The following is a 144,179-nucleotide window of genomic DNA, read 5'->3' on the forward strand; positions in this document are numbered from 1 at the left end:
ACTACTGCTACAGTGATGAGAAGGTATGCTTGTGTACATAGGGCTACTGATACAGTGATGAGAAGGTATGATTGTGTACATAGGGCTACTACTACTGCTACAGTGGTGAGATGGCATACTTGTGTACATAGGGCTACTACTACTGCTACAGTGATGAGAAGGTATGCTTGTGTACATAGGGCTACTACTACTGCTACAGTAATGAGAAGGTATGATTGTGTACATAGGGCTACTACTACTGCTACAGTGATGAGAAGGCATGCTTGTGTACATAGGGCTACTACTACTGCTACAGTGGTGAGATGGCATACTTGTGTACATAAGGCTACTACTACTGCTACAGTGATGAGAAGGCATACTTGTGTACATAGGGCTACTGCTGCAGTGGTGAAAAGGTATGCTTGTGTACATAGTGCTACTACTACTGCTACAGTGATGAGAAGGTATGCTTGTGTACATAGGGCTACTGCTACAGTGATGAGAAGGTATGTTTGTGTACATAGGGCTACTACTACTGCTACAGTGGTGAGATGGCATACTTGTGTACATAAGGCTACTACTACTGCTACAGTGGTGAGAAGGTATGTTTGTGTACATAGGGCTACTACTACTGCTACAGTGATGAGAAGGTATGCTTGTGTACATAGGGCTACTGCTACAGTGATGAGAAGGTATGTTTGTGTACATAGGGCTACTGCTACAGTGATGAGAAGGTATGTTTGTGTACATAGGGCTACTACTACTGCTACAGTGGTGAGAAGTTATGCATGTGTACATAGGGCTACTACTACTGCTACAGTGGTGAGAAGGTATGTTTGTGTACATAGGGCTACTACTACTGCTACAGTGATGAGAAGGTATGCTTGTGTACATAGGGCTACTGCTACAGTGATGAGAAGGTATGCTTGTGTACATAGGGCTACTACTACTGCTACAGTAATGAGAAGGTATGATTGTGTACATAGGGCTACTACTACTGCTACAGTGGTGAGAAGGTATGTTTGTGTACATAGGGCTACTACTACTGCTACAGTGATGAGAAGGTATGCTTGTGTACATAGGGCTACTGCTACAGTGATGAGAAGGTATGTTTGTGTACATAGGGCTACTACTACTGCTACAGTGGTGAGATGGCATACTTGTGTACATAGGGCTACTACTACTGCTACAGTGATGAGAAGGTATGCTTGTGTACATAGGGCTACTACTACTGCTACAGTGGTGAGAAGGTATGTTTGTGTATGTAGGGCTACTACTGCTGATACAGTGGTGAGAAGGTATACATGTGTACCTAGGGCTACTACTACTGCTACAGTGGTGAGAAGGTATGTTTGTGTACATAGGGCTACTACTACTGCTACAGTGATGAGAAGGTATGTTTGTGTACATAGGGCTACTACTACTGCTACAGTGGTGAGAAGGTATGCATGTGTACATAGGGTTACTACTACTGCTACAGTGATGAGAAGGTATGATTGTGTACATAGGGCTACTACTACTGCTACAGTGATGAGAAGGTATGCTTGTGTACATAGGGCTACTACTACCGCTACAGTGATGAGAAGGTATACTTGTGTACATAGGGCTAGTACTACTGCTACAGTGATGAGAAGGTATGCTTGTGTACATAAGGCTACTACTACTGCTACAGTGGTGAGAAGGTATGCTTGTGTACATAGGGCTACTACTACTGCTACAGTGATGAGAAGGTATGCTTGTGTACATAGGGCTACTGCTACAGTGATGAGAAGGTATGTTTGTGTACATAGGGCTACTACTACTGATACAGTGGTGAGAAGGTATACATGTGTACATAGGGCTACTACTACTGCTACAGTGGTGAGAAGGTATGCTTGTGTACATAGGGCTACAGCTACTGATACAGTGGTGAGAAGGTATACATGTGTAGCTAGGGCTACTACTACTGCTACAGTGATGAGAAGGTATGATTGTGTACATAGGGCTACTACTACTGCTACAGTGGTGAGAAGGTATGTTTGTGTACATAGGGCTACTACTACTGCTACAGTGATGAGAAGGTATGCTTGTGTACATAGGGCTACTGCTACAGTGGTTAGAAGGTATGCTTGTGTACATAGGGCTACTACTACTGGTACAGTGATGAGAAGGTATGCTTGTATACATAGGGCTACTACTACTGCTACAGTGGTGAGAAGTTATGCATGTGTACATAGGGCTACTACTACTGCTACAGTGGTGAGAAGGTATGCTTGTGTACATAGGGCTACTACTACTGCTACAGTGGTGAGAAGTTATGCATGTGTACATAGGGCTACTACTACTGCTACAGTGGTGAGAAGGTATGCTTGTGTACATAGGGCTACTACTACTGCTACAGTGATGAGAACGTATGCTTGTGTACATAGGGCTACGGCTACAGTGATGAGAAGGTATGATTGTGTACATAGGGCTACTACTACTGCTACAGTGGTGAGATGGCATACTTGTGTACATAAGGCTACTACTACTGCTACAGTGATGAGAAGGTATGCTTGTGTACATAGGGCTACTACTACTGCTACAGTAATGAGAAGGTATGATTGTGTACATAGGGCTACTACTACTGCTACAGTGATGAGAAGGCATGCTTGTGTACATAGGGCTACTACTACTGCTACAGTGGTGAGATGGCATACTTGTGTACATAAGGCTACTACTACTGCTACAGTGATGAGAAGGCATACTTGTGTACATAGGGCTACTACTACTGCTACAGTGATGAGAAGGTATGCTTGTGTACATAGGGCTACTACTACTGCTACAGTGATGAGAAGGTATGCTTGTGTACATAGGGCTACTGCTACAGTGATGAGAAGGTATGTTTGTGTACATAGGGCTACTACTACTGCCACAGTGGTGAGATGGCATACTTGTGTACATAAGGCTACTACTACTGCTACAGTGGTGAGAAGGTATGTTTGTGTACATAGGGCTACTACTACTGCTACAGTGATGAGAAGGTATGCTTGTGTACATAGGGCTACTGCTACAGTGATGAGAAGGTATGTTTGTGTACATAGGGCTACTGCTACAGTGATGAGAAGGTATGTTTGTGTACATAGGGCTACTACTACTGCTACAGTGGTGAGATGGCATACTTGTGTACATAAGGCTACTACTACTGCTACAGTGGTGAGAAGGTATGTTTGTGTACATAGGGCTACTACTACTGCTACAGTGATGAGAAGGTTAGCTTGTGTACATAGGGCTACTGCTACAGTGATGAGAAGGTATGTTTGTGTACATAGGGCTACTACTACTGCTACAGTGGTGAGAAGGTATGCTTGTGTACATAGGGCTACTACTACTGCTACAGTGATGAGAAGGTATGCTTGTGTACATAGGGCTACTGCTACAGTGATGAGAAGGTATGTTTGTGTACATAGGGCTACTACTACTGATACAGTGGTGAGAAGGTATACATGTGTACATAGGGCTACTACTACTGCTACATTGGTGAGAAGGTATGCTTGTGTACATAGGGCTACAGCTACTGATACAGTGGTGAGAAGGTATACATGTGTAGCTAGGGCTACTACTACCGCTACAGTGATGAGAAGGTATACTTGAGTACATAGGGCTAGTACTACTGCTACAGTGATGAGAAGGTATGCTTGTGTACATGAGAAGGTATGCTTGTGTACATAGGGCTACTACTACTGCTACAGTGATGAGAAGGTATGCTTGTGTACATAGGGCTACTGCTACAGTGATGAGAAGGTATGTTTGTGTACATAGGGCTACTACTACTGATACAGTGGTGAGAAGGTATACATGTGTACATAGGGCTACTACTACTGCTACAGTGGTGAGAAGGTATGCTTGTGTACATAGGGCTACAGCTACTGATACAGTGGTGAGAAGGTATACATGTGTAGCTAGGGTTACTACTACTGCTACAGTGATGAGAAGGTATGATTGTGTACATAGGGCTACTACTACTGCTACAGTGGTGAGAAGGTATGTTTGTGTACATAGGGCTACTACTACTGCTACAGTGATGAGAAGGTATGCTTGTGTACATAGGGCTACTGCTACAGTGGTTAGAAGGTATGCTTGTGTACATAGGGCTACTACTACTGGTACAGTGATGAGAAGGTATGCTTGTATACATAGGGCTACTACTACTGCTACAGTGGTGAGAAGTTATGCATGTGTACATAGGGCTACTACTACTGCTACAGTGGTGAGAAGGTATGCTTGTGTACATAGGGCTACTACTACTGCTACAGTGGTGAGAAGTTATGCATGTGTACATAGGGCTACTACTACTGCTACAGTGGTGAGAAGGTATGCTTGTGTACATAGGGCTACTACTACTGCTACAGTGATGAGAAGGTATGCTTGTGTACATAGGGCTACTGCTACAGTGATGAGAAGGTATGATTGTGTACATAGGGCTACTACTACTGCTACAGTGGTGAGATGGCATACTTGTGTACATAGGGCTACTACTACTGCTACAGTGATGAGAAGGTATGCTTGTGTACATAGGGCTACTACTACTGCTACAGTAATGAGAAGGTATGATTGTGTACATAGGGCTACTACTACTGCTACAGTGATGAGAAGGCATGCTTGTGTACATAGGGCTACTACTACTGCTACAGTGGTGAGATGGCATACTTGTGTACATAAGGCTACTACTAGTGCTACAGTGATGAGAAGGCATACTTGTGTACATAGGGCTACTGCTGCAGTGATGAAAAGGTATGCTTGTGTACATAGTGCTACTACTACTGCTACAGTGATGAGAAGGTATGCTTGTGTACATAGGGCTACTGCTACAGTGATGAGAAGGTATGTTTGTGTACATAGGGCTACTACTACTGCTACAGTGGTGAGATGGCATACTTGTGTACATAAGGCTACTACTACTGCTACAGTGATGAGAAGGTATGCTTGTGTACATAGGGCTACTGCTACAGTGATGAGAAGGTATGCTTGTACTGTGTACATAAGGCTACTAATACTGCTACAGTGATGAGAAGGTATGCTTGTGTACATAGGGCTACTGCTACAGTGATGAGAAGGTATGTTTGTGTACATAGGGCTACTGCTACAGTGATGAGAAGGTATGTTTGTGTACATAGGGCTACTACTACTGCTACACTGGTGAGATGGCATACTTGTGTACATAAGGCTACTACTACTGCTACAGTGGTGAGAAGGTATGTTTGTGTACATAGGGCTACTACTACTGCTACAGTGATGAGAAGGTATGCTTGTGTACATAGGGCTACTGCTACAGTGATGAGAAGGTATGTTTGTGTACATAGGGCTACTACTACTGATACAGTGGTGAGAAGGTATACATGTGTACATAGGGCTACTACTACTGCTACAGTGATTAGAAGGTATACATGTGTACATAGGGCTACTACTACTGCTACAGTGGTGAGAAGGTATGTTTGTGTATGTAGGGCTACTACTGCTGATACAGTGGTGAGAAGGTATACATGTGTACCTAGGGCTACTACTGCTACAGTGGTGAGAAGGTATGTTTGTGTACATAGGGCTACTACTACTGCTACAGTGATGAGAAGGTATGTTTGTGTACATAGGGCTACTACTACTGCTACAGTGGTGAGAAGGTATGCATGTGTACATAGGGCTACTACTACTGCTACAGTGATGAGAAGGTATGATTGTGTACATAGGGCTACTACTACTGCTACAGTGGTGCGAAGGTATGCTTGTGTACATAGGGCTACTACTACCGCTACAGTGATGAGAAGGTATATTTGTGTACATAGGGCTAGTACTACTGCTACAGTGATGAGAAGGTATGCTTGTGTACATAGGGCTACTACTACTGCTACAGTGATGAGAAGGTATGCTTGTGTACATAGGGCTAGTACTACTGCTACAGTAATGAGAAGGTATGCTTGTGTACATAGGGCTACTACTACAGTGATGAGAAGGTATGTTTGTGTACATAGGGCTACTACTACTGCTACAGTGATGAGAAGGTATGTTTGTGTACATAGGGCTAGTACTACTGCTACAGTGATGAGAAGGTATGCTTGTGTACATAGGGCTACTACTACTGCTACAGTGATGAGAAGGTATGCTTGTGTACATAGGGCTACTGCTACAGTGATGAGAAGGTATGTTTTTGTACATAGGGCTACTACTACTGATACAGTGGTGAGAAGGTATACATGTGTACATAGGGCTACTACTACTGCTACAGTGGTGAGAAGGTATGCTTGTGTACATAGGGCTACTACTACTGCTACAGTGGTGAGAAGTTATGCATGTGTACATAGGGCTACTACTACTGCTACAGTGATGAGAAGGTATGATTGTGTACATAGGGCTACTACTACTGCTACAGTGGTGAGAAGGTATGTTTGTGTACATAGGGCTACTACTACTGCTACAGTGATGAGAAGGTATGCTTGTGTGCATAGGGCTACTACTACTGCTACAGTGGTTAGAAGGTATGCTTGTGTACATAGGGCTACTACTACTGCTACAGTGATGAGAAGGTATGCTTGTGTACATAGGGCTACTACTACTGCTACAGTGGTGAGAAGGTATGCATGTGTACATAGGGCTACTACTACTGCTACAGTGGTGAGAAGGTATGCTTGTGTACATAGGGCTACTACTACTGCTACAGTGATGAGAAGGTATGATTGTGTACATAGGGCTATTACTACTGCTACAGTGGTGAGAAGTTATGCATGTGTACATAGGGCTACTACTACTGCTACAGTGGTGAGAAGGTATGCTTGTGTACATAGGGCTACTACTACTGCTACAGTGGTGAGAAGTTATGCATGTGTACATAGGGCTACTACTACTGCTACAGTGGTGAGAAGGTATGCTTGTGTACATAGGGCTACTACTACTGGTACAGTGGTGAGAAGGTATGCTTGTGTGCATAGGGCTACTGCTACAGTGGTTAGAAGTTATGCATGTGTACATAGGGCTACTACTACTGCTACAGTGGTGAGAAGGTATGCTTGTGTGCATAGGGCTACTGCTACAGTGGTTAGAAGTTATGCATGTGTACATAGGGCTACTACTACTGGTACAGTGATGAGAAGGTATGCTTGTATACATAGGGCTACTACTACTGCTACAGTGGTGAGAAGTTATGCATGTGTACATAGGGCTACTACTACTGCTACAGTGGTGAGAAGGTATGCTTGTGTACATAGGGCTACTGCTACAGTGATCAGAAGGTATGATTGTGTACATAGGGCTACTACCACTGCTACAGTGATGAGAAGGTATGCTTGTGTACATAGGGCTACTACTACTGCTACAGTGATGAGAAGGTATGATTGTGTACATAGGGCTACTACTACCGCTACAGTGATGAGAAGGTATGTTTGTGTACATAGGGCTACTACTACTGCTACAGTGATGAGAAGGTATGTTTGTGTACATAGGGCTACTACTACTGCTACAGTGGTGAGAAGGTATGTTTGTGTACATAGGGCTACTACTACTGCTACAGTGATGAGAAGGTATGCTTGTGTACATAGGGCTACTACTACTGCTACAGTGATGAGAAGGTATGCTTGTGTACATAGGGCTACTGCTACAGTGATCAGAAGGTATGATTGTGTACATAGGGCTACTACTACTGCTACAGTGATGAGAAGGTATGATTGTGTACATAGGGCTACTACTACCGCTACAGTGATGAGAAGGTATGTTTGTGTACATAGGGCTACTACTACTGCTACAGTGATGAGAAGGTATGTTTGTGTACATAGGGCTACTACTACTGCTGCAGTGGTGAAAAGGTATGCTTGTGTACATAGGGCTACTACTACTGCTACAGTGGTGAGAAGGTATGCATGTGTACATAGGGCTACTACTACAGTGATCAGAAGGTATGATTGTGTACATAGGGCCACTACTACTGCTACAGTGATGAGAAGGTATGTTTGTGTACATAGGGCTACTACTACTGCTACAGTGATGAGAAGGTATGCTTGTGTACATAGGGCTACTACTACAGTGATCAGAAGGTATGTTTGTGTACATAGGGCTAGTACTACTGCTACAGTGATGAGAAGGTATGCTTGTGTACATAGGGCTAGTACTACTGCTACAGTGATGAGAAGGTATGCTTGTGTACATAGGGCTACTACTACTGCTACAGTGATGAGAAGGTATGTTTGTGTACATAGGGCTAGTACTACTGCTACAGTGATGAGAAGGTATGTTTGTGTACATAGGGCTAGTACTACTGCTACAGTGATGAGAAGGTATGTTTGTGTACATAGGGCTACTACTACTGGTACAGTGATGAGAAAGCATGCTTGTATACATAGGGCTACTGCTACAGTGATGAGAAGGTATATTTGTGTACATAGGGCTACTACTACTGCTACAGTAATGAGAAGGTATGCATGTGTACATAGGGCTACTACTACAGTGATGATAAGGTATGATTGTGTACATAGGGCTACTACTACTGCTACAGTGATGAGAAGGTATGCTTGTATACATAGGGCTACTACTACTGCTACAGTGGTGAGAAGGTATGCATGTGTACATAGGGCTACTACTACTGCTACAGTGGTGAGAAGGTATGCTTGTGTACATGGGGCTACTACTACTGCTACAGTGATGAGAAGGTATGCATGTGTACATAGGGCTACTACTACTGCTACAGTGATGAGAAGGTATGCATGTGTACATAGGGCTACTACTACAGTGATGATAAGGTATGATTGTGTACATAGGGCTACTGATACAGTGATGAGAAGGTATGTTTTTGTACATAGGGCTACTACTACTGCTACAGTGATGAGAAGGTATGCATGTGTACATAGGGCTACTACTACAGTGATGAGAAGGTATGATTGTGTACATGGGGCTACTACTACTGCTACAGTGATGAGAAGGTATGCTTGTGTACATGGGGCTACTACTACTGCTACAGTGATGAGAAGGTATGCATGTGTACATAGGGCTACTACTACTGCTACAGTGATGAGAAGGTATGCTTGTGTACATGGGGCTACTACTACTGCTACAGTGATGAGAAGGTATGCTTGTGTACATAATCAGATATTTGCTGATGAGGTAGAGTCTGAAATCTTAGATTATGCTTTAGATAAGGAAGCATTATATGGCTAATCTGCTATCAAGGTTCTTAAACAATATGATGGATGATAGAAATTGATTCCGGGAATTTCTAAGATTTTTCATGTCCCCCAGTGCAAATTTTATTGGTCTTCTTTCACAAAAAAAAGCCAAATAAGCACAAAATAGCCATTTTCTCGTAAACAATGTACTTAAAAGAGAAGGCCAGAGGGAAACGATAAGAAGCGGGGTGTTCTTTCAGAAAAAAATAAAGGGGCAGATCAAGAGGACAGAATGACCTAGTCAGCAGTGTATCCCCCAAACTAACCCTCAGCATCCCTCTTTGGCAAAAGATTGCCTCAGATTCTTGGGTGATTAAAGAAGGTTGTAGGGGGGATACAGATTGTGCTAGATACAAAAAAATCACCTTTTAAGGGGAATGCATCACATCCTCCAAACTAAACTGAATTTGTTCCTCAGTTTCCTCAGTCTACTCACCCAAGGAGTCTTAGAACCAGTGCCTGGAATTTAAAGGGATAAAGGCTGCTATTCCAGGATTTTTCTGGTACGAAAGAAAGAAACATCTTGGAAACCAGTACTAGATCTTTAATTTCTATAGATGTATGTGAAAGTACCAAAATGTTGACCTGACAGAACCGGTTTCCTCTTACTCCACCTATGAGTTATGTAGTAACTCTAGACTTGAAAGATGCTTACTATCACATTCTGATAGCCACAATCTGCAGGAAATGCCCACGTTTCTCTTTCTGGGTCACAGTTACCATTAGGTCACATTATCAGTGCTCTGCATTACCCTTTGGTTTATCTACAGTTCCAAGGGGGTTCACAAAATGTCTAGCTCCAGCAACAGCTTATTGCAGACTTGACTGACCTTCATGTTTTCCTCATTTAGATGACTGACTTACCTTGCTGTGTCTTTATCCAGATGTCGAGTCATTAACACAGAGTTATGTATCTTTGACTAATTTGGGTTTCCCAACCAAAAAAGAAATTGCAAAATCTTTGGTTGCATCTTAGACTGTGTTTCTCAGTTGTCTTCTCTTCATTAGGCCTTTTTGACAGAAGAGAAGGTGGATTTTAGCAGAAATATTGAACTCCATTCAGTCCGACTTCTGCAAGACTATTTTTCAGGATTCTATGGTTCATTGCTTCTATGAGTCTTATGATTCCATTAGCCATGTTATATATGAGAGAAATACAGTGGTTTCTAAATAAAAAAAAAAAAATACATGGACCCAGCATGTTCATCCTCTGGAACATCAGATCACAGTTTTGAGATTTTCTAAAAAAATTGTACTGCATTGGTGGAGTGTCTATATTACCATGTCAACAGAGCTGTTCATTGAACATCCTTACATTTACATATACCGGAATAGCAAAATCTTGAACGACTACAAAAACTATTTTTTCCCCCCAGGGAAAAAAAAAAAATCGCTTGGCCATAGTCTCGAATTAGCCGATTCCTCCACTATCATATGATCTCTGAATTGCTATATTTAAGTAAGAGGGGGTATGAAGCCCCCCACTTAATTGTGTCTGTCAGTTTGTTTTGTTTATATTTGGCCCATTGATCTGTTTCACTTGGAAAAAAAATCACTTTTGTGGCAGAATCTCTTTTGTGGCCATTCGAGATATTGGTATTCTGGTGTGTATGTGTGGATGTAAGGGTGTTCTATGAACAGGCCTGTCTACATGGTAATATAGATCCTTGGTGGATACACCAAATTCAGCTGAACCTAGGTCTCCCTTTCTCTACTCAGACTCAAACCAATCTCTCAACAGAGATCCTTCAGAATTTGCTTGGAAAGCAGTTTCCATGGAGTAAAGGTGCAGAGCCTGTGGAGCCTTTCAGACAGATGATTGCACACCAATATAACAGAGATGTGGGCTTTGATCCATGCCTTGAAATCTTTTCATTACTTAAGGTCACAGGAGCCGTTTTTAATTAGACAGTACCACAGTCATGTGGTACATAAGTAGGGTGGTGCAAGATCATACCCTATATGCAAGCTGGCTATGATTTCTTGTGAGTTAGATGTACAGCATTTCTTATCCATTCAAGAATCTTACATTTAGTCAGAGCAATACATAGTGGCAGCCAAACTGAGCAGTACTGGGACAAGCCCTCTTGAATGGAAATTGAACAAGGGGTTCTTCCAGGAACTGATCCATTTTTGGGGGGAGCATCAGAAATAGATCTCTTTGCCCCGTTTCAAAACAGACAACTAAACAAATTTTGCTTTACTGTTCCTTGTAAGCAAGCCTGTAAAAAACAGAACAGGGTAATTTTGAATATTCAGAAGGATGGCCATAAAAACATTATGGTGATGCCGTTTTGGCACAGGCAACATTGGTTCTTCCTCCTTATGGAATTTACAACAAGCTTCCTCATACAGTGGATCTACTCGCACAGCACAAGGGGAGTTTGCACCACAGCATCAATCAACTATAACTGACAGCCTGAATGATTAAGTTTTGATCCCTTTTAGGCACTTGGTTCACGAAGATGTACAGCAAAGTAGTAAGTGAGGTAAGGAAACCTGTTACTAGAAAATCATACGTTGGTAAGTGGAAGTGATTTTGTAGTCTGTGCTTTACCAATAACCAGGAGTCCATTGGGGATATTGAATCACTGATACACAACTGCTCTTCTGTCATATGAATATTCCCCATGAGGCAATAACTTACAAATGGTGGAGAATCAAAGCTGATAGCTTACATAAATTGGCATCAGTTGTTTTCCTTTACAAAACTGAATACATTCCATCCTGTTTAGTACTTACCAACCTGACATCCAAATCTTTGTTCTGTTTTTGTAAATTTTAGCTCAAATAGTCAATCATAAGTCAAAGTAATAAAATCTTAAACTCATAAATTCTGCCCTTGCATATAAGTAAATAAAAAAAAAACACACAAAAAGCAGCAGCAGTTAAAATCAAATAGCTTTTAGTTTCGCCAACAAACATCTTTTATCTCGGATTTTCATCTTCAAGGATACGACATTGGGTTCATGCTTACAATATACACCAGGTGAATCCCAGCAATAATTAAATCTCATTACATTTTTAAAGTGCACAGTGCCCACTGCAAACAAACCATTCATTTATACTTTTTATATTTAATATTTTAAATTATTTGCACATATAAATAACTAAATATATACACTTCTCATATTAAAAATATATTCCCTAAAATTACTTGTTTCAGTAACTTAACAAAATTATTAAATTTATATTAACTTAATGATAAATATTAAATTTGAGTTAAGTTAACCTCCAAATTAAGATCCTTTGGGTAAAGTGTACCAAAATTCAGAATCATTTTACTCTAATGCATTTAATTTCCAGCTCGTATCATCCCCCCTATATGAATTGGGTTGAGCTAATATGCTATAAAGCATCAACTATATAACTACCATCATGCCTATTGATAAAATGCTCTCTTCTAGGACTCCTACATTTCCTATTATGAATGTCACCCAAATGCTCCAGGATCCTGACTTTGACTGCCCTCTTAGTTTGCCCTATTTACCACTTTATGCTATTACAACCACACCCCACTATATACACTACCCCACAGGATTTGCACATAAACATACCTTTAGAGACAAATTTGCATCCATTAATATTACTACCAGAAATATTCCTCCCTTTTCTACATACCTTGCAACATTCACAAAGCAAAAGACCCTGCCAATTCCTGAGACACTGTATAATGGTATATTTAACAAGTCCTTTAAATTTAAATATCTCTTGCATGAAAACTTAACCACCCCAGGAAATAGATCTCCCACCATTTCATCCAGGCAAACAAAATGCCAAAACTCCATAAACAGTTTCTTCATAATTCCAGAAAATGAGGAAAATCTGGACACAAAATAGAAATATTTTCCAAAATATGAAGGCTTCAGATTCCTCACAACAAATGTTTTTCTTCCAGAACTTTATCCCATGTATTTCCCTATCATTTCCAAGACTACACCTCAAAGCCTTCTCCAAATTTCCCTCTTTGTACAACCTCTCAACTAATCTCTTTTTACCATCCAACAAAAATGTTATTTTACATTTGTCCTCCGAAGTATGTGAAATCCGCTTGAATTCACCTAAGGGTAGAGAATCTATAAGATGGGGGGGGGGGGGGTGCAAAAAATTGCTAACTGCAGTGGGTTTCCTAAATAGTCTATATTGAACATTGGATGTGCTATCAACATAAAACGCTACATCCAAAAATTGAATAGCAGAATTGCCATCCACCATGGAAAATTTCAGGCCATGAGCATTCTTAATCAATTATGCTAGAAATTTTCTAAATTCCAAAGGGTGCCCTCTACAAACGAAAAACAAATCAGTATAAATTTCTTATATCACACCACATGCTCTCTATAAAAATCAGCTCAATACACAAATTCTTTTTCAGAAAAATCCATATAAATAATTGCATACGTCAGTGCATAAGGGGCACCCATAGCTGTACCTCTCCTTTGGAGGAAAATTCGAATGTTAAACTTAACATAATTGTGGGTCAAACAAAATTCAAGCAGCCTTACAACAAAAGCAGCCTGAGGTCCATCCCTCATGATATCCCAAATACTCTTCAGCACACATCTATTTTGTATATTGATGTACAATGATCTCACATCTATTAAAACCCAATAAAAATCTTCTTGCTATTTTACTGTACTAACAACCTCACACAAACATTGAGTATTTTTAATGTGAACTGGAACTCTTTCCAAAAAACCTTAAGTACAAAATCTAAAAAAATCCCAACATTGTACGAAAATGAGAATTACCAAGATCGCATGGGCAGAATACTAGTTTCTGTACGTGGTAACTGTTATCCTGCCCCTTTATTAGTATACATTGTTAAACATTTCTATACTTTGATACCCTCTCTATATACGGTATCCAGCCAAGCAGATGTTGCATTTCGTGAAAGTTTGTGAGCCTTTATATCAAGGAACCCCAACTTTTATATTCCGTTTATCTGCTTTTGCCGTCCTACCACACTAAGGGCTGGATCTTTTATGGAATAATTATTTGATTTAATAGTAAAATAATTGCCTCTCTTGCAACAAGTGGCATCCAGATTAATGCAAAGCAACTTTTAACTAGCAATTTGACCCCATCTGGTATATCGACTGTGGAGACGTATTTCATTTATTATATGTGTGCTACTCCTGAAGGTGGCTGCCAATTAAATGAATACTTAGTTGTGGTAAGTCCTTAACTGAATTTATTGATCTGAGTATGTACGTATCAACAGTATTTTCTTTACTTCCAAGGCATCCCATATTATTATTAATATGGACTTTATGAAAGTTTAGTTACTTGTGTATTGTAATGAAGTCCATTTTTTAGTTAATGAAAGCTCTTAAACATTAGAGTAGGTTACTATGTTTTAGTGCCTGGCAGAACTATGCTCTCAGACCAGAAGACTTTGGGTTTGGTGCTTATTGTACTTACTAGTTGTTTTTTTTCACCATTCCACTTGTACAAATGGATCTTTTTTTTTTTTTTAGATGCTTCTCTTGCAAACACCATAGCAATCATAAACATTAAAACTTAACAGAAAATAAGCAAGGGATCTACTCAAAGATTCTCCAAGATTGCCAAACCCTTCACTATATTGTATAGAATGAGCCCTGCAAGTCTCTGCGAGCATGTCCATTCTACTGCTTGCATCCACAATAGTATTCCCTTGGCCACTGCCCAAAGCTTATAATAATGAGAGGATTGCAACATTAACTTAATGGCAAACTCACAGCTTTATCTTTCACTTTCAGCACTGTACTCAGTAAAACACCTGTAGTATTGTCAGTAATACACTTCTATTCTGATGAATATTCTCATTCCCATCTACTGTCTAACACAGCTTAATTTCTCCATATTTTTTAGGTTTCTAATTCCATGATGGGAATAGACCTCATTCCTAAGTAAGGGTATAATTAAAGTTCATGAAAATAGTATTGTTTCAGTCTTTGATGTTAGCTGAAAGTACACTTTGCAGCACCTACAATATGCCTTGATCTGATAACTCCTGTAATTCATGCACAATTACATACCTAAATACAACTGTGAAGTCCTTTTTATTAGGCCTGTTGCTCCTACTGCTATTGGAACTGTCTGGGAGAACTTTTTTCCACATTGATCTCGTCTACCTACAATTCCTGTTTTTTTTTTTAGGAATTTGTGTCTCTGTATGTAAGACACTAATCAATGGGTAGTATTTTCAATAATCAGTGGCACTTTTTTTGTTTTTTTCCCCTGGATTACTATGTCTGCTTTTCTTGCATCTGTTTTTCAAACTACTGGTAAAGGGGATCCCATGTGATACAACACTTAATCACTCTCTACAGTGCTTTGTGGTTTGTTTTCAGTGCTTCTCTACTAACATATTGGTACTGTTTGCACAATCCCCAGTGCAGCAGTCTTGCCACATTGTGTCTTTCAGTATACAGGCCCCCCAGCAACAGCATTGTGTGATTACTTCAAATTAAGCCATTACATCCTGGACCTCAGTTAACTTTTCATCTTTTGGTTTCAACTAGCTTCTCCTTAACCATTCCTGCATCAAATCGTGAATGCTGTGAGGTTTGTGCCAGGAGATTTATGCCTTTCCCACATTTCTGTCCTTCCCATCTGATCTTCCTTGTATTCTTTCTTTTGTTTGACACATTCTGCTGCTGCCTGATTTTTGTTTAATTTTAGTTTGATTTCCTTTCCTGCTTGACACCAAAAAGCTTCTGCTAAACTAAGCAGAGAAGTCATGCTTTAAGTCTGACTGTATTTGGATCTGGTGAGATCAGCAGATTACAGATCTCTACCCATAACCAATATTAAGGAGGTCTATATCCGCTTCAGAATGGAAATACAATCTTGGTATACACTGATTTTATATATCATTTGATAGAATGAAGAATTTTTTCTGTCCAAATGACCCATTATCTTTTGGGGACCAGTCAATCTCCCCAAAACTAAGTTAAAACAGGAAGAACAAATTGGATTGTAGTTTTTACTTTATTCCTATATATTGAGGCAGTTTTCAGTATTAGTTTGTCTTCTGAAGTATTCCTTACAGAGTTTTATATACATTTGTTTGATTTACTGATGATCCTTCATCAGTTCTGAAATATTTTTTACTCTCCCTCTTTTGCTCAAGTTCCTTTATCACATTCCTGCCCCAGACTGATACTCTCTTGGTGAAGCAGCCTTCTTGCTTTAAACATTGCATGTGCACATTTATCAAGACAATGTAATTCTTGCACCATTTGAGAAAGTTTTAACCACTTGCATAATGCTTTCAACTCATTTGTTGAACTAAACAATTTTAAGTCATCCACAAAAAGTAAGGATGAGAAGTAGAGAATTGGATGAGAAGTCTTAATAGAAGGTTGTTTTTTGGGAACCAAATAGTAAATGAGCTAATCTGTTAAGTAAATACCTAAATACATTAAGGGATAGACAAAACAGTAGTGTTACGAGAGTATCACCCTGGAATATCCCTGTTTGAATTTTTAACCCCAGCATAATCATTTTCCCCTTGCCATGACTTTGTAGCAAAGTGATTTGCCACTGTAATGTAACTGATCAATAAATGGTATATGTTATACACTGTAAGGACGTCTTCATCCATGAACTTGGGATACTGTAAAATGTTTTTGTAATCTCTCCATGCCATACTTAGATTCTTCCCCTTTTTTAAGATTCTCTATTAAGTTTTTTGTAACAACAAATGATCCTTTATTCCATATGTTTTTTTTTTGCTGCCCTTTGTTGAATTGTCATAATTGTGAAAGACCACATTATTATAATCAATAAATGGTATATGTTATACACTGTAAGGACTTCTTTATCCACGGACTTGGGATACTGTAAAATGTTTTGGTAATCTCTTCATGCTGGGATTGGGATTTCTTTAAGTGGAGCATGTCCAAAAGCTCTGGGTTTGACATAGCTTTGTATGTAAAGCTGTTTTAAGTGTATTTTTTTTTTTACTGTTTTTGCCTTATCTTTTCAAAAAAACAAAAAAAATATTCCTTCTTTCCCACCTTTCTGAGCTACTATAGTCCATCTTTCAGGCTAGTGATGAGTTCAGGGCTGTGATACTAGTTTATGAGTTGCCCATACCTTACTTGGATAGAAGGAAGTTTCTCTGTTCACCTGTGAGAGAGGGGGGCTTTGAGCAACCTATCTGTCCCTGGAGGAGTGGTTCCAGCCCAGAGGTTAGTAGTTTATTGGCCATTTTGGGCTAATTTCTCTCTTTCATTTCCCTACTATAAAAACGCTTTTGCATGGTTTTGCGCACCGGGCAGTGCCTCTTAGCTACGGTTAAATTATTCCCGGCTCCACTAAGTCTCCTCTTCAGTTTTTCCCTTGAAACTAGTCTAACTCTCAACCTAAGCACACAAAAAGCATCTTACAGCCCAGCACTTGCTCAGACCTTATAGCAATCACTAATATACCCTGACACTGATTGCTCAACAGGGCAAGGGTCTTTATTCACCCCTCACCAACCAAGCGACTAAGCAGCTCACCCTACTATTCAGGCATGACCAAAGGGCAACTTCAGGTGCACTCTCCAGTCCAGCTGGTGAATCTGGGTATCCTGAGGCAATGTTACAACTGCCTCATGTACACACACAACCCTCTTCTCCTACCACAAAACACTAACATATGCGAGAGATGCAATTATACAGCCAAACTGGAAGCTAAGCTGTCTCCACCCAAGACTGGAACAGACAGTCAAGAGGAGAAGGTTAACACTTGCACCACACCTCCAGCTGCACACAGACCTACTAAAACAGCACTGGCAAAAAATACACATAAATACACAAAATCATACTCGGAGGCTCTAAATACAAACCTGCAAAAGCATCAGAGACCTTCAAAGCAGACACCCAAACAACCTGCACTTCCCGTCACAAACCAGACAACACATAAAACACAACATCAGTGTGCCACACAATCACAGCCCTTAAGGCGAAATGACATACCTAACACACTAGTAATAGGTGACTCTATAGTCAGGCACACTGACGTCCCACTCACTAGCCTGGACAAGGAGAAGGTTACTGTTAGCTGCCTGTCGGGAGCCAGAATCTGCAACATAACACAAGCACTCAGGTCACTCCAGAACAAGTACAAATATGACTCTGTCATTGTTCATGTTGGTGTGAATGTCCTGAGATGTACCTCCCTGGACTACATGAAAAGAGACATGGAAGAGCTTTCTGATCATGTAGCCCAGGCTGGTATGACCCTGACCCTGAGTAGCATCCTGCCCTCACCAAGAATGATACCTCAGTATAAAGAAAAAATTATCATTTTCAACAATTGGCTAAGCTTCTGGTATCATTTAAAGGGGATCCAGTGTCTGTCAGCCTGGGACGACATGCTCGACAAGCCACGTTGTTTCTCAAGAGACGGCTTGCACCTGTCACCCCTAGGCTTTCGAATACTGGCCAAGGCTCTTGCTGCCCCATAGTGCCTTTTGTAGGCAAGGCTCAAAAGTCAAACCCACCTCTGTAAACAGCACAATTAACAAAAAACTGAGGGTTAGGTTACTCAATGCCAGGATTTTAAATCTCAAATGCACGTGCTCGAAGCACTCTTCAGTATGGAGGACTTCGACATCTGTGCAGTAACTGAAACCTGGTTCAAGGCTCCAGAGAGAACCCCAGCACTACCAGGCTACAGCTCATAGCACACGTTTCGACCACAGAACATGGACCAAAACACAAAATGAGGGGGTATATCCATATTCATCAAGGATACCTACACCTTCATGTTAGTGGCGCAGCATGATACCTCTGAAATCATCCATGTGCAACTAATATCAGGCAAATCTGCAGTGCAAATTGTGGCCTGCTACAGATCACCCTCCATGACCCAGGACCACCACTCTACCTTTCTGGAGACACTGGAAAACATGAGGGTCCTACTGAACACCCTGATATTGGGTGATTAAAATTACCCTACCATTCACTGGGAAAACTACTTGAGTACAAACTCCCAGGCCCAGAGCTTCCTGGAATTCATCAGCTCAAATGCCCTGGATCAGCTGGTAAACTCCCCTACCAGAGGTGAAAACATATTGGACCCAGTCATCACCAACATGGGCAACAGGTGTTCCACACCGGAGGTCAACCAGTCACTGGTTAGATCAGTCCATAAACTAATCACTCTGGATGTCCACACCCCACCACCACCCCCAACCAAGGAAACCACAGTAAAAAACTTTTCTAACGCAAACCTCAGCTTACTTAAGACAGAGGTGGTAAGTTTCACAGCCCCCACGTTAAAGGATAATGCTGCCCAAGATGCAGAAACCTTTACAAATGCACTCTATGAGCACCTACAAGGATGCATGGATCATGCCATCCCTAGCAAAACCAAGACTCACTCCTCTAAGAAAAGGAAACCAGTTTGGTGGACTCCTGCAATAAACAGGCTATACTATAGAAGGAGGAAACTAGTTCAGAAAAAAAGCAAATCCCAAGTAAAGACATCCCTGATCAGTATCAGTAAGAAACTAAGGTCCCTCATGAAAGGTCCCTCATGAAATCATCCAAGGCTAACTTCGAAAGAAAAATAGCCAAAGATTCAAAACATAACCACAAAGCCTTCTTTAGCTATGTTAAGAATCTAAGTGGCAACTCGCAGATATGCACTGAACTAGTGCAAAATAGCACAAAACATACTGAACCTACTGATATTGCCAACATCCTGGCAGATCGATTCAGTGCAAACTTCACCCCCCTCTCACCTCCAAAAGGGCCCACAACAATACCGGAAAAGTGCAGTGTCCAAAAAATCACAGATGCACAGGTGAAAACAGCCCTTTCAAAAACCAAAAACACACCATCCATGGGAGCAGATGGTGTCCCAGGCTGTGTCTTGCATGAACTACAAAGCAAACTAACCCCTGGCTAGGCTTATAAATGCCCTCGGGCAAATAGCCTAGTACCTACCTATGAACCTATTAAACTTACCCACTTGAAGTAGCTGTGCTCATCCATCTGTAGAAGACAAACCGCTCTTTCCTTGAAGATATTTATGATTTGGGGGTATTGATTTTCCTCCTGTCTGCTTCACACACAGCAGTACATGTAAAAGCTAAGTCACTGACAGAAGCAAAGACAACATTGTCTCAGTACTACAAAAGATGGAACCCTCATGTCCCCAAAGTGGATGCTTTTCTAACTTCATCTTTGCCTTGATGTCTCTTCCATAAAAATCATGTAGGGAAGAGGAGGCAGAGCTTAATCTTGGTATCATTCTCCATGCACCTTGAAGGTATTTAATTCTGAGTATGCAGACAGCTCTTCCTCTATGAATTCAGCGCAAAACTGACACCTCACCAGTAGTTTCAACATTTCCAACCAGATGCCACCCAATTCTCTAGTCTTGCCAAAGCAAAATATTTGTTACAATAACGTGATTTGTAAAAATATACAATTACTTACTTCCTCCTTGAAGAATGTCCTGGACAGTATCCCTATTTGAGATCATTATTCAACTCTGATTAAAAAAAAAAAAGCCTCCCTCTTCCCAGCTCACTAGATGTTTTATAAGAAGCTCTTTAAAGCCGTGTGTGTCATTCTCACTGACCTTATCAAACACCACCTATAACAGGACCTTATATTAATTAACTGCTGCTGATGCTGCATTCTTAGCCTGCTGCTGTCAGCCAGATGTAATGATTCCTTGGCATTTTTCTTTCATTTGATGGCTTTCTTCACCACTGGTATCTATGTCCTACAATTATAGCCAATGTAAATGCAGAACATCTTTTAAGCTATATCTCTCCACTCCTTCAGCTATCTCAGTTACTGAGGTTTTGATCTCTCCTGGAACCGGGAAAATGTTCTGCCAGAGATGACAGTTGAATTCATGCCATACAGAAGCATCTGTTAGACATACATAAGACACCCTCAATAGAAGTACGGGGTCCTCATGTCATACCAACTGCCCCTACCAGGCAGTTGATTCAGATCAACTGATTCCTAATTAACACCTCAATATTTTGGAAGTGAATGAACAGAGCACACAAACTTGTCTGACATTACTGTCTAGTTGATTGTTGATTTTTTCCCAAAGTTCTCTACTACCAAGTACGTTTGTAAGCAGCCTTGCATTTAAACATAAACTACCACAGAAGTCCAGTTATAATTTACAACTTGGATAGAGATTACATAAGCTTTTTCTCCCAGTCGTGCACCACCAGATATTGCTACCATTCCCCATACTGCTCAACTAAACTAAAATTTTACACAAAGGTCCATATTTTTGCCTCATATATTTTTGGTTTTCTGGTTAGTAATTGAGAAATGAAGTCACTAAATAGACATTTGAGTTTCAGACTCACCTTTGGAAAGTTTTATAACTTATTTAAATAATGTATGTAGCTGCTTGAAATTTACTTACCGATACAACCAAGTTTCTATAAATTTTTGTAGGTGTGTGTGTTTTTAAGGTAGGGGATAGACTTGCCACCAAAAATTACAAAAAAGTTCAGAATAACTCATATTTGCATTTTAGTAGTATGCATCCTTACAGAACCAAAATAAACTTAGCCAAAGGTCAACTGATGAGAATCAGTGAGGTAACTGTTAGTGAGAAGGATTATGCAATAGAAAGCAATCATTTTTGTGACTAATTACAAAATAGGGGGTATCCACAGAGTTTGGTTCTTAATACTAAGTCCATGGTCACACAGCAAAAAAGTGCAACTACATCTAAAACGCAAAAAATCAGAACTAATGACCATAAAACTAGAATGCCTGTAACAAATAGTTTAGATTCCAGTATTATAAAAAATATAAAAACCAACAATTGGAATCTTTTTATAGGAGCTCCTGATATCGGTAATAAACCTCTTTTTACACAAAAGGGCCAAAAGCTTTAAGAACTTTTTTCAAGACAAATTGAATTTGCCCATGGTTAGGAACGAAAGGAAAGGCATGATCAAATGTTACTTATGCAACATGTGCAATTTTCTGTACACCGAAGAGACAATTAACATGAACATTTATATTAATGAGACATTTTCTTGCAAGTCTAAATTTCTGATTTTTTTAGTATTCTGCACAACATGTAAATGTTATTACATTGGAAGAACAACACGTGACTTAAACAAGAGAATGTATGAAGATAAGTATGCCATTTCTATAGGGGATGAAAATAATGCATTAGCTAAGCATTTTAAATCTGGAAACTGTAAAGTTTATTTTAAGTTCATAGTTTTAGAAGCTTTAAAAGATGTGAAGACAAATTAGGATGGCTTGAATATAAGTGGCAGGTAAAATTAAATGCATGCCATTTTCAAGACTTGAATAGGAAAGAGTGCATTATGTTTTTGAAACGCAAAGGGTTAAAACACTGAGCAAGCCTTTCGTGTGACTTGCCTGGGTGTGGGTAATGCTGGATTTACCCACGGTTGGTGTGGTTTGGTCATGAAGGTGAAGCCCGAGTGACCAAACAAGTCAAGTCAAGTCAAATTTTATTTATATAGCACTTTACAGACATATAAATGCCACCAAAGTGCTTCACAAAATACAAAAATAACATTCAAACATAAACAATTCATCACACACTACTAAAAACCAAATTATAAAAATAAGTCTTTAACTTTGATTTAAAAACTGCCACTGAAGAAGACTGCCGTATATAAAGTGGAAGCAAAAACAACCGTGAGTAAATCCAGCATTACCCACACCCAGAAGTGGGTTATTGCTATTATACAATGACATTATTTAAGAAAAAAATACTTTTCTTAAATAATGGCATTGTATAATGCCTCCGTGCTGCCCTTCCACAGCTGTCCGGTATCCTGGGTCAGTTCTGATGTACTGCGCATGCGTATGCTTAAACAGTACATCAGAACTGTGTGTAGAGGCAGCAACAGAGAAAGGAAGATCTCTGTTGCTTTTTTAAAGTTGTCTCGCTGTGTTAAACGAGTTTAACATAGCGAAATATCTTTAAAAAAAAGCAACGAAGAAAGGAAGATCGCCGATTTTTTTTTTAAGATATCTCGCGAGATTACAGCAAGAGAGCTCTTCCATTCTCCATTGCTACCGAACACAAAAAAAAAAATCAAGACCTATACTAATTTTTTCCATTAGTATAAGTCAGATTTACAATGGGCACACTGGTTGGGCTGGCCGATCAGCATGCACGTTTCGGAATACTAATAGGCAGTCATTGAATAATTAAATGCTTTGTAATTGTCGGAAGAAGTCTTTTTTAAAACGAAAGTGCTTACTGAAGTTCTGGTACTATTAAAGTGGATTTTTCTTCACTGGTTTTATTTTCTTTCTAGTGGAAAACCTGTTTTACTATCAACTTTAAGTATATGAGAGTAGTAACTAAAATCTGTCCATTATTTTGAGCATTTGCCCTCCTGCCAATATGTCTGTGAGATGCCATTTCCCACATCAACATTGATATCCTTCATTAGAACTAGAATCAATAAGTGGTACACACACAAACACCACTGTTACGAACTCTAAGAAGGCCAATATTCTGAATAGCGTAAGTGCATATACTCAACCCAGTAGTCATTTTTTTTTTCTTTTTGGAATTTGCAGTCACAATATGGTGGCCCCTTCATCTACTGGCACAAATTCAAGTTTTAGCTATAAGGCATTTATATAAGCACTTCAGCGTATCTGCTCACCCATCCAATATTTCTCTCAAGGAAAGATCTTGAGAAAGACAGACTGCCCCTGAATATAATCCTAATCAAGTCTTTTTATATGTTATTTTTCAACCCACTGCACAATCTGTCTCTCCTTTCCCGCAGTTGCATAATGTTTTGCATATCAATAGCCAGTTTCCATTGTCAGGTCTAGATTGTACTGATGTTTCTCACCATTATCTAAAGAACAATATTTTGCATTATGTATAGGCATCTCACCCAGTTATCTGTCTGCATTACAACTAGGGTATTTAAGCTGACAAGAAATGCCAGAAGCACAGCTGATGCAAAAAGTGACTTGTTAACAAACAATCCTCAGAAGTGCCGCCAATACCCTTTTATTTCATGGAGAAGTCAAGAATTAATATGGTTCCATTGAAAGTGAGAACTGCCAAAGCCATTAAATCAAAAAGCATGGACTCAGTTTGCTGATCCGTCTTTAATGGACAAGCCTGTAAAAGAAGTGATGAGTTGCATAGTGCAAACTAATAACCTAGGGAGACTGAAATGTCTTTTTCAGGAATTATAACTATCAGAAATGGCCAAGAATAGTAATTAGTGCTGTATTTCAATTAAACTTACATGTAGTGTTATATTTCAGTTAAACTTAAACCTAACATAATTTGTCACCTAGCAGCTCTATAGGAATACTGATCAGATTTCAATCAAATACAGAATGCCTCAGAATGGGCGTTAATCGCTATGAATTATTCCGACTGTAATATGGTTACCTAGACACCGAGGTGTTACACTCCTGATGAACCAGAATACAGACATCAGCATTGTTTTTTTCCTTCATCAGCAGATGTTGCTAGATGTTACTATAGAGACTGCTTAGGTGCACAAATAATGGAAAATACGTGCCTTTATGTATACATCTAAAACACACCTACCTGTGAGTCACACGGTAGGGATATACTTTAATGCTATTATATGTACAAGGTCAGCTAAGGTAAATGTAAATCCTATGCATCAGTTCAAGCCCATGTGCTCAAAAAGGCTATATCTTCAAGCACTTCCAGTTCTATACAGTCTTTAATATTTTTATTCAATATTTTTTTATATTTATTTCTGCCCTCAGACTATTGCATTATTTGCTTAACATTTATTTCATGCTCATTTAAACAGTAATATTTCTATCTTTTTTGCAGTGAAATAAAACATTCTGATTGGCAAGAGCTAACTAAAAAGAATACACTGATTCCATGTCTATTTACATGTGGCTTCTTGGTGATAATCCATTTTAACAACCATTTTGTCTATTCATTTTACAGTAAGCTGTTCAGACATGTTCTGCCATACTTTTGAATATGGCGAATGTGTGCATATATTACATAAATATTTATATATGGATTTTGTCATCTACCTGCATTCGAGTCTTCTATAACACTCAGAAATAAGTAAATGAAGGTACTGCAATGTTAAAGTACAGAATGCTTGCAAAAAAGCCTTCTGCAAAACAAAATTGGCTACCATGACAGATATTGAGGAAAAAATATATTTTGAGACTACTTGTTTGCTAATTGTATTTCAGTATGAAGTTGCAGAAAAGTGACCAGCTTGTGGTTACACAATAAATTATACATTGCACAGTTTTGTTCTAGATCAGTCAATCCCTTGTTAGGTGCAGAACAACATTCCTTCTGAACGGATGAAGACACCTAGTTTATCAGTCATGTACATTTAATGAGTAAAGTGGGCCTTTGCTTCAAATGGGCATTTTAAATTTGGCAACATTTCACAAATCTAGCCAAAGGATATCTGCACCTCTGTAGTTGATTGGATACTGTAACATTCAAAAATTATACTACTTTTACAAAACTGAGATTAATTATATCATGCTAACTTGTTCTCGCTGATGCTTAAGTTTACAGCAGCATATTTGCAAGGTTTTAAAAAGTCTTTCGGCTTTTCTGGGTTAGGGGTCACCACAGAGGAACTCTGGTCTGCTCATGATTGGCAGTGGATTTTTACAGTGCCAAGCTGCCAGCCCAATGCCCAACCTTCAACGAAGGCACGCCCATTCACGCTCGAACCTACCTGCATGCCTTTAGTGTCACTCGACCATGGTAGTATATACTAAATATATTACTTTGTTACCATAATACCTCGAAATTTTGCAGAATGACTGAAAACAGTGTTCAATGAATGTGTTGAAAAATTGCTGTCATTTTAATGAACAAAAAGTGCTGCCCATAGTCAAATGTCTAAAAGTTTAAAACAGCAGTGGAGGGCACACTGGTCATCACTGATGCCTGTCAGCACTTGGTTCTCCAGTCTGACTCTTAGCTGATGTGTCATCTGTGCGGCATTTCTGTGATGTCTCATTTTCATTTATATGATACAGTGAACAGACTTAGAATTCAGAGTTTTTTTTTTGTTTTTTTTTTTTGGGGGGGGGGGTTGTACGCGTGCCTAACTATGACAGTGTAAAGTATGCTGAAAGTGTTAGCTGAAATCACCAAAACCCAGAGTTTATAAGAATGAATGTCCTTACTATACCTTTGAAGACCAAGGTATGTAAAGCTGTTTTTATAATAATCCTATTTGTTTACCAGGTAAGCCCACTGGGTACACAATCCTTCTTCAGGGGTAACCCAACTGCAATGTCTTAAGTAACTTGCTCAAGGTCACACAGTAGGCAAAAGAGAGCTAAGGGAAACCGGTTCTCTACCACAAGAAATGTAGCTCGCAGCCTTAACCTAAGCATCAACTGCCAGCTAAATTCTTCTGTTCTTCCCAGTGTCCTTTTAGGAAATCAGATGTGAAACATTTGGCATTTTACTGGTCTCTGCCTCTAGGATACTCTTAAATTCTTTGTTATAGTACATATACATGTGGAGGGTAAGACATTTTTTTCCAGGCATAGCACAGGAGAGATCTGATCCCATGTGTGCCTTTTATATAGCCTCCCTCCCTGAAGTACTGATCACTATAGACAGTGTACATGCAACTTAAATGCCCCACATAGCCTATCACCGCAAAGGTCTGTAATGTAGAAATGCTACCTTTCCACAAACTGCGCAGTAGTATATGATTGTATGCAAGGTCATAAGTGTCCACATGTCACTTGGGTAGTTTACATGACTCACATACATGACATACCTAAGCTGTATTACTGCTTCCTGGATAGTAAAATGCTTACATATTGATATTCTGTCGCTGGTGACACTGGATAGCTGGCTTATAGAACCTGTACAGAAACCACAAAGTACAGACAAATGATATGTTGCTAAGCATCCACAAACCCATAATATAATAGAGAGAGCAGGCATTTGGCCTGCTCAAAGGCCACTTCCACTTTCTAACATGTCTGGGGTGGGTACTGTTGTATGGCCATTAAACAGCATGCAGATGCTTTTAGCTTGCTATTTAACATGCTCAAAATAAGACAGAGGTTGGGCAGCTCCACAATACTGGTACAATCATATCACATCCACACACAGCCTGCAGGAGATGTGCATTAGCACAATCATCCACTGAGGGCATTGAAACAGCAGGAAACATCAGCTGGACATTCACTGAATTGGTGAAATCTAATCCAGGCCATCAGGCCCTTAAGGCCATACAGTGAAATTGTGGTGTCAAAGAAAAAATGTGACACCTGACAAAATGTCAGTCTGTTGACAAGTTTAAGGTGGAGTCACACTCTGCATCAGACATTCCCACATGTACCTCAGAGAAGGAACTATAGAGTGGGCCATGTTCATTAACTTGCACAAGTGGCAAGGAACACAGATGCACGTCTGTCCAGATCCACATGGTGGGTGGAAAATCACAGGAGGCAGGAGGAGACTGGGAGAGGTCTTGCGATGATGGATACTGTCATATTATTTCCTCCTGTGATATGATGGAATTGAGGCTGTGCATCACCTGCAACCAATTCTACTAGTTTGTTCTAGGAACTGGAGTCCCTTCTAGCAGGGATGGTGTGAACCAGCACAACAGTGACATGGATGTAGTCCACTCATGAAGCCTCCTGCTTATGGACGGTATAGTATGGTCACCATGATGAAGGGTGGCACAGCATCATACACTTCTAGCCCCAGGTGATAGCCCCAGGTGAGGTCTGACTTCCTTGTGATGGCCAGCACCATAGGGCCAGTTGTGGTAATTTTCCTACACTGACTCAGGAGTCCAACTAGCTTGAGCAGTGATGGTGGTACTGACAGTCATTTGCTTGGAGGCATAATTACATACTGTATGCTGCTACAGACCATATAAAACTAAAGACTATATTCCCAGACTCTGACCAGAAATGCCACATGAAATTGCTATCAACTCCATGCTGGACTGGATTGCATCAGACCTGTGCCAGGGTGATTCTCCAGCACAACTGTTAAATCTTTAGTACTATATGCAACTCAGGGGCCAACTGTGAGACAAGAAGGCAGTGGGCAACCCCGTAAGGCTGCACAGTCATGGATGTACCCTCATCAAATGTAGTACACTGCTCTGCCACCACAGCCTGTAAGCCATACCCCCACTGGGGTGGTGAGTGCACAGCTCATCCTGCCACACTTTCAAAGAATCCTTGGATCTCAAAAGCTAATTAGTCTAACAACCATGCACCCTTCTACCAAAAGAAGAAGCCGCTCAGTGTATCCAGCTGCCCAAATAAATCCTGCAAGCATGAGTGAAGTAATGTACTGTTTATTACAAAAACAAAAAATCACATAAAAGTGCTTTTCGTCAGGCCACATAGCCCAACTTCTTCAGATATTTGTTCAACATAAAACATTGACTATATAGCAAGTGAAAGAGTCAGCTGTTTCCTGGAACAAGGTCCTTTCTCTTTACTGTTAGAGAAACTAGAATTGAGTTGGCAATTACGTACTTTTGCGTGTTACCTGCCGGGTATTAATGAAATGTACTCAATTAATTGTATACTACAACTTAAAAATTTGGTTAGGAGTTGATCACCACACTGGTCTTAATACGTTTTTTTATACATACAATTGCTTTTTAGTTTACTTGACTTTTAGCTTCTTATGTTTAGGTTCTGGCTGCTTTTGTTTATGAACTCTTATGTCTTGTTACACTCCTTACAACTCTTTTTAAATATTAACATTACATATATGGTGACATTTATGCATATATATATATATATATATATATATATATATATATATATATATATATATATTTTTTTAGACATACACATACATATATCTTATATACATTTTTTAACTTTAACATTAATCGAATCAATATTTTATAATGGACAAATACTGTTTTTACGTCATTTTAACTATTTATTTATTACTTAGAAACATTGTTTTTTAAAACAATTGTGCAGATGAGAGCTGTTCAAGCTATACTTTAGGTAATGAATGAGGGTGAGTGCCACTTTAAGAACAGCTGATTCCTGTTTGTTCCAGGAAACAGCTGACTCTTTCACTTCCTACATAGTCAATGTTTTATGTTCAACAAATATCTGAAGAAGTTGGGCTATGTGGCCTGACGAAAAGCGCTTTATGTGATTTTTTGTTTTTGTAATAAACAGTATGTTACTTCACTCGTGCTTGCAGGATTTATTTGGGCAGCTGGATACAATGAGCGGCTTATTTTGGTAGTATGGACTTAGTTTGTGTTTCAACCATGCACTCTTCACCAGCTATCTCTCATCAAGCTTTACCTCCTTTTGCAAGGAGTATGAAGCCAGGTCATCCTAAAGTAAATTTAGGGGCACTAACACAGTCAATCCAGGTTGTTTGCTTAACATATACAGGAAGTCTACTCGAGAGCAGGGTGGGGGGGGGATACTGGATGATTAACCCATTTCTCCAGTGCATTTTATTTATTTATTTTTATTATTTTTTTTATTTTACATTTGTTAACTGGGGGTGTCTGAGCCAAAAAGGCCCTTTTTCAGCAGTGGCCTGGGGAGAAAAGCTCCACATAAAAAGATTACAGATACATTTAGATATTTAGACATGATCAGTATACACACAAATTACAATATACATGTTTTTACAGTGGTATGCAGCACATAAACAATTACAGTGGAGAGAACAAACGAAAATATTAATTTAAAACTAAAGGTAATAGATTTATGATGTACAGCTGAAATTTGGAACGTAGGTAGAGTACATACATAGTACACAGGTACAGTACATACATTGTACTTTAGCCAGTGTTTGTAAGAGTGAAAACTATTATCAAGTACTCTAGGTTTAGTATGTGTACCTTATCAGCTTTAACTAGCCTGCGGAGCAGTCATGGCTTTGCCAGCTTTGCTTGAGATGTTGCCTAATGAGGTTTTTAAAGGAAGCTTTGGATGATGTGTTTTGTATGCTAGTGGGGAAAGACTTCCATTGTTTAGCCACTGAACTACTATATAGTGCATCTCCAAAGCTATTGTAGCTGTTGGTGACTTCTAGTAGTAGTTTGCTTGATGTTCTAAGAGGCCTTTTGGCTGAATGATGTACTAGGTTCCTGAGGGCAGGACACTTATTGGGGAGGTAATAGAATGACAGAGGCAGAGCTGATTGTAGGTTAGGAGGGTGAGCAGTTCAAGCCAGTGAAGCTGTCTCAAAACAGTACAGTAATGAGTTCTATATGAGCAATTTGCAGCAAAGTGAGCAATTCTGTTACAGCAGGCTTCCATTTTGCTTAGTTCAGTTTTGCTGAGATTAGTCAGAATGGGAGATGCATAGAGTAGGGTGGATAAAAGGTGGGAGCAAGGAATAGCTGATCTTGTGTTGTTGGTAAGAAGTAGTTGGTTACGGTAGAGTGATTCCAGTTTGGCATGTACTTTTTTAATAGTTAAGTTGAGATGACTATCAAATTTTAGGTGGGAGTCTATGGTTATTCCCAGTAGCTTTGCCTGTGCCACTGGAGCGATTGGAGTAGCATTTGTGGAGTAGATAGTGAATTGACTGTCATCAGTGTTTTTTAGAACTGGTTATAATCATAAGCTGAGTTTTCTTTGGATTGAGGATAAGTTGGGCTTTGGAAAGGTAGTTTTCAACATCTGAGAATGCTAGTTGAGTTCTTTGCAGGAGAGTGGTAATGTTTTGTGCAGCACAGATTAAGGTAGTATCATCTGCATACTGAATGATAGATGCATGCTGTGTGGAGGTATGGAGGTAATTTATGAAGACTGGAATAGTAGTGGTCCTAAGATAGAACCCTGTGAGACTCCTATAGTTTTGGGCAGCTGAAGAAAGAGACAGTTTTCCCATTTCACAGCTTGGTACCTGTCAGTTAAGTAGCTTTGGAACCAGGCAAGAGTGGAATTTGATAGGTGTTATTGGTTTAGTTAAGCAGGATTTGGTGCGAGACTGTGTCAAATGCTTTGGACATATCCAAAAAAAGAGTTGACACCTGCAGGCCTTCATTTTTGAGAAGGTTTAATGTATCTGTGAAGCAGAGGAGGGCTGTAGTGGTACTATGGGCAGGTCTGAAACCATGTTGAGTAGGTGACAGGATGTTGCTGTCTAGGAGATATTTTAGCACCTTGGTATGGATGCATTTTTCTAGGATTGTGGCCAGGGGGGGAGAGTATAGCAGTAGGTCTGCAGTTAAGTTCAGTGGAGGTCCCGTCTTTATGTATGGGTGTAACATAGGATATTTTCCAGAGTTTGGGCACATAGTTTTCAACAACTGATCTGTTTATGAGAATGGGAGATTGGGATAACGATAGCATCTGCTGTGAGTTTCAAGAAATAACTGGGGAGTAGGTCGGCTGCTGTTAATGAGGTTTTTAGTTTGGAGAGCATGCTTTTGATTGAAGTGGTGGAAACTGTTTTGAGGGTAAAGCTTATATTAGTGTTTGTGTTGGGGGAATAGTGAGGTTGGAACTGTCCTGTGATACTAAGGATAGAATTGAGTTCACAAAGTGGGTGCTTCATTTGCTAATGAAGGTTAAGATCTCTGGTTCTAGGGTTTGCTACACAATTTTACTTATTGAGAATAAGGTGGTGAAGAATAACAGTATCTCTAACTTAGGCACAAATCACACTTCAGGAGTCTGAAGGACACAGAGTACTGAGTGAAGGCATCCAGCCTTCCCTTGTAACTGACATTCTTAAATGCAGAGTCCTTTTGTTAGTAAACTCTAGAGCTTTGAGTTTCTCTATCTATTGAGGCGCATCCCGAATGGCAGATTGTATACTGTAGTATGTCTCACCAGTGCTGTATATAGGGGAATGATCACTTCATTTGATCAGGATGAAATGGCTTTGGCAATTATGCTATAAAGAAGGATTTCCTAACTACAGTTGTCAGATGGTGATCCAATGAGAAGGAACTATCTATCATGGTGCCAAGTCTCAAATTACTTTCTCACTTGAGTATAGGAGTCTTTTCAGAACAGTAAACTGTAGTAAATTGTTTCCAAAGAGAAAACTATTACAATTTTGGCATTTAATTTCAGCTGATTGTTCACCAGGCAATTACTAATTGTAAGCCCTTTATGAAGGGTACAGCTCTTCAGCACTTTTGACAATTGCATAAACTTTGCAATTGTCAGCAAATTTGATCAACCAGAGGTTCTGTTTTTTCAGTTTTGAGGTTACAGAAATAAATAGAAAATAGAAGATGACCTGGTAGCCTCCAGTACTCACTTTCACATTCTTAGAAGTGGCACCTCTTGCATTTTGCATTCATTCTGTGTCTCAGCCAGCTGGCTAATCTATCTTAACATATAAGGGAACATTTTTAAGGCTTATAGCTTCTTTATAATTCCTTCATGCAATATTACTATTGAGTGTCTTGGCCAGATTGAGAGAGATAAGATCATGCGAGTCATACAGGCAGGATGTACCTGTAATGAAGCCAAATTGTTGTGGACTGAGCCTAATGAGATTATTTTGATATAAAGAATGAGTTCAGTTTTGATAGACTCCATGGCTTAACAGATCAGACTTGTAAAGCTGATAGGTCCATAATTTCCAAGGTTCTTAGTGGGGAAGGATTCAGGAAAATAGCTTGTAACTAAGGCTAAGAAATTTAGAGAGAGGTTCAGAGAGTGCATATTTGACACCTCTCTTAAACAACCATGTATGCTATCAAGGCATGCGGAGGAAGTGTTTTTGGTCTTTGAAAACACCTTAAGAGCACTTTCCTTTGCAATAGTAAGGTCGGAAGGGATACTCTGGAGTTGGGATAGACGTTTTAGTGGAGAAACTGGTGATACACGAGTTGGCTGGTATATTTGTAATGCCATTGGGACTGGAGTGGAGAGCCCCATTATGAAAATGCTCAGCTCAGTACTGAGTATTGTAGTTTTCTAATAAAAGTAAAGGAAGACTTAGTTATCCTTGTCTTCAGATGCTAACCACTGTTCATGGGTTGCTTTACTGATTCTTATGGTGTTTCCCAGAATATTTTTTATATTCTCCTCATGCTAGAGGTCTAGTCTTGCTGTATTTTAAGCTTTTTGTTGTCCTCCTATATCGTTGTTGTAGTGATCTTTTACTAAATGGAGATCCACTGACAAGGGTAGCCCAATACCTGGCCAGTACACCAAAGCCTTCATATTTTTAAGGATGTCATAGGTCACATGTATGCTCCACAATCTCAGCATGGGGCATAAAGGAAACGTACAGACATGCATTCCTCAGAACGTCTTTGCTGCCAGTCTGAACACCATCTTTGATTCTCAGTCTGAATGGTCCTTTGTGCTGGTTACCAAGCTATTTTCAGATAAATGCCCCATTGGGGTTTTCTTTTGGTTGTGAGTTTATATGTCATCCAGAAAGGGAGAATGTCAGTGTGAGAGACAGATTCCCCATAAGGACTATCATGAGCAGTATTTCTTTTGCCTGCGTGCTTTCCACAACCATACATCATGCTTGATTTGTCAAACATTTTTCCCCCCAACACCCTTTGTAGTCATCTCTCCTACTTGTCTGTCTACCTAGAGAACCAACACCTGAAATTGTTGGCATAGGGTATGATGTCAGAATTGTCCCATCCTGAAGGTCAGCCATCTGCCAAGATGATGACCAAAAAGGTCTGATTCAGCTGCTGTGCCACCTCCCCTGGACATCTCTCTCGAGGCTGGTGAAAGACCAGAGGATTGTCTGGTCATTCCATTGGATTCCTCTGCCATGACTGTTTTGGAGGTTGACATGGATCCAGCTTTTTGCACATACTTGGAGGCTCTGCAGACATCTGTGTTGTGGATATAAATGTGGAACATAGGTTGATCATATCCAAGAGACCAAGGGGTGTTATGCAGATTCTTGGATGTGGTGAGATTCCCACTATGATTGTCAGCAGGGGACCAACCCCCCCTAAGGTCTTTAGGACTGACATCCCTTTGAAAAAGAAGCAGAAAACAAAACATAGTTCCCCTGCTTCTAAGGATCCTCAGCGTGAATAGCAGGATTTTACACGGGGGTTATTTAATGCACCCATGAGCTTGAAGCCCCCATGGAAGTTTCTGTTCCTGCTCCCCATTGGTCAGCTACTTGTCTTGAGGCCTAGGAAGCAGGAATCTTCTGATGAGGAATTGGACTCTGAATTAGAGTCTTTGGCTTACTCTACTCTGCTTCCTGCTCCATTGGACTGTGGCTCTGAGAAAGAGGATTCCATTAGCCCAGATATTCCTTTTGAGGAACTTTCTTTTGGGGATACTATCTCTTGTATGTAAATGGGACTGTACCCAGATTTCTAATGTCCAGAAGAGGTATTATGAACTCCTCCAGATGGAGTCCTGTAGGCTCTAATAGACACATTTTCAGCAGCTTCTCAGTCTTCTGACTCCCAGTCTCCAGTCCCTAAAAAAACCTTATAGGATTTATAAAGTGCCTGATGATTGTAAGTTGCTTTACAAATGTCCTCCTGCTCACTCTTCTTTTGTGTCTGTCTCTTCTGACAAACCTTCCAAACTATTGTCTTCTACTAAATTGCATCCTTCTGACAAAGACAGTAGGGCCATGAAATGGCTGGGTAAAAAGTTGTATACAGCTGCTACCGTGGCCTTTTGGGCTATTAATTATCAGAGTCATATCACCAGGTATGTCTTAGCTCTTCTTTCTCAGGCCTATCTGGTTATTTCTGGCATTCCTGGTTGAGGGAAGGTTTCAGCCCTCTCTTTGCTGGGCTTCTCTTCTCAAGTGGTTTACCATTCTGTCGAATGTTTTTATGAAGCAGCTGATGCTTTTTCTAGAGCTGCTGTCTTTTGTTCTGTTACAGCATTATTCTTGGCTTCCCCTCCAATCCTTGCCTGATGATATTTAGGCTAAATTGACAATAAAATTCTCATTTGTTCTGCAGCTGCTGAGCTTTTTAAGTCACTGCTGGAGAAAGGCAAGGCCTTGTATGAATTTAAAACACATTTGCTTCCCCATTCCCAGATGTCAGAAGAATTATCTTTTTAAGCAACTTTTATATGTAGACAATCTCACTCTCCTCCCAAAGGTAAAAGGGGCTCTAGAAGCTCCTCCTGCCTCTACTCATACTCCTTTTCCAGACAAGCCAGATTCTGTAGGTCTTTCTTCTTCCCTCTATCCTTGGTCAGGTTCCTTTGTCTCTTAGTATTTCCCTTTCTCTCCTCAGATGGTTAAAGATCACTCAGGATTCTTTAGTTCTGCCCATCTATCAAGGGTCCTTCATGGTGTGGAAATCCCTTTCTCTTTTTGTAGGCATTCCTCAACCTCTTCAGGAACAGCTGCCCTTTTTCCAGATGTACTTCAGGGCTTCTTGCCTCAAGGCACCATCCTAATGAAAGGGGGAAGGGGTTTTATTCCAGAATGTTTTGGTTGCCGGGAAAGAAGGCACCTGGAGGACCCTTCTGGATCTTTCCCAGCTCATCAGTTTTCTAAAGATCCCTTTTTGCATGCTGCCTCTTCAGACCCTGTTTCCGATTCTTCAGGCTTTTTTGGTCTTTTTGGATTTCACGAATGCCTGCCTTCACATACCTATTCATCCCCGTTTCAAGAAATGTTTACATTACTCCATTTCTTCCTTGCATTTTCATATCTCTGCTTTGCCTTTTCGCCTTTCTACTGCCACAAGGATCTTCACCAAATGCCTCACTCCTGTGATTGCCTTTTTCAGGATGAGGTGGCTACAAATCTTTCCTTACCTGGATGACCTGCTTATTGAGGCTTCATCCTCAGAGGCCTTGATTCAGCACAACCACTATGCTATTTGTTGCAAAGCTAGGGTTTACAGCAAATTTCCAGAAATCCTTCCTGACCCCTGAGGATCATGTTTTTCTTCAGATGCAGGCTCCAGACCATTCCTATGCTGAATTTCCTACCACCACCATAGTATTTGGCTCTGGCTCTAATTGATTTTTTTTTATCCCTTCTTGCACAGGTCTCAGTTTTCGCTAGGGAGTTTAGGGGCTCTGGGTTACATAGCTTCCACCATCCATATGCTTCCTGTAGCCAAGCTCTATATAAGGACGCTACAGTGGTTCCTAAAGGCAGTATAGCTTCAACATAGTCACCTTAAGCCTTTCTAGTCTCTCTTCCATGCCTCAAACTAGAGTTTCAGCGGTGGAGTAATCAGCTTTCTCTCAACCCAGGGCTTCCTTTTCAGCTTCAAGTCCCTTCCCCTTTTTCAGGTGCTTCTTTTGGCCCTTTCAAAGTTCAGGGTATTTGGCCCCTTACAGGGTGGATCATATCGATATCAAGGAGACGAGAATTCTCCCTGCTGCTGAGGTCTTCCATGCTTTTTTTTTTTCTAGGGCCTCTTAGGACCTTAACAGACAATACAACAGTGGTGATGTACATCAACAAGCGGGGGTGGGCCACTGTCCTACCTCCTGTGCAGGCTATCTCTTCAGGTTTGGGATCTGACTGTACAGTATTGGGTGACTCTTCAGGCTGTTTGTTCCTTCAGAACAAAATATTGTAGCAGACTGTCTGAGTAGGTCAGCAACACAGACATACTGAGGGTCCTGCTCAAGATAGAATAGGACTTACCAAAATCTTGTTGGTGACTCCCTTTTGGTGCAGACAGTATCGGTTCCCTCTTTTTCTGCATCTAGTCAAGGGCAATCATTACAAGATATCTCACAGGGTGGACCTCCTCACGCAAGACAAGCAGTCTCTTATCCATCCACACTTGTCCATTCTGCAACTGACACTATGAGTGATAGGATTTTTATCCCCTTTAGGTACATTTTTCTGAGGATATGCTTTGGGTTTTGCATGAAGCCAGGAAACCAACTACCAGGAAATTTTGTGTCCAAATGGAAGAGATTTTTTGTCTGGTGCCCTGCTTGTAACCAGATTCCACTTTCTGTGGCAATTCCACTGGTTTTCTTATTTCTGTGAATTACACCATGCTGGGTTGGCATACTCTTCAGTTAAAGCTCACTTTTCAGCTATTTCTGATTGTCTGCCTTTGACTTCTAGGTTTCAGGTCAAATAGTTTCTTAAAGGCATCCTTCACATTAGGCCTCCCAGGAGACCTATTGCTTTTTCCTGTTCCCTTAATTTTGTTGTAAATTTGACTCTGGCACATTTTGAAGCCTGCAGCTTCAGCTTCCTTGCAGAACTGTATGTGGAAGACTATTCTTTACCCTTACTTCAGCTAGGAGGGTGCCAGAGCTTCAGATCCTGGTCTATATTATATAGTCGAAGTTTCAAAACTTTGAGCATCACATGAGTGAACCATTATGAGGGAAGTTTGAAACATTGACTATATACTACTTAAATATACCAACTCTGAGAACGCACTTCAGTGCAGAAAGGGAAAATTTCCCATTCTCCATGTGAAAAGCCATTGACTTTCACCTTCAACCTTTCTGACGTTCGATCATATGATGTCGACCATCTATGATTCAAATATCAGAACGTTCTGTCATCTAATATAGACCCTTCAGATCCTTATGGCTGTTCTTCCTTTTTTAGATTTTCATATGAACAGATTGTCTCTTCATACTATAACCCTTCTTTTATACCCAAGGCAGTTAATGAATTGTCTCTGAATCAGTCTATTAATTTGCCTACCTTTTCCCTTTCTCTGCAGTCTGTGAGTGAGAAAGTTAACACTTTGAATTTGCACAGACAGCTTAGATGATATTTGGATAAGACGAAGGCCATTCACAAGTCTGAGTAGCTTTCTTTCCATCCTACATCTCTAGTGTTGGCTGTTCCTAAGCAAACCATTTCTAAGGCCATTTCTTTGTGTTAAGCCTTTCATGGGAAAAGTGTTTCTACTTCTGTAAAGGCTCATTCTACCAGGGCTATGGCTTCCTCTGGTGCTTTTTTCAAAAGATTGGATACCAATTCCATTGTTGAGGTTGCTACTTTGACTTGTATCCATACCTTCACTAAATAGTCTGGATGTGGTTTCCAGGGCCAGGGTTATCCCGCATGGGTAGGGTTATCCCGCATGGGTAGGGTTATCCCGCATGGGTAGGGTTATCCCGCATGGGTTTCTTGTCCCTTTAGTGCCTTCTTCCTCACAAGTTTCCTCTTGAGATTTTGTACTCTCCCTTTAGTGAAGAATACTGCAACAGTGATATGAAAGGACATAGTACAATTGTGTAAAATCTTACCATAATAGTAGATGTCCTTCCCTTCACTGTTACAGTATTCGCTCCCTCCCACTTCCCCTTTTTTATTTTTGCTCTTTTTTCTTTCTGGAGGCATGTTACTCCTTTTTCCTTGGACTGTTGTTCTGGGGCTATTAATTCTGAAGTATGTACATCTTTATGTCACCTTTATACCTTATGCCAGGAATGGGAAGTGTACATTTGATGTACAATGACCTTAATAAAATAAAAAAAAAAAAAGGCTTTGGTTTACTGGCCAGACATCGGGATCTCCCTTTAGTAAAGAATATTGCAACAGTGAAGAGAAGGACATCTACTGTTACAGTAAAGTTTTACTTAACTACACTCTTATAGTGCATCTCAACTGAAAACAAAGGCATTTTTTTTATTTTTCACTATATTTAACCCTAGTAGGGATTGATAGATCAATGCACAGGTCCAAGTGTGTATAAAAATCTTTTATGTAGAATGGTTGCAGATTCAGGGCCAGCTGTGGTGGTGATGCTAAATTTGATATATTTCATGATATAATTGTATGAGGTTAGCCTTTAAAAGAAGGGTATTGGTTAAAGAGAGAATGGAAGATTTTTGAGTAAATGACTCTACGGTTTGATTTAAGTGGTAAGAGGGGGAGATTGATGTGGTCAAATGGGAAGATTCCCTATTACTGAGGAAAGACAGTTTGATCCGGGGAGTTCCTGTTTCCCCAATCTAAAAAATCTCTGAGCATTACCGTATGTTAGAGGTGTAGGTGCTGCAATCTATGGAGGGTAATTGAAGTCACTAGGGATTACAGACTTGCTGTTTGTAGGATTTTTTTTTAAAACTGACAGGAATTGTGCACGATCATCTGCGGACATTGAGAGGGATCTGTAGCCACCAATAAGCTGGAAGCTCACCTTGCCCATGGTTAGCTGGACTTCTATCAGCATCTTGTTGGGGTCTGTGGGTATCAGATAACATGGAATATGGTCCTTGACAAACATGGTGACTCCACCGCAGTTTACACCACATCTGAAAAGAACAATAGGCATAAAACCCAAATAAAAAGTTTTCATTACAATTTACACTACATTTCCATAACTACCGATAAATGGACATCTTCCACATACAGAAGGGCTTTGAGATTAGGCAATTTAAGGCTCCTGGCATTGAGAAACCCCATTTTAAGGTTGTCCAATTTGGAATTTGATGGATTTGCTATGTTGGGATGCTCATTATGTGAAATCCCTCTAACGGGGCAGCAAAGGTTTTAGCCACTATGCAGAAACCCTTGGGAGAGATGCATTACATTCTTGACAAAAGCAAATTTGGCTGTCAGCTGTATTATCCCAGGCAGATGCATATCGGATTCCCCTTGAATGCAGTAACATAGCTTGGGTGGGATGAGGTGGACAACTGCCCTGGGTGCAAAGTATTGGGAGGGTGTGATCTGATTATCCCAATCTCTAAAGCAATATCAGCTTTTAAAAGCTAGTATTGCATTTGCAGTCAAACCTGAGCACTGGAGCATTCCGTGTGGGGTCTAAACAGTAGCAATTGCCTGCTATAGTTCAAAAGTTAAAAAAAAAAACAATTTTAATTAAAATCTTAGCGCTGTACCACACTGTGCAGGCAGGGTGTAAACTGCAACAACTGTTTGCAACAGTTTAAAAGAAATTAGTATTTTATTTTAATAAACTGATTTTCAAGGTGGGTCAGGTGCAGGGCACAGAAATGTGACCTGAATGGCTGGGCAGGATGAAGGGGCATGTTGAGCATCTGGCCACCTGGTTGGTGTATCAGTAGAAGGAACTTTTTCTTCAATAGAAGAGCCACATGTGGGGGGATCTGTAGTGCTTTTTTGGTCTTCAGTTGAAGAGGGACTGGGGTGCTGTTTCATGGTGCTGGCATGGGGTACTAGTTGAGCCAGATATACTTCTGCTTGAACGGCACACACTGTTTAGCCAGTTAGCTTCTCTCTCTGTATCAAGACATCATTCGCAGTGAAGGAAGGATTCGCCTCAAATTCATACTCTCGCCTATATCTAACATACAGTCATAAAAATGATTGAGCCTATGCGCCTAGGGACTGCTTTATTGCTTAAAAAAATAAGAATGCAAAAGTTAAGTTTCCTATATTCTGGTCTTCATCAGAACTAATTAAACACATTAAATTGTATTTATGAACCTATCTAATAAATCACACAATCACATTTAACTAATAAAATTCTACTGTTGTAATTTAAACAGTTTTCATGGGTTATTTCCTGTATTTAAAGAATGGAAACAGTGGTAACATTGTAACAATTTTAACGTTTTGGGGATGCTTAATCCCATGCATGGGCCCCCTCTATCTATGGTATGATCCCATTTATTCTCATTAGGAATAATATATATTTATTGACCAATGGATGGGTAAGGCCAATCTATAACTAAATGGGATAGGTTATTTTGAGTGCAAAAAAAAGGAAATTGGCTAGGCTTAAAATGTCCTGCAAGGGCAGCTAGCCTAGTACATATGAACCTATAAAGAGTATTGCATTTTTTTTTGGTAAAATACAATAAAATTTGCATCATTCTCAATTGAACATAATAGCTGTAACATTAAATAATCAAATGATGAATTGATTAGTAAATAAATAAAAGTACATTTAACACATGCATATCAAGTTCTAGCCTGCTCTCCTCATATCTCTTGGGCTTTTGCACAGTAGATCATTCACTGTCTCATGTACTATAACTTTGTCATAGTCATATTTATGTTGGGGAAAGGGTGTTATAGGCCTTTGTAACATCGGCAATCATGACTCCAAAAAGGCAGCTGTCACGTAACCCTGTTCTCATCCAGTCTGGTGAGTGTAGAATCAGTGCATCTAACAGTTTTCATCAATCTCTAAAACATTTTTTTCCAGAAGTTTGTGAACTTTCTTTTGAGGGGTGATGACTTCAAGTGCAAGGAATAGATGAACTTGATGGGCTTGTACTGATGCCTAGACTTGAAAGTCATTAGAGGCCTGGGTAAAGATTTCTTAATGTCATCAGTGTATGACATTTTTATCCGAGGATGTTGCATTACTTGCGTGGGGATGATGTGATGCTCTCTACATGTATTGTAAGCTCAGAAATAGATGCCTCCATGTTTTCACCTCTTACAGACAGTATTTAGTGGTTGAGCAGGAGTTCATGATCAGTGGAAGGTGATGTATTTACTGCCTTGGCATACCAAGTGCTAGTTTTCTCGCAGTCGAAGGGGAACTTGTTCTCTGACCATCCATAATGTCCAATGTTTTAAGTGGTAGTGTTCAGTATGCAAGAATTGAGGAAGGGCTAAGGAAGAATTGACACAACAGGAAGAGTTGCCGGAGTACTAACACAAAAGTGTTGCATTCCAAGACAAAAGGTGTATGGAGTACTTAAATATGTTGGATTCCAAGATGGAAGGTGTACAGAGTACTTAAACATGTTGGATTCCAAGATAGGTTTATGGAGTACTAACACAAATATGTTGGGATTGCAAGATAGGTGTGTGGAGTACTGACACAGCAGTATCTGAAGTGCTGACAGGGCTACATGCAGCACCCTAAGACCACCAACACAGCTAGCAGCAATTCAGCATAGCCCAGTGCAGCTCAACATAAGTTTGTTTTCTGTGTAAAATCAAGCATAATGTGTCTAACTTGACCCAATCATAGTCTGTTAGTCTTGATTCAGGGGAAAGGGTCAATATGCACTCACTAACCACTATTCACAAACACCGCCTGTTCTGCTAAGCACTGCTCAGCAAAACAAATGGCAAATAACCAAACATGAAGAGTCAGTCAGAATCAACTCTATTTTGAAGGTATAGTGCTCATAGACTTGGGTGATCGCAGTAAAGTAGCCTTCTCTCATTAGAATAACCACTACTCTTTCTGTGATCACCCCAGACTGTTTACAGATGAGTTCAAAATGCAGCAGAAAATTAGAAAAAGTTCAGAGTTTAGATTGCAAGTACAAACACAGTTTGTTATAACTGCAGCAAATGCTGTTTTGCAGTAGATGAGCTCCAGCAGATAATAAACACTTGGAATGTACTCAAATGAGTGCATGAGGGTACAGTTTAAGGCAGTCTACTTTGGGTGGATGTTCACCTAATAAGGAGACAGTGTCGACTGGCTGTTCTATCTGTGTTTTGTCATCACCCATGTACAGGTACAAACATCTTTGTCCTGCGCCAGTCTCTTGGAGTGTTGCTGTAGCAATGCTCTACCCTATGAATAAACCACACTAAACACTCCAGTGTGAGCATGAAAACCTGTGCTAACATTTCTCCTTCATAGCAGATATTTATTGATGTCCATGCAAGATATAATCTGCCATCCTTAACTGCCTGTGCTGCTACCTTGACGACGATAGATACCCGTCTGGACAGTTCTAGTGCACATAAACCTGGTGCATCATACACTCATATGCATGGGGGTGGTTCACCCATCAAGACAGTATCTACTCCATCGGGGACATTCCCAGAGCCATCACCCCCTCTAGGGACACACAAAAACTGCTCATTCATGTTAAGTCACCAAACAGCTTTAATCAAAAGTCATTAGATCAAAGACAAAAATCACTAAAAATGAGTTTTAATCACCAAAGAATTAATTTGCAGAGGTTTGCCACAATGCACTGCCATGTGGGAGAGCGAGTCCATTTCCCAACATAAGATAATTCCAAGGTTGCACAACACTGGGGATAAGTGCAACCTCAAAAATTACTAAAAGTTTTCAGCCATTACATCTCGACTCAGTGACATTTGAATTAAAGCCAAGCTTTAACCTGACACAAACCCTAACTTCACTGGCTTTGTCAGCTTGTTGCTTCTGAATGCTTTTGTCACAGCCTATTGCTATCTATTTACTGAGCTATTTATCGTGTTTTCAGTATACTACAGCCATCCACAGTGAATTATGGATTATCAGAATCAGCTTAAGTTTCTTTTTGAAAAAGAAACTAATCCTTTATTACTTCTAACTGCAAGTAATGTGACAACAATGAATATGGAACCTATTCCAACGGTAGAAACTGTTGACTTTGAGCGTCAGATACAGATACTGGAGAGAAAAATGGGAGCATTTAAGCGTCTGCAATGGCAGCGCTTTAGTTTTGATGCCTATATAAAACAAGGCATAGCTCCACACGGTTTGCGAATACAGAAGATGCCGTCCTACGGTAACACGTATCCTGAGCTCCTTAAGCAATGGCAATGCCTGAACCTGCAGTTAAGTAAAGACTATATGTTGCTAATGAACAATTTTTTTAGTAAAATAGAGGAAGAATTAAAAGCGGAAATTTTAATGAAGGAAGAAGAACTATTGTCTACTCCTGACATTGGTAATAAACAACTACTTTATGAATCCATGATGGAAAGGCTGAGGTCTCTGGATGACCGCCTTGAAGTAGTAAAAAAGAGAAAATTATTGAGAGATATGGGTGACTATCAAGTGGGGAACATTTTCTCTTGGCCCAGAAATGAAATACCTTATAAATCGTTAGATCGTGAAACTGCTTTGAATAATGTGACAAGGAAGAAAACAACAACGGTAGCAGAGCAAGAACCTGCTAAAGTACAGCTAGATTCACTAGATGATTTCCCCATACTTGTGAATATGTCTTTAAATTTACCGGCGAGTGAAGAGCTAGATACTGCGTCTGGATTGGATGCCAATCATTTACGCAAAACGCCTGAAACTCGAGAAAGAACACAGGATGTAGAATCGTTCGACACGGTGAATCACGCTACAGTGAATAAAGATGGGAAGGTGAATTCTTCACTACAAGCCCCACAGAAAACCATAACGAATTTTTTCATGAAACCGTTCCAACTACAACAAGCGGAGCGTGTAAAAGATAAAGACAAACGGGATGTAACCAGGTCAACATCGAGAGGGAGAACGACGTCTAGAGATATGAGTAGAGTAATGGAGTCTAAGTGCAAAAACGACAGTCCACCAAAACAATCCAAGTTAGCCAGACGATGATGGCAGGTATAATTAATTTGTCAACATTTGCACTAACTACGGAGCATATTGCTATACTTGGAAAAGGAATGGGTTTTATACCCACCCACAAAGAAGACATGGTAAAAATATTAACAGACTTAAAACTTTTTGTTAGATCAATAGCATTGAAATTAATTTTTAAAAATAATGGCCATGACAATGTTGTATGTAAAAGACGTAGTACATTTATCCCCCGCTACCCACCAGTCTTAATAGCATTTAATAATTTATGTGAAGCAGACATTAGAAAAATTTATGACTGTGAGAAAGCCAATATAACTTTTAATACTACACAATTGGAACATAAGGCAATGTATGACTTGAAAAATAACCCGAACATCATTATTAAGAAAGCAGATAAGGGAGGTTCCATAGTAATCATGGATAAATCTGTATATACACAGTTTGTTATGCTATTGCTTAGAGATGAAACAGCATTTAAAGAAGTGTCTATATTGGAAGTTAAGAAATGTATCAGCTATGTTAATATGTGTATTTATGATCTCCAGCTTTCAAATGATATTACATTAGACCTGTTTCATTTTTTCACTGTTCCATGCCCTATAATACCGCAATTGTATGGAGTCCCTAAAGTACATAAATCCAGGGATGCCCCCCCAATGAGACCAATTGTCTCTGGAAAGGGCTGGATAACTGAACCAATCTCTTTTTACTTACAAAAACAGTTGCAACCTTTATTATCTAAGTGCAACACAGTGCTTAAAGATACGTCTGAATTTTTGAGTAAATTGAGACAATGCTATTTGAAGTTAAAGGAGCTAAATATAAATATTAACAGTATATATATGGTAGTAATGGATATTAATTCATTATTCACAGTTATTCCTAATGATTATGGTGTAGATTCAATCAGAAGTTTTTTAACACACCATTCAAGTTTCACAGTAAGACATACTGAGAATATCTGCATGCTGTTAGACTTAGTATTAAAAAATAATATTTTTCTTTTTGACAATAATTATTATTTGCAGCGCACAGGGGTAGCAATGGGAACACCTGTTGCGAATACGTATGCGAATATTGTACTCAATCAATGGGAAAGAATTTATGTGAATGACGATGAAAAATATTTAAATGACAACCTCATTTTTTACCAGAGGTTTGTAGATGATTGTTTTCTTCTTTGGAAAGGATCTTTACCTGACCTTATGGAATACATATCATATCTAAATAGCACTACCGACTTCTTACGGTTTAAGATAGAAGTTTCAAACGAATCTGTAAATTTTCTGGATATTACAGTTAAAAAATATAATAATAATATAGAAACAATGGTTTTTAAGAAAGAGGTAGCATCTAATAGATATTTACATGGAACCAGTATGCATGCGCCTCATGTGTTCAAAGGAATAGTTAAAGCCCAAATGGCTAGAATTAGCAGATTGAACACTATTGATGAGATATTTTTAAAACAGATTGATGAGATCTGTGAGGACTTTATAAAAAGTGGTTACTCTAAAAATTTACTTATGAGTGTTAAACAACATGTTATATCATGTAGGGATACACTTTTTAAACCTACTTTCCACACAACCCCTAATGAGGGAGATATAGCTATGATACCCTTAAACACTGATTCTATTGTAAGATTCACGATGTCATTTAATCCAATGACATATGTTATCAGAGATATAATAACTAAATATTGGAAAGTTCTATTAGCACAAGAAGAAATTAATCTAATAGTAGGTGATAGACCCCAGTTTGGTTATCGTAATATGAGAACATTAAAGTATATATTGGGGTATAAAGATTTCAATAGCATAAAGGCTACAGGGAGCACAGTAATGAGATCTGGAACCTATGCTTGTCATAACTGTAGCTGCTGTGGGGATATATTTAAATATGCAAATGATAAATTATGTTATTTAAATGTTGAAAATTTTACACATCCTGTATCGAAGAGAACTTTTAAATTTTATGCCCATGGTACTTGCATTACTAATAATGTAGTATATTTAGCAACCTGTGAGACATGCCCATCATTTTATGTGGGCAAAACCACAAGGAAACTCAAAGAGAGAATCATAGAGCACAAATCAAATATTAGATTATGTAATGAAAATAATGCTCTATATAAACATATTAAGACTCACGGAACTAATCATAACTTTAAGTTTAGAATTATTGAACAAGTAGTGACAACAAATAGGGGTGGTGATTTGTCTAATACTTTAGATCTAAAAGAGTATGAATGGATAGTGAGACTTGCGGCTGATGTAGATCCAGGGCTAAATGCTAGTGTATCTATAAAACCTATTTTAACCAAGATACAATACACTAGATTGAAGTAATAAAAATTATAGTTAGAGGCATAAGATGTATGTATATTTTAGATGTTTTATCATATATAAGGTAAATGTTTTTAACTATCATGTGATTATGGCTGTAGGTCATATGATAGCTAGTTTATATAAATAGGCGTGTTTTAATGTACCTGATGTTATGCATTGAAAAAGGGTTGTTAAACCTGAAAGCTTTGTTGGTGTCTTATAAAGGTTTTTACTCAACTATCGTGTTTTTGGATTTATCTGGACCTATTTCTACATCTGATTCGTTTACAAACCCTAACTTCACTGGCTTTGTCAGCTTGTTGCTTCTGAATGCTCCCTTCTACAAGACCACCGTTTCTGCTGGTATAGAATGCTTTGCCTTGGCATGGTAAGGTATATCGGTAACCATTACCACACTGCTGTAATATGCAACCATGGCATTTGGCATGGATTAATGTGTGGCACAACTGTAGCTATGAAGTCTTGATAGTACACCCTACTCTCAGTAGGCAGGGTCTATATCTTAAGCACATTATTTACAACATGCTGACATCGTTCATCTTCTGCTGTGTCCTTTGGATCTGAAAACACCTGAACATACCAGATTGAGATTATAAAATGTGTAATACTAAATCCAGAGCCATAACTAAGTTAACTGGTACCCTTTGCCTGGCCACAAACTGGCAGCCCCCACATCTCGACAAAAAAGGTCCTCTCCTAGTTCAGGACCAAAAAAAAGGTGGTCTGTTCTGAACTGTAGAAAACCTTTTTCTAGAAAAGTAACAAGAAGCTCCACACACATCATTTGTAATGCTTCAGGCATGACCACAAAGACAGTATCAGCATTCATTTCTGAATGCTGGTAATTCATTTCCACACCACTGGTATCTTCTGACTGTGTTTCCTAAGACCTTGCATCAGGGGCAGCTACCCCCTTCCTTCCCACCTTGGGTACACTGTCTGACACTAATAGTATAATACTATTGTAATGGTTCTGTGCTGGGACCTCTCCTGTTTGGCAGCTATGTTTTTGAAGTAAAAGCTAACAGCAAAGGGCTCTGACTGACTAAGTTCGCTGATGACTGTAAACTAGGAGCAATCACTGAATCTCCAAATGACTTGGCCATCCTGCAGAAAAGTTTGTCTCAAATGCTGTCAAAATCAAGGTTTGAAACTGACAAAAATGAATAATTATTGTATCGTTTGGGAAGTAATCTACCCCAGAGAACTACCACATTGACAATACTCCCCTGAGTTGACCCAGTTAAAGATTTGTGCACTTTTGTGGACAGTGACCTAACTTTTGACCAACATGCATCTATTGTAAGTTATTCTATGTTGCACAGCTTATAAACAAAGGGATTGTGTCTAGAGATGTCATTGTTCCCTTTTACGCAGCCCTCATTGAGCCAGTCATTGAATATAATGGCCCCTTTGACATGTATCTGTCTAAATGCATGCAATAACTAGAATGCCAACAGAGATATCTTACTAACAAGATATGTTGTTTAGGCCTTGAATCCTACATGGACTGACTCAATGCCCTGCCACTGTACTCTGTATCTTATAAATTGCTAAGATGTGACCTGTGTCTGGCATGCAAGGCATCCTTCAACCAATTACCGACTGATTTACTGCACATCAGCAAGTCAAATGACATCAGAACTACTTGGCCTAGGGATGTAAACCTCTTCTAAAACATCAACAGAATGGTTTGGAGGGTCAGGTATACTTCTCAGGGGTACGGCTGCTGTGGAACACACTCCCCATCCAAATAAAACAAACTTCATCCCTGTCCAGTTTCAAGAAAAACTTGGATCTACAGATGAGAAACAGAAAATTTTACCAAGGACTGGCCCTTGTAGTACTAATGGACAGAGGCAGCTCTTAAATGCATGCATGGGTCCCCTCAAATGATCTAAGGTATGATCACAGTTATTCTTGGGGGTAATGTGTAATTATCAACCATGGAATGGGGAAGGCCAATTTATAATCAAATGGGATAAGTTATTTCAAGTAGAAAAAGGGAAACTGGCTAGGCTTTAAAAGGCTCTCAAGGGCCGCTAGCCTAATACTTATCTATGATGGCTGGGTAGGCTGCGTTTACAATGCTGTAATCCCTGGGAAAAATGTGGACATGTAATATAATAAACAGATGTTTACATACATATATATATATATATATATATATATATATATATATATATATATAGTGTACTTGTCACACTTTGGTACATATGCACCCCCCCTAAGGGTTCATCCACTTGTTAGGACCTAGATGTATGCAAAGGGTAAGGCAATCACCTCTTCTGTACCAATTGGTGACACCATGATCAACTCTTGATGTACCTCTACCATGGTCTGGGGGAGGGGATACACATTTTTTGGGCATAGAACTGGTATACCTTACCACCACAGGCCACTATACAGATTAAACATTACATACCTTCTCGCACATTGAGTACAAGCTTGTACAGGAATAGATTGCCCTGATCTTGTGAGCTGTGTTGCTGCCAGTGCAAGCAACAAACAAAATATAAATAGGTACCTACAGTTTTTTTGCTGGACTTTTGTAATGTCAGTTTCAATGATGGTGCACATCCTTAAGCAAGTAGGCAGAAACAGCTTAGCATGCACTGAGTGCTCTCTTCTCAGAGGTGTCCTTAGGTCCAGATAGTGCTGTAATTCCTTCTAATGCTACTGTCCAAATATCCAATACAGCTTCACAGATCTGTGTGTTCTGGCATACAAAAGGTAAATTAGACCAGAATGCATGAGTAGTCCAGATTTCTTTCCATTTGCTGCTATGATTTAAGGTGTGGCTCACTTCTGACAGCTTGTGCCGGAGAACTGTGCCAGTACTTTTTTTTTTTTCCTACTTGCAGCTACATGTTGTAGTACCTGTTGTGATGATGTGAGATATTGCTGGCTGTGCCAGGAGAAGTGGGACAGTGCATGTGTGGCATCTGACAGCATGGCTGGCTGAGGTTTTGTGGGTAGTCTTGCATCATTTGACTGTCACATTGATTCGTACACATGCTTGTATTGGGAATGTATTTGTAAATGTTTCTTATAGGTTCATAGGTGTGTGTTAGGCTAATGGCTCTGGGGCCTTTACAAGCCTAGCCCATAGGATTACCCTGGCATCGTGGCATGGGACCTTAGTTCCTAGTGCCTCTGAGTAAAGCCACTGGAGTGATCCCTGGGTTGAATTTTCTATTTCCCATCCACTCATCAATATTTCTCTTGAAGAAGGCCAGTGAGGTTCTCTGCTTGACAAGTATGGGAAGTCTGCTCCATGGCATGGGCAGTCTCTGGGTTATGAATCTGTCCCTCCAGCATGTAGTGTTGATTGTGGTAATGAAGTTGAGATCTCTGGAGCGTGTGGTGCAGAGGGGATTGGGATTTCTTTAGATTTAGCATTTCTAGCAGAGTTGGGTCAGACATGGCTTTGTAAGTCAAGCAGAGATCGCCTCTAAGTAGGCGATATGAGACAGAGAATAGTTGGACTTTTTTAGTCTGCCCATATAGGATAAATGTTTGTGAGGTACTTTTACAGCCTCCCCAGTAGTTGTGGGTGTTTAGTGAGGTACATGCCAAATGGGGCATTGTACTCCATGACTGGCCTAATGAGGGAAGAGTAGAAGGAGACAATGACCTCTTTCTTCCTGGGTGCAAAACCCTTAGTAATGAGATGTGCGACATAGAAGGACTTTCTGATGACCGTGGCAATGTGGTGGTCAAAAGATAGGTTGCTGTCAACCTGTGTTCCCAGATCTTTTATAACATCTTCTGTGTTCACTGGACTACCATCGATGTGGCAATTCATGAGAACCGGGTTTTTCCCAAAGGGGATGACGCATTTTTTGGTATTGAGCTTAAGGCCATGGTTCTGACACCAGTCGTTGGTCTGAGTGATGCCTTTCTGTAAGATGTCAACATCATTTGGGTAGTTAATAATAGCTCTCAACTTGCAATCATCTGCGAACGTTGTCAGCCATAGTCCCTTTGATTTAGCCTAGACTTCAGAGAAATAGATGCCAAACAGGAGAAGACCCAGGACCGAATCCTGTGGGACTCCACTTGTGACTGGTTTGCAATCTGACTTGGAGTCAGCTACTTTCTCACTACCTGTGAGTCAGTTTGCAACTCACCTAGTGATATAGGGGTTGATGCCTAGCTTAGTGAGGTTTTATGATTCCTGAATGGGGAATGGTATCAAAGACCTTGGTCAGATCAAGGTAGGCTATATGAACCACCTTGCCTTCATCCACAGCTCTGGTGACTGACTCAAAGAAGTTGATCAAGTTGAGCAGGCATGATCTACCCTTCACAAAACCAGACAGTGTGGGATCCAGAGTTTGGAGATTCTCTATATCCTTGTTTATTAGGTTCATGATGATAAAATTTCATAGCTTTGTATATCACTCATCAGGCTTATGTTAAAAATGCTGCAACAGAGTTCTGAACATGTATTATGCCAGAGTCAGTTGACTAGATATGTGGTCATTCTATAACCAGCTTGAAAGATGGAGCTCTGACAGCAGCAGTTTTGTTTTTGTTCTTTGGAATCTGATATAAAAGATCTGTCAGTTATTACAGTTCAGTTGTTAGTTGTACAGTTCAGTTAGTCTGTAGTATCTCATCTTGCCTTGTGGAAGTGAGCATTTCAGGCGTACAACTTGCCTTGCAATATTAAGTGAAACTCGGGACAGTTTCTCTTTAGTTCATTTAGGAAAAACAGTGTGATTAGTTAAGTATTTTTTCTGCTTCTGTGAGATTCTATCCAACGGTATTATTTTTATATTTCCTGTGACTGAAAACTCTGTTTATTGTAACTAATTATCAGGTATTCTCCTATTCTTTATTTTGTTACCCATCATTAAATATTTTTATACATTTATATTGCGGCTGGTCTTTTAGAGAGCACTTTTAACATCTTGAGAGTCCTTGTGCTTATGTTAGTGATGCTGTGGCCACTCCAATAAGCCTTAATGCTTTGGTCACACACTGCCATTTATCAGTATTAATTTCACACTGTATAATTGGTTACCCTTTAGAAGAGCCTTAGAGTATTTGACTGGTGGCAGCAAATTTGGGGCCACAGTTGGTGAGTCTGTGTCGGCCTTTCTCAGGTGTGTGTGTGTGTGTGTGTGAAAAATGAGATATTCAAGTGTGTTTCAGATGCTTGGAAATGGGACACAGTGCTCCAAAGCAAGTCTTGCTTGGGATCTGGAGTGGCAGAGCATCCAGTCCCAGTGCAGTGCGTTCCCTCTTTGCTCTTGAGGGAAATTGTGCTTTATGTGGAGAGCTGCACTTGAAATGCTGTGTAAATCCATTCCTGTTTTTAGTAAGTGCCTCTCATCATTGTCAATGATGAGGATTGAGGCTCCTTCATTACTGGCCCGGGGTAAACAGGGGCCATCACACCTGTTATGACTTAAACTTTCAACATGATTTCTGAATAAGCTACTTGTATGTTGGCTTATTGTAAAAGCATTATGATTTTGTGAGGAGAGTCTGCAGATTGTGGCTTCTGCAAGAGTCTGCTGGTTAATGTCTGCATGCTGGATAAAGCAGAGCAAGATTAAACTCTATTTCCTTCTCTGCCATTTCAGGGAGCACTTGCATTATGATGGTGCCTTCAAAAAAGCTGATGCCTATTGAGACCTCGTTGAGAGGTATCAGCAGCCTCAGGCATCTCCAGGTCAGGAAAACCTGCATTGTTAAGATGATTTGTAGAGCAATAATCCTGTATATGTCTACATATGGAAAGCAGACGTTACACTACATTGCTAGAAATATTATGTTAACTGGAGGCATTGTGCCTTATTTCCTGTTGGGTGGAATTGTTCTTGCTACTAACAGGTATTTGAGAAGGTCAGAATAAGAAATGTGGGTATGCTACTATGTGACGCTTCACTGTCAAATAGAGATGATGATTACTAACATGCCCTCTACATTCTATGGCTGAATTGGGGTGACAGTATTCCCCACCACATCGTCATGGCAGTTGCACACTCCCTGCTGTATCCCCACTTGGCTATACCATTTCTGTGGAAGTATCTAAACATAAGCAAAGGGACATACATACCTTTTGCTTGTCGCAATTCTAAGGGACATCTATTTGGCACTGACTTGTAGCTGTTGCTTTTGTGCCTTACTTTACATTTGTCAAGTTACATGACAGAGCATGTCAGGAATCATGACATGTTTCAAAGCAGGAAGGAGAGCCTTGAGACCCGCCATGATTATTTCTACTCAATATCACAGGTGTGTTGCAAATATATTCAGTCCAAGTGAGAATAGTTCCATTATGACAAATATACCATTGCGTCATCACATTTTATTAGGTACCATTTTCATATCCTGCCTTTGTTGAGGTGGTTCCTGTGAGGCTGATAGAGCCTCACCAGAGGGGTCTCTGGCATCTCTCTAGGAGGTAGTCTGGGACTGTTGCTCACTCTAACAAAGACACAGGTAGAGTAGTTGGTGAGGGCTGCAGTGGAGACTATAGTGAGCATATGTTACAGCCCATGTGGTCAGCATATAGGAAGGGATAGCAGATTTGCTTACCTGGTTGGTGTCATTTAAAAGGTCACCAGAGTAAGGTCTGGGCTCATATCTCTCAATACCTTGATCCATCACATGATGCTGGCTCCCAGTAAAGCCCTTTTAGGCAGTCAGGTAATTAAACTATTGCTGCTTGTACCCCACCCTTATCTCTAGCCGTCTGTGCCCTCTCTCTAGTGTCACACCTCATACCTTGTGCAATATTCAACTCTCTGTTAGCCTCCAACCATCTCATGCCTCCTCATCTTAGTGTGTGCACATCACCCCTGTTTTTACTATTCTGTAGGTCTGTCTGCCAATGCAAATAATTCTAGTCCTTTTCCTAGTCTCTTTTGCCACCATCGTCTTCTCTGTAAATCAAATATGAAGCCCTACCCCCCCCCCCCCCCAAAAAAAAAAAAGTGCACGATCTTCTCACATTCAGGACACTCCTATATGTTTTGTGTGGCTCTCCATGGTGCTGCTCTCCACCCTTAAGCACCTGTCAAATGTCCACGCATGGATACCATGACGTTGTAGCTACAAATATAAGTGTATAGCTTTCTGCAGCACCATATGTGATTCCACCAAGGCATGTGCTAACATATACAGCCTAGTTGCTAGATGTACTGTTTTATTTTGCAGATGTTTGTGAGTTTACTGTTTACAAGATTGCACAATATGGCACTGATGTATGACTGCTCTGTTGATAGTTTGCATGTCATGTTAAGAGTTTAACTGTACACATGTGCCTACTTGCATAATTATTTTTGTGTTGACTTGCATATCCTTAGGCACAGCTGACTGCACTTGAGCACCATCTTTCTTAATTTACATATTTAATAACTCCTTGTGTCATCACACAGTCACTTGGCTACACAATTACACAAAGGTGTAGCATATCACTGTAACTATAAACAATAGTATACTCTCTACAACTTTAGACTTTGTGTCAATGATTGTATAATAATGGAAACACTGTTTAATTTCTGCTTAGATCATAAATTAAAATAATCTAGTTTGGATCAGTGTGATTATACCTTTAGCAAGCAAAGCCGGTACCGTTTCACTATGCAAATAAATGTGACTACATTCATGAACCATCAATAGCACTTTACATCCTTAGGAAATCATCCAAGCTACTAAAATATATCTAAACCTACTATATGTATCATGGGTGTTAGACATCCTGTCAAAACAGGATGCCAGCAGCATTTGGTCAACACACAGGTTGTCAACAGGGGTGTCAGACTGACAATCTCCGGCTAAGAAATATTTCCTTTCCCCAGAGATTGTGCTGGAAGGAGCAGGGAGCTAGCTATCCTGTAGAAAACAATTACTTTTTGCAGGCACTGAGTTTTGTTCTTAGCACATGGGTGGTTACATGTTGATCTTCAATTTGTCTACCTTTTGAGCTTGATGTTTAGGAGTCTAGTGTATGAGCTACTCAACTAAAGTCAGCAGACCAATGTATAATACCTACTAAAAACTGATGTAGAAATGTACATACTGCACAGCAAGAAAAGGGGGGCTTTGAATTTTACTGTATCCTACCACACACAAAATACCCTTAATCCTAAATCTACAATGCGCAAATAAAAGAGTACACACAAAAAATGGAAAGAGACGATTACAACATGCTTCAAACACCCCAGAGGGGACAACTCAGATTAGACTGGATTCCTTGTTCAAACATTGCAGTTAAAAAAATGCTCATTAAGTTCCTTCATAATAAACACAACACATTATTGTCTCTAGATGGATGAAAAACTTTACCAGCATAAGAAAAGTGTCAGCATCGCATACTTGATTAAATGATACGCAGAGACCTTAGTGCTGATAATAGCATGCCCTGAAGCCAGCCTGGATTAAACTTCTCTCACTCAAAGCGCTGACAATTATTAAAAAGCAATCGCTCAAAATAACCAAACGCTAGAAAATGACACTGTTCACACTGACTTCCCTTTCCATAAAAACAGGTGCCTGTAGAAGCTAACTCTCCTAAGCAAAGAAAAGAAAATAACTCAGTCAACACTTACATGTACTGCCATAAGTAAACACGGTACAGAAGCGATCAGACTCCCTAATAAACTACTCTCTCCAGTTAAACATCTTTAAACTTGAAAAACAAGAGGACAATACAACCTAATGGCTTCATATGTTAGTCATACATGGCAACGCTAAAATACAACCTAACGCCTTGGACTGCAATCCCTGACTAAGCATACACTCCTCAACTATAATTGAAGCACCAGACAATCAGACCTTCCATTAATGCGAATAGTAATGCAAAATAGCAAGGTAATTTAATACTATAAGATGTCAGAAAGTGACAGCTAAGCAAATCTTTTACTCTACCCTGCCCTTTATCTCCACAAACCAGGAAATAAGCGCAATCTTGAATTCAACCTAACAAGTCATCAGTAAACCTGCTAAAATAGCGCTTACCTTACTGGAATGAAATGATCTAGTCGTCTAGTCCTGATTTTGCACAGTTTCTTGATTTAATGGTCGATCAGCATGCAGACAGCCCTGCCTGGTCTTTGTAGCTCTCCCCTATTTCGTGGAACACGACACTTGCAAAAAACAGCTCCACCCTCCAGTCAAGCCTGATGATCAAACAGCACAACCCTGTTATCAGAGAGGCGTGGCTTAGCTGAATGCGAACAGTTCTCCTACGCCACGCAAAGAAAAAATAATAAACAAGTCATTGAGAGGAATAATATCTTCATTGGCTGGACCTCTCTTCAATCGAATGACGTTTTTTAATTTTCAGGACATCCCTTAACTTAAACGAAGTTAAAGAAGGTAGAGAAAGAGAGACTGCTATTTGCCGAAATTACATTTGCTAACAGTGGAGTCGGTTCTTTTCCCACTGTTATGTAACCTTGGTTTTGATATATTTAAAGGAGGGGGTGCATCTCCCAAAACGAGGGAGATGCAGGTGCCCCCCCCCCCCCCCCAGCAAAAACAAAATTGTTAATTTGTTTGCTGAAAGTGATCTTGGCAAACAGTCCTCACTTTTTTCCTGTTCACTGAAACTACCTTTATTCATGGGATATGAATTCAGTTTAAGTGTAGCCACTCTGATAAATAAAAGTAGGCTATTGCCATGGGCTCTAAGATTAAAGAGCCACGACTGCAACAACACAGCAAAAATATTACTGAGGAATTGGCTATTGCACTTTCCCTTGCTCCCTTACGCCATGACATCAATAAAACAGGAAACTTCTGAAAATTTTAATCAAATGATGAAAATAAATCTAATGTGAGGTAGCTATAATTTGCCAGTATCTGCTAACAAAGGCAATATAATCCCTTATGTCAGTTATCAATGGAAACAGCTGTGACATAAAATCACATCAGGCACTCCTGAAAAGCTACACATTAAGGGTCTACTCACATCTGTTGCAGTATTCCTAGTTTGACAACAATATACTGACAGGGACAGCTATGGAAGTTTACAGTGACTGTGTTGATGGAACTGAGAATGCATAAAGCAAGTGTATATGCTACAGAACTCCACACACATACTTCCTGTAATTCAAGTGTTTTTCCTAGACCTTGCTGATATTTTAATGTAGGCAAAGAAACATGCTTTCAACATTATAGACTACCTAAGATACAGTGGAGACACAGTTATGTCCTAATACAAGGAAAATTCAATACTTAAATAAATATGATCAGTAGTGGCTCAGGTACATCTACCTCACTTCCAAGACCCCTACGTGCATCTCAATTTAAAGTCATACAAAGAACGACTACAAAAAAAAAAAGAAAACAGAATTAGTGATGCCAAGAGAAAAATTGATCCTAGCAAGAGGGTAGCCACAAACCTATATTTCTTGGGCTACACACGGGTAGACATTAAAACGGATTACCCAGTATTATAGGCTACCACACAATTAATGCAAACAACCCCAACCCCAAAACTAGCGCCCAACCCCAAAACTAGCGCCAACTGTATACACTGGGAACTGTGTTCTAACATCTTTGACTACATTATTTCAAGTACAATCTAGATGCAATTTGCTTATGCAGGTACACATATTCATACTGCCAGCCTTTCGTAAGATGAAATTCTATTCATGGATGCACACCCTTATTAAGGTAGACAAAAATTGTTTACTACACACTTGGAGTACCATGTACCATAAACTTTACAGAAATACTGATCGATCTAGAAGGTGCTGTTTTTCTTCCAATAGTGATAAAAAATGTCCAAAGTAGCTTTTAAAACCTGTACAACTTAGCATACAAAAAGATGAGAGCTCCATAAAACAGAGTAAAAAGATATTTTTCTTTATACAACACATATCCAAACTGGTCAGGCTGCATGAATGACTATTCATCATTTATTTTGCTACCAGGTATATGTGACTTAAAGTGCAGTTTATTGTCTATGCAAACCAGAGGTCTGCACAAGTATGCACATTGTACTATCTGTGATCCAGAAATGTATTGCAGGCAAGACTCTCAGGTTGACATTTTATTCCTCATGTCCTGATAAGATTTTGGAGATTATGTCAGCTTATCCTAGACCCCATTAGACACCGCTGACATGGTAAACAAAAGCGAACAAGATTATGTTCTATCTCCTTCATGGCCAACTCATGAAGCATCTACTGGGAGCTTGTGATAGTGACTAGTAAGATCTGGCTGAGAGATTGAACTTACCTAAGGCACATGAGCATTCCCAAGACTATGAAAACGGGTTGTTTAACTTAAACAAAGGTAAAGAAGGTAGAGTCCAACTAGAAAAAGAGAAAAGTCATGAACATAAAAAATGGCAGAGCAAGGGTACAAAGATACAATCTTAGTTGATGAAACATATGAACATTACTTAGAAGTGAGTAACAACACATTCATATATAATTACTCATGAACTTCAATAGATTCCTCTTGAACTTAAGGATCCATCAATTAACCTTACTAAGCCAACCTCACACCCATGTTCAAGTTCATAATACTTGGCTAACACAGAGTCTGTCCGAAGAGATGAATATATAATCTCACACCATCTAAGACACAGGAATACAAATTGATTCTGGCACTTAGACTATGATCTCACTCCGCTCATAATACACTGTGAAGGCATATGCATGCCCATCACATGATATGACTAAGCCCCCAAAAACATAACCACATGTGGGAAACCAAACTCTGATGAGTCATCTTAAAATAACAGCTGTAAATAGTCTATCTGACAGTACAAGATGCTCTGAAAGGACACTTGCTGATACAGTGCATCTTAAGGAGTTTATGACATTACAACTTGGTATACATGGGCTAAAGGATAAAGACAGTGAAGACACGAGGCAGAGAAAAAGTCGGGAAAAGTAGTATCCAAGATCTAAGAGTTGACACTCCAGATCACCTAAAGACTGCTAATTTATAATAGACTGAATAAGATAAGGTGTAGTATTAAACATAAATCTCTCCTCAATGCCTAGCTGGACATGTGGTCTAGGTACTACCTTTTGAGCTGTACAAATTTTTCTTTTTTTGTTTTATTTCTCTTACCGAACCTATAGTTCTAGCATAAAATAAATTAATATGTAATAACCAAAAGCAGGCATGGAAGATAGTTTTGTGCTAGTGTCTGATGGATCTTAGAATAACAATAAGCTTTTGTAAAATAGGATGGTATATTTTTTCTTAGTACCTCTTACAGGTGAAGGATATTTCGTGGATAGGCACGGGGGGGTCTGCAGAGGGTGGGTTGTCACTCATTAACTCATATAATGTCAATAGTATCTCACAATACTCTCCACTATGTATATAAAAACACACATATAACTCACACAGTAACCCTAATATACATTTTGTATACTGCAATAACACTCAAATTAAAAAGGTAATAAAATGGCAATAATGACAAAATGATAATTCTGGAATCATGGAATGTTAAAGGTCTCCAGAACATTAAGAAAAGAAAGTTAGTCTTACATTTAACGTACAAGTCAGAAGCAGATGTAACGCTTATTCAGGAAACACATATGACTACAGCTCAATGGGAAAAAGAAGCAAAAAAGAAATGGGTAAAATCAATCATAGCCGCTGGAAGCAAAACCGCATCTAAAGGGTTAGCAATAATAGTTAAGAATTCTTTTAAGGCATTCTGAAAGCAAGCGATTGCGACCCTAATGGCAGGTGGTATTATTTAGAGTCCTCCTTCCCTCCCTTCAATAGGAACATTTTAATACTGAATGTATACGGTCCATGTATGTACCAGAATGAGTTCATTTATGACATATACTCAATCCTAGATAAATTTCCAAAACATATATACCTAATAGGGGGAGATTGGAATATGACTACTAGACCTGAACTTGATAGAACAAATAAAGAAAATAAACAATCCTCCGATCTAACAAATCTCATTAATGATCTAATAGAAGATTTCAATTTATTTGATCCCTTTGAAATCTTCAGACATGAATACGGAACCAGTAAATTTACATTCTTCTCAACCCCTTATAAAATCTGGTCCAGAATTGATTTCTTCCTAATCTCAACGTACTTCAAAAAATTTGATATCAAGTTTCAAACAGATCCAAGAACCATACCTGACCAAGCAAAAATCAGCCTAGCAATAAATGTAAACAAACCAAACATGGACAAACAGTATAGAATAAATTGGTCCCTGAATCAAAACCTCTTAAAAAAACAAGGCTTTATCTCAGGAAATAAAATAAATCCTTATACAAACTAACAATAACTTAGAAGCAATAAATATCCCCTTAGACGTACAGTGGGCAGCAACCAAGGCAACAGTTAGAGGTATACTAATACAGAAAGCATCAACTCTTAAAAAACAAGCTGAATCTCATATGGAAAATCTAGAATCTAAACTAAAAAAAGCTGGAATTACAAATGCAAATCAGACATGACCCGGATCTAGAGAAACAAATCATCTCTGTACAAAAACAAATACAAGAAATCCAAATGAATCAGCTCTCTCTTACTGATAATAGACTCCTGCATAAATATGCCGAGTGGGCCCAAAGCCCCTCAAAAATCATAACATAAAACAACCCTCTTCCACAATAAAACAAATTATGCACAAAAGTAAGCCATTGAATTCTGAAGAGGAAATTATAAAAATATTTGAAAAAGTTTATCAAGAGATCTATGGCCCACACCCCACGGAAAATGAAACAGAAATTAATAATTTCTTAGATGACCTGGAATTCCCAAAGATAACAGACATACAGATAAATACTCTAAAAACATCAATAACTGAAGAAGAAATATTTCTAGCTATAAGCAAACTGAAATCAGGCAAGTCACCAGGCCCTGATGGCTACACACCAGAATTTTACAAAACATTCATGAAACATCTAACCCCAATTCTATTCAAAGTATACAATCACATCATAAAATTTGGAATCACTGATCTATACATTAACAATTCCAAAACTATCTTTATCCCAAAACCAAATACACCTTGCAATGATACCAGCGATTACCGCCCAATCACATTAATCAACGTGGAAATAAAAATACTAGCATTAATATTGGCCAACAGAATGAATAAAGTAATTTCTTATATTACATCCGCTGAACAACAATTAGGCTTTATGAACAATAGACAAGTCTGGGACGATACAATAACAATAGAAGCAATAACAAATATGACAGTTAAAGACATCTCCCCGAAGTACGCTCTCTCTGTGGATGCACAAAAAGCTTTTGATAGAGTTAATTTAAACTTCATGCTCAATATATTAAAACGGTTTGCTTTACCCGAGGAGTATATAACCATGATCAAAGTCTTATATAATAGGGCCACCACTACACTATATATAAATAAAAAGACCTCGTGTCCTATACATATAATAAATGGAACTAGACAAGGTTGCCCGCTTTCCACATATATTTTCAACCTCTACTTAGAAGCTCTGCTGTTAAAATTGAGTCAAAAAACATTCAACCACTATCTATATCTCAAAAATACCAATTAAATACACAGCATATGCTGACGACCTCAACATTCACTTTCAACATCCCTCTACTTATCTGGTAAAAATTCTAAATTCCATTGACGGGTTCTCCGCAGTCTCAAACTATGCTATAAACATAAATAAATCCAAAATTTTCACGCTAAACCCTCTCAATCATAAGGAGATATTTTTTCCTGACTCAAAAATCAAAATAGAATACTCACTGAAATATTTAGGTGTTATCTTTTTCCACCCACACAAGGAAATGATATAGGAAAATCTGTACAAGGTTTGGGTTAAAATAACAAAGGACCTGTTTAGATGGGAAAAACTTAACCTCTCTCTACTCTCCAAAGCATCAATCATAAAAATGAACATACTTCCCAAATTTTGTTCCAATTTCAGGTCATTAGTCAACATGTGACAAACAATTTCTTCTACAAAATGGAAACAACACTGAGTAAATTTCTGTGGCACCCGAAAAATGTTAGAATTAGCTATAAAAAACTAACATTACCCAAAGAAAAAGGAGGACTGACCCTACCTGATTTTCAGACATACTATCACATTGTCAATGCCAATCACATTGTTCGTCTGATCCAATTTGACCCCTCTGACAATTCCTGGTACCCTCTCTGGATAAAAATATATCACCACTTTAACAGCTCTATTGCTAATCCCATTGCTATTCCTTTCCTTAGCAGTAAAATTATAAGAAATCTTAATATACATCCGATAATAATCAACAAAGTAATACATTTTCAATTCCTTATCTTCTCCTTAAATATAAGGAACTCTCTAATTATGGCACAACCGATACACATGAACCCTGAATTTAAATTAATAATAATTAATAATAAATCTAGAAAAATTTCCATGTATTAAAAACTGTACAGTATGGGATTTCTACCAAATAAAAAAACAACCTATTGATCACATTGTTGAGCAATTAACTGCAAGTAACAAATACCGCCTGATCATTAAACAAATACTATATTTAGTCAATTTAGAAACATCTGGAATAATGGTAACCATACAAGAAACTCAGCTTTACCAACAACTTATTTCCTGTTTACTACAAAAAACTAAAATGCTTTCAAACACTTATAAACTAATCACCCAAGCTAAAAATCACAATGAATTATTATTTTCAAAATACTGGGGGACCAAAAATGTAAATTTGTCTATTGATCAAAAATTAGCTGTGATACGCATAACCACAAAACTCACACCCTTTAAAAAACTCATATATACTCAAATCATGATTAGTAACCACGCTTATCATACACCATCTTTTCTAAATAAAATAAACCCCAATTCCTCACCATTTTGCCCCATTTGTCCCAGTGAAATCGCTGATACTCTCCATATTTTCTGGTCCTGCAAAACTGTCCATAAACTATGGTGCTCCCTGAGAGTGAAATTGGAGAACTCGGGCTAGATGAAATCCACCCTATCATGGGAAATGTCCATTTTAAATATTTTCCCCAATGCTTACACATTAGAAGCCAAACATATTATAGTAACACTTAGTGCACTACTTAAATCTTACATTGCCCTTAATTGGCTTGATAGAGCTAAAATGTCCTGGTCAGAATTCAAAAATGTAGCTATCAAATATGTTTTGGCCAACAAGTTAAAAACTGTGAGCAAAAAGAAACTGTTTTATTTCAGGACTTACTAGGGAAAGCTTATAGAAATTCTATCCTAAATTAAGTTAGCCAATTTATAATTCTTAACTCCTTGCAACATTCAAATTAACCTGAATTCTAGTCCCTCATCAAACCAAATGGAGACGGAATACAACATACACAAGCAGTAGATATGATTTGAGTACCAGACATATGGATGTTCGCTAACTCGTATATTTTAACTCTAATTCACATCTTTCTATACCTTAATGAGTGACAACCCAGTGTAAATATGTGTAAATATTGTAAATAGTTCTTTAATAGATAGTATTGACTTATGTTTCACTAGCTTTTCCAGTTAGGCAGTTAGTATAGCTGAGTAATATCAAGACTATATCACAGTAGCTTAATGTGAAACAGGGTTTGTTAATTTGTACTCCACTTCATATTATACTTTCTTTTTGTCTTTGTTATTTTGTTGCTAAATTGCTCCTTCATGTACTAATTGTCCATAATAAGCAATGTATTTTGTATTTTATTCTTCCTGCTTGTGAATTGAAACTGAAATAAAAATTTAAATTTGAAAAAAAAAAAAGAAACCCTAGAAACAAAATGCATTCTTAATATTAAAAAAGAAGGAAAAAAGCTAAAGAAACCACAGCAAGACAGTCAGAAAAATGGCATCATTGCAGCAGCAAAACTGATCCTGATTCAAGCTATTTAAATTAAATAAAAGATAAAATATAACAAGTATAAAAATAACAATTTTTAACATTAAATTGTTAAAATACAGTAATTGTTAACTTAAAAATTGGCAACAAGAAAATCACTCCATTCATAAAAACCTACATAAACTACCTAAAACCATATTCATTAGATGTTTAACATCAAAACCACAGAAGTTAAACAGTATGCCTTGCACTGTAGTATTAGTGAACTCTGCTTATGGTTTCACAGAATGCCTTTTATGGTTTCACAGAATGCCTTGCACTGTAGGATTAGTCATCTCTGGTTATGGTTTCTGGCATTGCCGCTCATCACAAAATGAATTCCTTACACATTCTGAAACTGATTTCCAAACCCTCTGAACCTACAGTGTAAAATATTTCCCATGTATATATTAAGTGGTCTCCACACACACATTTTATATGTATAAAGTTAATAACACAGTGGTCTACCATTAGCCCTGTTTCACAAGGATTTCTTCTCAATTCCAAGTTTCTATTATGTGCTGTCATTTCTTCCAACATCGCAAGCACATAGGTTCATAGGTGTGTACTAGTTTAATGGCCCTGGAGCCTTTACAAGCCTAACCCATAGAAGTGCCCTGGCATTGTGCCGCCTGACATTAGTTCCCAATGCCTCTATCAAGTAGAGCCAGTGGACTGATCTTTGGGGTGAACTTTCTTTTAGCCATCCACTTATCAAGATTTCTCTTGAAGAGGGACAGTGAGGTGCTCTGCTTGGCATGTATGGGAAGTCTATTCCAGAGCATGGGCAGTCTCTGGGTGAGGAACCTGTCCCTCCAGCAGGTTCTGTTGATTGTGGTAATGAGGTTGAGGTCTCTGGAGCATGTGGTGCGGAGGGATTGGGATTTCTTTAGATGTAGCATTTCTAACAGAGCTCGGTCAGACATGGCTTTTTAAGTTGAGCACAGAACCTCGAAGTAAGCAATATGAGACAGAGAATAGCTAGAGTCTTTTGAGGCTGTCTGTGTAAGACGTGTTTAATGCCTAGGATCCTCTTCATGAGGTACTTCTGTGGCCTCTTCAGCTGTTGCAGGTGTCTACTGAGGTACATGCCAAATGGGGCATTGCACTCTATGACTGGTTTAATGAGGAAAGAGTATAGAGAGATGACCTCTTTCTTCCTGGATGCAAAACCATTGGTAATGAGATTTGCCACATAAAAGGACTTTCTGACCACAGTTGCAATGTGGTGGCTGAAGGAGAGGTTGCTGTCAACCTGCATCCCCAGATCTCTTAATGCCTTCAGTGTTCAGTGGGCTCCCATCGATGTGGTAGTTAGTGGAAACTAAGTTTTTACCAAAGGGGATGACTACGCATTTTTTGGCATTAAGCTTAAGGCCATGGTTTTGACATCAGTCATTGGTCTCCGTGAGGCCTTTCTGTAGGATGTCTGCATCATTTGGGGAGTTAATGGCTCCCAGCTTGCAGTCATCTGTGAACTTGATCAGCCAGAGTCCCTTTGTGTTGGCCTGGATGTCTGAGAAGTAGATGCTGAACAGGACCCAGAACCAATCCCTGTGGGACTCAACTTGTCTGACTTGGAACACAGTGTGAAAGTAGCGAACTCTATCTGTGAGCCAATTTGCAACCCACCTAGTGAGCCAATTTGCAACCCACCTAGTGATATAGGGGTTGATGCCTAGTTTGAGTTTATCAATAATTCCTGAGTGAGGAATGGTATCAAAGGCCTTGGCCAGATCGAGGTAGGCTGTATACACTGAAGAAGAATTTCCAAGACAAGGAAGAGGCTCCTCAGCTGCAGCAAATGTCCATAAAATCCCAAAAAACAAAATTGAAAGAGGCAGCCAAAACACAACACTAAGAAGCCAACTATTTATTAGAAATAAAATTAAAAAATCCAACACTGCCAGAGACTTAAAATTCAGTAAGTGCTTTCACATTCAAAGGGAATGCTTCATCAGACTGTTAACTGTTGACTTAATTGGTATCATTTAAAAGCTTTAACATTTCATTGTCAAGCCAATCATTATTTGGCTCATGAATATTGAATGAAAATAAATGAGTTCATCAAAAACCTTATGGATAATTCATTAAAAACATTTTTAAAGCATTTTAACAAATATAATAATCTCACATTTATAAAAGTGTATAAATAATATATATATATATATATATATATATATATATATATATATATATATATATAAAATATATAAATGTATATATACAAAAAAAAAAAAATATATATATATATATATATAAAGATATATATATATATGTATATCTGATAATCATGTATATTGATGAATGTAAAACCATATGTATTGGGAACTATATATACACATAAAAAACTTATTGGTTATCTTAGTCATAAATTATAACGTCTTATGATATATATATATCAAAATGGAGAGAGTTAAAAATTTACACACAGGTGTATACATATGTCTGTGCATTTCCTGCTGAAGACTGTCATTCTATTCAGAATTAGTTTCTTTGCCTTGTACCCACGGAGTGTTTTGATGGGCATTGGCTCCCTTAAGATCCAAAGTACCTTAAAGTGTAGCAACTTCAGAGTTAGAAATAACTGTTGGAATGTAGGGCATCGCACCTTCATGAAGGATATGTGGAGGTAGGCTTTGAGCTAAACATATTTAAGTGACCTGCCATTTCATTTAGTTGCATGAGTGAAAGGAATGCACTGCAAATCGCAATGACAAACTTGGTAACTTACTTAGCCAAGTGTACTTCAATATTATGGCTCTTAGGCTAGTTGACAGTGTAAAGAAAATTTAGCTTAATTTAAAATGTATTGTTCTTAACCTTTAAAACTAGTTTGGATAACTGGGTGGTAAATTTTCACCTGAGATATGTGGAGAAAAATCCATCTTGTATGGGGATATGGGTATTTAATTTTCTACCAGTACTGGATAATGTGTCGGAGTTCCGCTGTGGTGACCCCTAACCGGGATAAGCCAAAAGACACAACAACAACTGGATAATGTGACTGAACTTCTTTATGGTCGTCGTAATTTTTATTAACAGTTTTTCATTTTCGTAACTCATTGTATTTGAACAATATAATGTTAGTATTTGTTTTATAATTCAGTACATATTGTATTTCATTTAAATAGTTTGAACCAGGACTTCATTATTCTCTTAGTTATCTGGCATTAGTCGGAGGACGTATACAGTAGTTGTCTAACAGTATGGACCAGGTGTGTTACACATACTCATACTGTCTAATGCAAATAAATTATGAGCATAATAAGTGAGTAGCAATGCACAGAGACTAGCTAACAAATGGGTTTTGTGATGTCCATACATTATTTCAGTTACACATATGACAAATGTAAATTTAATCAGCAACTCCATTTACAAAAAAAAAAAAAGAAAAAACACTGCTGCACCTGCCTTGGTGGTATTTTTCTTTAGATCAGAGCCTGGCCCTGAATTAGTGAAAATATTAAATTAACTAAAAGACCACTTTTTAACACTGAATTGGTGAACTAACAATCCTTTAAACTGCCCAGGGAGGCATGTGCCATGAGTGAATGAGGTTATGTCTGGTGTATCTTGAGAGTTATCTGCTTTCATGATGATATGCATACCTATCAACCTCTTATCAGAAGAAATCTGCACAAAGCCATGAATAATGGGGGGGACAAAGGCCCAAAAATTTTTACATATTGCTCTTTTAAAACTTAGAAAGTTGATAGAATAATAGTATCACATTAGCATGAATTTTCAGAAGGGTGTAAAGTCTAAAACTCAAATGTCTTGAATTATTTTCTGACTTCAATCTTCACTGGTTTGCCAGAAAACCAAAGCATTTATAATGAACGCATCAAAAATATGAGGCAAAAATCTGGACGGTTGAAAGGTGTGATATTATGGCTCCTTTATGTTCTACTGTACTCTTAGGTGATTTAGAGTCAGAAAATCAGTATAGAGACAGTCATTTCTAAATAGTTATATGCCCAAGGCCTTTGGATTTCAGGTCAGTCAACTAATTTTGAAATCCTGATGGATTAAGGTAGACAGTTTACTGCAAGCATGTTAGAGGATTGTTTAAACTCAATCTTCTGTTTGCTTAGATCTTTTTCTTATACTCTACTTTTTATATTTATGAAGTGTGCAATTTTAGTTGTAATTTTTTTCTGGTATTATACTAACTTTAAAGAAAACTGTTTGTGCCTATGTGAATCAATTGCTGGAATTGTTTTTTATAGCAGAGTAGCATTGTACTGCCATCTAGTGGCATCTAATGCTGTTACTGTTTGCATCACTATGTATTCATTAGTTGCTCACCTAATAAGTCTTCTTGTGTGAAGACCCTTTCCAGTCACAGCTTTGGAGCCTTAAAGATCAAGTATATTAAATCACAAACTATGACATGTGCAAGTAACATTTCATGACAAGGACAACTTCAGCATTAAATGAAGAATAATGAATAACCTGAGTAGTGAGACTGGATGGTAGTCGAAAGTGATTCAGCATCCATAATGTAAAAGACATATCGCATTCAAAACCGCATATGTTTTAGTAATATTGTCCCATGATAAATAGTATAGTCTTTTACTGAGAGAGTTTATACATATCTAGCATCTTTGAAATAGCTATGGCCATACTCCGAGACCAGATTGAAAATCTTCAGGAGTTTTAGTTATATCAGTAAGTAGTCTGTTCTATCAGGGAGATCAAGTCTTTGAAAATGTTTTTTCATTCATGGCTATATTAAAAGGGGAAAAGGACAGTGTTGATGTGTTGTTATGGTTGCTTCTAAGAAGGTAAGCTGGGGAGTTTAGTCAGTTTTGTGGAAAATGGGAGCCATTTCCGTTCGTTGATCAGTTTATAATTAAGGTTTGCAAGCCATAACTTTACTCTTCTGTGACACTGGTCTTCAGTGAGGCTGGAATTAATACTCATGTTGCAAAGAAGCATAGCATGCTCTGCTCAGATATGGTGAGCTTGCTTTCTCTAATTTAATGTTTCATAGTATGGCCATGGGGCATGTTAAAATACCAAAATGACTGAATCCCTTGTTAGTGATTTGGGTAACTGTTCAACTGAGCACCCTACCATCTTGAAAGAGTGAGTATCAAGGTATTTACAGTATAAAAGACACCCCTACAGATACAAGCAGACAGTCATACAAGCATTTAGGCTTGTGCAGACACACTCATACTGATGTATACATACAGACATGCACACAAGATGCATTTAGCACCAGCACAACTGCATTCATGATCTCTCCATCTAGTTTTGCAACAAGTTGCTTAAGGCAACAGACAGACGTGCACACACTCAACTAGTGCTTCCCTCAAAGAAAAAACAACAAAAAAAAAAGCTTTTCTGAGGTTGTCAAAGAATTGGACTTTGAAATATAGGTTGTAAATGCCATTCACTTGTCTTAATGGCTTGTGCCTGGGGCAGTTGCCCCTTCACCCTCCCCTGGTTATGGCCCTGTATACAATAAGCACATACAATTCTGACAACCATGAAAATATTGTCCCAGTACACCCACTGTACTACATTGCACTACTTACCCAAGTCCTAGTGCACCCACTCTACTACATTGCACTACTTACCCAACTCCTAGTGCACCCACTCTACTACATTGCACTACTTACTCAAGTCCTAGTACACCCACTCTACTGCATTGCACTACTTACCCAAGTCCTAGTGCACCCAATCTACTGCATTGCACTACTTACCCAAGTCCTAGTGCACCCACTCTACTACATTGCACTCTAGTGCACCCACTCTACTGCATTGCACTACTTACCCAAGTCCTAGTGCACCCACTCTACTGCATTGCACTACTTACCCAAGTCCTAGTGCACCCACTCTACTGCATTGCACTACTTACTCTAGTCCTAGTGCACCCACTCTACTACATTGCACTACTTACCCAAGTGCTAGTGCACCCACTCTACTGCATTGCAGTACTTACCCAAGTCCAAGTGCACCCACTCTACTACATTGCACTACTTACCCAAGTGCTAGTGCACCCACTCTACTGTATTGCACTTCTTACCCAAGTCCTAGTGCACCCACTCTACTACATTGCACTACTTACCCAAGTGCTAGTGCACCCACTCTACTGCATTGCACTACTTACCCAAGTCCAAGTGCACCCACTCTACTGCATTGCACTACTTACCCAAGTGCTAGTGCACCCACTCTATTGCATTGCACTACTTACCCAAGTCCAAGTGCACCCACTCTACTACATTGCACTACTTACCCAAGTGCTAGTGCACCCACTCTACTGTATTGCACTTCTTACCCAAGTCCTAGTGCACCCACTCTACTACATTGTACTACTTACCCAAGTCCTAGTGCACCCACTCTACTGCATTGCACTACTTACTCTAGTCCTAGTGCACCCACTCTACTACATTGCACTACTTACCCAAGTGCTAGTGCACCCACTCTACTGCATTGCAGTACTTACCCAAGTCCAAGTGCACCCACTCTACTACATTGCACTACTTACCCAAGTGCTAGTGCACCCACTCTACTGTATTGCACTTCTTACCCAAGTCCTAGTGCACCCACTCTACTACATTGCACTACTTACCCAAGTGCTAGTGCACCCACTCTACTGCATTGCACTACTTACCCAAGTCCAAGTGCACCCACTCTACTGCATTGCACTACTTACCCAAGTGCTAGTGCACCCACTCTATTGCATTGCACTACTTACCCAAGTCCAAGTGCACCCACTCTACTACATTGCACTACTTACCCAAGTGCTAGTGCACCCACTCTACTGTATTGCACTTCTTACCCAAGTCCTAGTACACCCACTCTACTACATTGCACTACTTACCCAAGTCATAGTGCACCCACTGTACTGCATTGCACTACTTATCCAAGTCCTAGTGCACCCACTCTACTACATTGCACTACTTACCCAAGTGCTAGTGCACCCACTCTACTGTATTGCACTACTTGCCCAAGTCCTAGTGCACCCACTCTACTACATTGCACTACTTACCCAAGTAGAAAATCTGTGCAGGTTGAAGCACATCCGCTTTGCTCTTGGATTCTCCAGGATTCTTCCACTAGAATCCATAGATGCACATACCTGAATTGCTGCATGCATGCATGTAAACATTTTTGTCTTGTTTTGCATAGATCTTGCATAGTATAGATGCATTTGAATGGCAGCATTAAACACGAATCCTTGGCACAGCAGTGTACCAGGACTCCCAGGGGCCTAATTATCATAGGCAAGGCCCACAGAATATCAATTACACGGGTCTCTGAAAAACACTCTGTGTTCAGTACAGAAAATATGTCTATAAATTGAGACCACTGTGTTATACCCAAAGCCACCTGTTTAGCTTCACATACTCCACATGGTGTCTAGGAATTTCACAATGAGATGCAGGAAGAAAAGGCAGTATAGTAGGTTCTGTAGTTAGCAAAGTAAGTAAACCTAAACTTCGTTCAGCAGTCTGAATCTGGTTAGTATTATGATTAAATAAGGTCCATGACTTGCAGTACATATTCTGGCTTTACCAGCAATACCTTTAAATCTAAGGCTTTTCTGGCTTTTGGCGATTGTACAAGATAGGCAACTGAAAGCATTACGAAGTCCGAGTGCTTTGACCACTTTTCCCTTTACATAATTTTAATAAGAGTAAGCATGTTGTGCAACATATGTGAAGGGGATTTTGAGTTGCACCTAGCAGCCTTTCAGGAGTTTTTAGGAACATAACAGCTGACTTTGTGGAATTGAGTCATTATGGCATATCAGTTCAGTAATGTATTAAAATGGTTTGTGATTTGCCTTGTAACCTAGCTGTTATATATCATCAGTCTCTGTATAATTATAAATCATCTGCATTATAAGGGTTAATTTAAGAGAGGGTACTTCTTGGTTGGGACCATAAACAGGGAAAATGACTGGTCTGAAAAGTCTGAAAACAGAACCTTGTGGTACTCATCAGTAAAAATTCCTTTTCCAGACAGAAAAGTGCTTGTATACCCTGACATAGCCATGGCAAGATTTTGATCCAAAGTAGTGGTGGTGATAATGGAGAGACTGGACTCTACCCAGTTCAGATTTGTAAAGGGTACATCATGTCTCCTAAATCTGGTAGACGACTTTGAAACAGTTACCAAAGCCATAGACGAGGGTAAGGTGGTCCACACAGCCTACCTAGACCTCGCAAAGACCTTTGATACGATCCCCCATTCAGGAATTATAGATAAACTCATTAACCTAAACATAAACCCTTATGTCACAACATGGGTTGCCAACTGGCTCATGGACAGAACCCACACAGTGAGAGTTGCAGATTCCAGATCTGACTCCAAACCAGTGATAAGTGGAGTGCCCCAGGGTTCAGTCTTGGGACCTCTCCTGTTCGGTATCTACTCCTCCGAAGCACAAGTGAACACCGAGAGTCTATGGCTAACCAAATTCGCAGATGACTGCAAACTGGGTGCCATAATTGATTCTCTTGCCGATGCAGACATCCTGCAAAAGGGCATCACCAAGACAGACACCTGGTGCCAAAACCATGGCCTCAAGCTAAATGCCAAAAAATGCATGGTCATCACCTTTGGTAAAAACTCAGTACCCATGAACTATCAAGTAGGTGGCAGTTCATTTAACACAGAGAGTGTGATAAGAGACCTTGGGACCCAAGTGGATAGTAACCTCTCCTTTGATAATCACATCGCCACAGTGGTCAGAAAATCCTTCTACATGGCCCACCTAATCACAAAAGAGTTCACATCTAGAAAAAAGGAGGTCATTGTCCCCCTCTATTCATCACCTATCAGACCCCTCATTGAGTACAATGCCCCTTTTGGGATGTACCTCACTAGACACCTACAACAACTGGACAGGCTGCAGAAGCACCTCACCAAGAAGATTACTGGCCTCAAACAGATGCCCTATGCCAACTGGCTCAAGAAACTCCAACTTTACTCGGTCGCATATCGCCCACTCCAAGGTGCTCTCTGTCTGACATATAAAGCTATGTCAAACCCAGAATTGTTGGACATGCTCCACTTAAGGAAATCCCAACCTCTCCGAGCTACATGCTCTAGGGACCTAAACCTTACCACAGCAATAAACAGGACATGCTGGAGGGATAGATTCTTGTCCCAGAGACTTCCCATGCTCGAACAAAATTCTCATCTACGTCAAACAGAGCTCCTCATTAGCACTTTCCAAGAAAAACCTTGAGTGGATGGGTAATGGGAAATTCACCCATTGGGATCACATCTGTGACTTTACTCAACAAAGGGACATTAATTTAATCTGCTCAGGTGGCGAAAGCCAAGACACTTATGCCTTTGGGCTGATAGCCTAGTACCTACCTATGAACCTAAGAAGAAGTTGGTCAGTGCAAGTTGTGCTATTTGCCACCAGTTCTGCACACTGATGAGTATTGCCTTTAAGATTCTTGACATAACTGAAGAAGGCCTTATGATTGTTCTTAGCCTGGGAAGCTATCCTATCCTCATAATTGGCCTTGTTCAACTTTATTAGATTTTTGGTTTCTTGTTTAGTTGAATCAGAGAGGTTTTGCCTTGGAGATTTGCTCTTTCTGCTTTTAGCCATGACCATTTTTTTCTTTTGTTATGTACCCTGTTAAGGTAGGGATTATTTCCACCACTGTGATTTGTTTTTGGTGTTAGATCTGGCCTTACTTCTGATAGGTATGGCAGCCTCAGTGCAGCCATTTACATGTTTATGCAGGATTTCTATAAATCTGCCAAAGTAACTGTGTTTTTGGGGTATGAAGGGGGGGCTATGAATTTTGACAAACCATTGCTTAATAGGATATAGTTTGCTTTAGTATGGTTCCACTGTTGCAGGTTTAGTTGGGTTTTCCGAGCTGAATTTTATTTTGGGGAATATTGCTTTGTGGTCTAATGTGACATGGAGGGAAGGCAATGCTCTCCTGTTGGTGAGGGTGTTTGTATTAAATTCCAGGAAATGCAGTGCCTGCGGCAGAATACATTTCCCAGTCTATATGGGTAGTTAGTCTCCTATGAATAGGTTATTTGGTTGGATGGTGAGTGCCTCTAGCAGGTCTATCTAAGCGTTGTATGCTTTATGGGTCATAGAGGGTGACTTTGTTGTTGACCAGTATATTTTAGAGAACCTTGTCTATGGAGATTTGCACATGGATGAACTCCAGGGCACCTTCCTGTTTAACGTACCTAGAGTTGTATTCACTGCTATCATAGATTGAGACACCTCCACCTTTAGCCTCTTTGCTACTGTTGGTATAAATGTGTGGAAGGCACTGCAGCCTTCCACTGCTGGAGTAAATTTTGCACCTTTAAACCAAGTCTTTGTAACAGCACAGATGTCTACATTCTCCAGAGTGAGGAGAGCTTGTAGTATGTGGAGTTCCTGTTTAGGCTCCTAGCATTGAGCAGTAATGCCTTAAGGTTGCTTTGCGTTTTTACCCCAGGTTAGTAGCTTTATAATTTTGGCACTGTCAGAAAAAGGAGGTAAGGGATTGGATGAAGTTTTAGTCAATAAATGAAAGCCCAGAGTGAACAAGTGTAGACCATCTTTGGCAAAGCAAAGTGGTTTGTTAATCATGTCCTCTCATGCTAATATTGGATTCCCATTGAGAGACACCAGAAACTAAGGCAATTATTAAAATCTGTCATTTTCTGTTCATACTGTGGCAGCATCCTTGGTTATGGTAGAATGTTGTTCAATGCAAGGCACGTACCTGTCTGACACATTCAGAGAGATGCATAATGTCTCTCTTCATATAATCCATTGAGGTATGTCTCAGGTCATTTACACTCATGTGAAGTACAATAGTCATATTGGTACCTGTGGTACAGTACATTGAATACCTGTGTGATGATGTGGATCCTAGTTCCAAATGGGCAACTAATCCTCATCTTGTTTGATGGCTTAGGAAGTCTTTGAGACTTGAAGAGGTTTCTTTCAAGTGTCTCAGCATACGAAAATATGTGTGGTAAGTGGTATGTTTACACTGTGTGTGTGCCTTTGACAACCATGTTTGTAAGTGCGATTTTTGCCTACAAGGAAGTTATATATGTACATCTCGACACACTGTTAGTTTCTTTAAAGATTAAATTGTGGTTTGAGTACGAGACAATTGCTACATTGTCTCAGGATGCCCATATCTACCAAAAAACAATCGGGAATTGCAAATACATGTTTTTGGGACCTGTGTTAGGGTTGGGCTGTTACAGTTTAGGATCTTGGTTTTAGAGAGAGTCATCTGAGTAGTGTCTTGGGTGAAGGCTAAATGTTGGTGTTGTACAGCACTAAATATCATAGCACTATCTAGCTTCTGTGTGTTTAGCTCCACACAAAAATGTCTGGTACTGGCTCAAGTCCTAAGTACTAGCTTTATAGGTCTTCTGCTATACAGGGTACTGCTAACCAAAAAAAAAAAGTTCCTAATTTATAGCAGACAGAAAAAACTAAAAATATTGGCCAGAGGTCACAGGAGTTAAACTACACTTAAAGCTCTCGAGTGCCTCCCAACTCGGACACACCAGGTAATCACCTTCTGCAACAAGATGGATGATCCTGGAGCAACTTAATGTAAAAGAACAGCAGAAGTAGCTCTCAAGTGCAGATTAACACCTAAATAAGTTCCTGTAAAGTCCTTTGGCTGATGAAATTATCCCACTTTAAGCCTTCCCTGTATGTTTCCCAATCCCAGCTTAAACTGGCTAGGCTACTTTACTATTGCCACTAGAATAACAGGCCTAGTATTTTTAATGTAGAAAAAAAAACACTTGGGTTAGCCTAACAAAACTGTGGCAAAAGGGCAAAGTATAAAATGTTGGAGACAGTAGTGTCTCTGTGGAAAATGATTAATCACTGTACACCAGTCAGAAGGGAAACAAATTTACGTCAGTAATTGGGGAATGCTGAGAGGTGGAGGGTATGATATTGATGCTGTCATATCCAGCTGTCTTCAGAATTTTTTTTTCCCCAGGAGGATCAGTCATTTTTTGTTGCAGAACAGGCTAAGGAAGAAATGCAAAAGTTTGTTCAAAGAAAAATGATCCATAAAGCAGAGGGGGAGTCTGCTTCAAATTATTGTAATAATAAAGCACACGGAGAGACTTTGCCAGTAATATTTTCCACTGCTCCAAAGGAAAATTCTTGAGAAACTGGGAAAACCATAGGAGCAGACCAGAAGAATCGGTAGTACAGCAGAATTGAACTGGAATCTGGAGTTGGAAGGTGGAGATGAAGAGGAAGACCACCAGCAACATGGAAATTAGTGAACAAATGTGAGACTTCAAAACATCGATCATTTGTGAAATACAGCTGCATAAGAGTAATTGTAAAGACTTGTCTTTCGTTGACTTGGTTAAACTTGAGGAACTTGTGTCTTTACTGTTTGGAAGAACTCTGAGGACAGTGGAAGAAGGAAACCTTTCCATGAAAGTTTTCACAATCTAAATTGCATATTTTATAGTAAAGTATTTGTAGTTGCTCTTGTATATGATAGTTATGCATTTTTTCTTCCTCTTTCTCTTTTGGTATTAATAAATTTAGGCTTTACAGTGCAAAAAGAGAAAAAAAACTAAGCAAAAGCATGTTCAATAAGCTGTTGAGGTAGGGAATGTGGTGAAGTACACATAATATATGTAGACCTGATATATTTTCTTTTACTTTGCATAAGTGAATATGTGGATTAATATCCTTGGCTTAATCTAATACATTTTAAGTGGAAAGAAATATGAGATTACTAAATATAATGAAGTTTTCCTTTATCAATAAATGTTTCAGCTTGGAAGTGCTTGCCTATGGATATATATATAGCATGAGAGAAGCAGTAAAAATGTTTTTAGTCCTTTGTTTTATACACACACTGGTATATTTCTTTCAACCCAGAGGAGAAGTTATGGATGGTAACAGGGTTGAAGGATTTTACTTGGGAGGGGAAGAGGCAAGAGTCCAGTAGGATAAGTTGATCTTCCCAACAAAACAGAGGTTTAGGATTACCTGATTTGAGGGGATATTTTAGAGGTGCAAAATTAAGACTTGTATACATAGCACAAGCAGAAAGCTATAATTCATGGTTAAAGGGATGATGATGAGGTGGGGCAATTCGAGAGAAAAGGAAAGAGAGGGATTAGAATAACAGTAACAAAGAATATTCATAAAATAGAAAGTACAGAAAAAAACAAATCAACATGGGGATGGAGAAAGATACTGCTGATAGGGGTGACTGCAATTAGGTGTACTGGCAATAGACAACAGGGGCTGAAATTTACTGGAGGAAGATGGCAAAGGAACCAAGGCACTGGGAATGAATATAAAAGGAAAGGTAAGAGAATGGGAAGAGACCGAGACAATATTTGGATTACAGCCTACTGCTAGCTTTTCCTATCAGGATTAAGCCATGTGTACAGCTGAAACATTTCAACTTGAGGACAGGCACTGCTCTCTGTTCAGTAAAAGGTATAGTTCAGGTCATGCACAGTGGGAACCACTGTATGTTCGCCTGCAAAAGAGCATCATAAATCTGCATCCCCTGGAAGAGGATTCTGCTGCTGAAACCATCCAGGAATAATTGCAAGTGGGCATCTTGAGCCAACCTTGAACCCTCTTCAACATGCCAGCCTGGACAGTTATAAAGATCACTAGAACATAGTAACTGACTGCTGAGCTTTTGAATAAAGTGGTTGCCCCACAGAGACCAGCTTTTGTGGAGCAGCATTTCTCTGCTGCTAGACCTTACCATGCAGTACTAGAGTTGCTTATTATTATTATGATCTGTGTGGAGTCTGCATGTCCTCCCCACGGTCGAGTGGCCTCCGAAAGACATGCGTGAATGGGCGTACCTTTGCTGAAGGTTGGGTGTTAGGCTGGCAACTCGGCACCATAAAAATCTGCTGCCAATCATTGGCAGACCGGAGTTCCGCTGTGGCGACCCCTAACCGGGAAAAGCTGAAAAGACAACCATTATTATGATTGATGAGAGCAGCAGGACATGATTTGCTGTCAGTTCACTTGAGAAAGCAGACAAAAAGACCCTCCAAGTTTGTCATAAGGTAACTTAAACAGCTTCACTTTGTATCACATGCTACTAGCCAGGGACTTAGCCAAAATAAAATTAGAAAGTATGAGTTTTTCATTTTACATATATCTTGATTACAAGAGAAAAGTTAAAGTAGAATAAGTCTGTAGTTGTACAACCTCTTCAAATGAAAGGTTAACAAAATGCAAAAAAAAAAAGAAATACAGTAAATGCTTTTATAAATAATCTCTCATCATGTCACAAATCTACTTTGTGGTCAGTATCTAATTTAATTTTTGTACCTGTTACCCCTCTCCCCCTTTCTTGACCACTTATTTTCTAACATTTCAGTTCTGGTTAACCTCCTTACCCTTCGCTGATAGTTTCTGCAGTCTTTTCTGGCTTTTCAGATACCTGGTTCTACTCGCTCCGTTCGCTCCCCTACCCTACCCTACCCCCATTCTCACCAACCCGTACTTTAATTAGCTTTATACTCTTATCCCTCTAACCACACCCTTCCACCCTCCACTTCCCCCAGCACTCTCCAATCAATTACTTCCTTCTAATTTCAATCAACCAACCACATCTCTTTCTGTTAATACTCCCTACTAATACACTCTATTCACTAGTCTCAAACACATTCACTTAAAAACCTTTTTGACTTATCGCCCCCACATCATGTCATTACTAAATCTACTTAATACTAATACCTTCCTTCTCATTATCTTTGCCACACCCTTACTCTTTCTAGATGCCACAGTAATCTCTTATGAAGGCACTCTTCCCCTCAAACTCTCCTCGCCTACTAGAACCTTTCCCCTAACAAGCCACACTCGCATTCATTCTTTCCTTATTCTACCATCTCTCGTTATGCATACTAATTCCTCTTTACATACGTTTAAGCTTTTCTCTCTCCCTACATCAGCTCACATAACCAAAACAAGACTCCATCCGCAGAATAATCTCTCCAATCACCTCAAACTATCAACCTGATGAAATCTGGAGATATACACAATAACCCCAGACCCCAACCCAGCTCCGCTTTCTCAGCCTATCCCTCTCACCTCCATAACTCCATAACTAATAGTTCCCACATTCACACATCCACTTGTTGTTGTTGTTGTTGTTGTTGTTGCGTCTTTCGGCTTATCCCGGTTAGGGGTCACCACAGCGGAACTCTGGTCCGCTAATGTTTGGTAGTGGATTTTTATGTGCCGTGTTACCAGCCCTGATGCACAACCTTCAACGAAGGCACGCCCATTCACGCATGCCTCCACACAGACATTCTGAGAATCGAACGCGACAACATCTTGCTGTGAGGTGACAACGCTACCGTAGCACCACTACCGCGGGTGCACATTCACACATCCACTAAGAACCTAATTATACTATCCATGAACATTCAAAGTATCATGAACAAAATCTCCTCTTTCCATACTTGGGTGTCTTCACACATCCCTGATATTTTTTGCCTCTCTGAAACCTGGCTCAAGCCTCACATAGCTGATACTGAAATACTTCCACCTGGTTATAATATCCTAAGGCATGACCGAATCAAAAAGAAAGTTGAGGTGTTGCTATTCTTTGTTCTAACCAGCTCACCCCTCACACTGTCTTGATCAATCCCACAGATTTTCACCCTGCTGAAATCTTCATAGCCAACTGTTAAACACTCACAAAAGAATAGCTATTGTTTCCATTTATATTCCCCCTAGAACACTTTTTCTCTTGGATCTCCCAAAATATCACCTATGTCTTGGATGATGGAAACATCGACTGGAAAGCCCTAACCACTGACTGCGCAAACTCCTCCATTAACTTTTTCGGCTTCTCCCAGCTGATTTCAAACCCAACCCAGCTAAACAAACACCCTAGACTGGGTCCTCACCTCCAATCCCAATCTGTACCATAACCCCTCCACTCTACCTGACACACTTAGTGATCACTATCCCACCTATGTAACTAGATACTCTCCTCAACTGCACAGACCCCAAGAATACAAAGACTGTCGTAAACTCTCAACCTTTAACCTTGACACTTTCAATAGCCTGCTCTCTCCTATTAACTGGTCCTACCTCCATAATCTCCCCTTAGAGAATGCTGTTGTTGCCTTTAACATTTTCCTAGACACACCCCACTCCCTAGCCTCCATCAGGAAACTAAGGATCAAAACTCAATATGCCCCCTGGCTCACACAAGGGACCTGAACCCTAATGATTGAGAGATGATGCATGGAAAAAAATGGAACAAATCCAAATCCATTTCTGATCTTCATACCTACAGACAATGCAGGTAGGTGTGAGCATGAATGGGCATGCCTTCATTGAAGGTTGGGCGTTGGGCTGGCAACTGAGCACTGTAAAAATCCACTGCCAATCATGAACGGACCAGAGTTCCACTGTGGTGACCCCTAACCGGGAAAAGTCTAAAGGCTTTTATACTGATAGAGAGCTGTGCAATTTAACCAAAAATAGGTCATCTTTGATTGACAAAATTTTTTCATAAACCTCTTAACAATCCTCACTCCAATCCCCCAAAATTCTGGCAATCTGTTAATAAGTTACTGCATCCTGGGTGCCCATCTTCCCAAATCCCTGCCCAAACAGCTCTCCCTCTGATAAAGCTACACTCCTAAATTCCTTTTTCATCAACTCCATCCACAACCTCACCAAAATTGATACTATTAACAACCTCACACCACCAATTGCTGCCAGTTCTCCAACCTTTCCTCTTAAACCTGTGCAGACATCCAACATCAAATCATTTTTGTCCAAACTTAAAACATGCTCTCCATCTGTAGACAACTTGCCTCATTTCCTAAAACTGGTTGCTAATTATATCACTTTCCCTATCTCTGTACTAATCAATAGATTTATCAAGGAAAGGTCTGTGCCAGATATCTAGAGAAAATTATATGTTATACCATTGCTTAAAGGCAGAAATGCAACACACCCCTCTAATTTCAGACCTATTTCCATCTTCTCTCCCCTGTCTAAAATACTTGAAAAATGTATCCACAAACAGTTTCTTGATCATATTCTCCAAGAAAATCTCCTTACCTCCAGACAACGTTTTTTGCCCAAAGCACAGCACTGCTACTACTCTAACTTCCTTCACAAATACTATCACAAAAATCTCATAACAATAAACTAGTTTCCTCCCTGCTTCTAGATCTATCCAAAGCCTTTGATACTGTTTCTCATAGACTATTACTATCCAAATTTGCATCTCTTAACCTCTCTAACTCTGCAGTATTTTGGTTCACAAGTTACCTCTCAAATAGATTCCAGGGTGTGAAATGGCAATCTAATTACTCTCCCTTTCTACCAGTACAACCTGGGGTGCCCCAAGGCTCCATCCTTGGTCTCTTACTTTACTATTCAACATAGTTATTAATGACCTCCACTCTTCTTGTCCACACTACTATTATTCAATATGCCAATGATTCCACAATCATCTCCTGCTCTGACAGTATCACACACCTTTATACACTCACTCAAGAATCCTTACACTCTGTCGAAAGATGGCTTACTTCCCATCAATTACTACTGACCCTAAGAAAATTAAACTCCTCTTATTTCTCCCTACTACCCTTCAGCATCACAAAACTTCCTTCTGTCCCCTCCCTGAATAATACTATCATCTCTACTGAACCTCAGACTAAACTCCTAGGTGTAATCGTTGACCATCTCAAATTTGATCTATACACTTAGCAGTCCATTAAAAAGACCCATCAAAAACTAAGCCTGCTTTACAGACATAATAAATACCTTACAAATGCTGCCAGTCTCACCTTTGCACAAGCCTTTCTAGTCCCCATACTGCTCTGTGCAAACCCTGTTCTCTCTCACCTCCAATCAAATCTTCTCGCTAACCTAGAACTATAAAAAAATAGCTCATTTTGACTCTAACCAACCTAACCGCACCCACTACTGAATCGCCCCAAGAAACTTCAGTGGCTAGAATTTCATCACCAAATCCTAATACCAAGCTTCTCTTGGCTTATTCAATTTTACATCAACCATCTTCCTGTCCCCCCTCTCCACTCTCATCCAGTCCTATAGTCCCAGTTGCTCTTTCCTTAGCTCTCAACAGCAACTATTGCAAGTTTTATCTGCCCAATAAAAATATTGTCAAAATACTTTATACCTATTCAATTGCAAATGCCTGGAACAAACTACCTCATAATGTCATATGTATCACTGACCCTAACACCTTTAAAATAGCAATTAAGACTACCTCCACAAAACATGGTCATGTCTCTCTCATGACCCAATATAAGCTACCTTCCTCTACTAATAGACTGCTGTCCTCCCCGGTACTACCACACTAGTCCTTTCTCTTGCTTCCCCCTGTTGTTTTTCCTACTAGTATTTACTACAAATACTTATTTCCTCTGTTTCTCCTTTACTACATACTAGCTTCGATCGTGTATCTTACTTTTTCTCTCCCCTGCTACTCTTTACCTTGTTGTATTTTATATTCCTCTTTCTCTTGACTGTTTGTGACTTTAGGAGCTCTTACTACTTATGTTCCTAAGTTTATTTAAAACTGTTGATACTTTATTAACAACATTTATGTATTTGCCCATTATGCTGATTTGTCTCTGATAATTCTATGAGTTAATTGTACCTTTATTGCTTTCTATAGAATCTGTTTCTTATGTAAAAACTTGATTTTTTTTTTTCTCTTGCAACAACTGTTTGCTACATACTTTGTAAGTAATGTACTATTGGAGGCTTTCTCCTTGGGTCTCTGAAAAAGAGCAAATGTGAAATAAATAAAAAATATATGAGGAATAAGAAGCTGCAATAAACAGTAAAGAGAAAATGCAAAGTGTCAGAATAAATACAGAATGCATACTTTCCTTAGAGCAAGAGAACTTTTGTAAACAAATGTTAGTACTAATTTGGAGACCTTTCTACAATATAACCAGAAATAAAACTACCTTTGAATGGTGTCTATATCAGTAAACTGCATTTATAGTAGCAGCAAAGGTATTTCTAACACACTGTTGGGCTGGAACAGTGGAACATGATCACAATTTTCTTATGATCAGGGCTGATGAGGAGATGGGCAGCTGGTTAGCTATGTGGAGCAGTAAAATCCTGCAAAAAGTGTGAAGCAGGGAAATTACTTGGATGGTAGGTGGGCACATAATAAATAATGTGCATTATGTACCGTTTGGTAATTTTTGGAGTGGAAGAACTTTCTGGTGATATATCAAAGACTCACTGGACCAGTGGGACTATGATGGCAATGTTTTACAATCACTGCACCCACGACAACTGGGAAATGGATTATGTTGTAAAATACTGGCATGTTTTGGGACTTTCTGTTCTCCTGAGGAATTAAATAATGCCCCTCACATACTGTAACATAATACACAAACAAGCCACTTATGATGTAGTGGACCCAAAATAAATCACAGTATTGGTGTTAAAACTTTTATTCAAATGCTTACATCAAATTGCATTTACTTCCATCGAATCCTGGCTTAACGAAGCTCAACTGCTACTTAATCCCAAAAAGCCAAAACTTTACTCTTCACAACCAAACCTGTAACTCTAGACTTTAAAATATTCTCTCAAAACAATACAGAAATTGAAATCGTAAAAACAGCAAAACTACTTGGCATCACAACCGATGACAAACTATCCTTTGAGAATCATATACTCAGCTCAATCAAAAAGACCCATTTTAAGCTTGGTAAACTCTATAGGCATAAACTCCTATTTGGACAAGTCTACCAAGTTGAAACTAGCCAATAGTCTACTTCTACCCTCCTTCTCTGGTTGCCCAATTTTCACTAACCTACACACCTCTCCTGAACAAACTGAAATCACGCTACTATAAAATAGCTAAGTTTGTCTCCAACATGCCAACTCCCACACATCATTGCCTGACCATTAAATCTATAAACTGGTTTGAGTTCCCTCATTACCTGCATTACTCCCAACATACTCTCACCCACAAACTACTAAATAATCCAAACTTCTGCCCATTCCTTCAAACTATAATACAAACACACACCCCTACTCAGCATCGTAGGTCCTCTAACAAACAACTCTTAACCATAACTAAACCCAACAAAAGAGCTGGAGAATGTCTCTATTCCCATGTCATTGTCAAATTTTGGAAAGCACTCCCTCTCTCTCTTACTCAACTAGACTCTAAAAACATTTAAATGTGCACTAAAAGAACACTATCCCAGTAACCTTGTCTGTTCTTGTAGTTGTATGATTAAACCACCTCAAATGTTTTGACCACTGTACACTACAAATACTTGTACTAACTTAATATAGTTGCAATTTACACTCTTTGTATCCAATCTCTCTTGCTTGATTTATTTATGTGACTGAATTAACAGAATTGCTTAAACAGTATTCTTACTTATGAGAATATGCAGAGTTACTAAAAATTAAACTCACTGGGTTTATTTTCTTGTATTGAATACCTCTATGATATGTATTTATCTTTGTATATCTATTTCAGTTTGTATTATGTAAAAACTTTCTTGAATTTCAAACTTAAGCTGGTGTTATATAAAAATTTCTGTGACTGTATGGAGCTTTTCTCCACGGGACTCCACTGAAAATGGGTCATTGGGCCCAGTGGACTTTCCCAGTCAATAAATAACAATTTAGTCAAAAAGAAAACAAGTAGGAGCAAAGCAAATATATCAACAAACTTGCCAAACTGTGATAGTACAAAGAATAATCCAGGGATATCCAGTAATGTTCTCAACAAATCACGAAGTAGATGTATAAAAAAGCAAAACTTTATTCCATGAGATAAGCGCTTTCGCTGTAATCAGCTTCCTCAGATCTCTTAACAAATTCTGACTTAAAATGTTCAAAATATATAAGCATATCAATTAAGCAATTAGTGAAATAATAAAATGGGAGAGTATTTTAAAAGGGAAATGTTGAAACTACTAAATACATATAAATGATCCACATAGTACTTAAGGCAAACAGCTTAAATCTAATATATAAAAAATATGTAGAAATATATACTCAGATGTTGTAGACCACATTGTGCACTTTAAGTCCATATGTATAGCACATCTTCCAATATTGTACCTTTTAAAAAAGAATGTATATATATATATAAAAACGTATAAAACATCTAAAAACCACACATAAAAAATTTGACATATGTGCGAAAACTGCAAAAAAACATACATATATGAAAAAGATCCATGAGGCAAACAGCTTAAATCTAATATATAAAAATATGTAAGAGTAAATACTCAGATGTTGCAGACACATTGTGCACTCTAAGTCCATATATGTATAGCACATCTTCCAATATTATAACTATTGAAGAAGAATGTATAGATATATAAACATATGAAACATCTAAAAACCATACATAAAAAGTTTGACATGTGCAAAAAATGTGAAAGTCATACATATATATAAAAACTAATATATGCATACATACAAATATATGCTAAGTTGATAGACATAGATGAATATGAAAAGATGGATATATATATAAAAATATATAAATATATAAAAAATGCAAAGATGGATATATATATATATATATATATATATATATATATATATAGATGGATGAGGTGTATGTATGTGTATGTTAGGCATGGACCATGGAAATATTAAGAAACGCATTCACTCATATGAAATATTGAGTGTGCATTCCAAATGGTAATTCATCTGATGTTTCTACGTCCCCTCAGCCTAGGTTTTATTGAGGCTCTCTCATTTAAACCAGACCCACTATCAGCTCTGAGGAGAACAATCCAGTCACTCTCCTTATTTTCAGTGTATGTCCTTATGTCACCCCCTCTCTTGTTCGGAAATATGACCTCTAGAACCCTGAAAAGAAACTTATGTGTATACCCAAAGAGACTGACATGTTTAGCCAAAGTATTGTGCAATGATCCTTTCTTGATATGGTAGATGTGATCCCTTACTCTGTCTCTAAGTGGGCGGTTTGTTTTGCCCACATAGAAACAGGAACAAGTCTGACAAACAGCAAGGTATACTACATGGCACGTCATGCAATTTGCAATGACGTTCGTCCTAATAGTTATCTGTGAATCTGGATGTATAAAATCATCATTAGTGTCAATAAATGAACAAAAATTACAATGTCCACAGGGCTCAGTGTGTCCTGTCATCTTATCCTTCTTTCCCCTGCCTTGGGTAACATAACATCCTCTTTAGGTTATTCTTATTCCTGTATTGAAATCTGGGAATATCTCCCACTATGTTCTTCAGGTCATCATCCACCTGAAAGATGGACCAATACCTGCTAATAATTTCTCTAACTTCTAGATAATCTGAAGTGAAAGTAGTTAAAAACTTAATGGTGGGATGTTGAATCATATCCCTATTAATGTTTCCCAGGATGTCTGAAGGTCCAAAGTATGGTGTGGCTACCGTATGTCGTAGATCTTGCATTTTCTCTAAAGAGTGACTAACTTCATTAATATTGTACCCTCTCTGTAACAGCCTATTTTTTAAATCATCTAATTCAACCAAAAATCCTCCATCTGTCGGATTTAACCTGGAGGCTCTAATAGCCTGCCCCTTCATAATATTCTTAAAAATGAAAGGTGGATGCATACTTGATCTCATTAATAATGAATTACAATAACAAGCTTTCCTAAAAACTCCAGTATTAATAAGACCATTAGGCAGTTTCTCAATGTAAAGGTCTAAGAACTCTACCATATCTGATGAATAGTTCATGGTGAATTTAAGATAGCTAGTTAAATTGTTCATGATATTTGACATCAAATTGAGTTGTTCAATGGTCCCTTTCCAAAGAACAAAAACGTTGTCAACAAAACGACGATAAAAAACAATGTGTTCCCTGAATAAAGCCTCTCGGAATAAAGTATGTTCCTCCCAATAGGATAGGAACATATTGGCGTAGCTGTTAGCACACGGTTTTCCCCTTTGCTACGCCATCTAACTGTTTATAGATCTTATCAAAAATGAACAAATTATTTTCTAAGACCAACTCCAGGAAATGCACCAATAGGTCAATCTTAACAGCAGTATAATCACTATGTTCACTCAGATATTCAAATATATAACTAAGTCCTATTGTATTGGGGATGACTGTAAACAGTGACTGTATGTCAAAAGTAGCAAAGACAAAATCATCTAAAACATTGTGATGTTTAACACATTCGTATAATTCTATCAGAAACTGTTTAGAATCCTTCAATACAAATACATTAGTATTAAGGATCGGTCTCAAGTTTTTCTCTATATATACTGAAAGGTGTTCAGTGACCCATCCTCGACCAGAAACTATTGGTCTCATAGGTGGGTCCCGAGCATCCTTGTGTATCTTCGGTAAGCCATGCATAATGGGGATGATAGGTGCTTTAATAGTAAGATATTCATACAAATCTTTATCAATCAACTGGCTCTTATAAATGTCCAGGAGGGTGTCACTTATGTATCTAATAACATCCTGAGACACATCTACTGTAGTAGCTTGATAAGAGGAATCATTTAGCATGATTCGCATGGAATTATAATAATGCAATACATCCATGACTACAACATGGCCACCTTTGTCTGCTGGTCTAATAATAATGGTAGAATCATCCTGTAACTTTTTAAGACTCAATCTCTCCTTACGAGTAAGGTTATCTTTCTTCATGAATCTATTGTTAGAATTTCCATTATAGTATCTATATAATTCTTCCTCCGTCAAACGTAAAAACGTTTCTACTAACGGATGATGTGTAGGTACATATTCACTTAAGTTTTTAAAAATAAAACCTCTATCTTGTGAGGCTCCAATACTAGAATCTTTGTATAGAAATTTGAGCATAATATTTCTACAAAATAGTTTCAAATCTACTATCGTTTCTGTCAATGTACTACGGCTTTTGGGAATAAAATTCAACCCCTTGCTTAATAGCCTCATAGCATCTTCTTTTAAAATTACACTAGATAAATTAAAAACTAACGCTTGTCCTTGCTGTTCCACATCTTTTTCAGGGTTTGGTTCGGTAAAAATTCCCCTGAAAACTTCCTCTTTTGCCGACCACGGCTCATGGAGCGTGTCCGTCTTGGACCCTTTTCTAGACGAACTGGTAAGGGAAAAGAAATATGCGAGTTCACATCTAAACATGAATCTACTAAATTACTCAGTGCTTTTGGTCTAACAACTGGTTCAGCCTCAGGCTCTCTACATATGGGTTTGTCTTTGACTATTTGTACTGTGGGGAACAAATTGGCTTCTAAGTGCATACTGGGATGCATTAGATGAATTACATCTACTGAATCATTTGTTATTTATCATTCCATCAGGTTCTATAGCCTCTCCATTTAACGTCACATTCATAACTTCAGTTCTAGATATTGTCCCTTTCAATGTGCTTGTCTGCTCAGTGTTAAATTTATCTACAAAACATTTCGACTGTGTCTTGTTTGCCATAACATCGTTCACTTTCATATTGGTATCATTCACTAATAGTGCTTGAGTCTCACTATGAACAATGTTCCTATCCCCTGCATGGCCATGTTGTATAAACTGTGATTTAACAGAATTAATAGAATTAATAGAGGGTACATTACGACTCCTATCACCATTAGTAAAATCAGAATTCACATTATTATTAATACTAGTATGTCCATACCTGGGCCATGCAAAGACATGGCCCATTTTAAAATCGTTTAAGTCTCTAATAATTTTGTGTCTCTTCTGCTGTAACATTTTGCGTTCAAGTGCAAGAACGCCATCCAACAAATTTTCAAAAAGCGGCTGTACAATGTCCTCAGCAAATTCTTTAAACACTATGCACTGTTTTCTGTTGATATCTTCAGTCAAAATAGCTTCTTCCGGTTGGAAGAAGTCAATAAGTAATTTTAAGTACTTATGACTAACTTCCAGACTGATTTTCTGCCATGCTGCTAGCAAATCCGGGTAGTCGCGACCCTGGCTAGGCATATTAAAAACGCGAAGACCGCGTGGAATTATCTTTTTGTCAAGGCAGAACTGTAGGTGCATCCGTTGCACTTGAAGACATTTTAACTTAAAAAAAGCTCTTCTCCATTTCGTCCAAAAGTTTACGCAACCTCTCCATATCACCAGTCACAGCTGTGACATCATCAGTGGATGCCAAACTCTCAAAATGCCAAGAGGTATTCACAGTACCATCAAGGTATTGCCGGAATCTTTTCCTAAGGGCATCATTCCGCTGGTGTTCACCTCGCGGAACATAATCGAGCTCAATGTTGGCCATGACAATATAAACAATCTGCTCCTGCTGGTGGCGATATATAGAACGATAAAAATAACACTGTAGATGAAACACTACCAGCCAGGTAAACGCTCCTTACCAAGTTACATAAATAAATTTAGTCAAAAAGAAAACAAGTAGGAGCGAAGCAAATATATCAACGAACTTGCCAAACTGTGATAGTACAATGAATAATCCAGGGATATCGATACGATAATGATGATAACCTCAACTTTGATTCTCATATCAACAACACCATAAAATTAGTAAATAAAAAAATAGGATCCCTTTACAGAATCAAACCTTTCCTAACACCTACAGCAAGATCCATCATTGCTAGGTCTCACCTAATTTCTACTCTTCTCTATGCTTGTCCCATTTACACTAATCTTTCCAAAAACAACATGAAGAAACTAGAAACATCCTATCATAACATAGCTCGATTTGCTGTAGGATCTCCTTTTCGAACTCATCACTGCCAGAACCTAAAAGAATTAGGCTGGCTTGAACTTCCTAACCAACTTGTTCTTCAACAAATCTTAATAGCTTATAAGATTCTATATCAGCCAACCAATACACCAATACTCTAGCCTTATTTCTCCATACAAAAACCTGAAACAACTTCGCTCTGCTAACAAACTCCTGATTAATATTAGCAAACCTCACAATCATGCAGGTGACTGTTTATTCTCCAACTCTGTTGGAAAAACCTGGAATAAACTACCCTCTGATATCACTTCTTTAACCTCTTTCCAGCTTTTTAAAAAACAACTAAAAATTCATCTCAATAAACACTGGCTTTGCTCCTGCACTAATCCAGACTAATGCTCACTCAAAAAAAAAAAAAAAAAAATTTTCTCGTATCGTATTTTATCTTTTTAAATCATCTGTTTAAATTGCTATGTTTCTCATGTAACACTTTTATGCCTTTTGTGAATTTGTACAACTTATGGAGCTTTTCTCCCCGGGCCTCTACTGAAAATGGACATATATCCAGTTGGACTAGCCCGGTCAACAAATGTAAAATAAATAAAATAAATATCCAGTAATGTTCTCAACAAATCACAAAGTAGATGTATAATCCAGGTGTTCGCGTTTTTAATATGCCTAGCCAGGGTCGCGACTACCCGGATTTGCTAGCAGCATGGCAGAAAATCAATCTGGAAGTTAGTCGTAAGTACTTAAAATTACTTATTGACTTCTTCCAACTGGAAGAAGCTATTTTGACTGAAGATATCAACAGAAAACAGTGCATAGTGTTTAAAGAATTTGCTGAGGACATTGTACAGCCGCTTTTTGAAAATTTGTTGGATGGCGTTCTTGCACTTGAACGCAAACTGTTACAGCAGAAGAGACACAAAATTATTAGAGACTTAAACGATTTTAAAATGGGCCATGTCTTTGCATGGCCCAGGTATGGACATACTAGTATTAATAATAATGTGAATTCTGATTTTACTAATGGTGATAGGAGTCGTAATGTACCCTCTATTAATTCTATTAATTCTGTTAAATCACAGTTTATACAACATGGCCATGCAGGGGATAGGAATGTTGTTCATAGTGAGACTCAAGCACTATTAGTGAATGATACCAATATGAAAGTGAACGATGTTATGGCAAACAGTACACAGTCGAAATGTTTTGTAGATAAAGTTAACACTGAGCAGACAAGCACATTGAAAGGGACAATATCTAGAACTGAAGTTATGAATGTGACGTTAAATGGAGAGGCTATAGAACCTGATGGAATGATAAATAACAAATGATTCAGTAGATGTAATTCATCTAATGCATCCCAGTATGCACTCAGAAGCCAATTTGTTCCCTACAGTACAAATAGTCAAAGACAAACCCATATGAAAAGAGCCTGAGGCTGAACCAGTTGTTAGACCAAAAGCACCGAGTAATTTAGTAGATTCATGTTTAGATGTGAACTCGCATGTTTCTTTTCCCTTACCAGTTCGTCTAGAAAAGGGTTCAAGACGGACACGCTCCATGAGCCGTGGTCGGCAAAAGAGGAAGTTTTCAGGGGAATTTTTACCAAACCAAACCCTGAAAAAGATGTGGAACAGCAAGGACAAGCATTAGTTTTTAATTTATCTAGTGTAATTTTAACAGAAGATGATATGAGGCTATTAAGCAAGGGGTTGAATTTTATTCCCAAAAGCCGTAGTACATTGACAGAAACGATAGTGGATTTGAAACTATTTTGTAGAAATATTATGCTCATATTTCTATACAAAGATTCTAGTATTGGGGCCTCACAAGATAGAGATTTTATTTTTAAAAACTTAAGTGAATATGTACCTACACATCATCCGTTAGTAGAAACGTTTTTACGTTTGACGGAGGAAGAATTATATAGATACTATAATGGAAATTCTAACAATAGATTCATGAAGAAAGATAACCATACTCGTAAGGAGAGATTGAGTCTTAAAAAGTTACAGGATGATTCTACCATTATTATTAGACCAGCAGACAAAGGTGGCCGTGTTGTAGTCATGGATGTATTGCATTATTATAATTCCATGCGAATCATGCTAAATGATTCCTCTTATCAAGCTACTACAGTAGATGTGTCTCAGGATGTTATTAGATACATAAGTGACACCCTCCTGGACATTTATAAGAGCCAGTTGATTGATAAAGATTTGTATGAATATCTTACTATTAAAGCACCTATCATCCCCATTATGCATGGCTTACCGAAGATATACAAGGATGCTCGGGACCCACCTATGAGACCAATAGTTTCTGGTCGAGGATGGGTCACTGAACACCTTTCAGTATATATAGAGAAAAACTTGAGACCGATCCTTAATACTAATGTATTTGTATTGAAGGATTCTAAACAGTTTTTGATAGAATTATACGAATGTGTTAAACATCACAATGTTTTAGATGATTATGTCTTTGCTACTTTTGACATACAGTCACTGTTTACAGTCATCCCCAATACAATAGGACTTAGTTATATATTTGAATATCTGAGTGAACATAGTGATTATACTGCTGTTAAGATTGACCTATTGGTGCATTTCCTGGAGTTGGTCTTAGAAAATAATTTGTTCATTTTTGATGATAAGATCTATAAACAGTTAGATGGCGTAGCAATGGGCACACCGTGTGCCAACAGCTACGCCAATATGTTCCTAGCCTATTGGTAGGAACATAATTTATTCCGAGAGGCTTTATTCAGGGAACATGTTGTTTTTTATCGTTGTTTTGTTGACAATGTTTTTGTTCTTTGGAAAGGGACCATTGAACAACTCAATTTGATGTCAAATATCATGAACAATTTAACTAGCTATCTTAAATTCACCATGAACTATTCATCAGATAAGGTAGAGTTCTTAGACCTTTACATTGAGAAACTGCCTAATGGTCTTATTAATACTGGAGTTTTTAGGAAAGCTTGTTATTGTAATTCATTATTAATGAGATCAAGTATGCATCCACCTTTCATTTTTAAGAATATTATGAAGGGGTAGGCTATTACAGCCTCCAGGTTAAATCCGACAGATGGAGGATTTTTGGTTGAATTAGATTATTTAAAAAATAGGCTGTTACAGAGAGGGTACAATATTAATGAAGTTAGTCACTCTTTAGAGCAAACGCATGATCTACGACATACGGTAGCCACACCATACTTTGGACCTTCAGACATCCTGGGAAACATTAATAGGGATATGATTCAACATCCCACCATTAAGTTTTTAACTACTTTCACTTCAGATTATCTAGAAGTTAGAGAAATTATTAGCAGGTATTGGTCCATCTTTCAGGTGGATGATGACCTGAAGAACATAGTGGGAGATATTCCCAGATTTCAATACAGGAATAAGAATAACCTAAAGAGGATGTTATGTTACCCAAGGCAGGGAAAGAAGGATAAGATGACAGGACACACTGAGCCCTGTGGACATTGTAATTTTTGTTCATTTATTGACACTAATGATGATTTTATACATCCAGATTCACAGATAACTATTAGGACGAACGTCATTGCAAATTGCATGACGTGCCATGTAGTATACCTTGCTGTTTGTCAGATTTGTTCCTGTTTCTATGTGGGCAAAACAAACCGCCCACTTAGAGACAGAGTAAGGGAGCACATCTACCATATCAAGAAAGGATCATTACACAATGCTTTGGCTAAACATGTCAGTCTCTTTGGGTATACACATAAGTTTCTTTTCAGGGTTCTAGAGGTCATATTTCCGAACAAGAGAGGGGGTGACATAAGGACATACACTGAAAATAAGGAGAGTGACTGGATTGTTCTCCTCAGAGCTGATAGTGGGTCTGGTTTAAATGAGAGAGTCTCAATAAAACCTAGGCTGAGGGGACGTAGAAACATCAGATGAATTACCATTTGGAATGCACACTCAATATTTCATATGAGTGAATGCGTTTCTTAATATTTCCATGGTCCATGCCTAACATACACATACATACACCTCATCCATCTATATATGTATCCATCTTTGCATTTTTTATATATTTATATATTTATATATATATCCATCTTTTCATATTCATCTATGTCCATCAACTTAGCATATATTTGTATGTATGCATATATTAGTTTTTATATATATGTATGACTTTCACATTTTTTGCACATATGTCAAACTTTTTATGTATGGTTTTTTAGATGTTTCATATGTTTATATATCTATACATTCTTCTTCAATAGTTATAATATTGGAAGATGTGCTATACATATATGGACTTAGAGTGCACAATGTGTCTGCAACATCTGAGTATTTACTCTTACATATTTTTATATATTAGATTTAAGCTGTTTGCCTCATGGATCTTTTTCATATATGTATTTTTTTTTTGCAGTTTTCGCACATATGTCAAATTCTTTATGTGTGGTTTTTAGATGTTTTATACGTTTTTATATATATATATACATTCTTTTTTAAAAGGTACAATATTGGAAGATGTGCTATACATATGGACTTAAAGTGCACAATGTGGTCTACAACATCTGAGTATATATTTCTACATATTTTTTATGTATAAGATTTAAGCTGTTTGCCTTAAGTACTATGTGGATTATTTATATGTATTTAGTAGTTTCAACATTTCCCTTTTAAAATACTCTCCCATTTTATTATTTCACTAATTGCTTAATTGATATGCTTATATATTTTGAACATTTTAAGTCAGAATTTGTTAAAAGATCTGAAGAAGCTGATTACAGCGAAAGCGCTTATCTCATGGAATAAAGTTTTGCTTTTTTATACATCTACTTCGTGATTTGTTGAGAACATTACTGGATATCCCTGGATTATTCATTGTACTATCACAGTTTGGCAAGTTCGTTGATATATTTGCTTCGCTCCTACTTATTTTCTTTTTGACTAAATTTATTTATGTAACTTGGTAAGGAGCGTTTACCTGGCTGGTAGCGTTTCATCTACAATAAATAACAATTGTCTTAAAAGTAACAGCAATAAATCAGTCGTGTTGAAAAATTTGATTTTAAAATACAATCTTAGCTCCTGAATAGAAACTATTGCATGTGAAAAACGCCAAGAAAATATGTAGGTTTTAAAATTTCTTCTTATTCACCTTCAATCTTTTCTCTTTCAAACATTTTATATTAATATTTTCATTAAGACAAAGGAATTTACCTGCATTCAACGTAACTTGCCATTTTGTTTCATAGATTTCTAACTTGTTCTTGTAACATCCCCCACTCATATCAAAGGCAACGCGTTGAATAACAGAAAATAAAACTTTTTATATTTACTACATTTAGTAATATATTTGTACAGGGCATTATTGCTGTCCTTTACTTTTATGGGATATATATGCTCTATTTCTTTTTTCTAGGCTACGGGTCATCATCGCTTTGTAAAATGCTTGACATCCCGAGCACATCCCTATGTACACTTGTTGTGTCTTTCGGCTTTATTCTGGTTAGGGGTCGCCACAGCAGAACTCGGTCCGCTAATGATTGGCAGTAGATTATTACGTGCCGAGTTGCCAGCCTGACGCACAACCTTCAATGAAGGGTACGCCCGTTCACGCATGTCTCCACACAGAAGATGCTCTAGGTGAGAATCGAACAGGACAACGTCTATCTGTGAGGCAACAACACTACCGCAGCACCACCACTGCAGTATTCATCCCTATGTATACTACCCCTGTAAATTTACAGGTATATCTTTCTCAACTTGTATAATATTTTTAATGATATATATATATATATATATATATATATATATATATATATATATATATATATATATATATATATATATATATATATATATATGGGCCCTTGTAAATAAATCTGCAAACCTTACATGTTCCTCACTTATCCCTATTTTTTTACTATGGGGTAATGCAACTCTGGTATCATCTTTTTGTAACACTGTTTTAAAAAATGTTACTTCTCCTATATACAAAAACAGGTTCTTGACCTGTGACTTTAAATACATCATTGTTCCCTTCTGAAATCTTCCAAGTGTCCCAAATGACATCCTTAATGAGTTTACTGTCTACAGACATATCCAGCATAAAAGCTGGTGTCTGCATTGCATCAAATTCAACTTTGTTTTTCTTACGTTTAATATTATCTTTCCCGAATAATATTGGTCTAAATGAAGTATCCCTTGTATTGCTTACTTCTACAGCCACATCGCAAAAAAGAAAATATGGTTGTAACCTCTCTAGGTAAACACAGATGATAAATACTTTATTTTTATATTCAATATCGTTGGTTATTCTGGAGGCCCAAATAGTTTTCCTCCTCAGGATATTTTTCTTCATGATAGTCGCTTTTAAAATGCAAGTAGCTGTTAGTAGCATTTATCAGAAAGACATTTTCTATCTAAATGTTTCCTGTTAAAATCTCAATTTAAGGCAGCAGCCAGAAAATTAATATTTAACCCTGAATACCCTAAGGTGAATTAAAATTCTGAAACTTCATTTATTTCTTCAAATATTTGTTTCTTCTTGGTAGCCTCCATAATAAAACACAGGTCATCAACAAACCTTCAGTAAAATACAATTTTGTCAAAATACATACTAGCAGTCAATACATTTGTTTCCCACCATCCTAGTACAAGGTTATCAAATTCCCAGGTCAGTGCTGGATCGCATGGTAACCCCTTTGACCTATTTATAATTTTTGTCAAGTAGGAAAAAATTATTTTCTAATAACATCTCCATAAGTAAGCAATACAAAGAACACTGTCATTGGAAACATTAGTATTATTGGTCAGAAACCACCTCAAACTATCTACCCCTTCATCCTGTGGTAAATAGTGAACAGACTTTTGTCAAAAGCATTCTAATATTTGTGTTTATAATCATAAGTTTCATAAAAATTCTTCAGTTTCTCCAAAAAATCCCAGGAATCTGTAATATATGATGTAAATTTTTGTACTAAAGGGTTCAAGATAGTGTCAAGAAACAAGGATATTCTTTCTGCCATGATGTTGGAGGTAGAAACAATGGATCTAAAATGTGTTTTTTCCTGATTCATGAAGTTTGGGGATGCCAAATAGAACCCCAACTTTAAGGTTATCCACTTTTAAAAATTCATAAATTTCAATACTTGTCATTATTCGTTAACATCTCATGAATCCTTCTATAACTTTGAATAACATACAAAGTAACTTTAACATATTCATTTGTTATTTAACATCTCCTTTATAGCAGCAATGTAAAACTTCATTATCCATTACCAACAAACCCACCCCCTTTATCAGCCTTCATGACCCTAAGGTTATTCTGACTCCTTAGCTGATTGAAGGCCATCTTCTCTTGAGGGGAGAGGCTGAAGTAAACATTTGCATTTCCCTGATGTGGGGGGGGGGGTTCAAAAGATACATTCAATTACAGGAGCTGTTCAGAAATGACAGCTTAGAAAAAGCCTATGCTAATAGTTTTATGACAGAAAAACAGCTGAATTGTTCCACCATGTTAAAGGAGTAAGGCAGGGTATGTTTCTGATTTGTTACAGCAGCCTAGAAGTATAAAACCCTAAAATTAATCTACCTTTGGAGATGTGTTTTGAGAGTATGGATCATGCAAATGGCAACCATGGAGATTCCTCCAGTCCAAACGTAATTGTAAACCAGAAAAGTGCGAGTTTAAAGGCATTGAGCACAATTTTCAAGATAAGAAAGAAAGAAAGAATAAGCTGATTTTCCAGCACTTATTGTGATTTAAAAGCTTGTTTTTTTTTCACATATTGTACTTATTTGACTGCCTGCACTTTTAAAAAGTTGTTTTTTGTTTAAATAAATTGTTTAACTGTTGTAGGCTACACAATAAAGTGCAATAGCCTTTTCTGATCGCTTGTAGTCGTTTAAAGCTGTTTTAAGTGTACTTTTTACTGTTTTTGCCTTATCTTTTCAAAAATAAATAAATTTCTTGTTTCCTACCTTTCTAAGCTAGTATAGTCCAGTTTTCAGGCTAGTGCTGAATTCAGGGCTGTGTTAGAAGTTTCTGAGTTGCCCATACCTTACTTGGATAGAGGGAAGTTTCTCTGTTCACCTGTGAGAGAGGGGAACTTTGAGCAGCCATCTGTCCCTGGAGGAGTGATTCCAGCCCAGAAGTTAGTAGTTTAAAAAATGCGTTGCATGGTTCTGTGCACCGGGCAGCACTGGTTAGCTAGGGTTAAATTATTCCCGGCTCCACTAAGTCTCCTCTTCAGTTTTTCACTTGAAACTAGTCTAACTCTCAACCTAAGCACTCAAAAAGCATCCTACTGTCCAGCACTTGCTCAGACCTAATAGCAAGCACTAATATACCCCGCAGGGCAAGGCTCTTTATCCACCCCTCACCAACCAAGCGACTAAGCAGCTCACACTACTATTCAGGCATGACCAAAAGGCAACTTCAGATGTACTCTCCAGTCCAGCTGGTGAATCTGGGTATCCTGAGGCAATGTTACAACTGCCTCATGTACACAGACAGCCCTCTCCTCCTACCACAAAACACTAACACATGTGAGAGATGCAATTATACAGCCAAACTGGAGGCTAAGGTATCTCCACCCAAGACTGGATCAGGCAGTCATGAGAAGGTTAACACTTGCACCACACCTCCAGCCTCACATAGACATACTAAACCAGCACTGGCAAAAAATACACATAAATACACAAAATCATACTCGGAGGCTCTAAATAAAAACCTGCAAAAGCATCAGCAAGCTCCAAAGCAGACACCCACAAAACCTGCACCTCCAGTTACAAACCAGACAACACACAAAACACAAAATCAATGTGCCGCACAATCACAGCCCTTAAGGTGAAATAACATACCTAACACAATACTAATAGGTGACTCAATAGTCAGGCACACTGATCCCCCACTCACTAGGCTGGACAAGAAGGTTACTGTTAGCTGCCTGTCGGGAGCCCGAATCCGCCTCATAACACAAGCACTCAGGTCACTCCAGAGCAAGTACAAATATGACTCTGTCATTGTTCATGTTGGTGTGAATGACCTGAGCCATACCTCCCTGGACTACATGAAAAGAGACATGGAAGAGCACTCTGATCATGTAGCCCAGGCGGGTATGACCCTGATCCTGAGTAGCATCCTGTCCTCACCAAGAATGATACCTCAGTATAAAGAAAAAATTATCAATTTCAACTATTGGCTAAGCTTCTGGTGTCATTCAAAGGGGATCCAGTGTCTGTCAGCCTGGGATAACATGCTTGACAAGCCGCGTTCCTTCGTAAGAGATGGATTGCACCTGTCGCCCCTTGGCTTTCAAATACTGGCTAAGGCTCTTGCTGCCCTCATAGTGCCTTTTTTAGGCAAGGCTCAAAATTCAAACCCACCTCTGTAAACAGCACAAGTAAAAAAATTGAGGGTTATGCTACTCAATGCCAGGAGTTTAAATCTCAAAATGCATGCGCTCGAAGCACTCCTAAGTATGGAGAACGTCGACATCTGTGCAGTAACTGAAACCTGGTTCAAGGCTCCAGAGAGCACTCCAGCACTACTGGGCTACAACTCATGCCACACATTTCAGCCACAGAACACGGACCGAAACACAAAAGGAGTGGGTGTATCCATATTCATCAAGGATACCCACACCTCCAGGTTAGTTGCGCAGCATACCACCTCTGAGATCATCCATGTGCAACTAACATCAGGCAAATCTGCAATGCAAATTGTGGCCTGCGACAGATCACCCTCCATGACCCAGGACCACTACTCCGCCTTTCTGGAGACACTGGAAAACATGAAGGTCCTACCGAACACCCTGATCTTGGGAGAATTCAATTAACCTACCATTTAACTGGGAAAACTACTTGAGTACAAACTCCCAGGCACAGCACTTCCTGGAATTTATCAACTCAAATGCCCTGGATCAGCTGAAAAACTCCCCTACCAGAGGCCACAACATATTGGACTTGGTCATTGGCAACATGGGCGATAGGTGCTCCGTACCAGAGGTCAACCCATCACTGGTTAGATCAGACCATAAACTAATCACCCTGGATGTCCACACCCCACCACCACTCCCCAACCAAGGAAACCACAGTGAAAAACTTTTCTAAAGCAAACTTCACCTTACTTAAGGCAGAGGTGGTAAGTTTCACAGCCCACACACTAAAGGATAACACTGCCAAAGATGCAGAATCCTTTACAATTGCACTCTATGAGCACCTACAAGGATGCATGGATCATGCCATCCCTAGCAAAACCAAGACTCATTCCCCTAAGAGAAGGAAACCAGTCTGGTGGACCCCTGCCATAAATAGGTTATACAACAAAAGGAGGAAACTAGTTCAGAAAAAAAGCAAATCCCAAGAAGGAAAGACATCCCTGATCAGTATCAGTAAGAAACTAAGGTCAGTCATAAAATCATCCAAGGATAACTTCGAAAGAAAAATAGCCATGGATTTGAAAGATAACCACAAAGCCTTCTTTAGCTATGTCAAGAAGTGGCAACTCGCAAATATGCTCTGAGATAGTGCAAAATAGCACAAAATATACTGAACCTACTGATATTGCCAACATACTGGCAGACAGATTCAGTGCAAACTTCACCTCCCTCTCACCTTCAAAAGGGCCCACAACAATACCAGAAAAGTGTAGTGTCCCAGAAATCACAGAAGCACAGGTGAAAACAGCCCTTTCAAAAGCCAAAAACACAGCATCAATGGGGCCATATGGTGTCCCAGGCTGTGTCTTGCATGAACTAACCCCCACCTAAACACGTTGTTCAACCTCAGCCTCTCCACAGCCTACATGCCCATAGAATGTTGCACAGCAATGGTTATTCCGCTCCACAAAGGAGGGGCCACAACTGACCCTGGTAACTATTGCCCCATAAGCCTGACTAGCCTGGTCTGCAAGGCTATGGAGCGCATCATCATGGAACTCATTAACAAAGACATTGGGAACTTCCAAACACTTGACCCGACCCAGTTCGGCTTTGTTACGGGCAGATCATGCCTACTAAACCTGGTTGACTTTTTCAAGACAGTTACCAAGGCCATAGATGAGGAAAAGGTGGTTCACACAGCCTACCTTGATCTCGCCAAGGCTTTCAACACTATTCCTCACTCTGGTATTATAGAAAAACTCACCAGCCTGAACATAAACCCCTACGTCACAAGATGGGTTGCCAACTGGCTTACAGACAGAACTCACATGGTAAGAATAGCAGGCTCCAGGTCTGACTCTAAACCAGTCACAAGTGGTGTCCCACAAGTCTCAGTTCTGGGACCCCTACTGTTCAGCATATATTTCTCAGAAGTACAGGCAAACATAGGAGGACTATGGCTAACCAAGTTCGCCAATGACTGCAAAGTGGGAGCCATAATTGACTCTCCAGCTGACACAGACATCCTCCAAAAAGGCCCTACTGAGACAGACACCTGGTGTCAAAGTCATGGCCTCAAGCTAAATGCCAAAAATGCATAGTCATCCCATTTGGGGAAAAACAAAACACCCATGAATTACCACATAGGCGGCAGTCCCCTTAATACAGAAGAGGTAATAAGAGATCTGGGGAATCAGGTAGATAGTAATCTCTCCTTTGACAATCATATTGCCAAAGTAGTTAGGAAATCCTTCTATGTGGCCCATCTAATTACTAAGGGGTTCACATCTAGAAATAGAGGTTATAGTGCTCCTCTACTCGTCACTCATCAGACCCATTATAGAGTACAATGCCCCATTTGGTATGTACCTCACAAGACACTTCCAACAGCTTGAAAGACCACAAAAGCACCTCACCAAGAGGATTACTGGCCTCAAACATATGTCCTATGCAGCCCGACTGAAAAACTCTGGCTGTACTCAGTGGTGATCTCTGCCTGACTTACAAAGCCATGTCCAACTCAGAATTGATGGACATGCTCCACCTAAAGAAATCCAAGTCACTGCGAGCCACGCACTCTAGTGAGATGAGCCTCACCACAACAATAAATAGAATATGCTGGAGGGATAGATTCCTGTCACAGAGACTCCCCATGCTTTGGAACAAAATTTCTAACTACATTAGGCAGAGCCCCTCACTAACACTCTTCAGGAGAAGCCTTGACGAGTGGATGGGTAACAAAGTACACCCCTGGGATCACTTCATTGGCTCTGCTTGACAGAGACACAGTTAATTAATCAATGGAGTGGCGAAAGCCGACACTCTGAATAGGCTTATAAATGCCCTCGGGCAAATAGCCTAGTACCGACCTATGAACCTATGAGTGTAGCGCATCTTAAGTTTAATTTTTGTTTGCTTTTTCTTTAAGGTGCCTGTGAGAAGGGTGGGTGCAGTGCTGACTGGACAGTTTATCTTTTCATACATTCAAAATGAACAAAGGGTATGAACAAGTATTTCACAGCTGGAAAGTACAGTACTATTAAAAAAAAAACACACACACACTTAAAAAACAGGCAAGCTTGATTTTTTACTGTATGATACCTTAAACCTTCTGTCCATGAGCTATATGACCCCTTAAGAGCCTCAAGTTTTTTAGCTACATGACTTCAAAATGTCCATGACATTGATTGTCTTTTTGGGTACATACAGATTAGTAAAGCCAAACCCCACTAGCTGTGGGCACACATGCTATGGCCTCTTAAGTGACCTCATCAGCACAGCATAAGTAGATAGTTTGACTATATCTTAGGAACATGGGGCTTTAAACCCAGTTGATGCCCATAAACATTAATGTGCCTTCAAAATATCTGAGCTAACATCCAAACCAAGGGGTGTAAATAAGCAATCAATAAAAACTGCAAGAAAAACCCAGCCAAGCTATAGATGAAACCCTTGAGGTCCTTAAGGGATCATGTGCCTATATACCATGAGCCTCCATTATAGGAGGTTTAGGGTATCTCATAGTGAAAACTGTAGCTTGGCTGTGTGTGTGTTGCAGTTTTTACTGGATGGTTTGTCAATGTGACCTTTTTTACTCTTGGAGTGTGTATATATATATATATATATATATATATATATATATATATTTTTTTTTTTTGTTTGTTTTTGTATGTGTATATACATATATATATATATATATATATATATATATATATATATATATATATATGTGTGTGCGTGTCTGTAATCTGTATGTGTTGCCATGAGCCTCCACTGTAGTCTTGTAACATATCCTGTTATGTAGGATTTAATACTAACACCAAAAGTAATGATGAGGTCTGGGTAAATATATTGCACAGTATTTTTAGGTTAACAGCCAACGCGAGTAAAATAGATGGACTAAAATGGAAATAACTAAGCTGCTGCTTATTTGTTTTTCAGAACTAGTGGTTTTCTCTGCTGTGTAATAATTTAGCGTTGGCTACATGTAGCTAGTTTTAACTCAGGAATACACTTAATACAGAGGCAAAAGTTGTAGGATGTTTTTTTTATGAGGTCACTGGCATAACATCCCACGTAAACCTTTTGTTTTCTATAGCATATTACATTGCCTTAGCTAAAAATAAAATATACAGTCAGCCAATTCTATTTAACAAATCTAAATGAAAAAAAGAAAACTTGAGACATGCTTTGGTGTGTATTACAAAAACAAAAGGCAGTAAAAATATTTTGATTCTGTGATGTGCTCTGTTAATTTGTCAGCTGCAGAAGACAACTTGGTTCTCTTTCACCTTTATAATGGTCTTTTAAAACCAATCTTTATATCACATTGGAGGTAGTGTTAAGGAAGCAAGGGGTTTAGATGCTGGGGCACCATATGTCAAAACAGCCAAAAGCTTTGTGTGTGTATATATGTAATGTTTGTAAAGATATATATATATATATATATATATATATATATATATATATATATATATATATATATATATATATATATATTTATGTATATATTTCTTGCAGTTTTAAAGATTATGCCACGGTGGTATGGTAGTAGCATTGTTACCTCACAGCAAGTGGTTCTCCTGTTCAATTCTCGGCTTGGCTTGGTAGTGCCTTCTGTGTGGAGTCTGCATGTCCTACCCGCAGTTGGGTAGCATTCGAAAAACATGCGTGCATAAATGGGTGTGCCTTCGTTGAAGAATGGGCGTCGAGCTGGCACCTCGGCATGTTATAAAAAATCTACTGCCAATCATTAGTGGACCGGAGTTCCGCTGTGACGACCCCTTACCGGGAAAAAGCCAAGACAAACAACTGTATTTTATTTTTCTGTCTGTTTAATTGTTTAACTTAATTTTGCCTGACTGAAATATTTTTTTATATATATTTTCTGGCATTTCTTTCTGTTCTCATCTGTCCTGAAACTGTTTTTCCCCCTCTCACCCTGTTCTTGTGGTGGTGTTATAGTTGGTGGCTTTGCAGTTGCCCGCCCATACTGTAGATTTGATCTTTGACACCCCTCCCAGTCTAGTGTTCACTCTAATTAATACAGAGAGAACATTTGAGAAGGCCAACTCACTTCCTCTGTCCTTGCACTTTATTAAAAAAATGCACTTTATTCATCTGCTTTTACTGTATTTGTGTTTCTTCCTACTTTATTACCTTATTTTGCTTTTGCCTCTTTTAAAAGTACTTGATTGTATTTATTCTGCTGCATTTATTACTGCTTGGTAGTAGACTAATTAAACTGTAACTGTTATTCTAAGCCTGTTGGTTTAAGCACTTGGGCTTCAGACCATTTATTTTACATTAAGAAGGTTTATGGTCTGTACTGTTGTGGCAGGACAGGTAGTTTACATCCTTCTAAGTTTGGGAATTGCTGATTGAAGGCTCAGTGTCTGTTATTCTAAAAGTGTATTAGTTCTGGTTTAAGCACTTGGACTTCAGGCCAGTTATTTTACATTAAGAAGGTTTGTGGTCTGCACTCTTATATGAGGACAGGCTAGATTCTGCCCTTCTGAGTTGGGAATTTCTAGTTAAAGGTTTATTGTGCCTGTTTATTTGAACTGTTAATTTCTGAAATTGGTGCACCTTGTTTGCTGTAGCATAGACTGTATTCAGGCCTGCTGAATCTAGCTTTGTTTGTATAACTTGAGCACTAATCCAGGCCATCTTTTTTGGAGACTGTTGCCCTGCACCCTAGTGGCAGGAGTGTGCAGTTAGAACTTGTCTGATTGAAGACTGCTGGAACAGGGCTCAGTTTTGAGCTTTTTTACTGGTTAATTGGGTAAATTGTTTAAATCAGTTTGCTCATTTTCTATTGTTATAAAAAATTGCACTTCATCTGCATTTACTATATTTGTTTCTTCCTACTTTATTACTTTATTTTGCTTTTGATGCTTGTTCTTAAAATGATTAATTGCTTTTATTCTGCTGCATTTATTACTGCTTGTTATACACCTGATTAAAATGTAACTGTTATTCTAAGCCTTTGGTTTAAGCACTTGGGCTTCAGACCAGTTTTACATTAAGAAGGTTTGTGGTCTTCACTGTTGTGGCAGAACAGGTAGCTTACATCCTTCTTAGTTGGGTATTGCTGATTGAAGGCTTAGTGTCTGTTGTTCTAAAAGTGCATTAGTTCTGGTTTAAGCACTTGGGCTTAGGGACAGTTATTTTACATTAAGGTGGTGTGGTCTGCACTCTTATGGGAGGAGAGGGTAGATTCTGCCCTTCTGAGCTAGGAGTTTCTGGTTAAAGGCTTATTGTGCCTGCTTATTTGAACTGTTTCTTTCTGAAATTGGTACCCCTTGTTTGCTGTAGCACAAGACTAGATTCAGACCTGCTGAATCTAGCTTTTGTTTGTATAACTTGAGCACTAGTTCAGGCCATCTTTTTCTGGAGAAGGTTCCCTTGCACCCTAGTGGCAGGAGTGTGCAGTTAGAACTTGTCTGATAGAAGACTGCTGGAACGGGGCTCAGTTTTTAGTTTTTTATTGGATGATTGGCTAATTTGTTTAAATCAGTTTGCTCATTTGCTACTGTTATATTAAACAAAAAAAAGAAATACACTTTATGCATCACTGCTTAGCTAGTGTTAAAATATTTCCAGCACTATAAAGTCTGCTCTTCTAATTTTCCCTTAGAACTAGCCAGTTTTTTTTAGTTTTAGCACTCATATCTATTTCTTTAAGCTCAGAACTTGTTCAGAACTTATTGTAAGCACTAAATAAGCTACAAATTACTACAACCCTCAATTTTCCTCACTTGCCTAGAGGAAAACAGTTTTTAGTACTTGATAAATAAGCACCTATCCAGGCATGTCTATGGGTCAGCTCCCGGTGTTTTCTCCTGTCTACCTGATGAATCTGGGCATCTTGGAGCAACGCAGCAATTGCCTCATGTATACAGACAACCCTCTCCTCCTACCACCCAACACTACAACCTGTGAGAGATGCACTTATATAGCCAAACTGGAAGCAAAGCTCTCTACAACCAAGACTGGACTAGACAGTCAAGAGGAGAGGGTAAACACTTGCACCACACCACACTTATCACATAGTCCCTCAAAACCTACACCACCAAACACACACATAGAAACACAAAACACACACCTACATTCACGGAGGCTCTAAATAAAAATCTGCCCAAGCAATAGAGACCTCTAAAGCAGAAACTCAAGCAACCTCCAGCCCCCAACACAACCCAAATGACACAGCCCAAAATTCAGTGTGCCACCCAACGACAGCCCATAAGGTATATCAACATACCCAACACTCTAGGCATAGTTAACTCTATAGTCAGGCACACTGATGTTCCACTCACCAGGCTAAACAAGGAGATAGTTCCTGTCAGTTGCCTGTCTGGTGCCAGGATCTGCCACATAACGCACGCACTCGGGTCACTCCACAACAAGTACAAATATGACTCTGTCATTGTCGGTTGGTGTGAATGACCTGAGATGTACTTCCCTGGACTAGATGAAGAGACATGGAGGAGCTCTCTGATCTTGTGGCCCAGACAGGTATGACCTAGCCCTGAGTAGCATCCTGCCATCACCCAGAATGATACACAGTACAAGGACAACATGATTGACTTCAACAATTGGCTAAGCTTCTGGTGTCATTCTAAGGGGATCCAGTATCTGTCTGCCTGAGATGACATGATCAACAGACCACGATACTTTGCCAGAGATGGCCTGCACCTGTCACCCTTGGGATTCCGGATACTGGCTAAGGCTCTTGCCACCCCTGTAGTGCTTTTTTTAGGCAAGGTTCAAATGACAAATTCATCACCATAGCAGGTACAAGCCAGCAAAATCTGAGGGTAATGCTACTCAATGCTAGAAGTCTAAATCTCAAAATGCACTCACTCGAGGCACTCCTTAAAATGGAGAACATCGACATCTGTGCAGCGACAGAGACCTGTTTCAAGGCTCCAGGCATTAACAGGCTATAATTCATACCACATCTTTCGGCCACCTAACCTGAACCAAAACACTAAAGGCGGAGTTGTGTCCATATTCATTAAGGATATCCATATCTACAGGCTAGTTGCTCAGCATAAGGCATCCGAGATTATCCAAGTGCAACTAACTCTGGGCAAGACCGCAATCCAAATTGTAGTTTGCTAGAGATCCCCCACCATGCCCCGGGATTCCCACTCCTCATTTCTTGATTACATTGGAAAATATTAGGGTACAACTTAACACCCTAATAATGGGTGAGTTCAACTTCCCCACCATTAACTGGGAAAACTACTCCTGTTCAAACTCTCTTGCTCAATGTTTTCTGGAATTCATAAATTCCAATGCCTTGGATCAACTTATCCACATCCCCACCAGGGGCAGCAATATCCTAGACTTGGTCATTACCAACATGGGTGACTGGTGTTCCACACCAGAGGTCAATTCCTCATTGGTCAGATCCGACCATAAGCTAATCACCCTAGACATCCACATTCCGCATCCACCCCTCATTAGGGAAACCACCGTAAAAATTTCTCCAAAGCCAACTTCACACTCCTTAAGACTGAAATGACAAGCTTCATGACACCCATGCAGACAGACAATAGAGGTACGACTGCTGAATCCTACACAAATGCACTTTTTAAGCACTTACACAAGTGCATGGATCGTACTATCTCTAACAGAGCTAAGATGCTATCCAAAAAAAGGAAGCCAATCTGGTGGTTTCCTGCCATAAACTCTGCAACAGAAGAAAGAAACTGCTGCAAAAAAGAGTAAAATCAAATGATTGTAGGAAATCCCTGGTCAGCCTCAGTAAGAAGCTGAGATCCCTCATAAAATCCTCCAAAGTTAGTTACGAAAACAAAATTGCCACCTTTTCTAATGACAACCACAAAGCATTCTATAGCTATGTCAAGAATCTCAATGGCAACACTCAGATCTGCTCTGAGTTGCAGCAGAATGGCACTAAATACACAAAACCAACTGATATTGCCAACATCCTGCCAAGATAGGTTCAGTGCTAACTTTATCCCCTCTCGCCCCCTAAAGGGCCCATCTCTATACCGGAAGAATGCAAAGTTCCTGTAATCATGGCCGCAAGGGTAAAAAACACACCCTCCAAAGCCAAGAACACAGCAACCATGGGACCTGACAGCATGCCAGGCTGAGTTCTAAATGAACTACAGAACTAACTGGCACCCCACCCAAGTACCATGTTTAATCCTAGCCTCACCTCAGGCTTTGTGCCCACTGAATGGCACACAGTGATGGTTATCCCACTCCACAAAGGGGGATCCACCACAGACCCTGGGAGCTACTGCCCCATTAGCCTGATGAGCCTGGTCTGCAAGGCCATTTAACATGTCATCATGGAAGTTATAAACAAAGACATTTATAATCTCCAAACTCTGGACCCCACTCAGTTCAGGTTTGTAAAAGGCAGATCATGTCTTCCAAACCTGATATACTTCTTTGAAGCAGTCACTAAAGCCATAGATGAGGGTAAGGTAGTTTACACAGCCTATCTAGATCTCGCCAATGCTTTTGACACCATCCCCCATTCTGGAATTATAGATAAACTCACTAAACTAGGTATAAATCCCTATGTCATAAGATGGGTTGCCAACTGGCTCACTGACAGAACCCAAACTGTGAAAATAGCAGACTCCACATCCGACGTCAGTCCAGTGACAAGTGGAGTACCACAGGGTTCAGTCCTGTGTCCTCTCCTGTTTGGTATCTACTTCTCTGAAGTACAGGCTAACACAGAAGGTCTTTGGCTAATGAAGTTCTCAGATGACTGCAAACTAGGAGCCATAATCGAAAATCCTAACGATGTGGTCATCCTACAAAAGGGCCTTACTTAGACAGATGCCTGGTGTCAAAGCTATGGCCTCAAGCTCAATGCCAAAAAGTGCATTGTCCTCCCTTTTGGTAAAAACTCTGTACCCATGAACTACCACATAGGCGGTAGTCTACTTGACACCGAAAGTGTGATGAGACCTTGGGACCCAGGTGAACAGTAGTCTCTCCTTTGATAATCACATTGCCACAGTAGTCAGGAAATCCTTCTACATGGCACACCTCATCACAAAAGGTTCCTACCACATGTTCAGACCATGAATGGAAGGTGTGAAAACTAAAGGAGGTGGTGTATCAATATTCATTATAGATAAATACACCTCCAGATTTGTTAAACAGTGTATGATTCCCTGGAGACATTTCAGGTGCAACTAACTTGTTGGTAGGACACCTATTCAAGTCATTGCCAGCTTCATGACACCCACTATGCCTACTTGAATCTACTGGAATCCATCAAGATGCATCTGAACACCATGATTCTGGGTGATTTTAACTACCCATCTATTGACTGGGTGAATTACTCATGCTCAAACTCACTTGCCCAAAGGTTCCTTGAGTTAATGAACTCCAACACTCTGGACTAGCTGATGGACACCCCAACTAGGGGTGCCAACATCTTGGATCTGGTGCTTACCAGTATGGTGTACCACTGTAGCACCTCCAGTGCAAGATCTTCCATTGTCAGATCTGACCACCAATTAGTCTCATTCGAAGTAACTGTCATACCAGACCCCCCTAGCAGCAACTAAACTAGAAATTTCTCCAAAACAGATTATATCCTCCTAAGGGATGGTATAAATAGCTTCACTGCACCTCCACCTCAGATGGAATTGGTAACTATGCTGAGTCCTACACCACTGCTTTTTACAAACACCTGTACAACTGCATTAATGTGGCCATACCTGATAGGACCAAAACAAGCTCTTCAAGGAAGAGCAAATCTGCCTGGTGAACAATTGCTATTAACAGGCCTTACAATAAAAAGGAAGAAATTGATGACCAAATGTAACAGGGAGTGTGCCCTAAACTGGAAACACTACCTCTTCAGCTTAAACAAGCAAATAAGACTTCTTGTGAGGTCCTCCAAAGCAAACTATAGATCCAAATTAGCGTCCTCAACTAAGGACAGCCATATGGCTTTCTTTAGTTATATCTGTAGCCTAAAAGGTAAGAATCAGAAATTAGCCGAATTGGTAGTTAATGATACATACGCTGATCCTGTGAACATAGCAAGCCTGTTAGTCGACTGGTTCTGTGAAAACTTCAGTCCTCTTTCCCCACTACACATACCCCATGACCATTCCTTTCACCTGTCTCCCACCTTGTATATCTAGAGAGCAGGTCATAAATTCCCTCTCTATGGCCAAATATTCAGCACCTATGAGACCTGACAACATCCCAGGCTACGTCCTACATGGGCTCCAACAAGAATTAGCAACACCATTGGATACTTTCTTCAGTCATAGTATAAGCAACATCTTCACCCCAGCTTTATGGAAAACGGCCACAGTTATCCCCTTGCAAAAAGGGTAGTGCTTCCACTGATTCCAGGAACTAGAGACCTATTAGCCTGACTAGCCTTATCTGCAAGGCCATGGATTGAATCATGGGACCTTATTAACAGAGATATAAGCAGTCTCCAAATATGTGACCCTATTCAGTTTTGATTTGTCAAAGGGAGATAATCCCTGTTAAACCTGGTAGACCTTGAGACAGTCACCAGAGCCCTGGACAAGAGGAGAACTGCATCCAGATTACCTGCACTTAGCCAAGGCTTTTGACACTATTCCACCCTCTGGCATTATTGACAAACTCACCCAGCTAGGCATCAACCCTTATATCATTAGGTGGATTGCTAACTGGCTCACCAATAGAAACCATACAGTCAAAATAGGGGAATCCACCTCCAACAGCAGACCTGTAACCAGTGGTGTTCCACAGGGATTAGTCCTGGGACCACTACTGATCTGAATCTATTCCTCAGAAGTATAAGCAACAGTTGAAGATTTGTGGCTGACAGTTTGCTGACTACTGCAAACTGGGAGTGTCATAGAATCACCAAATGATATCAACATCCTACAAGAGGGTCTTATTCATGCAGATGATTGGTGCCAAAGTCACGTTCTTAAACTCAATGCAAAAAATATATATCCCTTTCTGAAAGAGTATGTTCCTGCTAACTGCACATCAATAGAAGCAGCTCAAACACACACTCAGTGGTGAGAGACCTGGGCACACAGGTTGATAGCATCACCTTTGATCACCATGTCTCCACAGTAGTAAGTGGGGCATTCTATATTGCTCATCTCATAATTAAGGACATTGCCTCCTGAAAAAAATAAGTTATAACCATCCTGTACTCTTCCCTCATCAGGCCAATAATTGAGTACAACGCCCCTTTTGGCGTGTACCTTTCCAGGTACCTGCACCTCAAAAGGAGAATTGAAGATATTCAGCAACTTTCCTATGTGGATCGGCAGAAATCACTGTCACTTTACTCTGTTTTATACAGACTACTCCTAGGTGATCTCTGCCTTGCCATATAAGAAAATCTGACTCTGATTTGTTGGAAATGCTGCATATCCATAAGTCAAATGGCTCATGGGTTACTAACTTTAAAGACCTTAACCAGGTATGCGACATTAATAAAACCTGGTGGAGGGACAGGTTTGTCTCCTAGAGGTTACAACACCTGTGGAACAGACTTCCAATTCATGTCAAGCAGAGCACCCCTTTGGCCATCCAAGCGCAATCTGGACGATTGGATGGCTAACCATAAATTCACTCCAGGGATCCACCTGTGCATCTCCTGGACAGGGGCAGTAAGTGCTGATCTTGAGAAACAAGAGCAGAACTTGGCTAAGCTTGTAAGGGTCCTAGAGCCATTAGCCTAGTAACTTCCTGTGGTCAGATCGAGTTTTTAGAAACTCAAAATTCATACGGATGAGAACATATGATAGTTTCTGAAAACTAGAATATCATAAAAACCCGCATAATGCACATTGACTGCCCCCCACACCCCTTGTAAATTATCTATACTAACTCGGAGAGGGGTAAACTTCCTGATCATCACTGTACACCGATCTTCATTCAAAACCTTTGTTTTCAAAAACTTGATCATATGGTTTTGACCATATGAATTTCAAGGTTCTGAAAACTCTATCAACTGATAGGGATCCATGCATGTCTGTGTTTGTGTGATATATAGATACAGATGTGTGTGTGTGTGTGTGTGTGTGTGTGTGTGTGTGTGTGTGTGTGTATATACATATATATATATATATATATATATATATATATATATATATATATATATATATATATATATATATATATATATATATAATATATATATGGGTCACCTTCATTTGATCGACAACTCATTTGATCTAAACTCATTTGGTCGACAGTTCATTTGGTCGACAACCAGTATTCAAGGCCAAAAACCTGGGATTTGCCCCCCTCCCCAATGTCGTGCGACCCTGGAGTTGGTATACCCCCACATTGGCGGGTGTGGGGGGCAGAGCCCCCCACCTATTTTCAATTAAAATGTGTAGTTTTTGTTGTATATTCATGTTTTTAAATGGAAATAGGTGGGGGGCTTAGTCCCCCCACCCCCCCTAACTATATATATCAACTCCAGGGTCACACGACATTGGGAAGGGGGGCAAATCTCAGGTTTTGGCCTTGAATACTGGTTGTCAACCAAATGAACTGTCGACCAAATGAGTTTAGATCAAATGAATGGCGATCAAATGAAGGTGACCCACACACACACACACACACACATATATATATATATGTGTGTGTGTGTATATATATTTTTTAAATGAATTTGCATTATATAGTCAACTGTCTTGAAACTGGCCTAGTTATAAGATGTATATCACACAGAAGAGTAAAAAAATAAGGTGTGGTAATTAAGATGGCAGAGACCTTTTACTGCACAGTTAAGGTAATGCAGCAGAATTCTACTTGTAATGGACTAGGTAACATTTTAACAGTGAATTTTTTTTTTTTGTCAATGAAGATGACAACAAGAAAGCAAGTCTGTGATTAAACTCTATGTGCATTTTCTACTCTGCAATGTTCTAATGTTGAAATGTTATCTGTGCTCCACAGATTTGCTTGCTACACATCAGTAATGTTGACCTGTTTCTAACTGTGCTTTAAACCCTCAAACAAGGAATAGGTGAGGCCCTGAAATCTTTTCCAGCATAAAATGCCTTTTCCTGTCGGATGGGAAACTGGAGTGTGTTTCACTATGTGAATGGTTCTGTCTTTTTTTCTGGTAGAGCATTAAATCTATGATCCATTTAATAAGTTGTTTCATGTAGGTACAGGGTTTGATTCCCTCAGTATTCATTTGCCTGGTCAGTAATTTTGAGCAAGTGACTTAACCAGATCGTGCTTTGGGGCAGTTTGATACGCTCTGGGTACTTGGATTGTGCCTGGAAAATAAATCAAGCAGATTTCTATGAGGTTAATTGTAAAGTAGGTTGAGTGATATGTAACCAGTGGATTTCATGTCATTCCTAATAACTGCCTACTACCCAAAGAATATTGCCTTTCATTTCTGCAGCTGAGTCATGTATTTTCAAGGTCCCTTGTATTTTCGGTGATGTTTTCCATTCCACTGTTGGAGGACATAAGCTCAACATTGCTCCAAATGAGGGATATAGTTTGAGTTTCCAACTTTATTCATAGCATATTCATCATTTGCAAGATTGTAATACACTAGTCAAAGCAATATAACATAATTTTGTTTGAATTCCTACAGTTGAAGAGTGATGCACAGACCAAAAGTCGGAAAACATTATCAGGGTTTATCCTTAAGCTTTAAACTTGGAAGCGAGCATTTTCAATGCTCTTTTACAATTGATCTTCATTTTATTTTTGAAGAGCTAGAAACCATAAGTAAAAATCTGACATTTGACAATGGTACGTAGTAAACTTGCAGAGGCAGTTTGAAATCTCAAAAACAACTGGGTGAGGAATGAATAGCAAATATGTATGGTTTCCATTAAACTGTGAATATAGACTTTCAGGGGTATGCAAGTCCATCAATATTTACTTTAAGATTTCTTATTAAATCTTAATGAAAGCTGAGCTATTTGGCTAGATAACTCATCAGAATTTGTCTGAGTGGTCTCTCAAAAAAAATGAACAAACACAGGAATCTGTCTAATTCCAGCCTTACCACCACAATGAGATTAGTCACAATAATTTCTAGCAATCATGAAACCCAGGTAGTGCTCCAAAGCAACGTGCCTTTATTCATTACAGATGAGCGATCTTGGTAGATGAGAATACAGACTGGAAATCCTCCTGGATTAATTCCTAGGCCAGTGAAAACTTTTTTAGTAATACAGGATATGTTTAATAGATCTGATAATGCATGTTTATATCACTGTAGTAGTAATTTGATGATCAAAAATTGTTGATTGCAGTATTAGTTTAGCTCCCTGAGAAAAAAACGCAAAGCCACAGTACCCAATTAAATATTTCCCTGACTATAATAAATTAAATTAAAATGTCAACAAAATCTATTCACTGCAGTTAGAGATTACAGCATTGTGCTTGTGTTCTTTTTTGTATGCATGGTAGAAAAAGGTCCTGTATTCTGGAGAAAGGAAGAGAGATGTGAAAGACCTTTACACTTAAATGGTAGAATGGCAGATGTGTTAAAGTACACCACAAAACTTCTCAGTGACATACAGACAGCTGTGCATTTTCTAGATTGCCAATAAAGCTGGCAGCATAACGACTGACTGTACTCTGTGGTAAAACATCCCGTCGATCAGTTATCTCAGTAACACTGATTTGATTTCACAGAGAGATTCCAGATGATACAGCTTGTCATTGGTCATCCTCCATGTCAGTCATCCTCTAAGCCTGGACGTACAGGCTCTACTTTTCAGTGTGTAGCTGTAGGTCAGTACTTAGACTCTGCTGTTGTGCTCTCTAAGTGTAGTGCGTCACCTGCAGTGTCATTGTGTGCAGCCAACACAAAAATGCTACTAATCGGATTCATAATCGCTTAGATTGTAAGGAATGCACCAGTGGCCTTCTGATACCAGTCTCCAAGACCACCTCAATTATATGTCAAAACATACTTTATCTGCACACTGATGTGATAACTATTTCCTGTTTTTGCTACTTTATTAGTACTAGCAAAGATAGGAGATATTTTCTGATCAAGCCATGATCGTGTAAGATATCCAACAAGGAAAGTTTTGGGGCCACCTCTATTTCAACTATAAGAGAATCAAATATGGACATGTTTCCTCAGCATCGTCTTAGTCTGGTGTATGGAAAGCTCAGTGTTAAACATACTCCAGTCCCTTTCCTACACTGATGATGATGATGATGATAATATATGGAATGATTTTCACAGAGTAGCCTAATATTTAAACACAACCGCAATTTCCCTAATGGTAATTTACAGCTAACAGGACTCAGCCCTTAGCAGCAAACACTCCCACTGTGAGAGCTCTTTAGGAATATTTTGAATTTTGTTCCTGTCGACTTCATGTCTACTTGAGTCTCACACACCAAGAGGTATCAAAACTCCAGATCGAGTTCCAGATAATTTACAAATGTAATTCTTCCTTTAAATATCACTCTAAACTCAAAGTAATCAGAAGCACCATATCATACCATCTACTCTGTGAAAGTTGTTTTTTATGGCTGTCAGTTTAGTTGAGATAATTAAGGATACTTAATTATTTGACTCCCTCAGCTGCCTCCTTCAGACTGCGTGACTCTGAGCAAGTCAGTTGTAAAGTAATCTTGGTTAGCCTTCAAAAGAGGCTTGGCCCAGGGGGTTTACCCCGTTAAATGAATGCAAAAGGGCTAACATTTACTTACACTATAATAAAAATACAGCATTGTTATTATAGTATAAGTAAACGTGAAATGTTTCTTTAGTTATAATTGTTTTTTAATGAAGGCTAAAATTTACTTCTGTAGCCCTACCATTAAAATGAAATATTTGTTGCCTGAACTAATTTTGTGTAACAACTCCTTTAAACTGGCCCACACTCTTTAGCATAAGTGTATTACAATGATGATTTAACATCCACAACCTATTTTAGAATGAACCTTGAAGAAATGTGCTTGATTTATTTTCCAGGCAATATCCTAGCGACTAAGCAAGAGTACAAACTGGAGGACAGTCTTATAAACTGTTTTCCTTTCTCAGGAGCAATAAACTGCTGGCTACTCAGAAAGGTCAGTCTTTTCCCTGCTATTTCTCGTGTGTAGAAAGACGTGGACCAGAGTACAACTCAAAAGATATGGAATTAACAAGTGACACACATGCTGGGGGAGCATGCTGAGAGGGTGAAGTGACTAGGCAGTGTAACTCCCCCCTCGAAGGACAGAAGTGCCTCTATAGAATTGGTGATACAAGGCAGATGACAGGTTGCACAGAGTGAAAGCCTGGTTTACCAATGGGTGCACAGCATTTATAGCCTGATGTTGGTACATGCTTGAAAGCAAACCCATCCTATAAGGGAAGTACTGCTGAGACTGCTATTATGTTATGTTTGTCAAACCACCAAGGAGATGAGAACTAGGAAAATGAAATTCCTTGGCTTTACTACAAAATGATTGTTTGTGATCCCTGATTCTCATCTTCAAAAATTTATAGACGCTGGGAAGTAGGAAAAAATGTGTGTCAGTAGGGGAGATGGATGATGAGGGGACTGAAAAAAATGAAAGAAAATCACCGTGTAGTAAACTCTCCGTTAACTGGTACCCATGGGGACTGACAGATGCCAGATACGTGTAGGCTCTGGTTGCTTGAGAGTTACTATTAAAATTAGACCTGACATACTTTATCCTACACTATACCATTCCATACTATAAACGCTATATTGATTTGAGTTTTACATTGAAAGACATCAATTAAAAGCTTGGCTGGAATAATAGTATTTGAAGCTTATATTTCTGCTAGAAAGCGTGGCATGTGGAACGGTTTTCAGTGGCTTGCTGAGTGGATTGGATTTGAATAAATTGACTAGAGAGAGTATGAATGCATGTATGAAAGCAGAAGCGACTGTCTGAGAGATCGGAGAGATGTATGAAAGCTGAAGAGACTGTGTGAGAGAGATCGGAGAGATGTATGAAAGCTGAAGAGACTGTGTGAGAGAGATCAGAGAGAGAATGTGCAATCTGATATGAACAGAGTGAGTATGGAGTGAGCGACATTTTAGTGATTTGACTTGTTTGGTTTGACTTGGTCTCAGGTTGGGGAGAGAGGAAATGTATCTGCATCTTCCTTTTTAAAACTCTAAAAACGTAAGGTATGTTTCTGCAGGGGAAAAAGTGCAACACACAAACTGAATTGTTCATAAAATACTGTATTTCTTTGATTTTTTTTTTTTTTCTGGTTGCTTGAGTTCCAGTTAACTGAGAGATTTACTGTATCTTTTTACCTTCTTCTTAGACATTCTATTCACATCTGACAAAAACAAAATATCAACCACTTGAAGTTAATCTAACAACCTAACATCATCCCTTTTTACCTTAAATTAATTCACCAGTAGTCCATATAGGCTTCTGATTTGCTCCATTTTTAAATAACTTCTTGAATATGGCCACACACAAAAATCAAAGCATGTGATCCTTTGTAAGAGTCTTCAATGAGCTAGTGAAGAACAGAAATGCTCCCAAGAAATTATTTTTAAATTCCTGAAAACGAACACACAGTGGATTAAAGTAAATGTGGCAAGAAAGGCCACGTGGATTACTTGGAAAAGAAGCAGAAATAGAGGTGGAAGACAGTATTGTGACGATGAATGCAGAGGAAGGAGACCCAGAAGACAGTATAGGCCATAGCTGTATGGGGAATTTGTGTTTGAGCCAAATGCTTTAAATAGTGCTGACAACAGCATGACAGCTTTAATGCTGAAAGCCACTTCCATTACAAGGATCATGCAACATCAGGGCATTGATTTGTCTCCGCGGTTGGTCGACATTGAGTGAAAACCAGTGTAGAGTACAGCACATAGGAGGAAGCAAAGGTGTCATGAAATGTACAAAGGATATTATGGTTTTGAAAAGTTTTGGTAAGGAATTCCGAGAAAGTAGAAAATTGATAAAGGAATACATCGCTAGAAGAAAAGCAATACGAGATGGAGGGTGGAAGTGGAGAAGGCTAGGGAACTATGATAAGGCAAGGAAGATAACTGCTAAAATATAAGGATGGAGGAGAAATTGGCAGAAGATGCGAGATGTCAACCATAGGACAATGGAGATGGATGCAGCAAGATATGAGGTACAGGAGAAGCATGTGAGGGGATGTGTACAAATGAGAGGAGAAAGAAATGTTAAATTAGTACTTTTCAGACATATTTGTGGTGGAGGATGAGGAAGATTCTAGCATGTGGAAAATCTTTGGGGATAAATTAAGAATGTTTTTTGCAGAGAGATAGTAAATCAGCTGTTTGGAATATGGTGGGGGTCCACTGCAATGACCATAAGGATTAGAATAGTAAATTCTACAGTAGTTAGATGAAACACAAGCTAATCTCTGTAACTGTTTGCTAAGCTCTTGCAATGAGAAGTGATACCATGGATATAAGAGCAATGTTAGTGGTGTCCTTGTATAAGGGAAGTGTCAAAAGGGTTCTGGAAAATGACATGCTCTACCAAAGTCATAGAGAAATTCCAAAGGGAGGATGAGTGGTATTTCTTGGGAGGAATGGTTTGTAAGACATCCATCATTGTGAGATGTCATCAGTGTGTTGGTGGGGGGGGGGGTCATGTCAAGCCAGCCTTATTCAGTTCTATTACTGGTTGATGTTAGTCATAGATGAGAGTAAGGGTTCTAGTAGATATTTTGATTTCAGTTTTGTATTTATGGTAAAACCTGGTAACTAAGGGCCACAGAAGGAGGAGTTGGGATGATAAATGTAATGAATGAAAGTAAGAAACAAAGATGTACAGTAAGGAGGAGGAATGTGAACAACAAACTGCCCTAAGGGTTGCTTTTGAAACCTGCCATGTAGATGTCAAACAATACATATATCATACTGGACCTAGAAAACCGGTTACACTATTCAGTGATGATTAGATAGGTGGGGGAGGCCATTTAAAAACTGGGGGTTCAGGCACTCTTTACTTGGCATTATGCTGTTAAACTATATACTCAGTCTGTTCTGTAACCTAGTCTCATGACATTTGGTGCAGTTGGAGAAGGCACAGAGATTCCTCACAGAGAAATAGGATTTTAAGCCTCATTTTATAGTCCCAGATTACAGAAACTTCAGCATCTTACCACTACCTTAGCAGAAATTAACCTGGCATACACAATTCCTTTTAGTATTTGAAACCCTTTGTTTGAAATGTCCCCCATGTCTTGACCCAAAGATGATACTCGTCCTCAAAATTAAATAAATTAAAACAGCAACATGAAACCTGACAGACTTTCACACCTGTGGGATAAATGTCCCCAGATCTACACTCATCTCATCAATCCATATTTTCAAAAAAGAATTGAATGACTACATTGGTATACATATATTCCATCATGGAACTTGTTCACCAAACCTATAAATCTATGAAATTCAGTATACATGTGTAAGTTAATATTTTGCTGTACTAGAAAAATCATTGTCATTGCATGTAGTTTATGGATATAGTTTGCTAGCAAGATGTTTAAAGAAAGGTTCAGCAAATGTGATATCACACCCAAAACAACTTTGGAAAACACTTCCCAGTAACTTCAGAATGTGTTTTATATTACTAAAAGGTAAATAAGCCAGAACACAACAAATGGTGAAGAGTTGTTGGAATTTCTAATGTTTTCCACCTTAAATACAGTACATGTCATTTTGTAAAAAAAAAAAGTTTCTGAAACACTATTCAGAAGAAGACAAAAGATGTATGAAAATAGATGATTATTAAAGCATCTGGTATGCTGTTGGGAAATAAACATATAAAAGGAAAACGTAGTAAATGCTTTTATACAACTATTCTAAAACAAACCAAATGCAAAGTATTGCAAAAAAAAGTGTAGTCTAGCTTTCAACCAGTGGTGAGTAAGGTAGTGCATCTCCCTAATCCCAATTTCCTGAAGGCACCAGTACTAGGTCTCTTCAGTAACTGGCTGCACGGTGAGCTTGCAACAGTTGAGGCTTCTTGTACTCTCGTCAAACCACTTTTCTTTTTCCCAGTAGATATATGATCATGGGGTTACTGCGCTTACAGTCCAGCAACTTACTGAAAAGTAGTATACAAAAAGTTACAAATACAGCCTTTGGTAGACAGGTAAAACAGACATAATTTTTTTTTTAAATATACGGAGTGTATGACAATTAAGTTTGCTTTAACATATGATATCACTATTGTTTGGACATTAAGAAAGCTGATTTGGGTTCAGTTGGTGGTATTGTTACCAAAAGAAAGTGTACTAAAAGGACAATATTTGTCTAGATTAATATCAAAGGAACAATTATTCCACCAAGAATGTTAATTTTTTTTTTAAAAAAGCTGTTTTTGCTTACGACATTGAAGAAATCTTGAGAGGAAGAAATGATAATTTTGAGTACAACTTTTTGTTGGTTACCTTTGTAGTGGTGGATAATCTTGTGTTTCTTCCTTGGGGGTGGGAAATGCAGAAATGCTGGATCTCTCACTGCATGTGACTGAGGTAGGAAAAGCTTTAGTCTTGTGTGGTATTCGGGTATTATCAAGAATGACAGCTCAATTCAAAGGCCAGAAAAAATGGCTTTAATGACTGGCTCTGTAGCTGGTATCATTCTAGAAGGTCAGTGTGTTATGGATCAGTAAGTTTGCTGAGGAATAGAAAGTGGGTGTGGTCATATGCTCCCCTGAAGACATTCACATTCCCAAACATGAACTTTGGCAGCCTAATCCCTGGTGCAGTGACCACTGCATTAAGTTTAATGTCAAAATGTATTGAGGCTTTATTCACAAAGCAAGAATTCATGCCATATGAAAACACCCCCTTACAATCTACTCTTATCAGGAACCTGGATACTTTCATTGACAAACTATCTTTTGACCATGTGTCAGTGATATAGTCAGAAAACAACCCTACCCTAGCACATTTTCCAAAGGTGTATATGTATCAGAAAGAAGAAAATATGAATCCGTGTCTCATCTGACCCATCACCGAATGCAATGTCCCCTTAGGCATTTACATCTCTAAGCATTTCTTTCAATGTGAAAGGCCACAAAGATTTCTGACCAAGAAATTTTCTGTTTTAAGCTCACTCAGATGAAAAGCCCTCTCACTGTATTCTATCTCATATAGGCTCTTTCATGGTGATATGTGCCTGGAGTTGTGAAAGAATCCACCCTGCTTAATTTTCTACACCTTTGCAAAACCAGTAGCACCATGAACACCCACACCAAGGGTCCTAACCTTTATTGACACACGCACACACATTTACGCACACACAGACACACACACCCCTAACATGCTAGTAAGTAGAATCCTAACCCACTGATTCTCCTAGTTATCCAATAAGATTCCACTACACATCAGCCCGAATTGTAGAAAATTCATTAGTGCCCTGTGCAGTTTCACCATCTGACACCCCCTCAATTTTAAGTGTTTTCAAAGTTGGAGACCCGAAAAAACTCTTGTATACCAAGTAATTTGGTACAGTTTTACTGCCAAACAGCACATTAGCCATAATCACAAATGCAGTATTGGCACTCATTAAATAATGTCAGCACTGTACTCCTGCATCATGAGCTCCCATCTCATTTTCTGACAGCTGGAGTCTGGGGAAGTCAGTTCCTTCACCACCATCCCAGTTATAGCTCTAACATCAAGCAGCATAGTACACTGGCTATACTCAAAACTACTCAATTGGATGGCGAATTCTAAATTTACCTCTGGGATGTGTAGCATGGTTAGGCTTCTCAGTAGTTTTCTGGACTGCATGCCTGGTATATAACTATGAACTTGGAAATGCAACTTTTTGATGGTCTTTAAATATCAAATTAATATTTGTGAATGTGTTTGATCAAAGAGCAGACACTAATAAGTTGATAAAACTGGATGCGGTGACAAATGAGACCGAGGCATGTGGAATAATTGAAAAATCAATGTGACCATCACCAAAAAAATTGTGAAGGGAGTACAGCTTATGTAATGCATGCAGGTATGCATAGATGGTTAAACAGATGGCCAACCAGCATAAATTTTCATGTCATTGCAAGTATTCTGGAACTGACTAGACCAACAAGGTAGCATTTCACAGTGAGTTGCTCATGAACTAAGACCTCATAAGAGAACTCATCCTAAATAGACAACGGAGACTATGAATACATTTGATGGCAGATAAATAATGGATGCAATAAACTTTATGTATAATCATTAGGAATGCATAATGTATTGTACAAATGCGTGCCTGCATAATGATAAACCTATCAGTTATTTGTTCTCAGTGTACCTTTCTTTGCTTAGGAAAATATTCTGAAGCCCATTTTTCATAAATCTTTTTTTATTATGATCACTGCCCATATAGGCTTGACATATGTTGCTTATCTCTACTTTTCCTGCACTGCATGGTACAAAAGTGGTTATGGACAAGCTTTTTCTTGCCAGGAAGGTTCACAGACAATAATGCAAAGAAAGCACACAGTTCTGTCTTGGGGTGGATAGCATACTACAGTGAGTGAGTACATGGTGGAGCATCTGCTTTCTGCTTCCATGGATCCCATCTCCTTTGTTAGCCAGCCATGCACATTTCTAATCAAGAACTCGTGCCATAGGTGTAGCATTGTCATGATGGGTATTCCAGACGTTATCAAATACCTCAAGCATGTAGAAAGCTTAGTTCCAGACCTGCTTCATCTTGCTCGCAAATGCTTGATGAGTGCAGGACATTGCGACAAGGTGTGGCTGCGGAGTCTACCCCCCCAATAATCTGGGTGCCATGGAAGTGGCACCCAATGTGACACAATTGCAAAAACACTTCTGATGCTTACTAGTGCAATATCTATAAATCAGTGGTAATAAACTTGGGTTGTAGGTTGAGTTTTCACTATGAAAGATCAGTTCAATCAGCATGGCTCACCCCCTTGACCAGCATGGAAGACAGGATTGTCTTGGTAATGGAAGCACCTTACAGATACAGATGGAACCAGCGCAGGCATGCATAACAAATAGCTGCTTATAGATACTGCAATCAGAAAGGTGCTATCCATTCAAGGACTAGTTCAATCCTCAAAGCAGTAGAACTGTGAGTATGAATGTGGGTTGATATAGTCAAAGGCCATGGTCCTTCAAAATATTCCTCCTAGTTTTTGTTTGTGTCTTTCGGCTTTTCCTCCTAGTACTGAGGTAAATTTATTTCAGAGTTACTCTCTATAAAATACACAAATATGAAGGGGGATGAATTTTGAAACCCCCATGCAAAAGTACATTTAATAGTGAAAGAGTTTTTTGGGGGGGGCAAAATTTCTGACTTCCTTTATTTTCTGGACAATTGAGACCTGCATTTGTAAGTCACAAGTTAGTGATTGCTGTATTACTTGACTTATTTATTCTATTGCCCCTCTGCATTACTTCACATTCATATTAAACATGAATTTTTGTTGCCTTATGCAGAAAATGGGCCTTGTCCTATTACCTCGGTATGGAACAATAATACGGTCCCAAAGAGTGTTGCATGGCCTTGTGCATGCATACTGTAAAAAAAATATCTTTTGGAAAGAATACAGAAACCCTTTACAAAGAAGGTTATAGGACTCAATTTTCCTTTCAATGAAATATTAATAAAAATGCACTGCATTTACTGCAGACGTGAATGAATCTTGTGGTATAAGTGTAAAACTGGTAATCCTTTTATCAGTCTCCTTGGGGCTTACAGTAATCTCTCTCTCTTGCACTTACACACACACTCACTCACTCACACACACACACACACACACACACACACACACACACACACACACACACACACACACACACTCACTCACATGCACACTTACTCACTCACATGCACACTTACTCACTCACATGCACACTTACTCACACGCACACTCACTCACTCATACGCTCACTCACTCACACGCTCACTCGCACGCACGCTCACTCGCACGCACACTCACTCACACGCACGCACACTCACTCACTCACATGCACTCACTCACATGCACAGTCACTCAGGAACAATACTATAATACTGTTATAGAGAGAACTTACTTCACTTTCACAGTTGCCATATCTCAGAACAAATTTTCTATCATAATAAGGTTCTTCTGAGAGTTTACATTTTAAGCAAGACCAGAGCATGCTCTGACAGACCACTGGAATCCAATGACTGCTTTTGTACCAGTTGCCCAAATTTTTCATTAATCAAAATTCTATTTGTGAATAATCCATGTATATCTGTAAGTATGTACATTGGAACCCCTTTTCTTACAAAAATACATAAACCCTTCACCACCATTAGTTTAATCATTCTAGGCCCCATAATTAACACCTATTGCAATGGTGATTTTAGCACCAATCCTCTGCAAGAAGTACTAAACCCTATTGAAAAGTTACCATCCTTGTCATTATTTGCTGTGCCCCAGATATGGAACTATGAAATAAAACTGACCCTGGTGTCATAGGTATACTGCCCTACTAGTCCCTGGCTAACATAAAACAACCCCCAGTATTTAAAGTCTCTAATAATTGAAACTGGCTATTTCTGATAAAAAAGCACACCCCTTTGCCTTACTCCATTCTAACTATCAAACTCCGTTCTATAATTACCTCTAAACAACTTTTTTATGCTTCTGGGTACTTGAATGCATTTATTGTACTGCCATAGTCAAAGGTTGATATTTCATAATAAATACAAAGACTCTCTCACCCTTTTCATTGAATCTGATAACCCATTTATGTTCCAGCTAAAGGGCATCAAAAGGTAAACCTGAATATATCAATTCTGTTTCATTACTTTATCTTTATAACATATTGCCTCCAGAACCACTCTCCCCCAATCCCTACAAATCAGCAGAAACCTATATTAATCTTAAAATCTGGCTAGTGTAATCTCCAAAAGTTGCAAATCAAATAGTTAACTCAAAATGAACAAATTCTGATCCAAGTCTGAAATTAAAGAAAATGAGTTATCAGTGGCTTAAAGGAATGTAGATACATGTGTGCTTAGTGATTTGAATTAAATAAAATGGTTTACTTTGAGCCAGTGATGATTTGTCTCTAGATTAGTCTCCATCCAGATGTACACTTTTCATTAAACTCTCCTGAACATAATATAATACCTATCCCAGATAAAAATTTTCACAGAATTCTTGGGTGTTTGCAAAGGTAATCAAACATAGCTCTTGTGACAAAAAAGTCTGTTTGCACAGGATAGAGAGCAAGATAAAACACTACAACAATAATGAAATGGATACTATTTCAGCTCTCATTTGTTCTTCCCCACAGGAACATGGGAAAGAAAGATTTAATATGATGCAATACTTAACTGAAGGAGAAAGCAAAACTAAACAATGCAAAAAAGCACCACCAAAGATACTTGGAGAAATGCAGGCAAAGGCATCTGGGCGTGGAAAATTTTGCAGTACGAAAAATAAGAAAACTGAGGAAAAGTAGAAAAGAGGATTAGTAATGGAGAAGTTAAAGAACTAGAAAGTGAGGTTCTGGATTACCTGCTAATGAGTTTCTGTAGAAAATCTAACTCTGCTCTCCTGCTGTGATGTTTGTGATGCCTCTGCACTGACCCAGTAATCAAGGAGCCTCAATCCTCACTATTGGCAACAGTGAGAGACATACACAATGGGAGGATTACAAGTACACACACACAGTAAAGTACAATCTTCCATAAGAGCACACACAGATCACAGTCTGTCTGGGGGCTGGTTTCTCCCTCTTTTTCCATACTCCCAATAAGAACTCCCCACTGGTACAGCTATAGGGTTAAGATCTCAGCCAAGTGGCCAAGGTAAGACCTCCAGCACCCTCTCTGTCAAACCAGTGCTTCATGTCCCTGTCCAAGTAGCTGACACACACTTTGAGATTTGATTAATATACACACACACACACTTGGGGAAGGCTGGCACAAGTTTACTAGCTCTCCCCTCTTTTGTCCAGACTATAAAGTAGTTACACCGCCACCAGTCAGCTCTTTATCAGCTATTATAAAGGCCCTTACAAAGGGTGACCAATCCTACTATGTAATTTTACTATTATCCAAATGGTAAGTGTAACCAAGGCTATTTAGGAGTGGCCTGTACAGTGTCACCAAATATATATGCAAGTACTGTAAGAGCTTAAATATCTCTAAACAAACCAGCCACAATTAAAATGTTGAAATATATTTAATAATAAATAATAAAAGAAAAGAACAAAGCAATACTCAACAACACAGTCACTTCAGAGTTCAGAATCACAGGAAATATTTTAAAACAACTTTTCAGGACAGTCTCAAATACAGGAAACATCTAACCTAAACTTTATTATATTCCTGTCAATATCTAAGAGAGATTAGTGTACCCTGGTTACTTACTATTAGCAAGGAAAGTGCTGATGAGAGGATGTTTCCAGGTCCAAGTCAAGATACAAAATGCACAGTCTTTTTCTGAGAGAGTTCTTAAATTACCATCAAACATTACTGCTGGGTCAACTTGGATGACATCACTCTGTCACCTGCCTTCAGTTCCCAGGCTAACAGATACCAACATAATTTTATCTCTGTGTGAGAAGTACCTATCTCTCAGATGTGCAGCTGCTAGAAAGCAATAAAACACTTCACATTTTAAAGCTAGTAATTAAAATGACTTTCAAGACAATAGAAAAAACTTCTAGCTCTAGACATGGTGTCTGCTTGCTGCACTGAAACTGAGAGCGAACACAATCATAAAACATTTTGATCCTAACTTACTTGAAGTTTTGCAAGCTAACTCTGTATGTTCCAGCTTCTACTATTAAAACATACATTTGCACAGGTATATAGTTTATATACCTTTCGGTTCTTTTCCAATAGGGTACACTGTGGTTATATTCTTGAAGCTCAGTACATAACAATACAGTTCAGTATAAATCATAGCAATATTCACAAATAACAGAATTAGTTACAAAATTCCAGCTAGCTGGGCTGGCAGCATCACAATGTTACCAATGGATCCCCAAATTAAGCGGGAAACATTTGATCAGTTGCTACATGAAGATGCTTTGAAGCCTTCCATAGGAAACCAGTAAGTTCAGTTTGAGTTGTACAACAAGGGAAGGAACAGGAAACTGTGGCAACTCTGACAGTCAGTGTTGTGGAGTGATAGGCTAGTGAGTTCCCATAGGAGAGGAATGGATGACATAGGATGAAGCTGAAGAGAATGTGACACAGGAAGATGCTATGAAACTTTATGTATAATATCTGCAGGAAACAGAACAAAGAATGTGCCTTCAGTTTAGAAGAAAATTATCCAAGAGAATGGTTGATTGATTTTATAGAGATGGACAGAAATATTAAGATGAATGAAAGAAATATACTACAGAAAGTCAATAAAATCCAAAAAGTTAGAAGTTTGATAAAATAAATGAACACATTATTTAGAACTGTTTGAGATTCAGTTGCTATAACAGAAGTAAATAGGATATATTATTGTGCAGAAAAAATAATAATCAAACTCTTACTGCAAAAACACAGGGTAGTAAGGGAATAAAGGGGAGAAACCAAATGCTATCATGGAAATATCGAACTGAAAAAAAAAAGCAATTAAGACAAGAAGTGTCACTGTTAGAGTATAGAAGAGGGAAAAGATAAATAAAAGTACCCCATATATGTGATAAAAGCAATGCACAGCATCAGAACAGATCCGGGTTTATCACGCACTATAGCAAATAAATTAAAATATCAGCACAAGTAGAAAAACATAGAAGATATTTAGGTAAGTATAAAGAAAAAGTACAAAATAAGCAATTGATTGACTCAAAAGTTTTAGAGAAGTGGGAAACAAGACAATAGGAATGGAAACACTACCAAAAAAAGAAATAGATCTATAAAGATCCTGTGGAACATAACAAAGATGCTAAATGGACAGAAGTAAAAAAAAAGTTCAAATGTATAGTATATGAAATTAGATGAAGCAATGGTGAAAGAGATTGAAACAAAATTAATAAAAGATCCTAAGTGGAAAACCCCAGGCCCAGATGCAGTACCTAACTTCTGGCTAAAGGTATTAACATCTTTACATGAAGATTTATCCATGAGTAAGAACTGTTTATATGCACACCCTGAACAGACACCAGCCTGGTTAACAGCAGGAAAAACAATACTCCTGCTTTAGAGCTTACCCGCAGCCTATCCTAAAAACTATAGACCAATAACTTGCCTTCTGATGACGTATCAGCTATACACTGGAATTAGATGCTGGCAGGATTTATAGTCATTTAGAAGAAAACTCAATCATGGCAATAGAATAAAAGGATAAAAGCCATATACAACAAAGGATCATTTGTTAGTCAGACTGGAGAACTGTAAAAAGGGGAAGAATGCAAGTATGGCATGGATAGACTACAAAAAAAGCATTTGACAGTATCCCACATTCATGGATACGAGTGCTTAAAAATATACAAGGCCCTACACTGATTGTATTACAGCAGCCGTGAAACAGTGGCAAAACACTTTGCAGTTAAGTCATGATAAAGGAAAAATTGTTATTACAAGGATAAAAATTCAAAGGGGGATATTTCAGGGTGACACTGTCATCGCTATTGCTCTTTTGTCTTGCGCTTAACCCATTAAGCTGTCTATTAAACAGATTAGGTCATGGTTAAAGTTAGACTCCCAAAACAACAAAGTAAAGACATCTTTTTGTGGATGATTCAAAACTATAGCTCATCAGATGATGAACTGAAAGCACAACTACAAGTCATCAAAACGTTCTGCGGTATAAGAATGCCATTTGGTCTTGATAAATGTGCAAAAATAACCTTTAAAGCAGGAAAGCTGCAGCACCAAGAAAACATTTAGTTTGGAACAGGAGTGTGATATAAAATAACTTGTGCAAGGAGGAGTCTACAAATATTTGGGAAGTGATAAAGAATCAATAAAACATGATCAAATATGAATAAAACTTAGAAATATTTTAGAAGACTAAAACTACTGAAAACAGCATTGTCATCTAGGAATGAAGTCTAAGCTATAAACCAGTTTGCTCTTCCTGTCCAAACTTAGTTTTGGTGTGATTGACTTGATCCAAAAGGTGTTGGATCAGTTGGTCCACGGACAAGGTGGTCATAACATCCCTGTATTCTTCCCATATAAGACAGATTATTGAATACAATGCCCCTTTCAGCGTGTACCTCACAAAGCACATGCATCAGCTCGAGAGAACAGAGATTCCGTACCCTGAGAATCCAGGGCCTCAAACATCTACCCTACACAGATGAGCTAAAAGCCCTGTCCCTCTACTTAGTCTCCTACAGAGTCCTCCGAGGTGATCTCTCTGGCATACAAAGCAATCTCAGACCCCACCCTGATGGGACTGCTGCATATCCGCAAGTCAAGCTCCACTCAAGTAACCTGTACACGAGACTTCAACATGGTCTATGTCATCAATAGGACTTGGTGGGACAGATTTGTATGCCAGAGTCTCCCCCTTTTGTGGAATAGACTCCCTCTCCACACAAAGCAAAGTACCTAATTAATACTTTTTAAGTGCAACCCAGATAACTGGATGGGGAACAGAAAATACACCCCTGGGATTCCACCTATGTCCCTGCTGGACAGTGGCATAGGGTGCTGACTTGTTGGAACATGGGCTAAATTCTTGGCTAGGCTTATAAGGGCCTCAGGGCCAATAGCCTAATAACTTCTGATGATCCTATGGATAGAAAAACAGGAGGTATGCTTCATGCTCATAAAATGATTTATAAAAATCAGTATATATCAAGAATGTAGGGCCGCGGTGGTGCAGCAGTTAGCGTTGCCACCTCACAGCAAGATGCTCTCCAGTTCGATCCTCGGCTGGGTGCCTTCTGTGCGGAGTCTGCATGTCCTCCCTATGGTCACGTGGGTTTCCTCCTATATCCCAAAGACATGCTGTAGTTGGATTGGACACTCTAAATTGCCCAAGGCGTGACTGTGTGCATGTGTGTGCCTTCTGTGAAAGGTTGGGCGCCGGGCTGGTACCTCGACACCTTAAAACTCCACTGCCAATCAGGAGCGGACAGTTGATGCACTGTGGCAACCCCTAACCGGGAAAAAGCCGAAAGAAGAAGTATATATCAAGAATGTATATTCCCTGTTCTGAAGGAGGTATGGGCCTTCTCAAAATGGATTACATGTACAAATCTACAATGGTAGGACTGCATACATACCTGCTGACCTCACAAGACACAAACATAGTGAATATTTTAAACCATGAGAAGAATAAGTCTAAGATCACTTCCCTGCTTACTTTAGTAGAAGCATATCCGTGTCAATGGGGAATGGAAATCAAACCAGAAGTATATAAAACGCCAAGTAGCAGCTGAATGTGACAAAAAATGGAAGAATATAAGGTAAAAGATCATATGAGAATGGCAGAAATGTGGTAAATGTATAAGTACAGTTGCAAGTATTGAAGACTCGTGGAACAACCGTAGAATCAAACACAGGCATGGCTAAGGGGAGGTGAACTTAAATCAAAAGACGAAAGGGTTAATAGTGGCGGCCAAACACAGTGGACAACTTATATAATTGGTTTACAAAGTCCATTGAAAATGTGGGAGAAACAAATCTAGGTTTTGTAAAACAGAATTGGAAACAGTTGCTCATCTTGTTGCTGGTTATAATATACTAATGGCAGAAGGACTGTATACTGAAAGGCATAATAATGTGGCAAGATTCTTGCATTGGGGATTGTGCAAACATTATAATGAAGTAGCTGAAAAACACTGGAAACATGAGCCACAAAACAGCATAGAAAATTAAGTTTATATCACATGGGATCACCCATTACCATAAGTTCAGAAAATAGACATGAGAAAAGTAGATATAGCAGTCCATGAAAAGTAGACAAATGTAGCATTGATCATCGGAATTGCTAAATCCAGTGTCTTATGTATAGAAAGAGACAGTTATAAAATACCAGGATTTGCAGGCAGAAATGAGAGCAATGTGGAAGGAGGATACCCAGACAGTTCCTACAGTAGTAGAAGCAATGGGTCTTATAAAAAAGAAAAGAAAATTAAAAAAAGAAATTACAATCATACTTGGCTATGTTACTGATATGTGTAAGTCCATATGAATTGCAGGAGTCGCTGTCATTGGACACATTTTGAGTGCTGCGAAGAGCACTTCAGACTAACATCAAAGATTGAAACAATACTAATTTCATAATCTTGAATCATGCTTTGACTTATGAATGGGGTCCATTCCCATCATGGTATTAGAAACCCAAAAGAATAGGAGAAATTGAAAAAAATCACTGAAACAGCTGATGAAACTGTAAAATATCTTTACACAATTCATTCCTGGGAAAGGAAGCCATGGCGCCTAATTCAGTGTCAACTTCCCATTTCCAGCTATCACTTTGCATTCATAGGTTCATAGGTGTGTACTTGGCTAATGGCCCTAGAGGCTTTACAAGCTTAGCCCATAGAAGTGCCTTGGCATTGTGTCGCCCGATGTTAGTTCCTAGTGTCACTATCCAGTAGAGCCACTGGAGTGATCCCCAGGGTGAACTTTCTATTACCCATCCTCTCATCAAGATTTCTCTTGAAGAGGGACAGCAAAGTGCTCTGCTTGACATGTATGGGAAGTCTATTCCAGAGCATGGGCAGTCTCTGGGTGAGGAACCTGTCCCCCCAGCATGTTCTGTTCATTGTAGTAATGAGGGTGAGGTCTCTGGATCATGTAGTACAGAGGAATTGGGATTTCTTTAGATGTAGCATTTCTAAGAGCTGGATCAGACATTGCTTTGTAAGTCAGGCAAAGATCACCTCTAAGTAGGTGATTTGAGACTGAGAATAGCTGGAGTCTTTTGAGTCTGTCCATGTAGGACAGGTGTTTAATGCCTAGAATCCTCTCCGTGAGGTACTTCTGTGACCTCTTCAGCTGTTGCAGGTGTCTAGTGAGGTACATGCCAAATGGGGGCATTATACTCAATGACTGGTCTAATGAGGGAAGAGTAGAGAGAGATGATGACCTCTTTCTTCCTGGATGCAAAATCCTTGGTAATGAGTCATGCCACATGGAAGGACTTTCTGACCACACTGGCAATGTGGTGGTCGAAGGAGAGATTGCTGTCAACCTGCATCCCCAGATCTCTTATAACATGTTCGGTGGGCTCCCATCAGTGTGGTAATAAGAGGGAATTGAGTTTTTACCAAAGGCGATGACATTTTTTGGCATTAAGATTAAGGCTATGGTTTCAACACCAGTCATTTGTCTCACTGAGGCCTTTTTGTAGGATATTCTGCATCACTTGGGGAATTAATGGCTCCCAGCTTGCAGTCGTCTGCAAACTTGGTCAGCCAGAGTCCCTTTGTGTTGGCCTGGACCTCTGAGAAGTAGATGCTAAACAGGAGAGGGCCCAGGATCAATCTCTGTGGGACTCCACTCATGACTGGTCGGCAGTCTGATTTGGAGTCTACTACTTTCACACTGTGTTCCATCTGTGAGACAATTTGCAACCCACCTAGTGATATAGGGGTTGATGCCTAGTTTATCAAAAATTCCCGAGTGAGGAATGGTATCAAAGGCCTTGGCCAGACAGAGGTAGGCTTTATGTACTGCCTTACCTTCATCCACAGCCCTTGTGACTGACTCAAAGAAGTTAACCAGGTTGAGCAGGCATGATCTCCCTTTCATAAGCCCAAATTGTGTTGGGTCTAGAGTTTGGAGATTTCCTACATCTTTGTTAATCAGGTCCATGATGATGCGCTCTATAGCTTTACATATCAGACTTGTCAGGCTAATGGGGAGATAATTCCCAAGGTCTGTAGTTGCTCCCCCTTTATGGAGAAGGATGACTGTAGCAGGGTGTATTTGGTAGGGACAAAGCCTGAGGTGAGGCTGTGACTGAACAAGGCACACAGATGCAGTGCCACTTCACTTTGTAGTTCATGTAGAACACAGCCAGGGTTATTATTGGGTCCCATGGAAGCTGTAATCTTGGCCTTGGACAATGCAGCTTTAGCCTGTGCTGCAGTAATGTTGGGTGTCTGTCATTCCTCCGGTATTGTGTTTGGTCCATTAGGAGGGGATAGAGGGGTAAAGTTGGCACTGAATCTGTCAGCCAGTATGTTGGCAATAACTGTTGGCTCAGTATAGGAGGCACCATTGTGCAGTAACTCAGAGCAAATCTGGGTGTTGCTGTGGAGGTTCTTGATATAACTCTAGAAGGCTTTGTGATTGTTTTTAGTGTCTGCTGCAATTCTGCCTTCATAGCTGGCTTTAGAGGATTTGATGAGGGATCTCAACTTTTTGTTAATAAGGGAATTTTTCTGGTCTTGGGACTTCACCTTTTTCTGTAACAGTTTTTTCCATCTGTTGTAGAGTTATTAATGGCAGGGGACCACCAGATTTGCTTCCTTTTTTTGGAGGAGAGCGTCTTGGTTCTGTTGGGTATGGCAAGTTCCATGTTTTTGTGCATGTTCGTACAGTGCATTGGTGTATGATTTGGCAGTCATCCAGCTATTTTCCATTGACATGGGTGCTGTGAAGTTAGCCAACTCTGTCTTTAGGAGCCCATAGTCAGCTTTGAAGAAGTTTTTCAAGGTGGTTACCTTTGTGGGGGGGAGTATGTGATATGTGGATTTCCATTGTGATTATTTTATGGTCTGATTTGACCAGGGTGGGATTGACTACTGGTGCAGAGCAATGATCGCCCATGATAGTAATAACCAGGTCAAGGATGTTGCTTCCTCTAGTGGGGGTCAGAATGAGCTGATCCAGTGAATTGGAATTGATGAATTCCAGGAAACATTGGGCCAGTGTATTGGTGTTGGAGTAGTTTTCCCAGTTGGTGGATGGGTAGTTGAAGTTTCCTAGTATGAGTGTTGGGTTGGACCTCGATAGATTCCAAGGTGCTTAGGAATGTGGCGTGAGAGTCTAAGGATGTGGTTGATGACCTATAGCAGGCTATGACCTGGATCGCCATCTTACCTAATGTTAGTTGTACCTGAAGTATCTCAGATACGTTATGCTGGGCTACTAGTTTGTAGGTGTACATATCCTTTATGAATATGGAGAGACCACAGCCTTTGGAGCTATGGTCCATGTTTCAGGGCTGAAAGGTGTGGAACAAGTTATAGCCTGGTAGCACAGGTGTGCTTTCTGCTGCTTTAAACCAGGTCTCCATTACAGCACAAATGTTGATTTCCATTTTGAGGAGTGCTTCAAGTGAGTGCATCTTGAGATTTAGACTTCTAACATTGAGCAGCATGACCCTCAGACTGTATTTATTTATAGCTGTTATGGTGGCAATTTGGTCTTTGGAACACCACTTAAAAAGGCACTATAGAGGTGGCAAGAGCCTTGGCCGCCAGTACCCGGAAGCCCAGGGATTGCAGATGCAGGACATCTCTGGTAAAGCATCGAGGTCTGTCAATCATGTCATCCCAAGCAGACAGATACTGGATCCCCTTAGAATGACACCAGAAACTTAGCCAATTGTTAAAGTCAATCATTTTTTTGTTTGTGCTGCGGTATCATTCTGGGTGATGGTAGGATACTGCTCAGAGCTAGGGTCATACCTGCCTGGGCCACATAATCAGAGAGCTCCACCATGTCTCTTCATATAGTCCAGGGAGGTGCGTCTCAGATCATTCACATCCACATGGACAACGACAGAGTCATACTTGTTGTGGAGTGATCCGAGTACGTGTGTTGTTGGATTCTGGCACCTGATAAATAGCTGACTGTTACTTTCTTCTTGTTCAGCCTAGTGAGTGGGACATCTGTGTGCCTCACTATTGAGTAATTTATGATTAGTGTATTGGGCAAGATGTTTAGCCTTAGGGGATTAGGTTGAGGGGCACACTGTGGAGGTGAGCTGCATCTCCTGTGGTTTGTGTTGTGGTGGTAGAATGCATTTCTGTCTTGGAGGTCTCTACTGTTTGTGTAAATTTCTATGGAGAGCCTCTGCGAAGGTGGGTGTGTGGTTTGTGTTTTTATGTGAGAGATGTGACGGTGGGTGTTCTGGAGGGCTATGTGTTCCATGTGGTGTGGTGCAGGTGTTGACCTCCTCTTGACCAGCTAGTCCAGTCTTGGCTGGAGAGTGTGTAGCTTCCAATTTGGTGATAAGTGCATCTCTCACAAGTCTGAGTGTTGGGAGGTAAGAGGAGAGGGTTGTCTGTGTACATGAGGCAGTTTCTACACTGCCTCAGAATGCCCCAGTGCACCAGGTTAATAGGAGAAAGCACAGGGAACTGCCATTTAATCATGCCAGGAGGGGTGGTCATAACCAAGTACTGCAGCTATTTCCATGAAGAACAACTAGTGCTGATGGCACTTAGATGTGCTACAATAATTGCTACAAAAACCTGTTGAAGTGCAAAGTGATTAAGCTATTTGACATGCAAGAGAGAGAACTAGCAAGATTCAAGGGAAAAACTGGAGAGCAGACTTTTTGGCACCAGTAATAATTTACCTCAGCTCAGCACCGCTAGGTGGAGCTTAAACAAGCGTAAACCCATGCAAACGTGGACTTTTAAACCAGAAAGTTGAAAGGGATGGAAAAACTGCCCAAACGGCAAATAAACTACAATTTTTGGCCCAGATACCACTCCCCTTGTGGTAGATCGGCTACTTAGTGCTTACCACTCCCACTAATGAGCTAGAAGGCTTCCCTCCAACACAGAAAGACTTGGGGGTAGGGGGGCTCAAAATCTTACAAACAGTCCTGGATACAGCAAATCTGTAACTGGACTAGACTAGTTGCAGGAAAGGTGGGAAACAAGCTTAAAACTTATTTTTTTTAATACAGAAAAGCAGCTAAAACAGCGGTGAAAACAATTCAAATGCAGTGCAAGCTAGCATACTTGAGTGTGTAGCAGTATTAAAGCAAATGCAGTTTAAATAAATGAATTAAATAAAAAAAAACAACTAAAATGTGCAGAAAGCAGTAAATTAGGAAAAAATCAAAATGGAGGCACTTGAGTATCAGAAAACAATGCCAGCAGATATATAAATAATTCAGCCAAGCAAAAATTAAGACAGTGCAGAACTCAACAGTTAAAAAGTGCCAAAAATATACTTGCCAGCTCTATATCTCCAGATTGTTTGAGAAGCACAGTCAGTCAGAACACAAGGAGATTCCAGCAATGTAAGTACAACACAGAAATTATACGACTGCCGATTAGTATTCCAAAACATGCACACTGATTGGCCAGCCCAACCAGCGTGCCCGTTGTAAATCCGACATATACTAATGGAAAAAGATCCAGTTGCCCGGACTTTTTCCAATAGTATAAGTCTTGAGAACAGAAGAAGTTGCTGTAATGTTGCTATGTTATACGTTTAACATAGTGAGATATCCATTAACAAAAAAAAAAAAAAAAAAAAAAACGCAATGGAGAGCTTGCTTTCTCCATTGCTTCCTCGAATCAGCTCTGATATACTGTGCAAGCATACGTATGCACAGTACATCAGAAAAAGCCCCAGGATAGTGGAAAACCACAGAAGGGCATCGTGCAGGTATTATACAAAGGCATTGTTTAAGAAAAGTAAGTTTTTTTTTTTAATTAAATAATGTCATTGTATTATAGCAATAACCCACGTCTGGGTGTGGGTATTACCCACGGTTGTCTTTGTTTGATCACTCAGGCTTCGCCCTCGTAACCAAACCACACCAAAAACAGCAAGCAACCAGGTACCAAAGCACAAAGACCAGCAATCCACACTAGCACCTCTGTCAGACGAAGCAATAACGCCACAGATAAAATCTTCAGTGAACACTCGTTTATTTAGCAGATTCCAACAGTTGCAGAACCACCAGCACTAACACAAAACATATAAACGTCTTAAAGTCTCCGTTTTCGTTTGATACACTTCATCAGATGTGTGCCATCATTAAATGATTCAGTTTATATGTTTAGAATAGTGGCATCACATAAAAAAACATCCAATAATAAAAATTCATATAAACTCTAAATTGTTAGCTTAAATTAAAATAAAATACCTTTATGCATGTGCAAAAAATGTCCTTATGTACTTACTGTTTTAATCAAATAAATATTGTTAAGTGTTTTAAAGCTGTATTAAATGTTTTAAACAAGTTAACTTTTAAAACCTTAAATATGTATGAAAGTGAATCATTTCATGCTTTGCAACCTCATTGATTTACTAATATCCAAGTGCCACCTACTGGCTTGAAATATATAACATTCTCTAAACAAATTGAAAACTTTAAAACACAGTAAAACCATATGTAGTTAAATAATTTGAGTAATAATAGATGCATATGAAACAGGATGATACTGAATGTTAAATACAATAATTTGAACAAAAAAAACAACCATTTCATAAAACTCATTTTATAAAGACATATTATAAATCCCCAGTTTAAAAATTACATGTTTCACTAAGCCAAGGTTATATTAGCAAACTGTGCAAGTGTACAGTTGTACAACTTATCTGCTCTTAATTTAAGTAGGGGGGCAAGTGACAAATATTCATTCAATCCTGTTTTTTTTTTTGGCCTGTAAAGTCAATTGCCGTCATCATTTTCTATATTCAATTGTTTCTTCCCACATGCCCCCACGTCTATCCATATTTATATTTTCTATCACAAAAAATTGAAAATGTGCTTCTGGGCACTCTAATGTGTGTTTAAAGAGGGCATTATTGTCTTTCTTGGTCTGAATGTCATACATGAGTTCATAAATTCTTTTCTTAAGCTTTCTTTCTGTTTTCCCTATATAGAAAGCTTGGCATGCTTGACATATTGCTAAGTACACTAAACCCCTAGATTCACAGTTACTGTAATCCTTACTTTTTAAGATTGTTTAGTGTACTTAGCTATATGTCAAGGACAATAAGGACTCCCACATCACAAAACTACACACCCTGATCTCAAAACAAATTTTGCTTTCTGCCCATATAATCTAAGGCCATTAATTAAAATTATCACCTGAGTATTAATCTAAATATACCCTCCTTGTCATCTATCTTCAAGTATCAGTAGTATTGCACTCCTTATAATTACCTTCTCACAGCAACCAGTTTATCACAATATAAACTATGACCTGCTATAAATGACCTTGTATCTACCAATCACATGCTTTCAAGCTAGTACTACCACCCCATCCATTCAGTCTTCTCCATTACAAAGTGCTAACCCTACTAGCTCTCTTCCCGTCTCCATCTTACCATATTACAAATCCTCTCTATAGTCACCCACATCTCCCATCTTCAAAAGTTTTTAAAATTATCTAAATATTGCTTGTTTTCATCTTCACCATATTTTCATAAATGACATTCCATGCACAATGTATACCCAGTCAAACAAGACAATATGCACAACAGCAGGACCAGTTAACTCCTTATACACACACATCTCATCTCATACTTGCTACATACATTTATTTCCACAGCATAAACAAAACCAACACACAGGCATATCAACCCAAACCTTGAACACAAAAGCAGACAAATGGTTATCTCCCCTTCCATACCCCAACTGCAACTGTGTGGTGACATTCTCCCAAATGCATACTTAAAACAACTACCACCATCCCACCTGTAAATATAATTCATCCTAAGCAATGCAAGAAAAAAAAAACTCCATCCAGACTAAACCTACGCAACATCAACATTAAAAACCTAAGTAACAAGCTTGCTGACTTAAATGCATGGATAGCACAACATTCTCCTGATATTCTGCTCCTCACAGAAATGTGGTTCAAACTTTGTATTAGAAATGAGGAAATCCAGCCGCCAGGTTACAGCAATCCATAGAGCTGATCATGCCATTAACAAAGGTGGAGACAACCCCATTAGATACTATAACTCGATAGGACTCACCCCTGCTAAGTACTCTGTACCCACTTTCAGCAATGCAGAGCTCCTCACTCCTTCCTTAACCTTGACAGATGTAAGATCTTGTGCATCTGTGCAATATACATCTCCCAATGCAATAAGGTCAAGGCAACCATAAGTAATACTATTATGGGTATTCTCTAATATCACTCAGACCATCATATTAAGTGACCTAAACCTCAGTTGGGACAGAATCTCCAGTACCACCTCTTCATTGCACATGCATCATCTGGGATGAACAAGGCTAACAATACAGCTGTAACACTAGTCTGGATTTTTGTCGTTATACCCAATGACTTCTCAGACTTGGTTACTCTTTCTTGACACCTTAATCCGACCACCTCATTATATTTGCTAAGAGGCATCCTACTTCTCAACCTAAAAATAAATAATATAGCCTAGCAGAAACCACCTCTAATTTAAACAAAATTTCTGCTCCAGCCTAAATCAAATCAAATGGAATTTTTTAAAAACCTTACCACTTGATGGGACTACTCAAGAATTCAGCTGGGTCTTTCTTAGCATACTAGATCAACAAGTGCAATTAAGATTCAATAGTGAATAACACCAAAAAAACAAACCTTGCTCATGAGAAATACGGATAAAGCAAGGAAAGCTAGGTTGAAGAAAAAAGTCAAACCCATGATCAATTCAGACAACTTCGCAATCTTGTCGCAAAATGGATCAAATTATATAAAAAAAACTACACTACCTTCCACTCAGCCCTAAACAATTCTAGTCCTTCATCAACGACCTCTTCAAATTCAGCAAACCAGGCCAGTGAAATCCATCATCAGGTCACTCATCCCACAAAAATCACGTATCAGTTCATTTCATCCAAACTGTCACTTCCCTGTTGGACAGTTTAGCTTTCTATTGCATCCAGCTGCTGTAGGTTCAATCCAGGCTATCTACCGAGAGAAAATGATAGCAAGTGTACTTAACGTCTCAACACCTGGGTTAATGCTACTACTCAGGAAGCAGCTTGGGATCAGTGCTACTCTTAGCCTTGGTGAGAGGAGGAGCACGTGATCATTGATTTCTAGTTGTCTGCAGCTCTGATACCAGCACCATCTTCATTACCAGAAAGATAGCACTTCATTATCAACTCCAAACATCTTGGGTGCTACTTCCCTCTTCATCTGACATTAATAAGCACCTGAAGCCATTGGTGTGCACTTTGTAACTGGCTCTGTAGTCAGCTTGGTTGAACTGGGCATCCTGGGATAATAGTCTTGTGTCTACTGACAACCCCCTACTTACTTGAACTGGCAAAGAATGCGAGATGTAGTTATATAATATTGGAGGCTATACGCTCTCACACAGCCACTAAAATAGCAGACTGTCAGTAATGCCTAATGCTACACTATGCCTGTCACACACAATGTGGACCAAACACATGGACCTACATATGCTGAGGTTCTTAAAAGTAACCTACCTAAACCACAAAGGCCCCCTAAATGTAGCTTAAAAAACAAGTGCCCTCAGCAACCTAATGAACACTAAACTCTGGCCGCTCCCACCATGACACATGCATCTAAGGCTTCCTGTCTCAAAAAGGTCATAATTCAAACCTCTTTGAGACAATGATGCACCCTTTACCAGGCTGAGTAAGAAGACCATCACAGTTTGTTGCCTGCCGAATACCAGGGCTCACCATGTTGTGTGCATTCAAGTTGTTTCACCACAAGAATACATGTGAGACAGTCGCACTACATGTGGGAGTAAATTATTGAGACACATCTCCCTGGGTATAAGAAGAAAGATGTGGAGATCTTGGAATGTGTCCGAAGCAGGTATGAACTAGCCATGCACAGCATTTTACCATCACCAAAAATGATGATGCAATATGAACAAAAGATTGACATCAGCAATTGGCTTACCTTCTGATGTCATTTAAAAGGGGGGGGGGTTCAATATATATATATATATATATATATATATATATATATATATATATATATATATCCACCTAAGGGGAGATGGTAGACGGTCTAACCACATTGCTAGAGATGGCTTGCAACTATCTCCATAATAGTTTAATATATTGGCTAAACTTTGTCCACCCCACAGTACCTTTTTAGGTAAAGTCAGACTTCAAAAGCTTCAGACTTGACAAAACAAAATCTGAATAACAAAGAGATCCTTCCGTTGCACTGTTACAGTATTCATTACAATAGTATACCAAAGTCTTTAGGTTGCTTTAAGATATGGTGTACATTACGTGTATGCTCCTCGCATAGCATAGGGCATAAAGGTGACATTTGGATGTACCATCATCAGAACTTTGCTGCCAGTCCGAACACCAACTCTTGATCATTGGTCTGAATGCCCGTTCCATTCCTGGATTGCCAAGCCATTGCAGATAAGTGCCCCATTGGGGTTTATTATGTCTCATCTCTCTCTTGTTGCTTGTGATGTTTCATGTCATCCAAGAATGGTAAATGCCAGTGTGGGAGACATTTCCCATAAAGACAGTCACAAGCAGTGCTTGTTCTGCCTCGGTGCTTTCCATGACCATACATCCTGCTTAATCTGTCAGGCATTTGTTCCCAAGAACCTCTATAGTAGGCTTTCTTCTTTGGCTTTGTATCTGGAGAATGTCTCTTAAGCTCTTAGCTTGTGGAAGGAACTACCTGGTCTGAGGGGCAGCCATCCATGAAGAAGCTACTCAAGAAATCTAGGCTGGATTTTTCTGCTGTAAGCTTCCACCAAATGTCTCTCCCAAGGTGAGTGAAAGCCCAGAGGTTTGCATGGCTCCATCATTGAATTCTTTGGCCACGACAAGTTTGGAGGCTGATGGATATCTGACCTTAGGTGCATCATTGGAGGCCTTCCAGACATCTGCATCAGACATGCATGGGGAACCACTGCTGATTATTTCTGAGGGGCGTTCCTCAAATTTTGGTCAGAGAAGTTGTTCCTACTACAATTATTGAATGCTGGCCAGGGTCAGAGCCTTCTACATTTTATAAGGCGGATGTCCACCTAAAGAAAAAGCAGAAAACTAAACATATTACTCTAGCTCCCAAGGACCCACAGAGTGAATGGCAAAATTTCCCTCCAGGGTTGTTTAATGCTTTGGTGGCTTTAAAACCTTCTGAGGGAGTTTGTGCTCCAGCTCCTCCTTGGTCCTCCACTCCCTTTAAAAGAACCAGGGGAACAGGATTCCTCCAAAGAAGAGGTAGACTCCAATGAGGAATCTCTTGCTTACTCTCTTCAGATTCCTTCTCCTTTCGATTAATGGTCTGAGGAAGAAGAATCTACTAGTCGTGATACTCCTTTTGAGGAAATTTCTTTTGGGGACACAATCTCAAGTATGATGGAGTTTTTTTTTTAGCTGGGATTGTGCTCAGGTTTCTGAAGTACAGAAAACGTATTATGAGCTCCTACAGATGGATTCTCCCAGACCTTCTGTTGTCCCTACTGTTTTGGCTGCCTTGTTTTGATGCCTTTTCTAATGCTTCTAAGGCTCCTGACTCCCAGCCCTGTGCCACCAAGAAACCTGATAGGTTTCATGGGATGCCTGAGGAATGTAAAATTTCTTTACCAGTTCCCTTCTGCTCACCCCTCAGTGGTGTCTGTGGCTTCTGACAAGCCATCTCAGTTGCTGCCTCCTTTTAAGTTATTGCCTTCTGATAAAGATAGCAAAAACATGGAAAGGTTAAGGAAAAAGGTTTATATCTCTGCTACTTCAGCTTTAAGGGCCGTCAATTATCAGACCCATATGTCCAGGCACATGTGGGCTCTTCTTTCCCAGGCCTGTCAGGTAATTTCTGATCTTCCAGACTCTGAAGGAAAGACTTCTGCTCTTTCCCTGTTAGGGACCTCCTCCCAGGTAACTCTTCATTCCATCAAGTGTAGTTATGATGCAGCAGATGCTTCAGGATGCTGCTTTAGGGTCAGTGATGAGATATTCTTGGCTTTGGCTTCAGCCTTTGCCTGATGATATTAAGGCTAAGTTGATGGATGCTCCTCTGGATAATAAACACTTGTTTGGTGAAGCTGCTGCTTTAAGTCCCTACAGGATAAGGACAAGACTTTACAGGAACTTAAACATGTTTTTATTTCTGCTTTACCCAAGTTTCAGAGAAATCACACCAATAAGCTAGCCTTTGTTCATAGACAATCTCGCCCTCCCCCCAAGGGCAAGAAAGCTGGGAAGTGGGCTCCTCCTGCGAAGTCTACTCAGACTTCTGTGCCCCAGAAGTCTCCTTTTCCTGATAAACCAGTTGGTGTCTGACTATCCTATTCTCCCAGCCACATTCCTTTTTCTCTTCACCTCTCTCTGTTTGGTTAAAGATTACTCAGGACTCCTGGGTTCTGTCCATTATCTGCCAAGAGTACTTCATGGTCTGGAAAATCTCTTCTCCTTTTTATGGGAATTCCTCAGCCCCCTCAGTAACAGCTGTCCCCCTTTCCAGGGGTGCTTCAGGATCTGTTGATTCAGGGTACTATTCAAGAACCTCCAGTTTCCTCGATACTAGAAAGATTGTAGAGTAAACCCCCCCCCTTTTAGGAAAGAGGATACTTGGAGACCAACTTTAGACTTTTCTCAACCTAGCATCAAGTAGTTCACACAAATAAGAAGCAAAGGAGCAGCCACAGAAAGTGGATGCAGGTTACGAGAAAGGCACCAAACAGAAAACTGTTTCCATTTGAAAACATAGGATTTCCTAGCACTGGGTTTGGGCTTATATGGTGTCTCTGGATCTCAAGGATGCTTATTTCCATATCCCAGTTCATCCCCTTTTCAAGGACTTTTTACATTTCTCTGCTTCCTGTCATTTTCAGTTGTCTGCTTTGCCCTTTCTACTGCCCCAAGGGTATTCAACAAATGCCTCGCTCCTGTGATTGCTTTTTGCAGGCTACAGGGGATCCAAGTCTTTCCCTTCTTGGACAACTTCCTGTTTCAGCCATCCTCTATAGAGACATTATTACAAATTCTCCATTTTGCCATTTCCCTTTTGCAAAGCCTGGGGTTTACTGTACATTTAAAAAAAAGTCCTTTCTGACTCCTCCTCAGGATCATGTCTTACTGGGGTGTGGGATTCAGACTGTGCCTATGCTGGCATCCCTGCCTCCTCCCAAGGCCCTAACTCTGATTTCCTTTTTTCAATCCCTTCTTCCTCTGGCTTCACTAATGGGATTTCTGAGCGATCTGGAGTTTGTGACCTCCACTATTTCTATGCTCCCTCTAGCCAAACTCTACATGAGAAAGTTTCAGTGTTTTCTGAAGTCAGTTTGGCTTCAACACGCTCTTCCCCTCAAATTTTGTAGTTCCTCTTCTGCCTTGCCTCAAGGGGGATCTTCAGTGTTGGATTCAGCAGTTGACTCAATTCAGGGCTCCCTTTTCACCCACCTCTTTCCTCTCTGGAGCTGTTCCCAGATGCTTCAGACTTGGGATGAGGAGCAGCTTCTGGCTCCCTAAAGGTGCAGGGGGTCTGGGCGCCTTATCAATAGTAAGAATATATCAATGTCAAGAAAATGAGAGCTGATATGCTGGCTCTAGTTTTTCATCTTCTCTTCTGCCCAGGACTTCTCAAGGTGTTTACAGACAGTACCACAGTAATGTGGCATGTAAACAATCAGGGTGGACAAGGTCCTATTTTCTTTGCTGGTTGGCACTCCTATTGTGGGAGCTTGCTATTCACTATCAACTGGCTCTTCAGGCAGTTGACATTCCTCAGGTCAAAACATTGTGGCAGATTCTCTGAGCAGGTCTATAACTCAGTCCCATGAATGGATACTTCACAGGGGTGTGTTTCAGGATATTGTCCACCAGTGGGGTACTACTCAAATAGATTTTTGCCTTCCCTCTGACAGACAACTTTCTCTATTTTGTCCCAGAGTCCCAGGCCCTCTGGTTTGGAAGGTAGATGCCCTGTCTTT

The sequence above is a fragment of the Protopterus annectens genome, chromosome 14.part0, assembly GCF_019279795.1.
Source record: "Protopterus annectens isolate FY-2018-M chromosome 14.part0, PAN1.0, whole genome shotgun sequence".
In the NCBI taxonomy this organism is placed as follows: domain Eukaryota; kingdom Metazoa; phylum Chordata; order Ceratodontiformes; family Protopteridae; genus Protopterus; species Protopterus annectens.